The sequence below is a fragment of the Ammospiza caudacuta genome, chromosome 10 (genome assembly GCF_027887145.1).
Source record: "Ammospiza caudacuta isolate bAmmCau1 chromosome 10, bAmmCau1.pri, whole genome shotgun sequence".
Taxonomy (NCBI): domain Eukaryota; kingdom Metazoa; phylum Chordata; class Aves; order Passeriformes; family Passerellidae; genus Ammospiza; species Ammospiza caudacuta.
The window spans coordinates 22,796,736-22,940,914 of NC_080602.1; the positions used below are offsets into that span (position 1 = coordinate 22,796,736).

At 41.3% G+C, this 144,179-nt stretch overlaps 1 protein-coding gene across 1 annotated transcript; it reads left to right on the top strand.

Moving 5' to 3' along the window:
* Nucleotides 1–13,560: 13,560 nt before the first annotated feature.
* On the top strand, nucleotides 13,561–121,048 carry MCTP2 (multiple C2 and transmembrane domain containing 2). Its single transcript, XM_058811034.1, has 24 exons — nucleotides 13,561–13,613; nucleotides 17,846–17,943; nucleotides 18,735–19,326; nucleotides 24,501–24,563; nucleotides 25,689–25,797; nucleotides 37,306–37,448; nucleotides 38,262–38,338; nucleotides 39,413–39,524; nucleotides 41,409–41,444; nucleotides 49,861–50,025; nucleotides 51,367–51,497; nucleotides 57,913–58,099; nucleotides 58,877–58,970; nucleotides 62,694–62,796; nucleotides 64,458–64,560; nucleotides 73,539–73,640; nucleotides 74,563–74,637; nucleotides 75,415–75,534; nucleotides 98,464–98,586; nucleotides 101,409–101,450; nucleotides 111,319–111,428; nucleotides 113,777–113,886; nucleotides 116,228–116,325; nucleotides 118,529–121,048. The coding sequence occupies exons 3-24, from the start codon at nucleotides 18,799–18,801 to the stop codon at nucleotides 118,595–118,597; spliced, it is 2,700 nt and encodes an 899-aa protein (XP_058667017.1). The 5' UTR covers nucleotides 13,561–13,613; nucleotides 17,846–17,943; nucleotides 18,735–18,798; the 3' UTR covers nucleotides 118,598–121,048.
* Nucleotides 121,049–144,179: the final 23,131 nt, after the last annotated feature.

A 144,179-nucleotide genomic window follows, 5' to 3' on the forward strand; every position in this document is an offset into this window, starting at 1 on the left:
AGAGGGGTGGGCTGGATATAAATGCTTCACTTGCTGCCTCTCTGAAAGGTTGCAGTGAACCTGTAATTAAGAAAGGAGCTAAACTCATTATTTTCAGCAGCCTCACATTGATCCACATTGGCCAGATTTTGGTGAAGGCTGAGAAGGTCATTTTTTCTTTCAGCATACAGGGTTATGCATACAGCATTTCAGAATACAGGGTAAGAAAATGCAGGCAAAGAAGAAAAGTTGTGATTTTTTTTCTTTGCTGAGAAGACAGGTCTTCTTTCCCTCCAGAGAAAATGAGATATTCACACAAAAGATGAGTAGGATTTGATAACGCCAACTATGGTTCTCAATTATATATTTTCTCTTCCCTCACAGGAATTGATAATGACATTTTTAATAAAATCCAGAAGAAAAACATTTGTGTGCACGAAGAGAAGGTGTACAGGGGCTCCTTGTGAGTATGGAAAGCTAATAAGAAATCTTGTTTAGACATACATATTTCAATTTCTCCTGCTGAAATTCTTCTGTTTGCTGGATTTTTAACTGTGCCTTTTTGTCTTTTTTTGACAAAGTGTTTTACAGGGGGATTTAATTAGTGCTCATCTTTAAGTCATACTTAATGACTTATTGTTATAATAATGCATATCTTGGCTCTTGATGACTTCAGATTACATTAGATACATCCAAAAAATACCCCCAGATTGATGTTTTGGTGACATTTCCAAAGTTTGGTGTTTCCTTCTCTCTTCCCCTTATCCTGCCAGTGATGTAAAGCTCCTATGCCAAGGATCTTCCCAGTACTGTCCTCCTTTTTTTTCTTAGTTAGCAGTGAAGTAACAAAGAACTTGATATTCAGCATTCTGTGGCCTTATCAGCATCTTTAATACAGCTACGTGATGCCTAAGACAAGAAAATTTCTCAAGCTCATGTTTTGCAGAGCCCATATTTGGGTAATCTTGTGACAGTTAATCAATTTATCTCTTTATTGCCACTATGTTGTGGCAAGCTTTTCTCATATTGGCTATGAGAATTTAGTTTCTGTATCTCTTTCTCCTATTGCATCCAAGGAGCACTGTTACATTTCATTTTGGCAGAGGCACACACAGGCTGCTTTCCTTTGCTGCTCCCTAAATCAGCAGCCACCTTTATTAGATTGCCTTTGGGCATGTCTACAGTTTTTTCTCTCTTGGCTGCAGCCTTTGGCAAAACATGCACAGAACTATATTTGATACACATTTTGTGGGATCACACACCTAAGAGAAAAGTGTTTTAAAGGTTGTGTTGTTTTAGTTCTAAACTTACCTAATTATCTGAAGCTGATATTTTTCTTGGTTTAGATGAAAGGAAAACAAAAACATTAGTGCCATAAGTTTCCTTTCTTCTCTGTTTTCAGCTGAGCTCGTTGATTAGCTTTCTGATCTCAGCCAACTTCCCCTTAGATTTTTGATTGCATGAGCTGAGTAAAGCTGTCCTATTCATCATGCAGACAAACTCTGGGAAGGTTTATGCAATTTAGGAGTTGCTGTATACCTGTTACACTGTCTGCAGTAACCAGTGTTGTTGTTGAGCTTGTGCTGGAACATAGGATCTGGCCCTTCAAACATGACCTTTAAGTCAGGAGGCAAAATAAAGCTTTGCCAGCTTTTTTTTCCAGTTCCTCTAAAATTGCTCATGTGTTCAAGTAATAATCTTCCTGATGTGTAGCTCCCAGCTCCTGAACTGATGGCTCCTGGTCCTTCTTTTGTGAATCCATATTGGATTGTGCATAGGTGTGAATTCTTCCTCTCCAGATTTTGCTGAAAGAATTGGAATCATGGTTTTTCATGTTTTCCCCACATTTTTATTCAGTGGTTAGAGAACAATTCTTTGCACTGTGACACCCTTCCCACATGACCATTTCTGTTTTGCAATGACACAAGGTGGTTACATCACCAAGTTTCACTCGATGGTGTGAGATGGGTGTCGCTACGTCAGCTGCAAGAGGTGTAATTTCTGATCAGAATGACACGTATGGAATGTAAATATGTTCCACCACAAGCCTGTCCTTCCCCATTTCATTGTTCTGCACCTCCTGCAGTGATACCACGCTCTAGGGATGTTGAACAGGGCAGGTGGGAGTGGTGACTGGGTGAGCTCTCCGGGAAGGTGTGTGACCCAGCCTGCTCCAGAAACTCCCTGGCACTGGAGGCGTTGTTGGGAGGCGCTTGCCTTTCCACGCTGTGGCAAACTCATGAAGAAACACGTGTGGGACCACGTTTCGTGGGCAGACACACCAGGTAAGCTCCTCATCTTACCCAGTCCTGCCTCAGTTTCCTTGCCTGCAACACGGCTACACCCTTGGCTCTATTGTCAGGCACCTGGAGATGCTGCCAAAAAAACCTGTTGGGAGATGCAGCCAAGAACAAGTGTTACGTGGCAGCAGCGCTGCTGTTGATTGTATTTCCCTTGGCCTGTCGTCATTCGTGTCGTTTCCTTCCTAGCTCCACCCTCACCCAGGGCTCTCCAGGGCAGTGCTGCCAGTCCCTGCCCTTTACCACCACCATCCCTGATGTCCCTGGGGTGCTGGTTTTGGTAGGAGTTCTTGGTGTGGAGTGGGCGGGCAGGATGCAGGTCCAGGAGGGGGGAGGATGATGCTGTGAATGACAGGACCTGTGGAGGGACGCTCCAGGTGGATCCTCCAGGGGGATGTCAGGGGAAGATGCTCCAGGAGGATGCTCCAAGGGGATGCCCCGGGTGGATAGTCCAGGGGGATGTTCCAAGGGGATGCCCCGGGTGGATAGTCCAGGGGGATGTTCCAAGGGGATGCCTCGGGGGGATCTTCCGAGGGGATGCCAAGGAAGATGCTCCAGGAGGATGCTCCACGGGCATCCTCCAAGGGGATGCTCCAGGGGGATCCTCCAAGAAGATGCTCCAGGGGGATCCTCCAAGGGGATGCCTTGGGGGGATCCTCTAAGGGGATGTTCTGAGGGGATGTCCGAGGGGGATGCTCCAAGGGGATCTTCCTGGAGGATCCCCGTGGAACATCCCCCTGGAGGATCCTCCTGTAACATCCCCCTGGAGGATGCCCCAGGAGGATGCTCCAAGGGGATGTTCCAGGGGATGTCCCGGGGAGGTGCTCCAGTAGAATCCTCCAGGGGGATGCCCAGAGGGAAGCGGCGCACAGCGGATGCCCAGAGGGAAGCGGCGCACAGCGGATGCCGGCGGGGCGGGCTGTTTACGGGCAGCCCCGGAGCTTCGGGGGCGGGCGGGCAGCGGAGCGCGCAGGGAGGCGCCGGCGGCGGCACCGCCCCGGCAGGCGGGAGGGAACGGGGACGGGGACAGGGACGGGGCCACACGGGGCGGCGGTGACAGCGGCGACAGCCACACGTGCCCGGCCGGGAGCGGCGGAGCGGGTCCGATGGGCGGCGGGCGCGGCCGGCAGGTAAAGGAGGGGAGAGGCACCGGACAGGGCAGCCCGGCGGGTTCGGGGAGGGAGGTTCTATAGTTCGGGTTATAGTTTGAGTTTTTTTCTCGTTGTTTGTTTGCTGTTTTGAGGTCTGGCGCGTTTCTGCCAGCTCGGTCGCTCTCTCTGTTCCGCTGCTGGTGCTTCCCCAGGCGCCCCGCAGGACGAACTCTGCTGGGCACGCTCGGGGTTACTTCGCTTTTTTGGCTGTGTGATGCTGCTCCTGGGACTCGCACCGTGTGCGAATAATGCTTCTTGTTGCCGTTGGTGTCAGAAAATGATGCTGGGGAAATTCTCGGCTTCCTCAGGCAGCTCTCACTGAGCCGGCGCATCCCCATGTGCACTTGCTGGCTGAAATTGAGTTGGTTGGCTGTTGGCTTTGACTAAATAAATAAGCCACTTAATAGTAATAATAAAACAATCCCTAAACTAAAAACAAACAACAAAGTGGAACATTCACGCTAGTACATTGACATAGCAGGGTTGTTTTAAGGGTAACTTTGATGGAAATTGTAGTGTGTAAGACACAGGTTTTTTTTTTTGTTTTTTTAAGAGCTGTTCGTACGATTGTAATGAGTACTAGTGTGAATTTTCATTGATATTTGCGTAGCACAACTATGGCAACTGGCAGGGGTCCAGCTGGTGTCCTTAGTTTTATGACAGTTGGTCAAAGCTCACTGATAGCTGAATTGCTGCTACATGGCATTAAGAAAATAAAAGTTCTCACCTGGATATCTATATACTCTTAGGTTACTGTGATTAATGTGTAGAATTTGTCATGCATTTTGCAGTAATTCTCAGAAAAGATACTGTTGAGTGAGTCGATTTAGCTGTCAAGATGAATGAGTGCATTTGAGTAATAATCTTACTTGTTTGATTTCTTGCTGCTGTTCAATGCCATCATAAAATAGCTTATCATAAAGCAAATAAACTTGCATGTGCTGTATCCTGAAGATGGATTCAGTATGTGTAGTTTCACTTTGCCTGTGGAAAGAAAAAACCAAAAATAGTGCAGAGAGGAAATTTTCATTTTATATAAATTTTCATTTAAACAATTTTGCGCTTTTTAAAAAATAAGAATGACAAATGTTGTGCAATTTAGACAAGTTTAGCTTTGATTATATTAAAGGAGCTCTGGGATAGTTTGTAGATGTGTGGGTTTAAGGTGTCAATTATAAACAAGGGCATGAGGAGAGGCACTGCTGTCATAGACAGGAAGGTGGGTGTCTGAACAGCCCAGGGATTCCTGTAATCATCCCCTCCTGGGACAGTGCATGAGGCTGTGCCAATGCTAGAATTGTTGCTTATCATGTCATTCAAGGTAATTAGAACCATAACTGGCTCAATTTCACTCATTTCACTGCAGGGTTTGTTTTTTTCCCCAGTGTCTTTTGCATTTGGTAATGTAAGCAGCTGCTTTTGGACTAACTGCACCTCTTACTTAAAGAGATGATTATTTAAAAAATCTATCTGCTTAGCCAAGGAACACGCCTGGGGAGAACAGTGTTTGCACCTTGGATGTTGAAGCTCAGTGGGATTCGGTGGAGCTGGACTCAGGTTGCGTGTGTGGCTTGGGCCAGAGGATGAACCTCACCCCAGAACTTTCTTGGTTGGTCCCAATGACATTTCCAGGCAATACTGAGTGTCTGCTTCTCCTCCTTGAGTCTACACTGTGCAGATTTGCCCATTTTATCTTTAATTTTCATAGACAGCAGAAGGTTGGCATGAAGCCCCCACCAGTGGCTGTCAAATTCAGACAGGATGTGTGCAACAACTTCTGCTGTCACTTCATTGTGAGAATTTTCGGTTTTAACTGTTTTGTTCACCCATCACCTGTACCATGAACTAATTCTAGTATGAGATTTTGAATTCCAGGCTCCAAAAGTGCAGAGGGTTGGGGGTCTCATCCCCTGGGGTCCCTCTGCCTGGGCATGGGGGAGAGGGAACCTTTACCTCAACAGAGGAGAGCAAAGCATGCCAAGTATGCTCTGCATTTCCTCTCTGTTGTTTCCACCCTTGAGTGGAAAATTGCTCCTGATTTCCTCAGAATTGGAGGATTTACGTTGGCACCCTTCCCACATTCCCATTTTACTTCCAGTTGTACTTATTAGATAACACGCTTGCATAGGAGCTTGTTTATAAGAAAAAGAACATTTTTTTTTTCAATCTATTCAACTATTTCCTATTCAGCTTAAGCATTTAAATGTTCCCTGGGCCCAAGGGGTGTGTTTCTTAAGGCTTAACTAGTCTTTTCAGGATTGTGGGGATGTTGGAGCCATGAGTGCCATGAACTCTGATTTTAAATCGTGTATCAGTGTAACAGCTAATCCTGAGTGCACCTCTGTTCCCTGAGAAGATGTTGATGCTGTAACATCATCATAGAACCAGATGGAATATTCATATTTGAACAATTTACGTGTCTCAATATCAAGGCTTTCTTTGTGTATCCCACTGTAATCCATAGAAGATTTTCTGTGATCCACATAAAAATTAACTCCCCGTTGTCTTCTGTGTGAAGGTTCTAATGAGGAACGAGAGTGATAAGAGAAACTGGGCCAAGTCTCCCATGTTAGATCAAATGATTGATCACCTTTTTATATACCTGGCAATTTCTGCCTTGGAGGAATTAGCTTGGGTGTAACTACAGGTTCACCAGCATAGCCACGGAGTGGGTTGATTGCTGCGTGGGCAGATGGTTTTGGTCCAATTCAGGGATCAGTAGTAAGGAAGCTTTGCTGATAGAGACTTTGTTGCTGTTAGATGTTCTCTATCTTCCCTGGATATTTGGTATCTTGTGAGCTGCAAGGCACTGTGGATGTGCAATCTGTCTGTCCTGCCCTGAGGTTGTCACCTCCTGAGGCACATTTGACTTTTGGCACCCCTGTGGCCTCATGCCTCGCTGTGCCAGGGTAAACACTTTTAGGAATATAATTGTATTTACAGTAACTCATCAAAAACCTACTCTGGAGCAATATAAAGAAGGGTCTTGCTCTATTTATTGGAAATATTAAGGGATTACAAATTTTTCTTAATCAAAAACTTTGGTCCTTTAAAAAGCTACACAGCCAGAGGTAATTTTCAAACCCTTTAAACTATTCTTTCAACTTAGAAATTACTTGGTAAAATATTTGTAGAGACTGTAGAAAATTAGATGTTAATTACCTTTTCTTGAAACATTCCTAGATGGTTTTGAACTTAGGTTGTTTTGCACTGCATTATATATTCAGACAAATCAATTATCTTGGAGGGGGGAAAAAAGCCTGTGGTGTGTGCCAGGTCAGGTGTTTGGATGGTGTAACAGTAAGCAGGTTCCCTGAATGAACCTCTCTTTCAATTAAGAGAGATCATTAGAGAGGACAATGCAGGAGTGGGAACAGTCTGAGTGATGTGGAATAAACAGAGAACAATTATTTATAATTTCACATAATTCAAGATGTTAAAGAGGTAAGAGTAAATGAGCAAGATTCAAAGATTTTTTTTTTCCCTAAGATCCTCTTCAATAAAAACAAATCTTCCATAGCTAAATTATGCTTCTGCTTCAGACAAGCATTATTTATCTGTGGAGCTCATTACTCGAATATCTTCCTGTTAAAAATATAAATGAATTTTAAAAGTTATTTGGCAAATCAAGAGAGAAAACGCCGGGGGCTGTTAATCACAAAGATGCAAGTACAATTTCTAGCTGAAGCGGCTCCTAAATCACAGATTCCTGGAAACAAGGATTATTCTGCAGGCAGAATCACAGTATGATTTTGTGACCTTATAGTCTTTCCCTGAGCATCTGTTTTTGGTCAGAGTGAGAGGCAGCTTATTGGGCTAAGTGGATATTTGGAGTGATGTGGTCCCCTTGCGTCCTGTGCGTGATGGAAATTTGGATTGGTTTTCCTGGGATTGCTGCTGTTTTGTCTGGAATAGTTTCAAACAGGTGAACATTAGATACAGCTTCAATTTCCACACTTGGGGGAAAAAAAACTTCAACTAAATAATATGCTGTATTTCCTTAAGTTTTGATTAACTGGCTAATCATAAATGTAATCTGTAAAGAACACAGATGGAGTTGACCTTTTACAAGGCTACAGTGCTGCTGCAAAACTCCGTTGTGAAATAACTGGATTATTGTGGGAAAATCTGGAGTATGTAATAATTTCAGTTTTGATTTCTATTTTTTAAATGCACACTGCTTTTCTAAGAAGGCTTTTTTTTGTTCTTTCCTTCACATAAGCAGCCTGCTGACCTTTAGGCAATTTTTTAACCCTTGCTCTGATTCTTTCACTGCCTCCTGTCAAACCCTAGGTGGGGACTAATGGGGACAAATTTTGTCTGTGCTTTCCTATTGATTTCTGAGGAAAACAGACCCCAGAGCTCAGAGTCTTCAAGTCTGCCTGTGGAATTGAAGCTGGATCTTCCAGTCTGATCATGTAGGTGTCTAACCCCTCCTGCCACCAGAGAGGACCCTCATGATGGGTAGGTTGGATGTTCTCTGTGACCACTTTTGGCCTTAAAGGAGAGCCTCGTGGTAACAAATTCTGGTGGTCTTCAGTTCAAACTAATTAATTTGCTTGCTGCTCCTGGTGTTTTGGTCAGTGGTGGTGAGAGCTGGAGCACACTGACTTTTCCTCCTGCTGTGGTGGGTGCCCTGGTTCTTGTGTATTTACACAGATGCTCCTTCACTGGCTTGTTTTCACTTTCCCACAAAAACAACTTGCTGAAATGCAAGCTAAATACTAACGTAGCTTTTGAGATCTTTGTTTGGTTTTGTTGGCCTTTTGGGATGGGGAGAAATAAAGGGAGATCTTATTCATATCCTTCCTTTCTGGGAAGCACTTGTACCCTTGACAATTCTTCCTGTTGCCCACTCCTAGAACTATAGATGTAGTCTGTGGAGTAAATTTTGCTTTACTGGAAACTTTAGGTTTGGGAAAATTTAAGTTTTGAGAATTCTGGGAATTGTATAGTTTTACTGCCTTGAGATCAGAGCCGATCTAGAAATAAAACAATTCTGCTTTTGCGTAACGCCATAAATTAAGATACAGAAGCAGCTCTGTAGGATTTATGAGTGTGCACTTTCATTCTCTCCTCCCATATAGATAAGCCCTGCTCTTGAAGTTAAGTTTTCTAGCCAGGGCAGGGCATATAATCTATATTGTTTGATAAACTTTTAATAGGGGTGAATGGAAATGAGGGGGCCACGCTAATTTATTTGAGCAGGCATTTGTCTGTGTTGCCATTGATGTGGAGGTGGCGATGATCAGGAGCTGTCAGCGAGGATGGGGCAGTCTTTCTCTCAGCTCACTTTATCACGGTCGTGAAAGTTCTTTTTTTTTGAAAGTCTGACTCATTTGGGTTTAAGTGAGGAGAGATTAAGAGCTCAGCTCTTTGAAATTTTATTGGATGCAGGTTCCCCTTGAAGTAAAATCTTATTGAACCTAATGGTTTTGACAATTTCAAATAAAAATATCCAAATGAATGAACATAACTCATCCCCTTGTCGCTGCTGCTTCCCTTGGTTTGAAGAGGAATGTTTTTTTGCTGTCTTCCCTCATGGGAAACATCTGCAGATCCAAATGGCAGATCATTAATGTTCATTCAATAGCAGGCTTTGTTCCCAGTTTCTTGGACTTGGAAACAATTAACTGGAGAGTTTTATTTTGTCTTGTTTTCCTTTTGAATGCAAACATCTAATTCCAGTTATGTATTCTAGTGGATTTTGTAGATTCCTGCTATTTGGGATTGCTTGTAATTATTTTAGAATAAATGCTCCCCACTTAAATTCAAATAGTGGGAATGGTGCCTTTGTGCTTGTGGTGCAATTTTAATTTATTTTATTGCATAAGTGGCTGAATTTTCTGTAAAACTGTAAGATACAAATCTCACTACAAGGGTTTGTGTTCATGAAGGCTTCTTGTCCCTCCCATTTACCAAATGCTTTACAGTAGCATTTAACAAATAATCTGTCTGGCCTTTGATAGTAAGCAAATGAAAGCTGATCAAACATTCACCTACTTGGGTGCAAAAGTTGTTTGAACCAGAAAACCTGCAGATCTGTTCAGCTGACTGTGAGCAGTTTGTATTTCAGGACATTTGTCAGATTGGTGACTCCAGTCCATATCTGCTGGACGGAGGAACTGAAATGTGAATAGCTCTTAAATCCTTTTAAAAAACATTACTACGTCTTTAAAGGGTTTATTGACACCTGCTGAAAACTTCTGGATTTGAGCTTTATGTGATTTTAATTCATGAGCCAAATGAGGAAATGGTATAATTCTGACAGCTGAATTAAAATACCTTTTAGTCAGTATTCACCAGAACTAAACATCCATGATTATAAACCCAGTGTTTTGTTGGTTAATTAGGGGCTAAGTAATCATAATTTGTGCACTTAACATTTACTTTGAGAATATGTGAATGGGGTAGGATAATGACAAGTGGTCAGCTTGATCCGTACTAAGCTATCCTGCCTGGAGCTATGTGTGCATGAAAGGAGGATTAAAAACATACAAAAACCCCCACGGTGGTAGCAGTGTGCAAAGGAGAAGCCAGTGTGGTTGGGCAGCAAGACCTGTAAATATGATTAAGGGAAGGTCTTTAAAGTTAACAATCTACCCCACCCTGCCTATAGCAAATATGCCCCAGATGAATCAGGCCCAGATAGTTTTTTATGGACTGCATAATGTGTCTGCAATTTTTCATGCAGCAGGTGTGCCATATTGAATCATAGAAAAGTGAATTTTAAATTGCTTCATCACGTGTCATCCTAGCTCAGCAATGATAATGTTCCTGTTTTGTGGAGCTTTCCTGATTGGATCACTTCCAGGAACTAGAATTAACAAAACCAGGTTTTGCTATAGTTGAGATTCTCTGAATTTCTGCAAATAAAATCCTGAACAGATCACTTATTATTGACCCCAGCAGAGTATTCCTATGCTTTGATTTTTGTCTCTTTTATTCAAGCTTTAAATAGTTACTGGAATCATAGTTTGTGGTTTTCTTATGATGCTGTTGCTGCCTGTGTGTAGGGACTTCATCTTTAGCAAACCAAAACCCCAGTGTTAAGGCTTTGGAAGTGCCAAAGTGTAATTGCCAATGCACATGAGTTAAATTTACAAACTTTACCTGATCTTCTCAGTGAGAAAGTAATGCTGTAACAGAAACTGGAGACAAGGTGCAGATTTGGAGTGCCAGGAGGCTGAAAACTCAGATGGTGAATGGAAAGAGAAACCTCAAAGGTGGCTCTTTCCTGTGAAAAATGACTGGCATTTAGAGATTGTGCTGGCATATGTTCAGTCCTTACAGTTGGAAAAAAAGGAAGTTTAAAGGAGTTTAAGGAGTCTTTGGGTTTGCTGCCATTTGTGTGCTGAGCATTTTGCTGTCATGACTTCAGGGGAGCAACGTGACTGGTTTTAGTTGTACTCATTGGCTTCTTCATATTTGAAGTACTAAATTATTGTCCAGGGTGAGACCCTCAAACACCTGACTTCACCAGGAGATTGCTAAGGGCTTTCTCTGTCTGTGTCCCTTCTAACTTTTTCAGTGTGGTGCGCAGCTCCAGGTATTTAAGTGCTGTTATTTTCTGCTCTTGCAGAAAATTAGGGCTGCTACTGGTGCAATTCCCTCATTCAGTGCTGTGCTGCAACACACCAAACTCTCTTTTCTTTAGGGATCTTCAGCCTCTTGCCTTTGGGAATTAAAAGACTGCAGAAGCACAGGTTCACTTTACCTGCAGATACACCCAAGCTCTGAGGCTGGCTTTTGCCATGTTACTGTTGGAAAGAGTAACATGCTGTAGTAAGGAGAAAATAAAAAAAAAAAGGGCAAACCAGTAGGTTTTTTTCCTGCTCAAATTGTCATCAGGGCATTTTTATGAATCAAAAATGTTCTGTTTGGGTTATTTTGGTAAATTGTTAAATAAAGAATCACACAGAGCTTTTAATAGACCTCTCCTCTATAGTCACTGAAATTTGATAAGAAGTGTGACAGTAATAGTAGTTATTTAGGGAAAAATTCTGGCACATGGACAAGTAATTTGCGTATAGTCGCAGGCTGCTTTTATTGAAATATATGATTTAAGTGCTAGTAAAAGGCATGAGTTGATTTGGCCTCCAGTGGAAGTCAGTCTCTGATTTCCTTCCTAGGTTTGTTTTCCCTGAGAGTTATGGAAAGGGAGGATCTATTTCTGTGCACCTCTTGTTATAAAAATAAACCTTTTCTTGTGAGGGAGGTGAGCAGGGGCTGGAAGGAGAGAGTGAGGATTCCCAACAAGGACCAGCTCCCTCAGCGTGTCTGTACCTGCTTCTATCTTGATTTTGTGTTGTCCCTCATGTGAGCCCAGTTATTTTAGAGCTCTTTTTATCCAATTCTTACTCTGTATGTACTTACACCTCTCCTTCCCCTTACTGCTCACCAGCTTTCACTCTCCCCCTGCTCCCAGGGATCTTCTGACGGGATTGGGAACAACGACACAAATGATGAACCAGATCCAGTCAGTAAGAAAGAAGTGTCCCAGCTGCTGGGGAGATCTCAGCAGATGGCACAGTGCCTTCAGGAGAAGGATCTGCCCCTCCAGGATCTCCCTTGGAGCCTGCTTTGAGGTGCACATCACCGCTGCAGGAAGCAGATCTCTGTGCACAGGTGTCCCTGGAGAGCTCTGCTGCCCAGCAGGTGTTGTTTGCACTGGAAAGATCATATCTGATTGCCCCATTCTGGTACAATCCCACAAATTTGGCTGGAAAGGTTGGAAGGGCCTTTTTGCTTGCACAGGTACAACTGCAAGCCACAATATTTTGAAGGAAGCTCAAAGAGTGGAAGGAACTTGTGAAATATGTTTGTAAAAATACACCCAAACACTTCCTCCTTCATTTCCTCTATACATACTCATCATTTTTCTTCTGTTTTAGAAAAGACAGAAGCAAAATGAAAGCAATACTTTCATATGCTGGAGGCAGGTGCATGGTATTTTCTCAGTAACTTTCACTATCTGATGCTATTTTAAGATGCTTGTAGCAGCTGGTCGTTCTCTTATTTCTCCTAGTTACTGTCTGCTCATAAATGTTGAGAAAAAAGCCCTCCAAATTATGCAAAAGAGCCTCTAAGGAGTTAAAGTGGGCCTGTTCCTCTCTTGCTGCTAAGTGGAGGAGGATGTGTGCTTGTTTCATGTGTTTGTGAAAGATGGAACTCATCATGTTTGAGCCAGTTAAAAATCAAAAAGTCAAACATGGGATCTAAAAGAGCCTAAAACCCCATGAATCTGTGAAAAAACCCCAAACCCAACCAAAACCAACAAACCTCAAACCTAAAATAGGAAATATTACTTTAGATGCCTTTATTATCTGCATGTAACAAACAGGCTTTTCTTTAGGCTTTGTATTTACCCTGGATGTTACTTGTGATCTTCTGCAGAGACTGTAGATTTCTTTCATCCCACATCAAGAAAATAAAGCTGGTTTGTTTTGGATATCTTGTTTCCATTGAAGCATGGAAAATTGTTTCTTATGAAGCACTTGTTCTAGTCTGGCTGACAGCAACAGGTCAAGTCTTCATTTTATTTAATATATTTGACTTTAGCATCCTGCTACGCTCTGCAAATGAATCTGTTACAGCAGAGCAGGATCTGTATCCACAGATTGGCATCCTTTGAAGCCCTACAGGGAAGCTTAAGCTCAGTGGGAAGATTTGGAAGCTGCCCAAGCCATGACCCTGCTTTAGCAGCAAATCACCTGTGCAGTGAAGATTTTACCTGCACTGCATCAGTGCACTCCCCATGATGCTTATTAGTGCTAAAAATAATTTTAACACTGATTTCCCCTGGGTAATTAGCCTGTGCAGAGTCAGATTGAGATTAGATTCTTTTTTCTGGTGCCTTATCAAATTTAAGTCCAGGTATTTGCCATATGCTGCAGGGAGAAAAGGCTGTCTCAATTTGTCCATATTGTGCTCTACGGAATTCAGTGTCCCTTGCTGCCCTCTGGAATCACACCCAGCTCAGCTTTCCACTTGGGACTTGTTTTGTATTTTTTTCAATTTTTTTTCCATTTTTTTGTGGGGTTTTTTATTTATTTTATTGGAGTTTATATTTTTTTTGTTTTGGGTGTTTTTTTTTTTTTTTTTTTTTTTTTTTTTTTTTTTTGCAAAGGGGGCACAATCCTTGCTTGAAGGTGTTGATGATCCAAGGAACATCCTGCCCCTGGTAAAGTATTCCCTTTTCTTGTAATAACTGGTGCTGGGTTTGGAAATATCCAGGGCAAACTGGTAATGCTCAACAAAGGGTTACTTGATTTGGATGATATTTTCTTATCTCTGTGGCTGTTGGTGCTTATCATAAAGCATTGCCAGATAAGGGACTGAAATAAGCTCTTATTGCAAAGAAGGAAGTGTTGGTTTCTTTACAAGAAGACATTCCATTCCTTGTAAAGGTTTATCTTTGGCTGTGTCTGAGCTGCAATGATATTAAAACCTGGGATACTTGGTATGTTCTGTTATAGAAATAACCATCCATGAAGTGGTTGTTCAGCCAGCAGAGAGTTATTTCCCTGATATTTTCCTTTCTCTCCCAAGGAGGAATTATTTCATTTATGGCTCCTAGAGCCAGAACACTCAATTTATAGCAAAAAGATAAAATAAAAATATGAAAAAAAGTCCTCAGTGCCTTTTCCCCCTGCTCTGTTATCACCTTCTTGTCGGTCTTGTTTCTCAGGGCACTGAATTCAGACGCTATAAACCTAATGGAGGTTATAAACTCATATTAGAACTTTCCATAGCCAAATATTATGTTGCATAAGGGAAATGTAATTATCTTTTCTTGTAATTTGTACAATGTCTCATGCATTAGGTTTTAAGCCAGTGAATGTGCCAGACAGGCAGAGATTGGGGTGAATATCCTATTCCAGAGCAGCCAGAATCAATAGAGGTTTTACACTGGGGGAGTTCCATTAGTTCCTTCCAATTTGAACCTGTGCTAATATGCATTCAAGTGAGGAGCACCTTCCTAACAGCCTCTGATGCGTGTGTTGGTAATTTCAGCTGCCATGGATTTAGGTGTTTATTAGCATTTAGTTGTAGCTGAAAACACACTGATTGAATTTGAACTTAAAGGTGGCTGGCATGCACGCTGACCCAAAGTTTTCACCTTCATTGGATAAACAAATGAGTACAAGGATTAATGGATTTAATTAATCTAGAGCTGTAATACTGCTGGAATGGTGCTCAGGTGTGTTTTTGTCATCTTGGCTGACTTTGAAGATGATGCTTCAAAAATATTAACCAGGAGCATCTTCAGTGTGCACGGGGCACTTCTAGGTGTGCAGGGAATGGTTCCATGGTGGAGAAAGACAATTTCTTCCATAATTCCAGAGTGTAAATCAATTTGGGTTTGTTCAGTTTATTTGCTTGGTTATATTGGCACTTCTATAATACTTTCAAAGTGTCTTGCAGTATTTCTCACTTGTGGCTTTGCTGGCTTCCTGTCAAGTCAGTAAGTGAAGTAGAATTGCAGGATGATTTCTCTAGGCTTTCAGTGGCATTTGAAATATCTCTTATAGCCACCTGCTAGAACATATAAAAAATCATTTAGCTCCAAATATTATGTGAATTTAAGGGAGTGCATATGGAGTGTTTTACTGAAAGAAACCAAAGCACATTAAAAAAATTCTAAAAAATTCCAAGAACCATAATTAGAAGATACTTAAGGGAGAATAAAATGCTAGAAATATTTGTTCAGTCATAGTGAGCTATGACCAACTTTTTTTGTCTGTAATCCTTTCTGTCCCTATTGCCTCCAAAAGAGGAGGAGATGGCAAAATAAAAGGATGTAATAAAAATGACAGGTGCAATCAAAAGCAGTTTCTCTGAAGGAAGAGATTAAAGTATATGGATTCTTCTAAGCATTTGAGATTTGGCAGCATATTAAAGAGAAAACTGAAGGAGGTAGACTGAAAACATTATCTTTTTCTCGTTACCTAAGAACAAGGAGCCATTCAATGAAATCAAAAACAACAGAGTTAATTTGATAACAGGAAGTGTGTGTCTTTGAATGCTTTCTGTTAGCAGATTTTTGCCACAATGTGCCATTGAAAGGGGAAGAATAAAGAGGCCAAGCTTAGACCAATAATTTGGCAAAATGTGTTTTTTTTTTTTTCCCTGTGGTTGCTTAGGGAATATTTGGCTATACAGTTGGCCATGAACTTCTGAGGCTGAGGAAGGAAAAGGGAAAACTTCTGGCCTGTGGAGGATAAAGACTACATGAACAACATGTTGGTACCAAGGGCACACTTTCTACATGCAAGAGAGAATTTCTCTCTCTTCAAAATAAAGCATTTCTATTGATGCTGTTCTGTATGGAAGAGACAAGCAGAGGAAATTGATGTGGGAAGAAAGAAGAGTTGTCTGTGTGAATATGGGCTGGCCCCAGCAATCTTAGCTCCAGCACCACTGTGAAGGGTGGTCCCCATTCCCAATGTTCCAGTGATCTCCCTAGAGAACATTTCTTGTCATGGTGGAGATCTGTATGAGTCTTCTTGAGCTGAGGAAGTGAAAAAGCAGATGGCTGATGTCAGAGTGCATTTGGCCTTCAGACTGTATTTACCCTTTTCTCAGATGAGAACACATTGTGTGTTTGTTGTTAATTGCATATCATAGCCATCATTTGAGTTAATTTATTTGTAAATACAATACTTACGTAAGAGAAGTTGTAGCTGCAGCAGCAATGTGGATGTAAAGGTCCAGAGGCAGAGTATGGTTAAACTTCCAGGCAATCCAGTGACCAGGGATGGGTTTATTTCTTCTATGGCCTCAGTCAGACAACCTGCTGCTTCCTGTGCAGCAGATATCACTGATGTGTTGCTCCAGGGCAGGAGCTGTGAGGTGGCAGCTCAGTGGAGCCATCCCTGCTGTCTTGACAAAACCCTTTTAAATTTTATTTTAACAATTTGATTCCACTGTGTTGCTGCTGGGCTTGAGGAGGACTCTGCCCACTATCGGTTAAATGCAGGTAGATATCAGAGACTAGTGTGGGCCCTTTTAGAACGGCATTTCTAATCAGCAACTGAGGCAATCTAACTGGGAAAAAGCATTTGACTTGGGAAAAGCAACTGGAAAAACCTACAGGAATAAATCTGCTCCTTGGTAACAAAATCTGAAAGCAAACAAAATAACAACAACAACAGCAGTGGGTCTTCAAAGTGAGAGAGGTGGAGAATAACAGGAAGGGAATGGGAAGCAGTAAGTGCCTTGGGAAGTGCATGTTGAGCTGGGCTCTGCCTTTATTTGCAACATCTTGGCTCCAGCAGGTTTCAGTGCAAGCAGGCGAGCCATGCAGAGAGCAGTAGCAGAAGAGGAGTTGTTTAAATGACTCCCAGCAGTGTGTTTCATAATGTTTTGTGCAAACGTGTTTAGCCCAATAACTTCTGTTGCTGGCAAGTGATGTAAAGCTGCCAGGGAGGCTGTGCCTGCCTTGTCAAGGTTTTATGGAGACAGGGAAGGGCCTCAGTGAAAGCTCTTATCTGGTGTGAGCAAATCCAGCCATGTCTCCTGAGGCTGTGCAGGGCATCAGGTGCTGCTCCAGCACAGGCATCTCTCCATTCCCAATCAAACTGGGCTGGCTTTTGTGTCTCTGCTCCTCCCTCTGTAAATCTGTTGTGGTTCTGCCTGAGTTCAGTGAGAAATACAAAAGAATGGTGGGCCTTTCTGTGTGAAATCTTCCTCTGTGAGGTTCAGAACACTGATTTTACATAGTGGTGCTGTAAGGAACAAAACCCCAATTTCAGTTTGTCCATGTGCACTTTGATATTGTGGCTGTGTCATGTTGATACATCTACGCTAACATACATTCCTGTTTGGACACAACCTGTTACTGCCTTATGAATGCATGCAGTGCCATTAAGCTTATTCATTTATTGTGTTATAATAATGCGGATATTTTTTATTTGCTAATGTAAATGGGGAGGGGAGGATTGTGCAGCTTTGGTTAGAAAGCAATGCAGTTAGAGAATTTTTTTGTACATTGCTGAACACTCTGCAAGTGTGGCATGGTTAGTCATAAAGTTATTTAAATAAGTTATTAAGTAACTGGTTATGCAGCCTCATTCAAATTAATGAATGCAAGAGTAGATTTCTTTGAAAGCAGGCAGTAATTTTTCTTTGTGCATTAATCTAACAATTGTGTTTCTGTTGCCTTTCCTGGTGTTTTTCCTAGTAATCAGGAAAACATTGGGAAGTAATTTTTTGTTGATTATGCAATAGTTAGAAGGTAAACATGCTGTGAGTTTAGGAACAGCCCTCATGTAGTAAATGGGTGTATATTTCTGAGGATGTGGGTATGTACTGAAACCTCTGTGTGTGTGACTGTAAAGGAGCAAATTTGCAGGTTTCACCACCTTTTTTCTTACTGGGTTTTGATGATGATTTGACCACCTCTTTTCACAGAATAAGGATGATTGCTCAGCTGTTAACCACGGAAGAGTCTGTCTGTGAGGATATTCCTGTGCACAGAGGTGTCCCTGTTCCCTTACGATGCACATACAGTGAGTGATTTTATTTTAGCTCTTTTATTCCTGACCGTCCCAGCTGCGTAAATGCTCACTGGGAATCAGCTCAAAGATGAGTCCACAAGTAGGTTTTCAAAAGTGATCCACCCATCCATTTTTGTATTATTTTTCTCTCAATTGCCTACTCTACAAGGAAAAATACTTTTGCAGTTTTCACTGACAGTGGGTTAATGTAAGGGAGTGTGTTAATGTAAGGGAGTGTTTTGGGGTTCCAGTTGGGATTCCTCAAGTTCAATGTCCTCTCTTCAGCCTCAGCTACTTAGTTTTTACGTATCTGCCAGCAACACATCCTGTAAGAATCTCTGTAGCCTTGGAAATAGTCAACAAAGCCCTACATGGCCTGGGAAAGTGGCAGCAGAAATGTCAGTGCCAGCTTTGCCAGCATGTTTTGTGTGCTTGCATTATCACGATCTAACTCCCGTCAGTAAGCTTTGTACAGAAACAGTTTCAAATTGGACAAATCTCAAGTTTTCACAAATCAGGGCTTGACAGAAGAAGAAATGTAATGTCCCCTCTTAGAAATAATGAAGTAGTGGGCAGGCGTTGCATTTTTGTGTAGGAATAAATACTGGCTCTGGCTGTTTTCCTCCTAAATAATCAAACCTACCCACCAGATTGTATTTGGAAGCACTTACTAATGTGACATGCTCCGTTTTAACTGTTCAGAGAAATGACTGAAAGTTTTTAAGATGAGACAACATGAATCATAGTCTTGAGCGGCTGTTCACTTTTGTGATTGACTTGCCTCCTTCCTACGTTCCTTTTAGTCACCCTGGGAATCGCTGAAGCTGTTCTGTGCAGGAGGCACTGCTGAGATTTCCCCTTGCAGCAATGGACTTGGACAAACAGTCCGTGTGGGGATCCCTGAAGCAGAAGACGCGGCCATTCCTGCGAAACCTCAGCGTGAGGAGGACGAAGAAGAGGTCAGGCAAGATGCTGGAGAGGAAGGGCCGCTCCTTGGACCGCTGTCTCAGCGTGTCCGTGCCTGACATGCTGGAGGTGGACACTCTCATGGAAGAAGAGGAGGAAGAAGAAATTACCTACTCCAACGCTCAGGTGTTGTCGAGCTGCTCCCCTAAGAGCTTTTCCAGGTCTGTGGTGTCCCTGAAGAGCAGAAACGCTTCGGTGAAGGCAGCGGGAGAGGACTGGCTGTGGGCATCACAGCAGAGGACGCGGACGGAGGTGACAGTCACCCCCCCAGACATGCAGGATGTGGGCAATCACCTGCTGTCCTCACGAGGAGCTGAGGCTGTGGGCAGCCCCGTGTCCGAGGGGAAGAAGAGGAGATCCAGCGAGGACCTCTTTGAGCTGCTGCAGAGCTCCCGGCTGAGCGCCACGCTGAGTGACGAGGGGACAGAGGTGGGTGCTGGAGCAGCAGCGAGGCTCAGCCCCCACCTCCTGTGGGCTCCTCGTGCTTCTCCTTCATTTTCTGGATTAAAAAGGGATGGAGGATCCAACCAAGGCCAGGCTGGCCGGGGCTCTGAGAAGCCTGGTGGAGTGGGAGGTGTTCCTGCCCATGAGGTGAGCTTTAAGATCCTTTCCCACCTGCACCATTCTGTGAGGAGGGGGCTCTGTTCAAGGAATGAATGAGCAATGAAAGTAAGCCTAAACTTTACATGATGTACACATTATTCAAGACTAGTTCAGCTGTCCTTCCTGTCAGTCTGGAGCTGCAAATAACACTGCTCCAATTTTTTAGTTCTTTTATTATTCTTCTGTTATTTTTAAAGATACCTGAGATTTTTCAGATCTGTTGGAATTGCTTCCTCAAATCAAAAGTTGTTGCAGTTCTCTGAGCTCAGAATTGAGGTGCTGATACATTTGCTTTCTAGTTAATATAATTACCAGGATTGCTATGTGGCACTATCAATTTTCCATCCACCCACTGAAGACTCTGATGAAGGCAATAGGTGAAAGACAGCTGTGAGCAAGGTGAGCTCTGCCTGCACCTGGAATTAACCAAAACAAACACAAGACGGGGAACAGAACATGTAGCATCATTCTCAGGACTGTTTTTTGGGTTTTTGTGATGATGATTTGAGGAGGTGAAAAACTAAAATGTTTTCTCTGCGCTGTCTTGTCCCCCTTTCCTTCCCCCTGCTCTGTGCTCAGTATTTGTGTCTGGACATAATGTCCCAGGAGGATCAGAGACCAATACTGTCATGAAACTAATTCCTGCCTGCCCTGAGCAAACTGGGAATCCTGAGGAGCTCATTGATATCTTCATTATATAGACAGTAGGTGAAGATTGTGGCTGCAGGAAACACTTCAGGAAAAATTTGTTTTAGTTAGATTTTGCGGAAGTATGTCTGCTCCTGTTGAGTTCTCTCTGGGAAGGTTACATTTTGAACTTTCTGAGGCCTTTTTCTCATTACCTGATTGTTGCAGTTGTGGGAGATGCCTCTGTAGTCGTTCAAGATGCCAAAATAGGAAATGGGCGTTTTTTGTTTCAAGTCTTCCCTTGGGAATAGGGGTTTCTCAGGTTAATTGTTTTTTAACTTCACCCTCAAAAGGATGATTAGCACTGATGTGGGGAAGGTGGTCCTTTCTGATCTAAACTGCTTGTTTTGCATCTCAGAGACCTGTGTATTCCTACCAAATGGGTGTTAGCTCCCGGTCTGTTGTGATGCAGAGTGTCAGACTGGTAGTTACTGACCATCACTTGTGGTTTAGGGTTGCTAAATTGTTCACAAATTGGTTTCACCTTGCTAGAGTGTTCATTATTTTGAGGGCTACTTAAGAAAAGCAACTGAAATAGTACAGGGCTTTGTTTCTCTGCTCAAACATTACTCAAAGTTGTAGCACTTCACTTGGTATATGGTAAATATATGAACTCTAGTTATTTTGGAAGTTTTTCCAGGTTGTTTTAATGATAGCAGCAGTTTTTTCCTGCTGCTGCATGCCAGAAACCCTCATCTAAAATCTGCCTCAGCACAACGAAATTAATACTAAGTCCTACTTTGATTTTGGGTGAACTGAGTGTTCTAGGAGAATGAAGTACCTGTATAGTAATGAAACAGTTTAACCTCAAGTCCAGTTTCATCCAGATGCACAATCCAAGTCTGACTTATTTTCTGCAGCACTTACCTCTTTCAACACTTACATCTTTACAACACTTACAACTTTCCCTAAATGTGTGTTTCTGTATTTGCTGGTGTGTGTAAATCATTTGGTATTCACTTATATGGCAAATCATCTCTCTGTGTGAATATGCTTCCTTACTGTAATCTGCCTCCAGTGCAATTTATAAAGATCTTTCTCCTTGAGAATAAAAGGAGAGAGTGAGGCAAAGGAAAGTAGAAATAAGGAGAATTGAGCAAATTTAATTACATTGAATCTGGTGCAAAACAAATTCGATATTGGAAGGTGTCCATGGCAGGGAGAGTGGAACTATTTGGTGTGTAAGGTCCCTTCCAACCCAAGACTCAATATTCTATGATTCTGTGACAACCTCAATATTCAGCTTTGCTTGTACTTAATTGAATAATTACTGGGTTTGTACTGTGTGTAAAAATACACGTGTGTGCCTGGGATGGGAGTAGTTTGTTACAGAGGATTTTGGTCCCTGAATGCTGGGTGGGGTTGCTCTGAGGAACACAAGAGTTCCCATTGTTCTTGTGTGAGCATCACTCCCTGCCCAGGGAGGTAAATCAGAAGGAAGGCAGATCCCTGGAACAAAACAAACTAAAAAAAGCAGAAATGTAGGCTGAGCTCCTTTCCCCCCTGAATTGCTTGTCACATGCCACCTACTCATTTCCTGGTTGTCTTTGGCCACCCGATACCGTGAGATCAGCGTGTGCTTGTGGTTTTCTCACTTGTGTGAACTCCCCTGCAGAGCTCAGCACAGCCCATCTTCACCAAGGCTCTGCCCAAATACCATTTTCCCATTTGTTGGCTCTCTGTTCCCCATTGCACCCAGCTAGGCAAGGCTGAAGAAGCAGGTGAAGTTGTGTTGAATCCCTGCGTGATTCAGGTTGTAAAGGGTTCCTGTAATGCCTTTTTTTTTTTTTTTTTGCCATTGGGTTTTGTCCATGGCCACGCTCATTGCTGAAGTGCTCTGATATCTCTTTATCTCCTTGCCAGCACTTTGCAGTGAGTCACTGTCCTGGTTTAGGGCGAATTTGGGCAACCCAAAGCCTTGTCCTGTTGCATATGCACTCAGTGGTTTTGTATTTTGAATAGTTCTGCAGAAACCAAGGGGAGGCAGAGGTGGGAACGCTTGTCAAGAAGAACTTTCAATTTATGTATATTCATACATCTACTCTTGCTTGATTTGTTTTCATGCAAATATATTTGGGGCTGTGACCCCCCCGGGTGTGCCCACTTTTGTTTAAAGTTGAGAAGTGTCACTGTAGTTTGATAAAATCAAGGTTTCAGGACCATGTTTTCACCAAGACTTTTATCTGTATTCAGTGATCTCAGTGCAGTTAGCTACCTAGAGTAACAGTAATTTATATTATGTGGAGCTAAAATTGAAAGAACCCAAGTTTTTCTATTTAAAATGATAATTGTTCAATATCTGTGGATATAATGCAAGTAAACAAAAAACAGAATAAAGACAAAATAATAATTTTGAGGGTAATTTTAAAATAAATTATATCAAGCTAGCCAAGGCAATACCTCTAAAATTATAATTTCGATGCAGTTCTTTGAACCCGTTAGTGCCGTGTAAAATAAGCTGTAAAGAGGGACCATTACCAGTGCCAATGATGGTGCCTGAAGGAGATTCCTGTGAAGCCAGAGACTCCAAGAAACACTAAGTTTAATGCACATGAGTGAGATTTTATGCATACTAGTCAGAAAATTCAAAGTTAGGGTTCCCATAGCAGCTGTAACTCAGCTCCATTGTGTGAGAAAATTCTTCTGCCGCTCTTTATGATGATAATTTTTCCACTTTTAATGTGTTTTTGCAAGGTGGCCAAGTTATGATTACTGTGGGAACCATAAAGTTAGATTTTGTCTGTCGTGCAAGGGAAATCTTCCTTGCAATGCTGGATTGCTGTACTTCCTGATATCTAATATATGTATTTGCAGGAAGAGGAGGGAAAGAATTACACAAAGGGTATTTATGTTTATTTCAGCATGTCAATACAGCTAAGATTTATGTACTTTGGTGTAGGAGCTGGTTGACTTTTAAATGTTTCTGTGATGCTGCACACAATGCTGCTCTCATCGGAGAGGTTTGGATGTTCCCACCCTTTCACATGAGGATCGAATTCCACCTTGTGTGCATTTCTGCAGACAGAAACTGCCCTTAACATAAATCTTTGTGTTTGAACGGGCTGTGGTTGCCCTGCATCAGACCAGAGGAGTTTCCCAGGCACCTTGGTCCTCTTCAGCTGAAATGATGGTCATGGGCTCTTGGAGCAGCCAGGGGAGCATCAGAGATGTCCTGGGTGATGAATCACTTCAGACGGACTTGAGGTTGGGCCACTCTACCCTCAAGGTGTTGGATGAGTCAGTATTTAGGAGGAAGTTTGACTTCCTCTGCTAAAAAATCCTTTGGATCTTCCAGTTATTGCAGCATGTTTCTCATATTTCTATTTTCTCTTTTGTTGTGGTTTAACCCACCAGGCAGCAAATATCACATTTTCTCTCTTACTCCTTGCTCAATGGGAACCATCATATGCAAGAGAGAATTGGGGGTTAAAGGTAAAATTTATGAGTCCAGATAAAGACAGGAAAGGGCAGAAAAGGAAGAATAATAAGGAAGAATGATATTATTATTTTAATAATATTTAATGTATTATAAAGATATTATAACACAAAAATCTAAAAAAATTAATTATATTAATTATACATGTTATATGATATTTTAAAATAATTAATATTTTGATAGAAATGATACAGCAGTTAAAGTATTCAAAACAAGTGAGCACAGTGCAGTTGTTTATCACCTGTTGACTGATATCCAGCCAGTTCCTCAGCAGAGGGACAGTAATTGTCCAGCAACAACTAAAAACATCAGTGTGTTATCAACATTTTTCTCACCCTAAATCCAAAACAGAACACTGTACCAATTGCTAGAAGGAGAATTAACTCATCCAAAACAAGGACACCTTTCCCTTTGACAATTTTTTTTTAACTTTTCCTCTGAGCAATTTAATTTTAAACTCAAACCAAACAAAAAAACCCCACCCAAACACCAAACCAAGTTAAAAAACTATTTAAAAAACTTTAAAGTGGAACTTGCTTTTTGTGTGGTGAAGGAGAAATTGTGATCAAGTGAGAGCAGCAGGCTGCCAGACACAACAACCTTCAGACATCAAGAGAGTTTGTGATAAGAACCTTCAGCACCCAGCGCTGGGGAGGAGAAGAAGAAATTTATTCCTAGCTGGAAGCAGGCACTTATTTTTCCTGGATTAAACTCAAGAGCAGTTACTGTAAAACAGGAAAAAGAAATATATATTTAAATTATCTATAAGCGTTAAGTAAGAGAATTTCCTTCATTACATGTATGTAATCTTGACTGATGCTAGGAGCATTTACTTTCCTGTATTGTTGTCTAATTCATTGTATCTTTTATTTTATAGTACCCATCTGGAGAAATGGATTTTGACTCTTCCCTATCATCTCAAAACTTTGATGACCAAATGGTAAGTCGTGTCATTTTGAAGCTTGATCAGGAACAAAATTTATTTTAGATTTAGGTTCTTTGCTTCTTACAAATTCAAAAACTCATCTGGTGAAGAGCCTATCTGGAGATTTGCCTAGAGTGTGTTGAGATTTTTTTTGTGGGGGTGTTTCAGTTTGTGGGGGATTTGTTTATTTAGTGGTGGGTTTTTTTTGGTTTTTAGTAGTTTAAAGTGGTTGTTAATGTTTTAAATAAACCCAAATGTTCTGGATTTTTTGAAGAACTCTATAATATCTATATTGTACTGGTAACTGGTGAGAGCAGCAGAATAAATACGCAAATAACAGTGTAGGAACAAACCAGATTAAAGTAAATACAAGAAGTAACACAACTGTAGGCTTTGACAGATAGCGAAATCAGTTTTGGGGCAGTGTGAAGAGGCACTGGCAGTTCTGACATGTTATTCTCATGTAAAACATGTTTGCTTTGTGGATGAACTTCTCTACCTTTGCCCTCTGATAACCTCTCAAGTGCTGTCCAGAGCTGTTTTCAGCAAGTGTTCCAGCTGGAGGATGATGCTGAGCTGTGTAACCCTGTGGCAGCACCTCTGAGGAGCAGAAATGCTCTCGAGTTTGCTTCTGCTAAAGCTCACAACCAGCACTGCCTGCCACTGGCCTTCTCTCTTTTGGAGCTGCACAAAGAAGTGCTGTGCTCTCCTCTCAGCAGCTCTGTGAGATCTGTTCTTCCTCCTGAGCTTATCAGGTGGATACAAAGGACTTTCAGGGTCTCTTCCAACTTGAGAGATGCTCTGAATGCACAAGAAATAGCTCAGAAAAAAATGTGCTGAAAGGATTTGGAAAACCTGTGCATGCATTTGTGATTGTTATATCACCACTCATTTTCAGGTAAAATCCTTGCTTTGTTGAACATATTTGATGCTGATACTTAGCTACTTGCCTAGGGAAGGAAAGCCTGGGAAAGAAATATTTTTTTCTTTTCCCTCTTTTTTTCTTTTACTTTTTCTTTCTGTCAAGGATTGCCCTAAGGACAGAGCAGAACTTTATCTCTGCAGCAGCACTGGGAGCACACCTGCCTAGTTTATGATCTGCTTCCAGAGGTGTGTGACTGATTCCTTTGTTCTCCTTAGGCTCTGGAGGAAGCCAACGACTGCCTGAGTGAGCTGCCCAGCCCCTTTGCCTACCTGCTGACCATCCACCTGAAGGAAGGCAGGAACCTGGTTATCAGGGATCGTTGTGGTGAGCCCCACCTTCCCTCTGGCTTCCTGCAGAATTCTCACACTTTATCACTTTGTTCACTCCTTTATCACTGATCTGTTTGGCAGCAAGCTGGCTGCTTATAGAGGAGGGCAACGAGGCTTGGAGCACAAGCCATATGAAGAACGACTGAGGGAGCTGGGGTTGTTTAGCCTGGAGAAAAGGAGACTAAGGGGCGACCTCATCACTCTCTACAACTTCCTGAAGGGCGGCTGTGGTGAGCTGGGGGTCGGCCTCTTTCTCCGGGCGACAACGGATAGAACAAGAGGACACAGTCTCAAGCTGCGTCAAGGGAGATGCAAGTTAGAATTAAGAAGGAAGTTTTTTACAGAAAGAGTGGTCAGATACTGGAATCATCTACCCAGTGAGGTGGTGGAGTCATCATCCCTTCGAAGAGTTCAAAAAAAAACTGGATGTGGCACTTGCTGCCATGATCTAGTTGAATTGTTAGAACATGGGTTGGACTTGATGATCTTATAGGTCTCTTCCAGCCTTGAATTTCTGTGATTCTGTGATTATCAGCAGTGCAAGGAGCTGTGGCCTCTGTGTCTCTCCTGTAGGTCAGAGCACTCAGAGGTTGGGTTTATCCACCCTGGAAACTCAGGGGAGGGAGCTGCCCTCTGCCTGTGCAGCTGCAAAGCTCCTTCTTGGCTGCCTTTAGCACCTGGACCCATTCAGGAGCTGCAAGAATTCTATTTGAGCTTGAAAAAAACCTCCAAAGAATAATTGGAGGTTCATTAAATGATAGAGCTGCTCTTAGGAGTGCTTTTGGGGTTATCTGCAAAGATGTTGATAAAAGGAGGAACCACAGGAGCACATCTGTAGGCCAACAATCCTCTCTAACCTGGCCTGTGACTGAGCAATGACAGCATCCCAAAAACCCAAAACCCACCCTCAAATGACATATCAAAGAAATTGTAAAAATATTTGGGGAATTCCTGGAAAAAAGTGTGAAAATGCCTTCCCTTAACCTGGCTTTTATTCAGGATTTTGAAAGAGGGAGTAGAAATACTTGTGAGCAGCCAGTCACTTGCTGTGGAGGGAGAGCTGCCCTGCCAGAGGCTCTGTGCAGCCTGTAGGACCCCGAGGCAGCAGCTGTGGTGGGACCTTCCATCTGAAGCTGTCAGAGAGCTCTTCCGTGCATCCAGGCTTGATTTCATATTTTTTTTTTTCCTGCATGTGGAAACAGTTCTGGTAGTTTTGTCTTGCAAAATGTCTGAGCAGCTTCTTTTGAGGTGAAGCCATGGGCTTTATTCATTTGGTTTTAAACAAAATAAGCTTGCACAGCCTAAAGGCCTGTGAAGGTTGAAGGTTTGCACCTGGAGGGACCTGTCTGATTTCACATGAAGTGCTCATTGGGATTTCTCTTGTCTGATATCCCAGTTAACTTTTTCCATATTGGTTTTTCATGGCTTCCCAAAACAGTAACTTTTGGTTGAGTGTATGCTTGCTTTTCCTACCATATTTTGGAAGAAGTGAACCAGTACTTAGATTAAGATCTTTATGGTTATACAAAAGCCTGAATTTCCTAACAGTGTAGCAGTTCATCAGATTTTACTGGCAGGCTGCACAAGCCAGGACACATCCAACTGCTCCTAGGAAAAAGATGCTGGAAATGAGCAATTCCAGCACAGAAGTATTTCTAGAGAAGACAGAGCACACTTTGCTCTAGGCTGTGTTTTGTTGTGTAAGAAAGCAAATGCTTGTCTTAGTAAAGCATTGGACAGCACAGGGAAACAACATAAGGGGGGAAAAAATCCCTTTTGATGAGTCTCTGTTGCTTTGTGGCAAATGACCTCTCATTTAGTAAACTGAATATGTGAGGGGATGCTTCCTTTAGTAAAACTGCTGCTTTTTATTGCACAGGCAGCAGGAGGGGAGGAAACAGAGCCGTAATGATTATTCATCAGTCACCACCATGCTGCAGTGGTGGCTCCTTAAAAAAATAAAAAGCCCACAGTGGGTGCCCATCATTTCAGGCCTCTGCTGTCACTCTGGTTATGTGACATCTTTGTGTGATGCTGGGGCTTGACCTGCAGCCACTGGGTTTTCTCAACGTGCCTTTGAAAGTGGGAGGTTGTCAGCTCTGCTCATCTCTTCAGTGTGAGAAAGCCCCAGAGATAACTTGTGGGCTGGCAGTGTGAGACTTCCCTCCTCTCCCCCCACCCTGCTGCTGGTTAGAGCTGCTCTGCTGGGCTGTATCAGTGTCCTCTGAATAATTTAAATTTAGCAAATATTCACACAGACCGAGTGGAGAGTTTATGCCCCAGCATCTTTAGCCTAAAGAAGGTTTAAAATAAGTCTTGTAATTTTCCTAAATTTTAATTTTAATTTAGTATGCAATCAGCGATTTATCTGGGAAAAAAATCTCAAAGCAGTCGTCAAACCAATCAGTTTATATTTTTTGAGAGAGTTTCTTTATCTACATAAAGATAAAGGAAATGGTGTTTAAGATTGGTGTCCTGCCTTCTTCTCATGTTTGCACTTTCCCCCATAATTTTATTTTACAACAGTTTAAATAGCTCAGGCTTAGCGGCTGCAGTGTGGGTGGGTGATGCCCTCTCCTGGCAGCTGAGTAAAGTCTCTTGTGCTCATGTTCAGTCTGTTTCTGCCTCTGTTTTGTCCCAGTGTAAGTATTTATCTGTGTGTAAATGTAAAAATAAATCTAAGCTGTGTGACCGAGGAGAGATATTTCTGACATTTTAAATATTGCTAAAACCATCCTGGCACTACTCATCAAATTCACAAATTCCCTGAATTTACTCATTATATGCTTAAGTTATTAATTGGGAATAATTATGCTTGGCCAAGCAAAGGTGAGCAGGAGTTCCACTTAAAACTGCAGACTTCACTTTTTTCCAACTTTCCCAGTATTTTTTCCTGACTCGTTGCCTCACTACTCTTTCCAGGATATGTTCCCTTTGGTGTGATATAAATTCCTCCTTCACTTTACCAGATTTTCATTACATTTTTTTTCCTCTTCATAATATTAATCCTGTTAACATCTGCTCTTTCCTATTTTTTCCTTCACTTTTTACTTCTTGCATTGCTTTTCATCTGTCTCTTGTGTCTCTCTAGTCCCTGACTTTCTGCAACTCTTCTCCTTGTACTGCTCTCTATTGAGGGGCTGCATCAGCTCAGGACACTTGTTCAGAGATGCATGTGCTTCCTCTAAATTGCACAACAATGTAGAAGAGAAAAATAAAACAGTTTCAGTGCTTTCTTCTCCTCTTTTATCTATTTTTGAAGGGTAAGTGAAAGAAAAAGCCTCTGTACAGCAACACCCAACATATGTGCCCCAACCAAGGAATCCAAGTGCTGCTAGAGTAGGATCTTAGTTCTGGTGGAAGGTAGAGAAGCTCCAAACCCCTCTTTTTTGGGTTTAAATCAGTGTCTTGTCTAGGGATGCAGGATGAGAGAGGTGTTACCTGTTGGTCCTCAGCTTGCTTGGAGTCTGATTTACTTGCTTACAGTCTCACCCAGTCACAGAGCAGAAACTGCCTAAGCAGATGGTAAATTTGGCATGTTACCTCTGTGCACCTTTGGGGCCCATGTTAGGCCGTCCATGGTTCCTACATTTATATTTCTTGTAGGGTCTGAGCCAAACGTTGAAGGTTATGTGTGTGTGTGCATACACAGCACCAGAAGTTTGATTTTTTAATATATTTTCTATGGCATTATTATTACTAGATGTGTTTCAGTGATGGCAAGGAGTTTGCATTTGTGTAGTTTCAATACTGCAAGTAGTAAGAAAGCAGAAATGTATTTTTTTGATGAAAAATCTGTGGAGCACTGCAGCAGCTTGGCAAAACAGAGAGATGGTTATTCTGTATCTCATTTGGCATTAAAAAAATATCACTGGTGCTCTAAGTGTTGGCATCTTGTCTCACCCTTAGTGGTTTTAGGGCCTTGTTGACTGTTGTTTTGTCAAGTCCAACTTCGTGCTTTGAGCTGGGAGAGGCTGGATCCCATTTCCACCTGCTGGTTCACCTTCACAGGGCAGGGTGATGCCTTGTGGTTGTTTGGGTCAACCTGAAGAAATCTCCAGGGTCCTGCTCCCCTTTGGCACTGGGATGCTGTGGCTGCGCATGTTGCTCCTGGTGGAGTCACCCTTCCAGAGCAGTGAACAAAGGGATGCCACAGCTGCAAGGAAGGGCTGCCTTCCTTCAGGTGGCAAACCCAGCTCTGCTGCTGTAAGAATAAACAGAAACTGGGCTTTGAGTGTCTGTGAGGGTGAGAAGCCCCTCCCATTTCCAAAGCCTGTGCTCTTAAAGTTCATTTTTCATCTGTTAAACAGTGCAGTTACAAGAGACACAGTGCTTGGTGTCTTTTTTCTTTTTCTTTCCCCTTTAACCTCATGTTCCAACCTGAACTTTGTGTTTGTCTCTTTTCTACCTGGTTTTGTGTTTTGTAGATCTTTTTTACGGGACCTTTGTGCCCCATCTCTGTTTCTTCCTTTCAGGTTTCATTGGTTTCCTGTTGCTGCACTTTGGTTTTCCTCTCATGATGGAGGCAGTGTGAAGGGAGCAAGGGGAGGAGATGCAACACCTCCATGGGTGCATCATGCTTTCCTTGTCCTCAGCACATCATCCTCTGCTCTCACATCTCACAGCCCCCACTGCCACAGGGTCCTGGGGGGCTCCCTGTGAGCTGTGCCAGAGATCAGCCTCCCAAGGACAAAATAAAAGGAAAGAAACTTGTAGAATAACATACACTTTTAACTTCCAGCAGCAGTGAGCCTGCAGGAACCCACCAGTCATAGCTCTGGGCTATCCAGGAGTTAGACCTTGGTGGTCCCAGTGGGTTTTACCAAACTCAGGGTGTTTTATCATTCTGCGTTTCACTGCCTGGGTCTGTGCTGATACCAGAGTGCTAGAGGAAGGGATGTGTGTGTGCTCTGCTGGGTATTTGTCAGCTTAGAGCAAGTAATTGTTTGGAAAGCAAATGCTCAGAGCAATTAGGCTGAATTGCTCTCTGCAAACATGCTGATTAATTTAGACTTTCTCTGTTTTCAGGGTATCTGCAATTAGATCATTAGGCCTTCAGATTTATTAATTATTGCCATGTATAAGGCAACTTCTCACACTTCATTTTGAAAGGCGTAATCATGGCTAATTTACAAATGCTGAGAGTTTGGATGGTGCTGAGCACTCGTCTGGATGTTTTCTCTGGATGTTTTTTGGATTTTTTTTTTGTATGTGAACAAGGGCTTGTGCTGGGAGTGTCTGTCTGTGCTAAGCCCAGTTTCTGGAAGTGCAAAGTCCCTGAAACTTTGCCCTTGGGCACAGTGATCCCTGTGAGCATCCTGCCTGCACTGGTGTGGGAAAGGAATGCCCTGATATAGGAACCTCAGAAAAACAGAAGGAGTTCAAACAAAAGCAGTTTCTATGTCTTTCCATTGTTGTAATGTTAATTTAGGAAATGTTGGAATGACAGCATAGGAAGAGAATATTTGGGCCCAGAGAACACCCTGTGACTCTTCTTGTGTCAGAATTATAGTTTAAAAAATAGATTTCTTAAACTGTTCTAGCTCCATCAGTTGTCAGAGCTGAGTCTTGGGGGACACCTGCCTGCTAACCCTGCATCTTTCTGGGACCTTGTAAGAAGATTTTTATTTGGGTGAAGATTCAGATTACAAGAAACAAAGGCTGAGTTGGGGTTGTTTAGCAGAAGAGAAAGCTCCAGGGAGCTCTTGGAGCCTCTGCCAGTGCCTAAAGCAGTGTTCAGTTGGACTAATTCTTACTAAATACAATTCTGTGCTTTATGTCACATGTCCCTAATGTTTGTCACATCAGTCCCTTCACTTTTTTTTTTTGGTGTTTCTGAAGTGTCTTGAATAGAAAGTGCTATGTCTGCATCTTTCATTCTATTAAGTTCAGGCAATTTTTCCCCTCCTTCACCTTCCCTTAAACTGTTTGCACACTTTCTTCACACTTCTCTGGTCTTTTTGGTTTATTGGTTTTTTTGTGTTGGATTTTTTTTTTTTTTTTTTTAGGTTTGTGTGTATTTTTCTTTTTCTGGTTGGTTTTATTTTCCCTTGGGGAACCTATTGGGACTGCTTGTTTCCAAGCAATGTTTCATTTCCATCTGGCCACGTAAAACTAGCTGGGGACAAAACTTTCCAAAATCACCTGAATTTCCTGCCAGCAGAATACTTTTTTTTTTCTGATTTCCCCTTTAAGCCTTGATCTCGGCTGTTTCTCTGCAAGGATGTAGTGGTTTTCCACTTAAAAAGAAAAATGTGTGTTCTATTTTAGAATGTCTTTTACTCCTTGTCGTAAATAACTCCAGTAATTCTATTTCTAGGAAGATTTTCAGATATTTATTCTTTACATGCCTATAAAATAAATCCTTAATTTCCTTCTTCAGATTAAAATTTAGTTTTTTAACCAAAACTTAAGATGGTCTAGGTTATATTTCACACTGCTCTTTGATTTTTTCAAGATTTTAAGGCAATTTGGTGGTCATTTTTATTTATTTATTTATGGAACGAGACTTGTTTCATATGCTACATTTCCAGTAAGTTTGCTCTCATAAAACAGTGTGTGGCTTGAAATTATATTGGGTCTTCTGGGTTTGTTGGGTTATTTTTTCCCTCGTTCTGAAGCAGTGGATGTGATCCACCTCTCGGTAGCTGCTAGAGGGCAGCAGTATCCATTCAAAAACACCTTTAACAGTTTAGCTTCTTGGGCTACTAAACCCTCTCCTGCTGCTCTGTCCCAGCAACTTTTTGCTCACTGAAAATTTCTCAGTTTTAGGTGATGTCTGGTCTGCCTGTACTCATTGCTTTTTAGTGCTAGTGGAAGAAAATAGAAATTATATTGGTATTATGCAAAGGAATTCCAAGGAGCATCACTGTCAAGATGAATGTTTTTTTCTCTCATGGGGGAAGAGGCCTAGATGATGAATGATTTTTTTTTAAGAGGTCAGCTTTCATTTTAACCCTTTATTTTGGTTTGCTTTAGGCTGAGAAGTAGATTACCATGTATTTTTATATATATTTTGTCCATATATTTTATGGTGTGAGCCATCTACTTGTTTCACTGTACAATATACAAATTAACCTCAGAGCACCTTGATTTTCCCACCAGAGAGATATTTTTGGGGGCAAAATTCTCAACTGGTTTAACAATAACCCATTCCCCTGTTGATACTGCTACTGATGTGAGTGAGACCTTGCTTTCAGAAGAGCCTGCATGCATGTGCTTAAAAGTTGTTGATTCAGTTGCCTTCACTAGGAAATGGATGCTAAAAAGCATTTTTTTTTTAATTGGTCTGGCTTTTTCAGTAAATTATCCATTTCTGTCACAGTTAAAAGAAGATTATAAACAAAAAACCCCTTTTTTAGACTGGTTCATCTCTAACATCACCAGGCTCTTTTCAAAAAAAGTTATGTTTTTCTGCCTAGATTGTAGATTGTCTCTTATAAATAGCTTTTAATAGACCCAGACGTCTTTCTGAGCTTGAATCCAGAAGGCTTCAAGCCCTGAATTCAAATGCAGTCAGTAATTTGCAGTCTGTGCTGTTCATCCCATCAGAAGAGGCTTGCCCACCTGGCTTATTTCTCATTCCCTGTCAACTATTTTGGTCACCTGGATGCAATCTGAGGTGTCTTAAAGGAAACCAGAACCAGACGCTGTGAGCAGAGAGGCTATGTCAGCATCTTGGGACTGACCTGGGGCAGCCTTGGGGGCCATGGTGCCACTTCTATCCTGACTTTTCTTCACCAGCTTCACCCCAGTGACCACCACTAACCCCCAGGTGCTCTGTGTCCCCTCACCCAGGTGACAATCCAGCTGCTGGGTGGCACAGAGCTGCCATCCTGCCATTTATAGGACGTGGCAGCTGCGCTCTGGTGCCGCTTGGGACCGACCGGGGGTAGGCCCTTGCTGCCACATCCATCCTGACATTTCTCTGCCAGCCACCCAGCTCCACTCCAGTGACCACCACCACTTCTCAGGTCCTCTCTATCCCCCCACCCAGGTGACAATCCAGCTGCTGGGTAGCATGGAGCTGCCATCCTGCTGTTTGTAGAACGTGGCAGCCACGCTTGGGACCAACCTGGGGCAGGCCCTGTGGGCCATGGTGCCACGTCCATCCTGACATTTCTCCACCAGCTTCACCCCAGTGACCACCACCGCCTCCCAGGTCCTCTGTGTCCCCCCACCTAGGTGACAATCCAGCTGCTGAGTGGCACAGAGATGCCATCCTGCCGTTTGTAGGACACGGCAGCTGTACTCCCATGCTGCTTGGCCCCCAGGGCCTGCCACTAGTTGGTCCTGTGCTGCCATGTCCATCCTGACATTTCTCCAGCAGCTTCACTCCAGTGACCACCACCAACCCCCAGGTGCTCTGTGTCCCCCCACCCAGGTGACAATCCAGCTGCTGGTGGCCGTTTGCAGGCCGCGGCAGCTGCACCACCCCGTCCTTCGCCCGCCTAGTTGAGATGTCACCCCCGTGACAGCCCGACAGGCGAGCACCACAGGACTCCCCACCACAATTATTTTCCCTCACAATTAACACCGGTGCTAACTTGACACCTTTGCCTTGTTTGGCTTTTGTAAGCCGCCGTCCCCCTCTCTCTGGCCGTTAATTCTCCGCATTAATATTTTCCGCGGCGCGGGTGCCGCCGCTCACCCGTGAAGCCGCTGGAACATTATGGAGCTGTCAAGATAGCGAGGGATTACCCAGGCTGCCTTGCTGGAGTAAGTGACACCACTGAGGCCCCGCTTTGAGATGTTTATTTTGAGAGTAAGCTGACAAGCATGAAGGCCTGATCCCAGAGTGGCAATCTTATTTAATTAAAGGCCTCTTTTTATTATAGCTTCCCCCTCCCTAACTTTTTTTTTTAATGTACGATATATATTTTTATGTAAACAAAATATATTTTCCTTTTACATATATTCATTTTATGTATATATTCATTTTACCTAAATTGCTTTTATATATGTATGTTTCTATATATATAAATATGTGTAAATATAAAGGAAGAGTTTATTGAAAATAAATGCATGAGAATGATCACTAAAGCCTGGCTTGCATGAGCAATGCTGGGCAGCCCTTCTCTCCCCCCCCCCCCCCACCTTTTATTTTCCTTTGCTGTATAACAACCTGGAAAGCTTTTCAGAGCCATAATGCAATTGGGAGGCTTACTTAGCTATAGTCTTCTTGCTTCCCATCCTCAGAGAAAGGGCTTGGAGTTTTCTGCTTGTTGGTATTGAACTTGCTGGCTGTTTGCTTTTATTCTGTATCTCCTATTTTTCTCTCTCTTTTCAAGTTTTGTCCTTTTTCATGGGTTTTCTGTGCCAAAAGCAGATGAGTTATGGCCATAAACCACCTGCCTCCATCGTCTCTTCGTGCTTTCATTTCATCACTTGCTTTCCTTGTCTTGGCCAGTTGCTATTTCATGCACAGAATAGGTTGTGGACATTATTATTATTCTTACTTTTAATTATGCTGCTTTGTCCAGCTTACCCTTTAAATAAAAGTCAGGGGATTTTTTGCCCTTTTTTTTTTTTGGTCTTTTAAAATCTTTTTGAAGTGACACCAAAGAGCTCAGTGCTGTTATTTTTTAATTCTGCATCCTCTGAGGTCTGCTGCCCCCCCCACACTGTGGGGCTGTGATCTATTTGTGTGTTCCCACTCCTGGACATTGTGCTGGTTTTAAGCTGCATGCTTTGTTTAAGAGTATATTCATAGTTCTGAGAAATTTTTAGGGAAAGGTCTAGTCCTAACCCACTGGGAACAATAAGAAGCTGCCCTCTGACTTTCCTGGCTTTCCATCAGGCCCTTATTATTAGTCTCTCTTGGAGGAGAAGAAAAAGAGAATTCTGTTTAAGAAGTCTGCAGCTTTTTTTTTTAACCAAAAAGAAAAAGTGATTTTTTTTCTTCAACAATTATTATTCAGAAAAAGGATCAGCTGCAGACAGTATTTGAAAGCCAACTGATATTTTCCTTCTGGGAGTGAAACACACTTTATGCACGGAATGGACCAGGTTCTACAACTCTTCCCTTTTGAAATTAAAGCAGAATAAAAACTTTCTATAATTCTTAGAAATATGTCTGTCTCCCAGGAGCACAGTTCTTTACAGCGCTGTGTAATTCCAAATAGATGCTTACACATAGTTGTTTTTTCTTGTGTTTAAGTCTGCCTTCACATAACACTGATGAGAGCTTTGGATATTTAAATATGGATTTTTCACATCCTCACAGGTGCACCAAATCATTGGCAAGACTGAGTATTACTCTTAGGCTGGGTTATCCTGGACTGCCATGTGTTTGTCAGGCCAGTGGGAACCAGGGAGGACAGGTTCAGTTTATTTCTGACTCTGAAGTCTGCTGTAGAAATCAGTCTTTTCCTCCAGCAGCCCTTGCTGCAGGCTGGGGCCAGCCAGGACCACCACCCTAGCTGTTACCCTTCTAATGAAATTCAAATGTTAGGAGGGAAGTTTAATTCCAAATATCATGAACGATACAGAAAATACTGGATATGACAGATGAATGGCACTTAGGCTCAGTTAATTGTAGATGCTGCTATATCTCAGTTTGATTTTTCCCTTTTATTTGCAGCCTGTGAAGATTTTTTTTGCAAAGTCTATATGAATAACTAAATCAACCATCCTCTAGTTAAATCTTCCCTGTGCCTTGTTACCCCTCTTACCCGGTGTCCTGCACGGTGGTTGGTGTTGGTGCAGATGCCACCAGTTTAATAACAATAATAAAAAGTTGATTCCCTCTTCTGTTTTCCTTTGACAGATGCAAGTCTGTCTATTGCTGCCGAGTGGCACGAGCCTCACGCTCTGTCCATGGACATCTGCTCCATAAAAACAGGGGACATTATTGCCCTGGCAAATTGTGCCACTTGGATTAAAAACGTGTTACCTGGACAGTGCTTGTTTTTGCAGAGTCTGTTCTCTGTGTGCTTTTTATCCTGAGCTGATGAATAATGTTACTATTTTTTTTCACTGAAACCTCAAATTGGGTTTTAAGTAAATTGGCAAAGTGACACCAGTGATGAAATCCTGACGGGTATTTTAGCTATTGTTACTGGTTTCCTTGGAGCTCCTTTCCCAGTTACGATGCTTTGGAGTTTGGGTCCTTTGAATATATTCCTAGTCACAGGATCACATTTTCTCTCTTCCACTTGTCATTAGTTGGCCTGTAAATAGTGCCTCAGTGCTGCTTCTGTTTGCTCTTTTACCAAATTAAAATTTTAACAGAGTTGTTAAACAACAATTAGTATTCTTAAGAATAAAACAACAGAGATCAAGCAAACAAAGAAGATTTTTTTGTTGCCTGCTTTCAGGCAGCTTTCTGCTTCTGTCTGAAAGTTTCCTGTATGAATGAGTGATTTTTATATAGGTAATTAAGGAAATACATGTATCTGTAATTACAATTAACTGCTTAAAATTATTTTATGAAAATATAATTTAAGGTTGTGGAGTTGCATATGGTGCTGATGCTAATCTATTTTTTAATTAATTATCACAGGTACAAGTGATCCGTACGTGAAGTTTAAACTGAATGGCAAAACTCTTTACAAAAGTAAGGTAGTCTATAAGAACCTCAACCCAGTTTGGGATGAAACTGTTGTGCTGCCCATACAGACCCTCGATCAAAACCTCTGGATCAAGGTAAGTTTCGGTCTCAGATTTTTGAAAGTCTGCCCAATATTTTTTTAAGCAATTATTTTCAACTTTAGAAACATATTGATTTTTATTCCCTGCAGCAGCACGGCATAAAACAAAATCCAGTTTAAGAGCTTCAGCAATTTCAAATTAAAATGCACATATGTCTTTCCCAGATTTTACTTGCATGTTTTGCTTTCCGTCTGCAAAAACCCAAGTTTGAAATAAAACTCCTTGACTGGATCTGTTTAAAGCCGTGGAGCTGAATTCTGCTCTCTCTCTCCCCCTCTCTCTTTCCCCCCGTGCTTGTGCAAACTCAGGGAAACCAAGGGCAGTTTCAGAAGCACGTTTTAGGTGTGCAGTTTGGCTGGGCTGCACAGAATTATTACCTGGGATGCAGCCGTGACAAGTAGCAAAGCCTTTTCTGGTTATGAGTAACATTACAGTTACCAGAACCACAAGCTACCAGTTGTGAACACTAATTGCTAAAACATCTGTAAGCACAAGTACCTGATTTTTTGTGCAGCGTTTCATTATGCTGTCGTGTGGAGTATAAAGGAGCAGGCACAATCCATAGCAGCACACATGTCTCTGTTTACATAATATTAGAAGATACTTTCAAAATGCTGGTTAAATATTTAGCTAAAAATACAAATTAAAGCGGGGAGATGGAAAGTGATCCCTGAATTATATCTAAGCTTTGATCTTTCAAATACAAAATTGAACTGAAAAGGCTTAAAATATCTGTTCTTTCATCGCCTGGGATAAAACAGGCTTATGATGTGAAAATTGGAAATATTTGTCTTATTTTGCCACCAGGTGTACGATCGTGATTTAACCTCTTCAGACTTCATGGGTTCGGCATCTGTGGCGCTCACTGAACTTGAACTCAATAGGTAACAGTTCATTTAATTAAAGGTTATTAATGCAGCTTAATGGAGAAACAGAGGGAAGTGGTAGAATGCTTTTTTTCTGGCTTGAAATTTTTCTATTTATGAAAACTTATTTTTGATAGAAGCGCAGGGATTTCAAGAGAAATCACTTGAGGTAAATCTTCTGCACACGTTTTTATCCAGCGTTATGCAGCAGATTAAAATCCAACCTGGACAGAGCCCAGTTCTAGGACTAAGAATTTCTGTGTGCAGCATTGTTTAGGGAGAGCCACACCAGGACAATTTGTGAAGGTTGAAGAAGGAAGAGGGGGAGAAGGTTTTTTCCAGCACCCCTTTTCCAGCCTCCCCCTCATCCATCCCTGCCTGCAGCAGCTGAATCTGGCCCTGATTTAGTGCCGAGGCAAGCCCTCTGCCTTTTGTCTGCTGCTGCTGCTGCTCGGGCTCAGTGTGGAGCTGGAAGCCAGGAATTCAAGTTTTAGTTGTTTCTTTTATACTCCCTTGCTGTGCAATGACTTTTTTTGGGGGGAAAATGAGTTCTCCCTGTACAGGGGCTGTTGTATCTCCCGTGGCTGTTGTATCTGAATTTCTAGAAATGTTAATTTGTCCATGAGATAGTGCCATCAGGTAAATACCAGCATTCCTGTTTTCAGCAAGGGAACAGAGTCATGGAGGGGGATTAAAAGCAGGCAGAATAAATATCTCTGGAGTCAAATACAAACCAATAATATTAGAAGATTCACTTGGATGAGTTTCCCTGTCACTCTTCTTTTCTGTGTAGTGGAGGTAGTAGTAACTTAATTCAGTATGTACCTGCATATGGAGAGTTATGAGAAGTGAGCAGTGCTATAGGAACACTGTGCTGCATTATTAAAAGAGGGGTGTATTTTGTCAGAACCAAGAAAGAACTCTCCAGATTTCCCATTTTAACATTTAAACTCAATATTGGGAATTTCAGACAAGAAGCTGAAATTTGCACAGCTCAGCCTGACCTTTAATAATCAACTCGAGTTAACTGGAGTCAATAAATGCACAACTTCTTTGTTTTTCTTTTTTTTTTTTTCTTTTGTTGCCTTGTAGAACTACTGAACAGGTTTTAAAACTGGAAGATCCCAACAGTTTAGAAGATGACATGGGAGTGATTGTATTAAACTTGAGTCTAGCAGTCAAGCAAGGAGACTTCAAGAGAAATGTAAGTGGCTTAGGAAATCAAATTTATAGCTGGAATTTGCAGGGGGGAGAAAAGAAGAGCTGGCATAATGTGGTTTACTGGGAAATGCCACCTTTATTTTCATCCTCTGAGACTCAATATTGAAATCAAGATAGAGCATAACTTGAAAAAAAAAAAAAGCCTTGTATTTAGCTGGGCTAAAGTTGTGTAGACATTTGTGGCTGGATGCTTCTGTCTTGTCACTGTGATGTGCACTGTGGCAGCGCTCCCTGTGCTCTGGGTATGTGCCCAGCACTGCAATGGGCAGGCTGAAGAAAAGCTGTTATATTTCCATTTTTTTTTTTTTAAGCAACAATGAAAAAACTTATTCATGTGAAATCTAAAAATTGAGCTTGGATGTTAAGATTTAAACTGCCTCAGTCGTGTGGAGGAGCACCAGGCTGAGAGGAGATGGTTGCTTATAAAACCCTGATCTTCCCACTGACAGTTTCTTCACCGAGTTAATTGAACTTGGCTCCTGACGCAGGAATGTGGTGATTAGTGATGTTAGAAACCCAGAGAAGCTGGGCAGAGACTGGGAACACCATAACTGAAGCTGATAGTTTTTTTAAAATTTCAGGTCCTGCCGTGGCTTTTTTGCTTCTAATTGTAAAGTTTTCTCCTAGTGTTTTATACAGTGTGTACAGCACACAAATATTGATGAACTAATCCTGCTCCTGGCCAGCAAAGGGTGGAGAATACCCAAGATCAGGCAGTTACTTGGACTGTCTTAAAAACCAGACCTAGTTTTAAGTAGGTGTAATGCATATTAAGAGAAAATATTTCTACAAGTTTTCTGTAAAATTGAATATGAAACTTGCTGTTTACAGCACTTTAGTGAATTATAGGTATGGAATTCCAGCCTGAATGGGATTATTTATAGAAACATAAATGTTTCAAGGGGCTGGAAAGCAAACTGAGAAGAAGCTAATGTGGAATATCTGCTGTTCGTTATTTATTTTTCAAATAGATGCCTTTTTGAGAATTGTAAAGCCTTAATTAATAACAAAGTAATGATAGAGTTAATTTTACCTCACTGTATGATTATTTGAAAGCTTAATGACAGTATTTAAAATAATGGTATATTTATATGTCTATAATATGAGATGGGTTTTATTTGGAATGTGAATTCCCCTCTCACTTCTACAATCAGCATGTTGGCATGTGTTACTGAATTGCAGGAAGGGGTGAAGCAAAAATGTAAAGTTACTTTAGCAAAAAAGTCAGAACCTCAGGAATTCTAGGATCATTATTAAAACCTGGGCTAAAGTGGACCTAGCCAGTGAGACAAAGCTTATTGGTTTAAATAGCAGCTTTTGGTACTCTTGGGTGCTTAGTTAACATTCAGAGTATAGATGATAGAAGAGCTGGTGCACACTGTAATTTTTTTAAAAGACAATGTTTTAAGCCCTCATATTTCAAATGCAGATTGCTCAGCCATTTCCAAAGGAGTCAGAACAGTGAAATAGCTCTGTCCACATTAGCACTTAACAGCAAGATGATTTTTTTCCCCCTTTTTAAATTAGCTTACTGTAGAACCAGATGGCACCAAAAGTATAAGCCATGTTTCTTACTAATGGCTCTGGGTCCCTCCACTTTTTATTCTCAATTACTTTTTTTTTATTGCCTCTTTTTTTTTGGTGCAATGCAGGTATTTTGAGTTTGTTGATTGTTATGTTCCATGAAGCAGGGAAGGTAGATGGAGATGTAGTTGTAGATTTAGCCCTCTATTTTGTAATAGCCTTTTCTAACTCATTTGACAAGGTTCTGTTTGAATAATTTTACTAAACACTTTCCCCATTTTACTCCTTACCCGTTTCCTTTCCCTGGATTCTCTTTGGTACAATAATGGGGACTCATGAACAGAGATGGTCAAGTCGAAAGAAAAGAACTTCATCCAAGGTAATACTTTTTTTTTTTACTTAAAGAAAATGAAGGTCCCCTCCCAAAATCTGTGCCCTCCTCTGAAACAGTCTAAACAAAGGAAAACTCAGAAGTGTAGAGGCAACCTGTCACAATGTGATGGCTGTGGTAACCTTTGCTTTCTTGATTTTTCTATTCATCGTGATGGGAAATTCCTGTTGTTTGCTAATTGTAGGTGCCGTGGTTGTATCTAGTGGCAAGTGAACGTAAGACCCCATTCACAAAGAGCTGTAGAAAGAGAGAAAATCTTCATGTACAAAAGAAAGGGGTGTAAATTCAGCCAAAACCAGAGAAGCTGTGGAGGGTTTGAGTTGTTTCAGAATGCACCGATGGTGGTTGGTGCAGGAGCGGAACGAGGCTCTCCTGGATCTGTCTTTGGGGCTGCCTCTCACCAGGGGTGGAATTTTGTGAGGCAGTATTTCTTCCAGCTGCCCCTGTGGGTTTTGAAATTCCTTTTGTTCTTGGGATGGAGGCTGAGCAGGGAGTTTTCATTACCTCCATTGTAACAGGATTTCCAAGATTTGTGTGATGCCGCATGTCTGTTTAGCTTGCTTCCCTTGGTCTCCTGTAGGATCCCTGCAGGTTTCCATTACTTTTATATTCCTGTATCATTTTTGCATTAGATTTTAACTTGTTCAGGAAGCAGACTGTGGCTTTTTATGTGTTCTGTAAAGCTTTAATTTGCTATTGAGTAAATAACAATGATACAGACACTGCAAGCCCCAGTACCCAGCTTGAGAGCTGTACAGTCTCAGTCTCTGAAAAGCAGAATTTGGCTCTTAAGATGAGTGTACTCTCATGATATTTTCCCTCTGTAACTATCGGTTTGTGCCTAAATAAATTGAATCATTAACCTCCTCTTGTTTTATTCATTACAACTGTGGTGTGCTGTGTAGAGGAGCCAACCATCTCAGGTATTGTGCCAGCAAGAATGTTTTTGTCAATAGAAGAAGTGCTAAGTACAGCTTTTGGAGCTCTGATTGCAGGGATTTTGCAGTGCTTGGAGCAGAGAGCTGCCAGGAATGCCTGAATGCCACATGATAGACAGTGATGAAATAACTGAAGAGCCTATCATTTCAGTTTTTAACTAAAACTCTGGAAATTACTGTGCCATGGCTCGGTCAGTGTTGCTTGATCCCCATCTTTATCACACAGCTGTCTCTGGATGCTGGTTGGCTTTGGGACCTGGGAAATGGACTGGGGTTTTTAAACTCAGATTCTTTTTCTTCAGAATAGCCAAAATTCTGTGTCGGTTGCTATTGCTGGAAGTTTTGGGGTGCCTTTTTTCCCCATTTGTTTAGGTTTTTTTTGTTTGGTTTTCCTTTTTGCTTTTACTCAATATCTTATTGCATTTTGTATAATATTTTTACATACATGTTTTTGGATCTTTAGCTGTCAGCCTTTCAGCTCTCAAGACTCTGTCTCGTGCCTTACCACCTTTCAAAATAAAATTAAGAGATGCTGAAGCGTGGTGCTGATTTAGGAGACATGAAAGTATTGTTTGAAAGGAAAAAAGCTTCAACCCTGTGCTCTGTTCTGTTCCAGTCACTAGAGGGTAGGAGAGCTTCAGCTCTTCCTAGGGAAGACACAGTTCATGCTCCAGTGTGATCTCTAAAGAAAACCTCTGTGACCATCCAAAGGCAGTAAAAAATATTTCCCAGCATGCGCTGGAAAAAATCTGACAAAGCAGTATTTCCTGGTTTATTGATTCTGCTACTGCACTAAAACACTAGTACTGTACATCAATAACCATCTTTAGTTAGGAAACTCTGCTCTGTGGAAGCAGTACTAGCAGTTTGTGGCAGAACATAAAGGCTGGGAAGAAAAATTGTGTGCATGGGGAATATAGGTGTCTAGGGAAGGCACAAGAGGTTATGGAAGAATAGCCAGAGAGTATGATGGGGTAGAAAACAATGCTGCTGGACGAGATAAAGATACAGGAATAAGGAGTGCAGGGGAAATGGAGAGAGCTCTGTAATGGATACACAAGCTTGTCTGGTTTTTGGCTCCTGAGCTGACTCTGGTTGGGTGTTGCAGGAGGAACACACAGTATACTTTCCATTTGAGCAACATTTAAATTTCCTCTCTCCAGGTTTAGGCAAATAAAAGTTTTCTATTTGAATTAGTTTTCCTGGGATTTTTTTTTTTAATGTGCTGAACTGCAGCTGACCCCTATTGTAATATTTAGCTTTTCCTCTTCTATAAATACAGGGAAAATGACTTATTTTAGGGATGGACAAAATGAATATAACTTTCACAGCTGTTTTTTAATCTGTATTGCCTACATGAAAGAAATCTGATTATCCTCTAATTTGACCATTTTATGTTGTCTTAATGCAGATTTGGCACATCAGTGTCCTAAATGAGTCTTTTCACATTAATCACAGGATTCTTGCTGACTTCCCAAATTTACCCCAAATGTTGATGGCATTGGTACCTGTTGCAGCTCCATGTCAGACTGGCAGCAAGGCTCACGTGGGCTGTTGTGGGTACTGTGCTCTCTTCATGTGTGTTCTCTGAGCTCCCTTGGTTTTTGGAGAAAAAGCTGCATTTCAGACAGCAGCAAAAACAATGTCAGCACAAGATCCCCAGTCCAGCTCCAGTAGCCTCATGGTCATTACAGGCAGTATACAGGAAGGATTCCAGCAACTCAGTATGGTCTTTTAAATCATTTTGGAGCAAGAGCTGTTGAACTGCATGATTTAGGTGTCTCTTGATTATTACACAGTATATATTTTTCTCTGCTGCTGGAAGGGAATCATTACATATTTGCGCAGATTCCCCAGACATGGGGCAGCACATTCAGATCCCTCATTTTTCATGGGAGCTGAGAACAGCATTGTCCTCCGTGGGAGCTGTTTTCAAGAGTGTGGCTTTCTTCTTTTCCTCGTGGAGGGTGGCATTGCAAAGGGAAGAGGATGCTGTTGGGCAGCATTAATGTATTCACTCTTATCTGTGTATTGACATGCTCTCCCCTCTGTTCTGCTCTCCTTTCTGGGGCACAGAGGGAGTTGGTAGCTCTCTGCTGGAGCCCAGCAGGCTGATGCTCACTACCCTTGTTTGTCCCGGGTGGCTTGAGTCTCACCCTGAGTGCCCTGCACGCTCTTTCCTGCATTTGTACAGCTGAATAACCTTTAAGTGTTGAACATCCAGGAGGCAGATAAGCAGGTCTGCTTGGGGTGGATTGACCTGCAGCAGTTCAGTCCTGAAACAAAAGCGACGGAATTGCCACCTGGATAGCTTAAGCTGATTGAATAAATTGGCTGAAAGGCTGGCCAGACCCAAGAGCTCCTCAAGCATCTCATCGCAGGGGAAAATCCCTCAGTCTCCTATCTTTTTTTTGTGTGTGTTCCTATGTGGGCTGTTAGGTTTCATTTTTGTCTGCCTCATTGTGTTTGGCTCTCTCCCCCAATCCCCCGTGGGCAGCGCGGAGCGCGGGGACTCGCTCGCCACGGGGTCGCACGTCGTGGTGCCAATCTCGTGTTGGTTCACTTGCCTTTCCACTGCCCTCTCCTCTTTCCCAAGGGGAAACTGCTTCTTTCAGAAACGGTTTCTCTGCCTAATGAGGAGAGGTCCGAAGAGTCCTCCTATTTGTGTGTTGTTGTTTTCTCAAATGGCAAATTACGTGGCCCAGTTTTGACGTTGACCTCTTCACAGGGATTGCAGCAGGCTTTCTGTTGTCCTGTCTCATCCTTTTAAATGAAGGATGGGAGAGATGGGCTCACTTCACACTTGGCCACCTCGCCGTGTCATTTAAATGTACAATTTTTCTGCATCTCTTTATTGCTTCAAAAACAAGTTTGAACTTGGGGCATGTATGTGTGTGTCAGGAAAAGAGACAGATTTGAAAGCAGCCCTGATGCACCAGAGGGGATTTGCTGGGTGCCTATGGAGGGAGATTATGGACAAATGGAGTTATCAGGGAGACTGGAGCTCCTAAAGGATTTTGTGAAGCTGGGTCAATGAGCTGGTTCTTTCCCCTCCAAAGCTCTGTCATTCTTGTTCAGCTCCTGTGTTTGGCTTTGTGAAGGCAGAATATAGCCCACCTGCTCATCCTTCTTTTTTAAACCAGAACCAGGAAGTGATAAAAAATTGAAAGGTGATGTGAGAAACTTTTATATTCATTTTGAAATCAGGATCAAGATGTTGAGTTTGATGATGTGAGTACTGATTTTTAATTTTTCTGTTCAGAGCTATGGGATGCTTTCTGGGCAAATTTTTCTCCTTTTCTAAGTTGGGAGAAAAAACATCTTCTGGTCCTTTTGTGGCAGGATCCTGCTCTATGACCAGGCCATACTTTTGCTTCAGAGATTACTTATCTGATGAGTTAGAGTTCTAAATTTTGCAGTGGACATGGGTTATTAAACTTAAAAAGCATCTAGTTAGTTCTAAGGAATAAGAATCTCTGGATATTTTAGTGTTTATTATCTGCTTTTTTTGTTGCTGTTTCTTTTTTTCCTGGCTGACTTCTTTGAGGGATGTCTTTAGTTCCAGTTTTTATCCATTTTACAGCAGTGAACTGCTCATAAAGGTGACCTTTATGGTGTTACTGCTTATTTGCACACAGAGCCCAGCCAAAATCAGAGCTCTAGCTTATCTAGAGACAACCCTCAAATTGTGGTCTCAAGGCTACCTTGATTTCAGAAACGATGAGGGGAAGGATTAAGCAAGCTTGTCCAATGCCTTGTGCTTGGGACCTGTGCCAGCTTCCACCATAAATCATGTGCTTCCTAATTTCCAGCCCTGTAGCCTGATCCCAGCTTCAGCCAACTTTTCTGTACCTCGGCAAGGCACCTTTGCTTGGGTCTGGGATGTAGCCAGAGTGTGAGCAGAGAGTTTACAGGAAAATACAGCAGGAGAGGCCTGAAGCACTGGCACCCAGTGTGGGAGCCCAGCTGGAAAGGGCTCAGGTTCAGCAGGGGAGGAGCTGCAGTACCCAAGTGTGGAGGCATCGGTAGCCTGGGAGGTAACAGCAAAAGGGAGAGCTGAATGGATAAAACACTTCAAAATTGTCACTGATTAAGCAGTTGTGTCCTCATTTCCTGGCCAGTTTGGACCAGGGCTTTGGTTTTTCTGGTCTCATTGTGAAGGCAGGTCAAGAGGCTGGCTGGTGGCAAGGAAGAGGGTTTGAAGTGTTTTTTTTCAGTGCTTGTTTTGCCCAAGTGACTCTGTTGGACTAAAGGCTGTGCTCCTCTGTGCTCTGCTCTGCAGTAGTTTTGCCAACTCAGAGGGAGGCTGTGAAGTTGAATCAATTAGCTCTGTGTAAATCAGTTTGAAATGAGTAGGTATGGGGTATCAGAGAGGAGGTAAGTCTAAAATAAATAAGGCAATATAATTTTCTTATCACCTGGGAGGCATTTTCCATCGTGCAGACTTCCCTAGGCAGCACTAAAGTTGACTCATTGAAGGCCTGGGTCTGTGGGTCTACCACACATCTGATTTTCCCCAGACGTGCTTCCTTCCAGAAACTGTGAGTGGAATCTGAGACACTGCCTGTTTCACTGGGATTTCCATCAGGGTGGTCAGAGGAACAGCCTGCCAAATACCTGGGGAGGCTGGAGAAGTGGCTGCAGAGCAAGCACAGAGGGGCTCTTTGGTGCTGTGAGGCACAGGAAATGTGCCAGACCTGCTGAGCAGACTCTGTGGGGGCGACCTGGGCATGTCCAGGAAATCCAAAGCATTCCTCATGTGCTGTGTCTTGCAGGGCTGTGAGACAAGCAGCCTGCCCACGCTCAGTTTGGAGAGAGCGCTGTGCCAGTGGCAGGGCTGGACTGGGAGAGGTGGGGAAGCTGGAGGGGATTCATGGAGCCTGTGAGGAGCTGCTGCAGGTCAGCACCGTGCCCTGAACCTGTTGCAAACATCTTGGCTCCACTCTGCAGTGGGATGCTCTCAAGTGATGCTGGATTTCATGCTGGTCCTGTTAGCTGGAGAGCAGCACACCCCTCTGCACAGCCAGAGAAGGGGGTGCACGGGGCTCTTTGCTTGGGGCCACCTGTTTTGGGAGGTCAAGGTTGGTGCATTGCAATGTGTTTCAGTAATATTGAGTGCAGGTGCTGATTTTTCCAGGGGCTGTGTGGGATCCAGGCTGGTTTGGGTACCTCCCAAGAGTCCTTTGAACTGTCAAGTCAGCAGCTACAAGGGTGGGGTTATGTGTGCTGTAGAGCTGGGTAGGAAGGTCCCCAATACTGAGTGACTCCTTGAAATACTGGCCTGGATGAAAAAAAGAAAAGAATCCAAGTTTGATTTGAAAGCTGAGTGATAACAACTGTCTTTTGTGTTCAGCCTGGAAGCTTTGAAGAGAGCTGGATGCTTTGTTTTTAAAAGAAATTGTAACGTGGATAATAAACTTCATCTGTTTTTTATTTTTTTAATTTTTTTTTTGTGAACTAACATCAAATACCTCTTCCTCCTCCAAGGAAGGAGCGGGAGGGGGAGGGAAAATCCTTGCTCCTAAAGCAGCGAGTACATCACATCAAACATGACTATGTTAAATACTGAAATGTTCAAAGTACAAGCGAGATAGATAAAGGCTTTGATGGGAAGTGGATATTTCCCAGGGACATTACAAGCAATAATCCAGATGTTATGGTGTAATGCAATGAGTGTCCATGGATAGATGGGGAGCTCAAGCCAAGCAGCGCCTGCTGTAGGCCTTAGCCCTCCACTCCCATGCTGTTACGCCATATGGAAGCAATCTCCAGGCCCCCTTAATAGCCAGCTTTGGATTCCATTTTCACAGGGCTCATAGAGCTAAGTGGAGCTGTTTTATGGACAAGTTAGATAGAAGCCTTTCCAAGATAAACATCCAATTCGAAATTAGGACATACCAAGCTGCAAAATTATTTTAGGGCATATTTCATGGAAGCACTGCCATTTTTCTAAGGCGATTGCCAGACTGTAGAATGCCCTTTGATCCCTTGTGGACATTACTCCCTTTTTTATAAAAAGGATTTTGAAATAGTTGCAGTGTTTAGGGAGGAGTATATCTGCTGGGACTTTGAAGTATGTCCATGGGAACAGTCATGCTTTAGCTTTTTGGCCCAAAAGACGAACTTTAAAAAAAAAAAAAGAAGAGAAAAGAAATTACATTGCAGCTGGATTTATGAATCAAAATCTCGTTTTCTTTTTAAAGGTAGGAATTTTTACCCATTGCGCCAGGAAAGCCAAATGGGGTGTTTAAATAGAAGTATATTAATATGCTTGTGGGATTCAGAATTCAGTATTTTAACCAGTAAAAAGCAAGTAAAAAATTTGTGAGTTCACCACCTATGATTTAAGAATTTTGTTGCCGGGTAATTGATCCATAAAAAGTAATCTTCAGACATCAGGTGCTTTTGCAATCGTTTTATTTAGCAACAACATTTCTTACTTGCTTTTAAAGCTAACACGTCCTGTTTTAAAGTGACTTGTGAAATCTTCTCCTCCGTCTTGCTCCCACCTGTACATGACATGATTGAAGCTCCAAAGTGTGGCGAGTTAAAAGTTGCTTCAGGAGAATAAAATATGGCAGGATTTTTACTGCAGGAAGAAGAGTATAGCCTTGAGTTTTAATGTTTCCAGCTCACTCCCCCCAAATAAAGGCCTATTTAATCATCCTCTGTCCAATAAAATATTGCCAGTTAGCAAACTGTTAGCGCAGCCGTGCTGCACAAGATGAAGCTGCGAAGGTAACAAATGTGGCTACCAGGTAACCATAACTCCAGATAAAGAGCCTGGTGGTGTCAGTGTTTTTTCAGCAGGCATCAGTATTTTTGATTCGTGGGCTCAGTTTCTGGAAGCAGGAAGAGCAAAGTTAGCAAAGAGCTAAGGCGGGCGGCTGAGTGATGGAGGAGGTGGAAGATGCTGCTCAGCCTTTCACCTGGCCGTGGGCTTTATGATCCTGGGCTGCCTCCCCAGAAAGGACAGACCTGCTTTTTATGGTTGTAGCCGGTGAGGTTTTAAGAGTTTACTTTAGTTTCTTCCCTGTTCTGTTCCCCAAGGTTTTTTCCCTGAGCCAAGGTACCAGACTGCTCTCAATGCTTGAGGTCTGCTCTTGCCAGACCTCAGCCAGGGTAGTTGAAGGTGACTTTTCTGGTGAACTAACATCAAATACCTCTTCCTAAGCAAACCCTGCTGATTTTGCTGTCACATTGAGCCCTGTCCCTTCACAGGGACCATAGTACAGTTGGGCAGAAAATCCATAGCATCCTACTGCCTTCCATTGCCTGCTTACCCTTAGGGAAGCATGGTGTCCCTCTCACTCCTGGTGTGCTTTCCTAGCTCAGTTAATGTGAGCATGAAAAAGTGTTTGGCTCTCGAAATATTCTGTATTGTGCCTTGCTTTTCAGTTGAGTTAATGTGAGCATGAAAATGTGTTTGGGTCTCAAAACATTCCGTGTTTTGCCTTGCTTTTCAGTCGAGTTTCACGCGGAACCTGCGGCTCTCGGAGTCGCTGCGCAAGAACCAGCTGTGGAATGGGCTGGTCACCATCACCCTCTTGGAGGGCAAGAACATGCCCAGAGGAGGCTTGGCAGAGATTTTTATTCTCCTCAAACTGGGGGATCAAAGATACAAGAGCAAGGTAGGTATTAAGGATTTCCTTAAGTTGTCTGAAGTCAATAAGGGGCTTGGTGTTTCTTTTACTGGTGTTGCTACCTCAGATTGAACTGTTCTTGATACTCTCTTTGATAAGTGAGTTCAAAATCAGACCAGGCCAGAAGCATTAACATTTTGCTCTGTTTTGATGCCAGTAGAGAAGGAGCAAGTTAGGAATATTGTGTGTTATCAGTGTTTTGTGCATTTAACACACTCATCATGTTGATGGATGTTTGATATTAATATGGAATGAAATAAAGCTACATGCATCACACATGTGTTTTGTTCTGTGCCAATACAGAAGTTGAGGTTGCAGTGCTGGAAAAGCAGACCTGAAATGGTTTCCAGTGCAGGGGAATTATTATTCTTTTAAAGTACTTTTCTTGAATAATATGTTACATATTGCAGAACCTGCCCCCCAAACAGATAAGATGTTTCATGGTTTTGATATTAATTTTTATTCTTCTAGGCTGTGTTTATCTGTCTACAGTTCAGTTGTATAAGAGTCTAAGAAATTAATGAGGTTCCAAAAGATAGACATTTCATCTGGAAAGTCTAATAAGAAGAAAGGCTATAATTAAAATAATACTCTTTTGAGAGAGCAAGAGCTCTGCATGTCATGAACTGGAAGTGCAGAGGAGGAGAAAACAAACCTCCTCCTGTACAAAATGTACAGAGCAAGTTCACAGAACATAACATTTGGATGTAGGCGCATCTGAAACCTGCACTCTGTCCCTCACATCAGACCTCAAACCAAGGTCATGATATGTTTTTTATTTAGAAAAGTAGTTTTGAAAAATAACAAATGGTTTAGTTACTTTAGAATAAATAGATAGATGTTATTCCCGTTACAATCCCTTTTTGTGTGTCTCTTTAATGGTCCATAGATGTGTTGTGAATCTGCAAGACTGGGATGTTTGCTTAACACAGAAGGGTGAAAAAATACTGTTTTGAGTTCCTTAATTCATTCAAACCTGTTTCCAGGTGATTGTCCTCAAAAAGGTTATTCCTGATTTCTTCCGGTGTATGATGGTGAATGATGACCATGGAGCTGGTGGGATCTACCTTGTATTTTAGAATTTTTTCCATCCATTCATTCAGAAAACAATTGTATATTTATTGTTATTGAGAGGGAGGAAAGAGAATATTTAGGAAGATGAGATTGTATGTAATGGGCTGGGGAGCTTTGGTTGGAATGACATTAGTACTTGATGCTCTAACACCCAGTCTTGTTCTGAAGAATTGATTTCTTTTTTCTTCTTTTTGATTTACTGTGAAAATAAGTGCTGTTTAAGAAAAGTAAATGTTATAACTGCATGTTTTCTAGACACTGTGTAAGAGTGCAAATCCTCAGTGGAGGGAACAGTTTGATTTTCACTACTTCTCTGACAGGAAGGATATGTTGGACATTGAGGTGTGGAGAAAGGATAACAAAAAGCACGAGGAGCTTTTGGGAAGGTAAGTTGGGTTTGAGTTAGATTTTATGTTTTTTTGGGGGAGAATGGGTTAAGTATAAAAAAAAAATTAAATTGTTTTTAGAACTAATCAACTTTTTTTTTTTTCATTACAGGCATCATAATGTATTTTTCTGTCCTTATTCCAGCCATGTATAGGTTATGTTTCCATTATGTTTATTAAAACCTATTAGTGGGTAATTGACTAGCCAAAATCTGAATGCAGAGACATCCAGGCCGCCTCTAAAACCTGAAATACTGTGGGAGCTCAGTGGCATCAAGAAGCAGGATTTTTCTGTATTTTTCTGGTGATATTGCTTCACATCTTTATATATGCTCTGCTGGTGCCACCCCAGGGATTTTTTGCTCCTTTTGAGCGTGGTGTCCCGTTTTTTCTGTTTGCACTTCAATGTTGTGTTATAAGATTCTTTAATTCCATTCCACTCTGTCTGAATTTGTACAGTGTTGTTTTCTTAGTAGTACCTCTCTCTTCCTTTCTTTGGTTTTCAACATTGTCCTGTGGACCCTTCTCCCTAAACAACATCTGTGCTGTTGGGGACATGCAGCAGCACCAAGAACCATTCACTCCACTGGACACCCTCTTTGGTCTGTCCAGCTCATCTGCTGGCAGGATCATTGCCACAACTCTCAATTTCCTGAGGGTGGGGAACCTGCCTGCAGTTGTTTGCTGCTCTCACCTGGCCAGGGTTTCACAATGTGCTGACTAAATAGCAGTAACTCATAAGAACATTCTCTAACTTTAGGCGTTCAAATAGTTTGAGACTATTCACTGAGAAGAACAATGCCCTTTGGCTCTACAAATGTTTGTGGTTTTGCAGAGCAGGAAATTCTTTCTGGCTGAGTGCTGTTGCTCATCACATGGAGAAGTGGCTGAAGATGAATCTGTTCCTTCCATTCTCACAGTTACTTCCATTACTTCTGATACTCTGTTTAGAGTTAAGAAATAAAGCAGTGTTTGCAGCTTACCTCAGGTCAGTCTCTGATGCTGGAGCAATTCTTCCTGAGGTTTTCCCCCTTCATTTTAATTTTCCCCTAAGCTTCCCCTGCCTCTTTTTCCTACTTGTTTCTGGCAGGTGGTGTTTAGTGTGGCAAAAACAATCAGTGAAATGCTTATTCTGTTCAGCACTGGTGAGGTGTTGTAGATTTATCGTAAAGAAAATGCAAATCTTCCAAGGTAAATCCCTGGAAGTGTTCAAGGCCAGGTTGGATAGGATCCTGAGCAGCCTGCTTTAGTGGAAGCTGTCCCTGCCCATGGAAGGAGTTTGGAACAAGATGATCTTTAAGATCCCTTCCAATCCAAACAATTCCCTGATTCCATGTTTAAATTTATTTTTGATGTCTATGTGGAGAAAAAATTTTTTGCTTTTGTTGTCTTAAGCACAGCAAATTGGCTGTAGCATCAAAATGGGAAAAAATACACTGGTTTTTGAAGAGCAATTGCAAGAATAGGTAAACACCAAGTGCATAATAACAAGTATTGTTTTTACAGTGTAGAAACTTTTTGACACCCTATAAATAATATTTTATGAAGGGTTCAAATGCAGTCTAATCTGGAGAAGGATTCTGTTGGACAAACAGCATTATGAGGTGCCATGTTTATTGTCTCCATGATTTCCAAGTTGAGTTTTGAGATTTCTGGATTTCACAATATCATTGTAAGAAATAGTCTTTAGTAAAATGTTTGTGGGTTATATTCGGTCATTACACACAGCAGTGCAGCCAACTGCCCTCAAATAATTTGCATGGCTTTAAGGAAAAAACAAAATTTTCTGGATCTGAATTAATAATTTTGTGGTCAATTTATGAATAGAGTTAGAATTAATTATGGTCCCTTCCAGCCTGCTCAACCTCCAGCTGCGTTGGTTAAACTTTTAAATGTATGCATATTTTTAATATTTAAATGAAGTTGGACATGCTCACAACAGAGTCAAATCTGATAAACTTTTGTGACACGAAGACTCCTATTAATTCCTTTAGACACAGGATTTCAGATAGTATGGATGCCTTAAGACTCTGGAATATGGTTCTTCTCCCAGGCATAATTTGTTTTTCAAGGTAAAATATTGTTCTTGAAATAGGACCTGAAGTGTCTGTGGAGAGCATGGAACGTGTAGAATAAGGAATGCCTTGGACCTCTGTTGCTGAGCACAAACACCTGGGGTGTTTGTCTGCTTCTGAATTAGTGAGGAAACATTTCATGTCACCCTTCTATCACAAAGCAAACCCTCACTGTCAGTGCACATCACAAGCTAAATTATTACATCCAGCCTACCTGCAGTCTCCTCAGAGTTTCAGCTGGGTCCAATTTCTCTTCCTCACTTAAAATCCCACAGCCTTGAGTGGTTCAGCTGCAGGCTCTGACACTGAGGGCTGACTGCATTTTGGTGCCGGCTGAAATAATCCCTCTATTTAGTCTGCACAGGGCTGTTAGTAATGTTTATTGAGTGCTTTTTGTGTCCTTTGGGAGAAGAGGCACGCTATAAACAGGAGAGGATGTTAATGTATATGAATAAACAAAGGTGTTAACGTGTGCAGAATTTGTCCAGGCAGAGTTAAATTGTTTATGCCAGGTTGTTAGAGAGTGTTTCTGCATTAGGGGATGTGTTCTGGAAAAAGAGATGCTGCAAAACATTGAAGGGTTTTCCTTCACATATTTACCTTGAGAAAGAGATTTTACAAAAATTGCTAAACTTAAGCTCTGAGACTGGAGTGCCTCCAATATCTTTATGATGAATGCCTCCAGGAAACTGTCTTTGCAATAAGAAACACCCCGTGTTTTAGAGGCTGTGCTGTTGGGATGGAGCAGTAAAATCCCCATTATGGCTGCAACCAAAACCTTCACTTACATCTCACCAGGCTGTAGGATGAATCAGAAAAAACAAAATTTGTCCGTTGAATAAGTCATAATAAAATGAAACCTTACTAATTGTTCCCCTGACACCTGTGGCATTTGAAATGTCAAGGATTAATCACAGATACATCTGTCTCTACTCTCTGATGATTCTGATCTCTTTTATGAAGGGATTTCAAGAAGTATGCAGGGGGTAAAGTGGCACTGTTGTGTACACATTTTTTTTGTATGTATTTATATATGTTTAAAGGTTCCTGTCATAATTTGATTAACTGTGATTGGGAAAATGAAATACAACTTCATGGCTAGTAAGAAGTTAGCCTCAGCACCTTTCAGTGAAATTTTAACATGTGATTCCCTGATAAACAAATATTTTAATCCCAGATTTGCTGTGTACTGTTCTCAAGTACTAGTTCTCTGCAAAATTAGTAAAAAATGGGGCAAAAGAGAAGCTACAGGTGAGGGCTTTAAGTCAGAGGAACAGTCTTAAATGAAAACTAAAGCTGTACAGGACTAGAGGGTAATAGAGAGATGAAGATCAGGAAGAGGAAGGAAAGCATTTAATTAATTGTGGTTAAAAGAAAGGAAAGTGATACATTTGGGTGCACAATGCATTAACTTACAGAACTGCAGCCCCTATAGATTGTGCATGTGGCCACTTGTGTGAAAGATTATGTCTGAATTTAATATGTAGCTTAGAAAAAGATGACAACAAGCAGAGCTGTTCTATCATAAGTCAGGATTACTGTCGAGAATTTAACTCAGGAGATCATTTGTATCACCTAAAATACAAATGTTCTGAGAGCTTTGCCCTTTTCATTCAGAGCAGGCAACTTTTAAACAAAAGTGGATTACCTCCATTCGTTTGATTCTGTGACCATCACAAGTCTCTTACCACTTTCCTGTGAAATAATTATGTGTGGTAAGATCTTGCAGATAAAAGGCTGAGAAACAAGGAAAGGAAGAGTTTCTGTTTCACAAGAATGAGGGAAGTAGTTTGGAAATCATTAGACTAGTTTTAATAGTGTAGAAGTGTTAGTGTGGAAATTGCTGAATTTATATAGTAAATTGAATGTCTAATTGTTTTACCAAGCTGCATTCTCTGCAGTCTGATTTTATAATCTAAATGAAACAGAATGTCTTTTCTTTCTTAAGCCTTTTGCCAGTGCAAATGTGGATTTTCTTTTCTCACAAGATTTTTTTTTTCTCTCAAGAAAATATAGGCATACCTTGAGTGAACACAGATGTTTTAAGGAAAGTTAGTTTGCACAGAAATCAGACATGATTTGAGGAAGAAATATTTACACTCCACCTCCTGCTGTTCCCTCCACATGTGCATCCCTCTGACCTCCACACCCTTGTACTCCATCTTTTCTTTAACGTTATGCAAATCAAATTCTTTTAAGAAGAGAAGCAATTCCAATTTGCCAAAACAAGATACAATTATATTTAATTTTGCCTTTGACATCTGATGAAGTTCGAGGTTATCTGCTGGGGGGAGATACTCTTGTCTGAGCGAGTTGTTTTCTGTCTTAGTCCATGGAGAGTTTTAAACATAAAAAATCAGCTGCAGCTTTTCCCAGCTTTTTGTGGACTGCATTGAGTGGGTGGTGTATGAAATGCTGATGTGGGAGACATGGTCCCTACTGCCAGCTGAACCACAGAGCAGCTGGGTGACCTTGAGATTTCCCCTCTCCTTCCTTTAGTTTCTGCATCTAGGAAAAAAAACAAACCAAAACAAAAAACTAAACTCCAAGGTAAGGATACATCCCCCTTCTGTGCTGATACCCAAAGTATCACTGGAATTGAGACACAGTGGTGTTAATGCAGCCAAGGTGATGTTGACCTCCAGTGTGGAAGTGATAAGGGCTTTTTCTCAGAAAGAAATAAGGTCTTTTTCTCTCCCTTTGTTGTTGTTTTGTTTTCTTTCCTGCTGTAACTTTTCCTGTCATATTTTTCTGAAGAGTCTAGGTGTAGCAGAGCTTTAAATGCAACCTCTCACACTTGGAAATGGTGTTGAGAGGCAGCCTACGCACCGAGCCGTCTTGGTACTCTGCCTGGTTTATTTTCCTTCTCTTTCAAAGCACTTGAAAGCAGTTAATAAGAGTAAACTTGAAACCTGTTGTACCTCCAGAGCAGTGGAGAGAAAAGAGCACACTTAAGGCAAAGTCATTCCCGTTGATTGTGGTCAGAGGAAGCTTAAGGAGTTGTGTTTTGATACACAGAGCTACTGGACAGCTTAGAAACTCACCAGAGCAGCGGCTTTTACTTCATAACATGGTTTCTTGGGTTCTCAGGCTGAAATGTTTTGAGATTATTTTTTCCTCTTTTTTTTTTTTTTTTTCACCCCCTTTAGCATTCACAGAAAATAGGCTGTTAAGAAGCGGAAAGCATGCAATTTATAGCAGATGGGCATAAACTGCTCCAGCTCTACTACTGGAATGGGATCAATCAGGAACACTACATGCACCATTTACCCAGAAGAAACACACCTGGGGGAACCCTGTGGAATTTTAGCCTATTAAGACAACACCTTAACAAGTTTAGTTTAAATAAAAACTTGTCGGCAGGCATTAAGTGAAGCAAAACCTCTCGCTCTCCATCAGCCACTGCCCATCCCTTTGAGGAATGTTCCTCCTCTTGCAGTGTGGCAGCAAACCTTTTCCTTCCTTCTTCTTTTTTTCTTTCTTTTTTTTTCTTTTTTTTTCTTTTGTTTGTTTCTTTTGTCATATTTTATTTTTTACCCTTTTTTCATCTGTAACTTTTGCTCAGCCTGTTCTTACAAGCCAAGCCCCACGGAGGTTCAAGAAAGTTCCACTCCATTTACTGGACTTCTATTTAGAAAGCTTTTAGCTGAGCCAAGTGATTGCACTTTTTGTTGCATTTAACCACTCCCTTTGTGTGTAACTGGCTGCCTGGTGATCTCTCTGCTTTAGTCCATGCTCATATTTTATTGTTGTCTTTTTATGAATGTTTCTCTTTTATCTTCTTTATTTTTATTTTTGGGAGAAGCATCAGGTTAATGATACATATTATGTGCAAGGAGTGGGTAGGGGGGACTTTTAAGACAATCCTTCCCATTGGGAAATATAACAGTACACTGAAAATGTAGTTCTAGTAAGGCTTGTAAAAGAGATTGGGGCATACAGTATAATGTAGCATAAAATGGAGTATGTGACTTTAAAGAAACTAATCTATTTTAGGCTAATGTTTTAAATTTTGCATTTGCCCCCTTTCTTTTCCCCCAGGTGAAATTGAATTGTGTTTCAAATCCATCACAAAACACTGGGGGATTTTAGAGGGGAAGTGAGGCAGGCCCGAGTTAAGTTTTCCTCCTGTACTTGCAACCCAAACCTTTTACTTCCCTTTACCAGTAGACAGACCAGAAAGCAAAATCTGACAGTAAGTGCAATAGAATCTTATTGGTTTCCCGTGTTTAATTTTGGGATGTTTTTATTTTTTGCACTGAAGAAGCAGAAAGTTTTGGTTGCTTTGTTTTTTTTAATTACCTCTTTTTCCTTATTAACCCTTGGCAATGTCATTCCAGGTGCCACGTTGACATTACTGCCCTGCCAGCAAAGCAGACCAACTGCTTGGAGCTGCCTCTGGAGAAACACCCAGGGTCCCTGCTGATGCTGATTGCTGTTGCCCCTTGTACAGGAGTGTCCATCTCTGATCTGTGTGTCTGTCCCTTGGGAGACCCCAATGAACGGCAGCAGATTTCTCAGCGTTATGTGAGTTTTTACTTTTTTTTCCCCTTTTTTCTTTTTTTTTTTTCCTTCTTTTTTTTCTTTTATTTTTTGGTTTTGAAATAATCAAAATTGCAGAAAAAAAAAATTTCTCCATTCATAATGACCTGTCCCCTACCAAAGAAAACTATTAAATGGAGTAGTAGCGTGTCGAATGATGAGGAGGAGATTGGCAGGGCAGATAGACCCAAGCAATTTGGCTGTTTGTATTTGTTGAGTTTTAAACTAATGCTGTTCTTTTCAAACTTGAATTGTATTAGGAGATTGTTATGGGGAATGAGACCCTGAATATCATGAGACCCTGAATATCATGAAGAGACAATAACACACTTAGCTTTATTCCCTCCTTTGGGAAGGTTATTTTCTGGAATTTAAATGTTGGGAGATGAAGCTTTGTGATGGCTTCCACATCCTCAAAAGCTGGTCAGGATGGAATAAGTGTATTTCAATTTGTGCCTGGGAAGGTTTAGATTGGATATTAGGGAACATTTCTTCACCAAAAGGGTTTTCAGCACTGGAACAGGCTGCCCAGAGAAGTGGTTGAATCATCAGTGCTGGAGGTATTTAAAAGATGAGTAGATGCAGCTTATAGGGACATGGTTTAGTGGTGGGCATGGCAGTGCAGGGTTAGTTGTTGAACTTGATGATCTTAGAGGTTGCTTCCAACCTGACTGATTCTGTGATAAGCTATTTAGTGGTCCATAGTCTCTGTTTCTTGCTGAATTACAAGCAAAATACATCTTTACGCTTTTCTCCTTGCAGTGTATAAAGAATTCCTTTCGGGACATGAAGGACATTGGCTTCTTACAAGTCAAAGTTTTAAAGGCAGTGGACCTGATGGCAGCAGATTTTTCAGGTATTTTATTTCTGTTTTGCAGCATATGATGCTGTAATATATTGCAAATGATAAGTTGATCAAGGAAAAGTGAATCATCTCTCTAGCACTGAAACTTGCCTCAGGGAACTGAGATACCAAATGGCTTTGACTGCCAAAAGTATGTTGGAAGGTCCAGTGGATGGAGATCTTAATTTCCCATTAGACCTGAGCAATCTGACAGATAACTTTACAACAGCACATCATGCTAGGTGTTTTTTCCATCAGGAATATGTAAAGTAAGACTTGATACACAGCAATGCTGCTTGCAGAGCACCTGCAAAGCAAAGCCTCTCCATCTCCTGTCAGGTGTTTTGTGGGTTTGGAGCAAGACTGAAAGGTGTTGGGGTGTCTGATGTGGTGCTGGGTGTGTGGGCTTGGGTGATGCTGCAGGCTGTCACCTGACAGAGGAAGCTTGTCAGCAACAGGGCTGTGTGATGCTTTCTGTTAGAGCTTATTTGAGGCTTCACTTTGGGATGACCTTTTTGGTGCTCTTACTCCATGAAAAATATGGATTTTCCACTGAGCTGTTCCTCAGGTTGTGCTTGGTCCTGACAGCAGTGGACACTAACACCTTTTAAAACCACAACTTTATATTGTACCTCTGGGGAAAGTCTAGGAGGTTGATACTTCTCTGTAGTGACTGCATGGATATTATTATTTTTATTATCATCTTCTCCAGGATTCTGGAGACCTTTTAATTCCCCTCTCTATCTCACAGCAGCTCATAATTCACAGGCACAGCATTGTGTGTTGTGTATTTGCTGACACAGTCATTTTTTAAAGATAACTTGTTGATAAAGGCAGGAAAGATGGTAGAGGGAAAACATTTTTACCCCATTCCCTTGTTTTTGTGAAGGCATTGTTACATAAGAGAATGCTTGTCCTGAAAAAAGGAGCAGAGGAGAAAGCCCACAATTAATCATGGTACTGTTTTAGGGGTATATTCAATTCACTGCTAACCCTGAATTGGAAAAAAATGTTTACTGCAGAAAGCAGTACTTCAAGGAACTGAAGAACTTAATTTGAAAAAAAAACCCAAAAAGCAGCCCAAAACCTGTCAATAATGAAAAGTAACTTGTAAAGAAATCCATATCTAAATTGACATAATATATAGGTCCACATGGAATTAGGAGTGTAACTGCACCTCTCTGACTAAATTAATTTGATAAGTGCAGCACAGCAGAGCAGCCCCAGCTTTGCCATGTGCCAAAAGTTCCATCTAGAAATATGTGGAGTTTTAATATAGACAGAATTCGTGGAAAGAGCTGAGCCCAGAAGGTTATTTACCCTCTGGAAAACTTTTCTGATGCTGAAGCGGTTGCATCAGTGATGGATTTGGCCCCCTCTCCCTCAGTACTCAAACAGGAGCATGTGGGTGGATAATGAACATTGGAAGAGACACGCAGGTTCTTGATTCTGCAATTCAAAGACTTTTCATACGGAGTATGTGATACACATTCCTTGTGCATAGCACAGAATGAAATTCTGCTTAAGTAAAAGGTTACTCAGTCTGTCATTATATTCAAAATAACCCAGGCTTTGAGCCTGATTCATGAAGCAAATGACAAATTGTTTTTCAATGGCAGTGCTGAAAATATCCTAGTATTATGCTGTAATAGACCCACCAAATTGCAAAAGGATGCAGCCATTTTAGGTAAAAATAGCATAATTTCTGATCATGAAATGAGAGACATAAAGATTAATTATCTGTTCTGAGCCATTCATAAATGATTAGTGCAGCAATTATGGGCTTCCATAATAGAGCCCTCCTAGAGCAGTGCCATATTTCCTGCATTGCCAAGGAGACTGCTCAGATTTATTGTTATTGATAAAAGTAAATTCAAAGTCCCAGCTAAAAATCTAATAAAGGGAAAATCACAGAGGAATCAGAGGTACAAAGATTTCCAAGGGTTAATAGAGGAGCAGTGTGAGCAGGTAGTGTCCCCTCCCTGTCCCTTCCTATAGCAGCCACGAGTCTTAAATCCCCCAAGTCCTGCAGCCTGGTGGGTATGATGGGTGTAATGCCACCTTATACCTTATTCCCACAGTAAAGATAGGATTTTGGTGTGATTGGGATTTCTGTATGTTGTCATCATGGATTTTAATCGCAAGTTTTTAGCCTGCTGTAATAATAGTGATCAGAAAACACACATACTATCTGCTTTGGTGTCGAATAGTGTTCTGGAAATCCATATTTTACTCCTGGACATAAATTTTTGGGCTGGTTTCCAGACAGCTGTATCATATATGTAGAAGCTCTTCACCCACAGCTAGCCCAGTTTGAGCCTTCCATACTTTTATATTCCTAGATAATAGTTCTGTTGATGTGGAAATGACTTTTTCTGCTTTGTTGGATGTTTTCTGTGTACGCATGAGAGTTCTTCTCAAACACTGCATTTGCTCACTGACCAAAAAATAGCATTCAGAATACCAAATTATACAGTGGGATTGTTTTTGGCATATACCAGTTTGCATTTCAAGCAGTTTCTCTGAAAGGCTACATGCATTTTCCACACTATCAGGGAATGGGCATGTAAGCTGAAAAGGAGAAGACAAATAGATTCCAGTAATACACATGGTCTTTAAACTTTACCAATATTGACTAGTTAATACCCAGTGTTTACATACTGAAAAGATTCCTGTTTAGTTTATAAACTTCTGAGAGTAAGACCCTTAAAAGCTCTGCATTAATAATACAGAAAATAAGGATTAAGAAAAGGACAGCTTCTGCTTAAATAGCTTGTTTGCCTGATATCTAAATCCCTGCATTGCTGACATATTTAGTTGCCTACATAGAAGTTAGGCTGGAGTGTCTGTGGCGGAGCTGTACATGAGCATTGGAGATGAGATTAAATCAGATCCTGAGCCAGACATGCTGATAAGGGGCCACTCTGCTCACAAAGGAAACTGCTGAGCTGCAATGAGTTGGTAAAACTACAAATTCATTTAATATGAGTGATCAAAAAATACATTAGTGAACATGTGTTCACCTAATAGATTCCATGCTGGCATCCTTCTTTAGAGAGGAGGAATTTTTTTGCCTATTTTTTATTTTATTTTTTGTTTTGTTGTGGGGGTTTGCTCTGTTTGTTTGCTGTAAGTACAATACTTGGATCATGCATGGATTCTCCAGTTGATGTTGGGTTTTGTTTAAACTGTGACACGGCGTAGATCCTTCAGAGCTTCAAGGACTTGCTCACATGGAACTAATTGAAGAGATGCTTCTGATTTCAGTCAGTGTTGTGCTTCTTTTCTCATGATGTGGATACTTAATCCTGTAATCAACTGAAGAAGACCACAGGCTCTAAGCAGAGGATAAAACAGGGAGTGTAAGTGCAGCACTGCTCCTTCCCTGGCTCAGAGCAGTGGTTTGACTCTCCTGAGGGTGCTGAGTCATTGTCACCATGAACAGATCTTTCTTGCTGTAAGGACTGAGGGATGATTCACTGAAGGTCTGAGATGTCAGGTATTAGAGTGAAGCCCTCTAAATGAGCTGTAAGGTAAGTGTTGGAGTTTCCAGAACTGGGGATTATCAGAGATACTGGTTTTTTTTTGGCAAGTCATTCCAACAGAACGGGGCACTTTGCAGTTGCTTTAATGGATCTGATTTTATTAAACCAATCACTTCCTCAGCCCTATTGCAAAGAGTCTGCATACTAAATGCCATAACTGATCCACTTAATTTTCCTTTCCTTTCCCTAGGCAAAAGTGATCCTTTCTGTGTCTTGGAGCTGGGAAATGACATGCTTCAAACACACACCGTTTACAAGAACCTCAACCCTGAGTGGAACAAAGTTTTCACATTGTAAGTGGATTGCTTTGGAAACCATGCAGCAACTCCACTTAGCAGTTTAACTAGGGAAGCTATTGACTTTGGGAAAATGCAAAGGTCAAGTTTAAGATATGTCATTTTTTCATAGTCAGAGAGGATGTTGGAGAAATCTCAAATATAACTTAATTAAAGCCTTTTGCCTTTTACTAGTTCTTGCGTGGAGTTTATTAATAGAAGTCATTAAAAGAAAAATTACTGTGATATTTATAGGAAGAATCATGACTAGACATAATGGAGTCATAGTTTGATCCAAGAGATAATGTAACAGAAAGTTGAGACCAGATACTCACGCCTACATTTTCCATAACTTAAAATAAAATGTTTCATTGAATCTTGGTCGAATCCTTGTTTAGTTTGAAGAAAGCAGAGAATGAGAGCTCGTGTTGGTGTTGGTCTATCTTCTGAATTTAAACTAGTCAAACAATGCAAATTAGATGCTTAAATTTTTATGGAAATCAAGGTATTCTTTTATTTGTCACTTTATTAATAATAAAAGTTATAATTTAGGTATTGCTTTTAGGCAGCCCAATTTTTTAATCTTGCTGTATGCTGACAAAGGTTTTTGTGAATAAGTGAGTGAGATAAAGATTTTTGTGAATTAGTGGTGAGTGCTGCTGTCTCCCAAGACTGCAGCAGTCTGTGCAAAGGCTGGCAACAAAGCATTTGTGACATTTGCATCTGTCCACTGGAAGAACAGTTTGAAAGTTATGAACTTCTTGCTAAAGCAGCATTCATAAATACTGGACTGGATGAGAACACAAGAAAAACTATCTGATTTCTTTAACAGAAATACTTTGCTGTATTTCTGTTTAATTCAGGGGTGCAGCTGAATGCTTGTCTCTTGGAGTCCTTTCTTGTACTTTGTTCTCAAGAAGCTTCCACTCATCACTGTTTTTTCTGAGACTGTGCCAGCAGATGAGTCTTGTCGGATGTTCAGCCAGCAAAATAAATCCAATAACAATCCAAATTTATTTTATTTGAAAAGAAAGTTTGTGTCTGTACTTCCTGTGGGTTTCAGATATGTCAGCTATGGACTTTCTCTAACTTTCTTAGGCTGATCCAAGCTCCAAATCTGCAGAGCCAGTCAGGCACTCACATCTCTCCTTAGATTTTCGTCCATTTAAAAAAGAAAATTAATCAAGCCCCTTAAAAGCTATTGATGATTTAGATTTATTTTGGAGCAGCGTGGATTGTTTTGGGTGCATGAGTCCATTGTAGCTGGACCTTTCAGTACCACTACAAAGCTATCCCCATTATATCCAGGTTTTCTGCAACACACTTATCTGTGTGTGTCACTGTGCAGTTTTAATGCAATGAAACTTGGGTTTGAATTCAGCCCTTGATCTCTCCCAGCAGCAGCATTCTCTGTTGGAGAGCTGACTTTCACATTGATAGCATCACCAATACAAAAAATACCAAAAAGTCACTGTCTGGACCTAGTTCTGCAACTGAACCATGTGGGGAATGCCCATCACTTGATTCATTTTGGGGTGGAATTTAATTAAATGATAGTTATATACCCCAAGGTAATACAAACTTAATTAGCAAAAAAGTAATCTCAGATCATTGTGGAGGGGACTGTGTGCATGTGTATTGAATATTATTTTTTATGTGTCTGCACTTTTTTGTTCCAGCCCTATTAAGGATATTCACGATGTTCTGGAGGTGACAGTGTTTGATGAAGATGGAGACAAACCCCCTGATTTCCTTGGAAAAGTTGCCATCCCTTTGCTGTCTGTAAGTTATCTTTATCACATGTATCATGGTTGGCTGGAAACAAGTTGTGTTTTTTTCCCTCCCTTAGCACAAAACCCCGCAGATTTAAACAGGTTTTGAGATCTTGTTGTGATCTATACATGCCTCAGTTGGCAGTGTTTATAGTTCTCCTTAGTGTAACGAGCATTGTCCACCCATCTTAGTACAAATTTGGTTGATTGGAAAGCAAATTGCAGAAATGTCTGTACTTCATCAGTGCCACGTAGGTCTGAGAACATAATGGAGTTGTTCTGTGTGTTTCCACATCATCTTCTGAAGGTAACATTTTAAACATGTCCTTGTTCTGTCTTGCTTCTTTTTCCTCCAAGAGAGTAATTGCACATCGCAGTAGGATTGACTAGAGATAGCTGTTGTTATTGGCACAAGTGAATGAAATTACCTAAAAGGGGTGTTTTCCACTCCACAGTGCTTTTAAAAACTGGTGGCTTTTGTTCTGTAAACAAATACGTGAGGAGTGAGCGCTACCATGGGAGTGCAAAATCAAAATTGGAAACAAAGCGAGCTCAGGGGAAAGTGGTTGCTCTGGAGATTAAGGAGAGTTGAAGCTTTTTCAGAAACAGCCAAAAAAAGGCCAAGCTAAAGAGAGTGGAACATGAAAGGGATCATTAAAAGACTTTAATAGAGGAATAGGGGAAAAGCAGCTTTGTGTTTGGTAAGACTGATTTAATTTTGAAACAAGACTGGTGGTATTAGCGAGCAACCAGATCAAGAGGATGTAAACAGCTCCATGTGTATGTGCAGTGTCACTGAAGATTCTGATAGTTTTTACTGTAATGTGTAGGAAGAACTTTCTAGGCTGTGACTTATTAAATCAATTAGTAGCTGAGGCTTGAAACATCATGGGACTCTTGTGTCATGTTAGCCAAGTTGTATAAACAGGTTTAGCTGTAAGCATGGGGTTTGCTGTGAGTTGGGAGGCAGTGATGCTCTGCAGGAGCTCCCTGTGCTGAGGGGATGCTGTGACAGATATTTGTGCAGTTGAGCCCTGTGCAGGAGTGTGAGGTGGTGACACATGCTGGTGTCATTCTCAGCGTTGTCCTGTGCAGGAGGTGGACTCCAGGATGCTTGTAAGTCCCTTTCAAGTCAGGGTATTCTATGATGATATTGATGCTTTCCACATATAATCACAGCAGCCCAGGCTGTGGTGAGATGCTTTTGGTAGTGCTCGGTGTGATGCTGTGGGTAATAGCACTCTCAAATGGGCAGATGGTGGATCCTGTTTGAAACTGCAGAGTACAAAATTGCAGTCTTGTTTTGAAACACCCCTGTGAAAGCAGATTCACCTCTGCAGGAAGGCTGCTACACATCTTCCAGGGTTAAGACAAGAGTTTGTCTTTGAGCTTTGGAGGTTGGCTGCTGTAGGAGAAGGCAGTGATGGATTTGTGGGGCTCTGTCCCAGCAGAGACTGGAGAAATTGGAGATTTCTAGGGGGAAAGCAAAGATCCCCTCTGATCAAGGCAGGCCATATAAGCCTCACAGCATAAGCACAATTTAGGTAAGGAACCAGTCAAGATCAGAGAGGGGGACTGAAACATTTGGTTTTTCCAAATAAATAATTAACTGCCCAGAAAACTTTTGAACTGACTTAGAGGATATGATACCAAACTAAAGAATGCTTTACAGTGGTAAGGAAATAGGTGTATGTACTCCAGTTTTGTTGTAATTTTGTCTAAATAAGTGTATTTCTTGTATATGTGAATTAAAACCTGTGTGGCTTCTGAATCTCTTTACAAAAGTGTATCTGCTTTCATCCACCCTGTGCTGTTCATGCTGGTGTCTGAAACAGCAATTTGGGGATATGAAGAGCCTAAGGTACAGGATCTGAGGAGTAAATACTGAGCTCTCAGTGGCACACATGCTGTTCTGAGCTTTACAATACTCTTCCCTCAGGCTATGTGATCTTTCTGGGGATATTTTGGATTGTCCATCTATTTTTGTAGCTCGAGTCGCCAATATCTTCTATTTCAGAATAATATTAGAGTCAGTTGGGCATGGAGGATTATTTGATGTTTGCAGGGAGGAAAAAACCTCTTAACATCTTTTATTCCATTTCTGATCACTCTGTTAATTTTTCCCCAAGTCCTCGTATCTCTGATGTTACTGGAAGAGAGTGGCTGGAGCAGCTGCTCTCCTGCAGACCCAGTGCCTGCCAAATGGCCCGCATGATCGGCAGCAGGCTGTGTGGGCTCACAGTGAGAAGATGTTAGATTTGGATTTTCTGTTGATTTTATAGGCATTTGTCAAGTATCCCTTAGGAAGCATGTAACAAGGCAGAGGAGGGGAGTGCATGTGTGTGGTAATGGCCAAACTATTCAGTGTAGGTTTTTCTGCGTCCAAGGTTTGGGACAAAAAAAATAAAATAAAAAAAAATTGTTTATGCTTTCCCTTGCCAACTGATCTTCTTCCTTCCCATCCAAACTTCTCTGCCTCCTATTTCAGTCAAATCTAGTGTAAATATACTCATCTCTGCTTCTGATTAAAAACATTTTGCACCTATTAACTTGGTCTGCTCAGACAGAGAACTGTAATTTTCTAAGCTTTTTTTCTTCAAATAGGAATTTCAATGTATGTTGTCATTTTGACTGTAACTTTGAATGTATCCTTTGAACCATTTAGATAAATATACTAAAAGAGAACAAAAGTTAAAGACTCAAGGAAGCCTCACAACCATGTAGATTTAATTTAATCTATGTAATCAGGCCTAATATTTGCCTGGCATTGAATTGTCTTTTGAAAATAGATGTGCTTTTGCCATTCTTTTTTTTTATGTTAAAAATGCACAAGTTTGACATGTGAGCTGTCAGCGCATGAAGTAAGTTTACTTCAGGAATTGTTCATGGATGACTAGATTCTTTTCTTAATGAAAAATTGCCTTGAATAAAGTGTGTGTTGGAGGGATATGAAATGTTTAATTAATATGACACCGAATTTTGGGTTAAATGTGTTCAGTAGTCCCACACTGGCATTTTGGAAACACAACTACACCCTCATCATCACATTAGCACAGGAATAACCTTACAGCACAAAAATTCAGGGATGGTGAAATTACGTATTCTTTCTGTTGATCCTTGACTGTCATGTAGGGTTATTACAGGAACCAAATAAGAAAAATAAAAAGCTGGGCAGCATGAGAAGAGTTTTAAGGTGCCAAATGATGAATAAAGCTGCAAACTTCACGTTCTGGTAGAGGTGATAAAGCAGAATTGGATAAATGCACATTTTACTAGCAATAAACTGAATTTGGGGACAGAGGGAGAGAAGTTTGTAGTTTAGCTTTAACTTTTCCATGTTGATCAACCTGTTGTACTTTTTTTCTCCTCTTCTTTTTGTCAAATTACTGTCCTCCTCTAAAGCATGTGTAAAACCTGATCTCAAGCACTGCTCTGCTCAGCCACATTCACAATTTATACTAGAAAAGAAAGAAATTAGTGGTACCACAGTATCAAGCAAAATGGATCCTTCTCTTGCCAGAGGTGACCACAGAGTGTGGCCTGGCCAAGCCTTGGGCTGGGAGGCAGATTTTGGGGGGTAGGGAGTGAAAGGGAAGCCCATGAGCACTGAGCAGAGCAAGCTTTTGTGCCAGAAACTGGAGAAGAACCTGGGCAATGGAGAAGTAGGGCAAAAACTTTATTACTTGAAGAAAGAAGTTTGATAGGTTTTAGAAGTTTTGTAGGTTCTGGGGGACTTGAACTAATTATCAAAGAAGTCCTTTCTGTCTCTGTGTTCCTTTGTGTCCTAGATCTTAGTAAAGGCAACCGTGTGTCTTTGTGAGGGTCTGTCTTTTTTCTTCTGCTTCAAGAGACTCCTATCTCCTAGAAGGCTGCAAGTTATTAGAGACATGGGAGCATATAGTGTGCTTCAATGAATTTGAAAGCAGAGTATATCAAATATCCTCATGTAGAAAGGCCTTTGAGTGAGGAGTTGTAGCGCAGAATGGAATGTTTTTTTATCTGCTGGATTATCAGGTCAGAGTAGTCCTCAGCTGCACCCTTTCTTTCCAGCCAACAGGAAGAGGTCTATGAAATATTCTGAAGTGCCAGGAAAGGTTAGTAGCCAACGATACACTGAAAACAAGGAGTGTGCCTTTGGCAAGCTTGATTGTCTAAAGCATGGTCTGGATTCAGAGAGGAGACACCTGACGATCGCACTTACTTAGCACTTTACCATAAGTGCATAGTCTTTTCCAGGAGAAAGTTTTAGAGTTTGAGAAAAGTGAAATTGCTGTGTTTACGCAATGGAGGCAGCTCTGAAGGGTGCTGTCTGTTCTGACTTTTATCCTGATCATGAACCAGGATTTTTGGAATGGGCAAAAATACCCCACCTCTCTCCCAGGGAAAACAAAGTCTTGTTTCTGGCATTAGATTCTCCCCCAGCCCCTGGCTGCTCACTGAAAAAGTACCAACAGGGATGTTGTCTCAAGTATCACCTAGGATCCTTGAGCTCCCAGGGTTTTCAGCTCCTCCTCAGACTGGCTCTAGGCCCTCATATGAAAGCCCTGCCTGGTTTCTTTCAGTCCATCAGCTCCATATCTCTTTGGTCTTTGGATAGCAGTCCTCTGCCAAAAACCCAAATCTCCATTCCACTTTGGATCCCACAGGAGGTTGTTCAAAGTGAGATGTTTAGGGTAAAGAGTTTGGGGTGAAGGAACAAGCATTTTGTACAAAATTGGTTCGGTGCATATGGCAAGACTGGGGAAGAACAAAACCCTCTTTATTCACGTGCAGGTGGATCAAATATGTGGTTTGCTTTCATCTTTTCCTGGGGAAATGCGTCCTTTGATAAGGGGAGGTGTGTGTCTATTACAAGACAGCTTTATGTTATGCAGGGCAAATGGGATGACATTGTGCATCAGCAATGAGCTCAAGCAGGAATATCAGGGGTTCCAAATGCTTGAGATGAATTACCCTTGGAGAGTAGCCATTACCTTCTCCACACGTCACAGGTGTTGATGTACAGAGGTTTAACCCAGTGTTCATCTGTCAGGTCATCAATATATGACATTGAATCTGCATCAAAGCTGGATACAGAGTGAAGTTTTCTTAAAATCAATGTAAAAAAAAAAGCCTCTAAACCATATTTCTTTAAGACAAGAGCAATGAAAAACCACGCTTTGCTGCGTAAGGGTCCTGTCTTCTCCGTGTTTTGTGTCATATCAATCTTGGCTTTTGCTATTTCATTAAAATTCCCAAGCGGTCAGAAGGTTGTTGCTTAATAGATTTAGCATTGGCTGGCTACATCAATACTGTGTTTAGTCACATTTGTTTTACTGGGGACATCTGTGCAAAGAGTTTAGCAAATATATTCATTCATTTGAGAGGAACCTGGTGCACTTTGGACCTTGACTGGATGGTGGTCTCGTGTATCTCAACATTTCCTTCAGTTAGAGGCAACTTCAGGGAGTGTTTTGCCTCAAGTGCCTCTGTAGGTTGAAATATTTATTGCAAAAAAGAATTTCAGCTTTTCTTCCAACCGATAATTTCCTTTTCGTGGCTCTGTATGGAGAAGGGATGTGACATACAATATATAGTTCTTTCTGTGAAAATATGGATGTGATTTTGTCTTTCTGTGCTGATTCAGAAGAGGAAAATGCCCCAAATATCAGAAATTCCCATGGGATGAAAACCCAGACTATGTTTTTGATGGTGACCTTGCAAAATGCAGCATGTGGGTGTGGTAGGCTCTGCTGTCCTGGTGTTAATCCCAGGGTTATGGGCGGCCTTTCTTGGTGCTTGAGCCCCAGTAAGCTATTTAAGAAGCTTTCAGAGAATGCAGGCATTAGTATTCTGTGAGGATATAAAACATCATCAATAAAGGAATAATATTGATTATGTCTCTTTAAGGTGCTTACCTGCAGATATTTTCACATTCAATTTGAACTTTCCCTTCCTTTTCCCATAAGCAGATGTTAAGCAGTTTTAGACACAGTTATCAGAACTACTCATTGAGACAAGTCTGTGTGACATCATCAGGTTTGTAGCAAAAGGTGTTTGGGTGGCAGAAGAAACCTGATCTTTCTGACATTGAGATTCATCCTACGACCCCAGCCCTGGCTGCTCTTCTCCACAGCTGGAGAGAGCATTTGAGCGCTTTGGGAATAGCAGAGACTGGGGAGAGAGAGAGAGCAGAAAGAAATAGATGCAAAATGAAATTATTGTGACTGTTTGTCTCTCAGGTTGGGGGAGAAGCTGGACAGAATCTGAACTGTGCCCCAAGAACAGGGGAAATGAGGAGTATTTAAGGCTTTTTTGCATGTTTTCTTGTGGGCACAGTTGACCCAAGCCACCAGTGTAATCTCCATGCAGTCATGGGTCTTAGAATTACCCAAAAGTACCTTTTGCTGAACCACACTGCCCTAGCACAGTGCCAAAACTGTAAGGGAGTCCTTTGTTGACTTTTTTTCATGTTTTTTTTTTTTCTTTTTATCAAAATGAAAATGCAGTGGAGACAGGCCATTTCACAGGCTGCCATTCTTGTGCTTTTTTCCCTCTGAAGGAAGTCTGAAGCTAAAATATCTGTAGAAATGTTTAGTCCTAGGCTGTGTTATACTTGCACATTTTTTCCAGATAGTTTGAACACTTAGAATTAAATATGCTAAATAAATCTGACTCTAAAACTGTATTTGCACTGCATTACTTCCTGCCCTGTTCAATTTAAGAATAGGAGCAACAATAATAATGACACCATTCAAGAAGTTTCCCAAGCAACCCCTATTTACAGATACAGAAGTGGAAATTACTTGCTGCTGATTTAAAACTTACTGTTTGAAAACACCTGCAGGCACACCCAAAATGTTTGATTCAGCTCCAGGTTTTAAAATGAAGAGTCTTTTTCCCAAAGCATTTTTTTGAGTGCAGAACACCACTATCAGGCTCAAACACTCAGAAACATTTCTTTTCCTTTTTTCTATCAATTTAGCTCTGTGTCACATTTCTTTTCCTTGTGGGTTATGCTCTTGAAAGATGTAAGAAAGAAATATATCCCAAAGAATATAAAGAGGCTTTCCCACTAGCTGTTGCTTCTGGTGTAACTGGCTGAAATGTGATGAGAAATATATGTACCTGAAATATAAGGAAATTCAGCTCCAAAATGGATAACCATGGGGAATCCAGAATTAGGGTATTGTGATATATACTGGACATCTGCATTTCTGCAGACACACTGGGAATAAAGTACATTTTGTCCTTTCACAGCAGAATCCATGAATCAAAGCACAGGCTAAACCTGTTGCTGCTTGCACCAAGGACCTCAAACCCCATCAGTAAAACCATTTGTCCTTTAATTTGTAAAATTTAACAAACCACTATTTTCCAAACAAAATTTTGTTTTCATTCAGTAAATTCAATTTTGTTTTGCCTTTTTTTTGAAGGGGGGAAAAGCAGACTGGTAAGAGAGCAGACACCTTTATGATGGGTTGACAATGCTGCATGTGGCAGTTGGCCCAAGGACCTTCTGATGCCAGTCCATTTGGCCCTAGAAAAGGGTTTAATCACTTTGGCAGCTCTTCTGCTTTGAGCCTGCAGGACTGCAAAATGTTTTTTTACCTGCCCCTTTCCTGCAGCATCCTTTGCTGCCAGCTCCAGCACTCTGTGTGCTCTCTTGTGGTGAAAGCAGAGGTGCTTTGTGATCAGTTTAGTGTTATTGTTTTTATTTATTAGTATTAAATGAATTCCACAGAGGTCTCTGTAACTGTAGAGCTTTGGGTGAGAAAATAGGAAATAGCTGGAGTTCCTGGCTGTACACCACTGAGGATGCAAAGTTGGTCCTTGTGAGATCCCTTAGAAACCCTTGGGCAAAAATCCCATGTACCATTTGACAAGCTGTTTTGGTATAGAAAGGGTGGAGCAGCATTGGGAAGGAAAGTGACCTTTCCCTTGTCTTGTGAAATCACTTTGTTCCTATTACACCTTTTTTTTTTCCTTACTCATTTCCACCATGGTTTATAGGAGTGTCTCTTCTAAATGCCAGAGCAGCAATAGCCATTTTAAATATGGTTGCAATTTCATGCCCCCAAATTTCCTCCGTTATCTTTAATCTTTGATCATTACAGTCCCTCAATATAGCTTTTTGGTAAGCTGCAGGTTTTTATGTTACTGCTGTTTAGAATTAACTGGTCTGCTTCCTAAAAAGCCAAATGTTTAATCAATACATATCCCACTGTGTGTAATAAATACATTTCTGCCATCATTTTTGAAGAGAGAATGCTTTTGCTTTGAGCCAAATAGTTTACAAAATGGCAAGGAAGGTATTTTGTTTTTGGGCTGGTTGTTTTTTTTTGTTTAATAGATACTTAATGAGATAGGGCCAATGGGTTGATCAGAGCAGAGAAGTGGTATTGAAATTCAGGGGTGGGGTGGGGGGAGAAGTCTTTTACATGAATTAGTTAATTTTGAACATTTGTTACATTAGCATTTGCTCCACTTCAGCCTGCTCATTTCTTTGGATTGCATTTGTTTGCTGGGTAATAATTTGATAACGTTGCAATAAACTAAGCATTAAGAAGTGGTTTCGTGTACTGGAGTGTGCAATAGGTAGCTAAAGTTGTTGTTTGTGGCTCTTTTCCTAAACTTTGGAAGAAAAATCCCATTTTAAACTTGTAATAACAGAGGCTGATTACTTCCCATCAACTCACTGGCTTCCAGGGCAGAATTTTCAGACTGGTTATTGCGTGCAATGCTCTACTATAAAGTACAAGGTCTGAAAATTAAAGTTGGACCGTAAGAGATTTAATCTGCAATTTTATAGGTCTCTAATCCAACAGTTGTTTTGTATTTCAGGCTCTGAGTATATTATCAGGGTTTGGGAGAAGTTTTTATTTTTTAATCTTTTGTGCTTGAGTTATAAATATTTATTTATTTGTTTGCACTGTCTTTAAATTATATTGAGGATTACAGCCAGGAAAATATTGATGCTTTTTCTCTCCTCCCCACCCCAAACTATAGATTAGAAACGGTAAACAAAGTTGTTACACACTGAAGAATAAAGACTTGGAACGTGCTTCAAAAGGAGTAATTTACTTGGAGCTGGATGTCCTATTTAATCCTGTAAGTGAAGTATTTTCTTTTTTCTTATCGCTAGTGAAGAAAAGTGCAAATCTGCAAGGACGAGGGTGGGGGTGTTGCTTTTAAAACCAGGAGCCAAACCAGAAGAGTCCTGTCCCCATTGCATCTGGTGGTGGAGGGATGTTTGATGCTGTGAGTGAAGAAGATTTGGGCTCTCAGAGCTGTGGATGGGACAGAGAAGGGGCATTTCTGGAGGGACAAATAACCACAAGAACTTTAGGAAAGAGGTGCTGATTGCTGCAGCCACGACTTCTACTGCACAAGCCAAAACAGGGCTTCAGGTTCATTTTATTATACATTACTTTTAATACCTAGTTCTCCCCTGAAAAGCTGACCCAGGATGTTCTCTTCCCAGGGTGTTGACAGGAAAATTAATGAGGCGTGGACACAGTGCTTAGTTTTTAGGTGGCTGAGTCAGTCTCAATCCTTTATGCCCTCCAGTCTTTTACTGAGTTTAACTCCTATTTATTAAGGGCATCGTGGGCTGTGCCACATCTCTCCTCCTGCTCAAGTGAGTCCAGCTTTGCCCAATTTAACCTGTCTGCATTTTCCTCAGCATGGAATCATGGAGTGGTTTGGTTTCCAAGGGACCCTAAAGCTTATCTCATTCAGCCCACCCTGCCATGGGTAGGGGCACCTTCCCCTACACAGATTAGTCTGAATCCTGTCCACCTGAATGTTTCCAGGGATGAGGCATCCAACATCTCTGGCCAGCCTGTGCCAGTGCCTCACCATCCTCATTGTAGCAAATATGTACTAAAAGTAGCTGCTATGTCACACAGAGTCTGGAAAGATTGAGAGATGCTGAAATTCCTGATCTTTCTGAGCAGTGCTGGTGCTATGAAAATTAAATAATCCCTTTAAAACTACATGGTCTTATTTTTATTAATTGTTTTTTTTCTAGATAAAAGCAAGTATTAGAACATTCAAGCCCCGAGAAAAGCGCTTTACTGAGGAGAACCGCAAATTTTCTAAAAAGGTGAAAATTGGGTCTGGGCTAAGCTTTTGCATCTGTAAGGTTTGAATTGCTGTAGCACAATTGCAAGAACAAAACCTATTTATGCATAAAATGCCAAACACATGTAAATTCAGTGTATTTCTGTATATATTAAAAGGTTTGTTTGTGTTAACATGAAATTGCTTTCTGATCTGGCTTGCATCAGTAGTTCTGCTTTGTGCTTCAGAGTGGGGAAAATGATAGCTGTGGATTTTGCACACTTCGCAGCACTTAAAGCTCAATGAGAGCCTTATTCCCTTCTTTGTGAAGAAAGGCTAAATTCCTTGTGTAGAGAATCCATAGGATTTAAGAACAATAGCCATTTTTCTTTTTTAAATTGAGAGGCCTTACAATAAGTCTAAAAATCCCTATTTATTTCTATGGACTAGTCCAAAACATGTAGAATAGAGCAGCAGACTACATTCTCTCTGTCCCTTTCCCTGAGACATTGATGTATTTTAAGAATTGAATGACGATAAAGGTAGGTTTGTATAACTGTTTTATTTAGTTTTGGCAGCAGTTTGTGCCTTTTTTTCCCCTTTTTTTTATAAGAGATGAGGAAAATCTGGAAGGTTTGGGTGTAATCAGAAAGCAGACAGGAGCTGGCGAATGTGTTTGAAATAGAGGCTTTATTTGTAATATGTGCCCTGGCATGCGTTTGTAGACTAAATTATCCCTTTTTCTAAAGCAATAGTAGGATATTAGTGTGTTTGATTAAACTCCTCTTCTCCTCCCCTCCTCCCACTCAATATTTATCAGATCTTATCAAGAAATGTTGATCGCGTGAAAAAAATCACCATGGCAATATGGAATACAATACAATTCCTTTGGAGCTGCTTTCTCTGGGAGTCCACGGTGAAGAGCCTGATAGCATTTGTGGTAAGTGGATTTCTTCTTTTATTGCATGGGGCTGAGTGATGTAGGATCTGGAGTGTTCTGTGCCTTCCTCCCCATCAGTGTTCCCGCGTCTTCCTCCCCACTAGCGCATAGCCCTTTCTCGTTGGCTGTTGTTGCTGTTTTGTGGCTGCAGGGCAGCTTGGGCCACACTGGGCCTGGTGGGGATGGGAATGAGACCTTCAGGAGCTGCTTTTCCTGGCTGGGAGCAGAGGTATTCACCTTCTGCACTGAGCTCTGGGGATGTCCATGTCTGTGGTGGGTGATGCCGCCGTGCACAGGCTGTAACTGTGTGGCCACTCTGGAATTTTGAATTATTTTAATTTGAAACATGGCAGCTGTGGGGTAGGAAAGGCAGGAGGTGGTGGCCAAAAAGATGGCGTAGGGAGATGCTTTTGATCTCAGTGGTACAGTGAGCTCTGATGGGTTTTGTGCCTTCCATCTTCCATTGCAGTGAGGCATCACTTCACAGCAGGTTATCAATTCCTGCTCTGCCTGTGTTGGCATTGCCTGTTGCAAATTTATTCTCCTGACTGTAATAATACATTGTTTAAAAGAAAAGAAAAGGAGAAGGCTGGTCAGTGTGTTCTACTGCACTCTGTAAACCAAAAGCCAACTTCTCCACCTGCCTATCCCGCTTTTCATCTCTCTTCTTTTTCCTCTTGGTAGTAAACACCCCATTTGCAGTTTTCTCATAATCCACTCAAGCACAAAAAGATTTTGCCTGCGCTTTATTCTGCGGTGTGACATTTTCTTCATGCTTGAAATGTTTGGCATGCCATTAAAGGTTGCAAAAATCGTTTTGTGGTGGTCCAGCATGCAGAAAGTAAGTTTTTGAGTTTATTGTTTATTAGGCAATACAACATCCACATCGCTAAGATTTTCTCCTGCGTTTACTGTCTGTGAATTGTAACATACTTAAAGGATTTTTTAAGGAAAACACATCAGTGTATTTGCCACAGATGGGTAAAGTAGACTGGTCCTGATTGAAAGAACCTTCAAAACAAGGGCAGAGGAACTGTCTTCACTCTGTAGGTCAGAGGGATGGCTCACACAGATGAGTGGGTAGGATGAAGAGGGTCTTTTCTCTCTAATTTTTTGTCTTCCTGTTTCTTGAAATTGATTCAGAAGATATTATATATATTATATATAGTTAAGGCTGGAGAGCAGAGTGGTTGGTACCACTGAAATAAAAGTGGCTGTGCAAAGGAGTTCTGTGATTGTGTCCAAGGCGATCAGGTGGTTGTTCATGCTGGGGCTGGAATGAGAGGATAAAATCCTAGTGTCCATGTCCTGCCATCACTGTAAGCAGAATTCTAAGCACATACTTAAAAGGATTGCTCTTTTTCACCAAAGTGCTTGTGAAGTTACAGCTGTCAAGTTCAGTTTTCCAGACCTAGGAAAAGTTTGGAAGGGGTGGAGAGGTGGGAAAATGGTTGCACAGAAAAAGGAATTTATTTCCAGTCAAAAAGAGTTATAAGCAGGTTACAAGTTACAGGTTGTTAGCATCTTTACTGGATACCATAATACTCCTGGTTTCCTGAAAGGAAGTGGGTAATGGGAAAGGAATAAAAATACTCAACTCTAAGAATAATTACCACAGGCTTCTTCTACAACCCAAAATTTAAGTCTATCTGATTTTTCTCACATGGAGATAATTCAGCTCTGGCACTAAAAATGAAATGCTAATTATATAACTCTCTCTCTCTCTCTCTCTCACTATTTCCAGCGCGAGTGTTCATAGTATTGAAAATACGCACACAACACAGTAGGTGCAGCATCCCTCCCTGCCCAGTCTGTGTGGAAAATCCACTCCTCATGTGGATAAAAGATGAGGTGAGGAGGATGCACAAAGCTTCTCTACCCATTTTTCAGCTGAGTTCATGAAACCCTTTATTGGTAGCTTCGATGCCAGTTAGGCCCTCAAACTAGAAAATGTGTTTTTTAAAAATTATTTTGCCTTACAGATGATGTCTCTCAGGCCCCAGGCAATTACCATTTTGATCCGGTATTTCCCTTGGTTTCCCTCTACAGGTAACCCATGCCCCTTCTTCCAAGGGGGAATGAAGTGAGGGAGGAGGAGGAGGAGGAAGACAAGCAGGCAGTGTAATCATGAGAGCCTTGTTTTCCTCAGCAATCAGACAAAACCCGCTGCCAGACAGATAAAATATTTGTGAGGTTGTCAGAGGACAGCAATAGCCAAGGACATGGAATCTTTCACCTTCCTGTTTCAGTCTTCCCTCCCCATTAGTGCCACAGCTCGTGTGTGTGACAAGGACATCAGCAGCTTTTGGGGGTGTAAGAGAAAAAGAGGGACAGGTGAAGAGGGAGGAAACAGAGGACAGCACAGGCAGGACACGAGTGAATGAGAAAAATGCTCTCACTCTGTTGCCTCATTTATAAGATTCATCATCCCAGGCTAAATTTCTTTATTAGGGTGTAATGGTGAGGGGAGACAGTCCAAGAACATGTGAGTAGATGAATTTTTTTGTGCTATAAAAATGTAATCACATTTTTCATCAGCGTTCTGTGCTTTTAATCTGATGATTTTTCATCTGAGTTAATTGTATAGGCACAGAGGACACTGGGCTGTGCTGAAGCACATGTAAAATCAGATTTTTTTCAAGCTTAAAGGTTTAGGAAAGAGGGTTAAAAGGGAGGTGAGATGAAGAGCAAATTTTCACTTTTGGTGATGTTTGCCCTGTGCATAAAGGGTTTGGTGGAAATGGTGTTACACAACCAGAGAAAACATCCTGGGTCAGAGGAAGGGGTCACACATTGAATTTCTGGGTTCTTTATAGTTTGCCTCTCTTCACTGGTCTGGTGTTAAAAATGGCCAGACATGGTTGTGTCTGCCTGGGAATATCAGGAATATTCCCCCATGTGAAAAATGTAGAGTTGACAGTGTTCATATACCAAGAGATAACCATTAATTACTTAGTGTATTCTTCTCCATCAGTTCAGGGTTTGGGGGGAATTTGTAGATTTTAAGACCAAAAAGACCTTCAAACATCCCTTTCTGTTTAATCCTGATATAGTTATCTCTGTATTCAACACAATACATTTTGATTGAAACATATGTCACAAAAAGGTCTTTATTTTGAAGTGAAGGACACATAGTGCAGTACATCCCTGTATGGTCCTTCCCATGTGCCTGGCAGACTCCATATCATACCTTGGACATTTTTCTACCAGTTTGCACTCTCAGTGTTGTAATTTTACCCTGGTCCTCTTCAGTCCTTCCTCACCACACTTTTCTCCATTGAGACATCACTTCCACACAGCATTACTAGTGTCCAAAATCTGGATTTGTGTCCTGTGGTGTGCTTGGGGGAATGTCTGCTCACAACTCAGCTTTTGTGTCTGATTATAACCTGTTTGTTTTCCCCACTCATGCATACAAAAACTTGTCTTCTTACCTTCCTGTTGTGCATTTAAGCCAAATTTTTGAACCTTCCTTCTGTATGCAAACACTCCCTGCCTGCTCTGCTCCCCCTTTGCTGGTTGTGGAAGTGAAGTCTGTAATAACCAAATCATTCTTACTGTATTATATGTATCTTTAAAATATTTAAAAGTTAATTTTAGTCACAATGCTTTTCATGAGGAATTATGCATCATTGCACATTGTGCTTGTGATTTCATACAACATAATTACACCTTCTATTGACACTTTTCTCTGCATTAATGGTAATTATGCCATTTAATGAAATTACAGTAATTGCATTAAAAAAATATAAGCTGGTGCAAATTAAAAGGATATATTGACTGGAATTTTTACTATCATATATATATATATTTTTAAAGTTTGCATGATAGTTGCAAGAGACGTTGACAGGATCAGGCAAACGATGGGAAAGCAGCCACCAGAGCACCTCTGGTGTGGCTGGCAGTGCTGCTCTGGATTCCTTCAGGGTCCCTGCACACTCAGCCATGCCAGAATCCTTCATTTGCACTGGCAGCATTTCCCACTCCATCAAGTTCAGGATTCTTGCTGATCCAGGCTGCTGCCAGGGTGGGGACAGGTGGGAGTGATGCTTCCAGCTCAGCAGGGGCCAGCCGGACAAGGGAGGCAGCAGGCACAGGCAGTGTTTGTTTATTTTGCAGTGACACTGCACTGTGTCCACTAATTATTTTATGATGGTTTGGTACTGGGAGGAGCGTGTGGTGATGCAGCATAATGTGTTGGAAATGTGGGGCTTCTGGTCAAGCTCCCTGCAGCTATTTAATGGTGGGCAGCTGGGAAAAAGGACAGGCATGGGGTCATTTTGGAGCGCTTTGGGCTTCCCAGAAAGCTGGCTCATGCAAGAGTAAGGGAGCACAACCCAAATGTGAACTTTTGTGCTCCTTGCTGCAGAGGTGGGATTTTGTCACTGCTCTCCATTGAGATCTCCAAAGCTCTTTAAACCTAGAGGGAGCTTGGGGATGCCTGGTTTTGGGCATTGTCCCTTTGGGCTGGGGTTGCTTGGAAGGTTTAGGAGCCCCAGGGCTGGCTGGGTGAGGCTGCAGGGGTGTGCATTGCTCTGCCAGATTGCTTCAGGTCTGGGGCAGTGACAGAGAGAGAGAGGACAGAGCCTGTGAACTTGTGGGCATCCCTCCTGAGTGTGTGATGGAGCACTCTGCCACTTCAGCTCCTGATACAGCAGCTGGATCTGAGCCCAGCTAAACTCATCTCAGAGAGAAGATACCAATCATCTTATTAGACATGAGCAATTTTTGATCCCTGTTGAGCTGGGCTATATTTATAGTGATGAACTGCAGGCAAAAGGCCATTGGCTTGTTGACAGTGTCCTCTGAAATTGCTAATTGCTTATCAGTAAGAGGGAAATGTTCTTCATCCCCTCAGGAAAGATATTTGCTAACTCAAAATCTGAGCCTTCTGGAGTTTACTTGGGGTAAATCTCTCATTCTGTATGTGGACAAGTGTCTCCTGCATGTTATGGTTTGGCTTTCCCAAGCAAAGCACAAAATGTTCCAGCCCTGTTTGTGCTGAGCATAATTCAACCCTGGAGATGACAACAATATACGGGTAAAACATCCAATTTAACTCCTGCATTGTTTTGCAACACAGTGATTTATTTTATTGTATTTTTTCCTTGATGGGAGGGGAGTTATAGATCAATAAGAGGAAACTCTTGGGATGAAAGTTTCACAGGGAACATGAGAAATCTGTGGAGAAGGGAGACCAGTAGCAGCTATGGAATAATATAGAGACTGGAGTCACCAAACCTCTCTTGCACCTCTGGCCAACCAAGCAGAGGAGGGAGGTTTAATTTAACTGAGTATTTACCAGTAGGTGGTAATAACTCATTCTTTTATAGGGTGGGGAAGCAAAATGTGCTCTCACATGAGCTCCCCTAAAATATTTCTGATTTTCCCTGTGGATTGTCTGCTAATTTTGAACAAGCAGTTCCCTGATACAAAACACAAACCACCCTGCCTTAACTACATGTGTAACTGATGAGAAGGGTATAGTCATTTTTAGTTTTTTTTCTCCCCCCCCCCCCCTTTTTTTTTCATCCTCACAGCTGAAGATGAAATATAAATCATTGTTCCCAAACTATTCGGGAACAGCATTAAAGTAATGGTAGATTAAAATGTCTCCACATTAAAAAGCTAAATAAAATGAATAGATGTAATCCTAAAGAGAGAAGAATGAGTATTCTTCAAACACTGAATAGGGAACTTGGAAGAAGAAAAAACTTAAAAAAGAAGGAAAAAAGTATTAATGCAAAAGAGATGGTCTTTACATCCGTTTTACTGTAGAGCTTTTGCTGAGGGCTGTTCTCAGCCCATTTGCAGCTTGTGTTTTGCTGCAGTTTTAAAGAAGCAGTCGGCAAAGGATGGAAGGCAGTTTCTATTTAAATAGGGGAGCTGTAAAATATCCTTGCTACAGAAATTCGTTCATGTTCAGGCTAGAGCCGGTGCTGGAGGAGGAATTTCACCTAGTAAGTAATTCTTCAGAGCCCCCAACATTTCTTCCCCTTTTCCCCTGTGCAAATCCCAGGCAAAGGCGCATCTTTAATACCGTTGTCTCGAACTCTGGTGTGAAAAGGGTGGAGTGGAGAGGTGTGTTTTTATTTCAGGCTGTTATATCCCAATAGAATATTTTCCTAATGAAGGAGGAAACGTTTGCATCCTGCTTGCCCCTGGCTGCTCGTGGCAGTGCCTGTGCAAAGGCAGCAGGGCTGGAGCAAAGCTGTCAGGAGTACGGTGGTACCTGACACAAGTGGCTGCTCGGATGGGAAACAGGCTCCTCCAGACAATTAAACGGGATGGTTTCACCCTTTCCCCCTGCAGTTTTTACATTTCCACTATTGTTCTTCCGTGGTTGAAGGGGGAAATACGATTTAAGTTCGAGATCCCAGACTTTGCTCTGCTGCAGCAGTTAAAATTCCTGGAATAGCAACAGTGATATTGACGATGCTGAGAGACACACAGCAAAGTAAACACATGTTATTTCCAGCTCTTTCAAAAATGCAAGAACAAACAAGGACAAAGTTAATAGGGAAATAACCACTTTGAGCCTTGACAACACAATAAACAAGATTTAAAAAGCAGAGTTTGAAGCTTTAGACTCAGGGTGAGATGGAGCTGAGTGCAGACCAGTACAAATATCCCTTTTAACTTTGAAAAAAATGGATGGCCTTATGTTTCCAGCTCAGAAGTTTTGGGAATTTGCTTCTTACCAGTGAAATGTTCCTAAATAAAAATAAAAAGCAAAACTATGTTTTGCATCTGAGGAGTCACTTCTTCTGTGTGTTCTTAACAAGGCATTTACCCTGTATAGGAATTCCCTTAATTTTGGGGTTGGGGATCTTCCTCTTAAATTATGCTGTGCTGATATTTTTGAGGCTTTCTGTGCCATGTACTCAAAACTTGAATGCATCACATCGAAATGATTCCCTCAGCCCTGGTAATGAGAGAGACCAAAATCACTGCCTCTCCCTCTTTAATTGCATTTTGTTGGGTTTAATTGATGATAAAGCCTTTTAATACCTTGGCTGTGTGTGTTCAACTCTGTGGTCCAAGTATTTGGGTAAAAGAACAGTCCTGATGTATGATAAGCCTCTCTGCAGCTGGTCAGCAGAAATGTGTATGCAGGCATCCAGTCGAGAATTAAGGCAGGGAGAAAGAAATTCAGCTTTGTTATAGTGTGTGGATTTATCCCTGGAAGGTGTTGGTGCTAAGATACCTGAATAGATACGTGTGTCTGTCAGTCTCCCAAACCAGATTGGAAATGTAGTTTTCATCTCTTTGGCCATTTAATGACAGCCCACAAAGCCAAGGTCAAATGTGGGAACATTTTATCTAATTAAAAAAAGAAAAGGCAAATTAAAAAGGGCTCTTTCTAGCAAAAACCTGAACTAAAGGCATCCACAAATCCTTCCTCCCTTTGTGCTCAAGTTGCAACCTGTTGGAGAACTCTGCTCAGTGCTTGCATTTCCAGCTAATTTGATATCGCCTTTTTTTTTTTTTTTCCTTTTTCTTTTTTTTTTTTTTTTTTTTTGTGGTTGAAGCTTTGTCATTTGTTTCGAAGCTGTCATTTTTATTAGTCTCCCTGGCTGATCTTTTTGGGCTCTCGTCAGGTGGTGTGTGTTCTCCATTGTCTGCCTGGTCTTGGCAAGCTGTAGGTCCTTTTATTGCCATATGACGTGGGCGTGCTTGCAGCAGTAGCCTGTAATTATACCCACCACAGGTGACAGTTACAAGAGAGCTTTGGTAATAATTTTAGCTGCCTGATCTGATGTTTATGAAGAGCAAACCCTCTTTGTGGTCTGGCTGGAGTTTGCTATATTGTGTTGTACTTTCACCGTTTGATTTATGAAACCCTTTTAATTTTTGTTTTTTATTTTTCCTTCATATATAACGCCTTGTGTCTTTTAAAGTCCTGAAGTTTTGCAAAAGATTGTTGTTGATCTTATGCTATTTTGTACTTTTCATATTTATTTTTGCATGCCTTGTATTTATTTTGCTTTGCTCAGCACAGCAAAATAATACTCTTGCCTGTTGCTGGGTTTATTTGTATATTTAACACTGCTGAACTCCTGTGTCTAACACTCCTGCCTCACTAGCAGATATTCTGTGTTCTCCCAACTGTGAGAGTAATCACACATTAGCATTTAATTTTTTTTTTTTTTTTTTTACCTTGACTATTATTTAACTGTTTTAGAAAAAGTGAAACTCTCTCTCCAGCAAGGCAGCACTGGTTCCTTTACTCCCAACAAAATTGCAAAAATTTGGATTGTGTCAAAGATGAATTTAGCTCATGATTTTTATAGTTATCTTACAAACCTCCATTCTGACTTCAGGAATTTGCCAGAAAATATTTGAACAAGGCTGACATGCCCACTACCTGAAAGCTGCTTTTCTCTTGGGCTGTATTTATTTTGCAGTCTTAAATGAAACTCTCTTCAGTGAAGCTAAAATTCTCTCTTTAGAGAAACTTCAGATGCCCATTAAAACTCATGGGCATCTTCTGAATTTTTGATTCTTATCACAGGATTCTGACTTGTAATTCTTCTGAACTGAGTGGCAGCTTGAAAACCAAGAGAAATTTATCTGCAATAATTTGCTACCTTATCTGATCCTAAAGGGATGATTTTCCATGTCAGGATTCTGTAATTTTCATTTTCCCAATTTGCCTGGTGCTTTTTCTGAAAGTTCACTTTATTCATAGACTAGAAATTGCATAAACAAAGATGAAATTAGTATTCTGAGTTGAATGAATGTTGCATCTGCGTGAGACTCATTAAACAGGAGTGTGAGACAGAAGCTACTTACCCACCACTATTGGAAATACCAGAATTTGAGAAGCTTATTTGTAAAATTCCCAAAGTTGGCATGGATTTAGACTCTGCAAGCTTTATGGGAAAAACATAAGGCTCAGCCCAAACAAACAAACAAAAAAGGCAGGAAACCCATGGCATGTAGGACGAAAAAGGTATATATAAGGAAGTGAAAATTCCATTAAAATTAAAAATTCTTATACTTAGTGTGCTCTTTTCTTCCCCCCATAGCCACAGGTGTATTGATTTTCTTTCAGTCAGCATCTGCTTGGGTTTGTTTCATTATTCACATTACTTTGACCTGACACCTCTTAGAAAGTACTTTAAAGCAGTCAGTTTTACAGGAAAATTGTAGACATTGACTATTATTGCCCATGTCATTGGTTCATTGGTGGAACACCTCTTTCAGTGTTTTTTTTTTTTTTATTTCTTTTAGTTTTAAAAATGTAGATTTTTTTTTTTTTTATTAAACACAAATGTAAGCTTAGAGCAACACTGCTTTCCCCTGAAGCATAGAGGAAGTTTTTAATTCTTCCAAAATGAAGGAATAAGTAGAGACACATCTTTAGGTGGATTAAATCACTGTAACTCCATTAGCTTCAGCAAACCTGTATTATTTAACTGCAGTTTAAAAAATCTACATCCTCGTTTTGGGCAAAGATCCTGTGTGAATAGAACGATCATGTTTTCTGAGGGGAGGAAAAGCCTGTAGATGGCGATGGACCCTCAGGAATGAGCCAGCTCTGGCATTCAGGCTTTTGTCAGATTTTTCTGGCAGGTTTTCTTTCTCTTGCTTGAACTATTTTATTTTTAATTTAATTCACCCTTTCTCTCAGTGCTAATGTAACGCTAGTTGCAGAAATCGTGACAACTGGAAGAAATTTCCTATTTGAAGGTAATGCAACATTTGGTTTTATGATGGAGACAGATACACCTTGAGGGATTTCTCTTAAGGCGTTTGCTTGTTGGGCTTTTTTTTCTTTTTTTTCTTTTTTTCTTTTAAATAAGAAAGAGTTGGATCCTTTACAAGTTCTGAAATAAAAAGAGATTAGTAGAGAAGCTGCAGAGCAAATACACTTTTTTAAAAAGCTTGTTCTCATTTAGCTTTACTTTTCTTTATTAGCAACTACGATGTGCTTTAACTTAGAGGTAATTCTTAAGTAACCAGAAAGTTCTTGGGTTGTTTGAGGATAGCAGTAATAGTAAAAATACCTTAAATGTAAGGGTATGTCCCTTACATTTCTCTTTTTTTTTAATATTCAGTTGAAAATAAATGTGGAGCAGTGGGATGACTGCAAAATCCCAGAAATCTGATTTAAAAAAAAAAAAAATCTTTACTATTAATTATTTATAAATCTGACTGCTTCCACAGTAAAGGTTTGCACTGCTACCAATAACATCAATAGAGTTTTGATCTCTTCCCCCACAACTTCATGAAAATTAAATCTCTTATTCTTAATTGTGACATTCACGCTGTAGTCAAGCTTAGCTGGTTGCTTTTGGTGTTTTTTCCTTTTTAAAGGTAGTACTGTGATTTTGAGAAGCGTTAATAAGTATGTAGAACATGTAGTGTTTTGTACCAGTCTAATATGCTGATTTATTTTACCTTTAGCATTACCTGTGTAAAGTCAGCATGTTTACTGAGAGATGAGTGCCAAAGGTGAGCAAAAGTCTTCACTAAAACAGCCTTTAACTACTTTGCTAGCTCAGGTTCAGAACTTTCTACTTTTGTTTTGGGAGAAGTCGCTGTCTTCTGTACTTCCCTTCAGCTTTCATCTTTTAATGGAAGAGGAGAGCAGCACATCTCTGTATCAAAGCCAATTGTCAGCTTTCATTAGATGCATTCTATTGTTTGTTCAGATTAGAAATAACTGCATTACACTTTGACTTTGAAGGCTTGCTTGTTTTTAAATATACTGGGTATATGTGACCTTTTTGTCATTTGTGATGCACTTGGCTTGGCAAATTTGAGATACCCATTTCAACAGCAGCCAAACCTTTTTGTAATGCAGGCACTCCACAAAAAGGCACTTTTTGTAGGTCTGCAAAAGTAAAATAAAACCCTGCTGCTAATGAAAAGCATTAATAGCCTCGTCTAAATATTTTTGAGCCATAAGGGTACCTCAAAAGCATTGCATAGGGGGGAGAGCCCCCAGTGCTTAGGGAGAGTGCAACACCCATTTTTTAGCAGTGGGTAGGAATCCAGTGAGCTGCTTTTATCCTCCCATTATGTATTGGCCATAGGAGATGTGGCTTCTGTCAGAACACGATGGCAAAGACAGCCTAATTCCATTAAAAATTTTGCACTAAGCAAATTTTCTTAAAATGTTTAGAATATTAAATGGGAAATGCATAATTGATACAGAGATATTAGCTTCTTTATTTTTTCTTAACTGAACATGCCCATCAGGAATGAGATGATGACTTGTTCCAGCAGTTAAGAAAACTTCCCCAGATACTTCCATGTACACATTTGGGAAAATTATTTGCAATGATATATTTCAATTTCCTTAATAAACTAGACCTGTCTTCCTAATTCCCTTTCCCTTAAGTCCCTCTGCAGGGGTTAAGAAATGAAGTATTTTGAAAATATTATCAGATAACTGTTTCTATGAATAAAAAACTAATCTAAGCTTTTTTTTTTTTTTTTTTTTCCAAAAAATAGATTTATATTCCAAAGCTGGGAAATAAACAGTGGCAGTAGAAAGGAAATATGAGATTAATAAAAATGAAGACATTTTGCAGAGCTACTCTGGATGGTTTTAATCTTGTTTTGTTTCTTTTTCTTTTTTTTTTTTTTTTTCTCCTTCTTCTGGGAAGCGGTAGTACTGCAGCAGCACGCCTTGCAATGAAAGCAATCCCTGCTTTCTTTTTTGAAAGTTGTGTGAATACTGGCAGAGCCAGTGGTCCTTTAGTGCCCAGTGAATCCTGTCTCACACAGGGATACCTACAGTAAGACACAGAGAAGGGGATGAGATCAAATGCTCTGGTTAAAAAGCCTTGGGGAAGCATTATGTGTCTGAGGCCTGATCTATTGTCTGGGAGGTCGGAGAGTGTTAATGCACTCTGCAAAGATTAAACTCCCTCTCTAATTGCTGCAACACTTCCTTAAAGGATTTAAACAGTCGGGCAAGGTGATGCTCCTTGTCAATTTTTGCCTTCTGACAGCTGTTGAAGTTTATCTGTCTTTCCATGGAGACCACTAGATCATGCAAAGCCAGCAGTGGCAAAAGCACAGACCCCAAATTAGGACTGAGAGCAATGAATGCTGCTATTTATGACTATTTCAGCATTTAAATACTCAAAGTCCTGAGACTAGGGTTGCTCTTACATTGCCATGCCACTTACTTTTGGTTATAGGAGTTCCTGAAGTGCCAGAAAAAGTTTAAGTGCTGAATTTGATGAAAAGTCGCCCTTTTAATTGGGAAGTGCTCACATTATGGTCTCCACCCCTTATTGCTGGGCTAGTGTTTCCCCAGCTACTGTGAGGCATTCTGCTATTTACTCCCAAAATTTTCCTCCCCCTCACTAAGTCTGATTAGCATTTGGGTTCTCTTGGTCCATGAAGCCTGAAACAAAAATGCACTCAGAAAGCTGGTAAAGCTCAAGGCAGGAAAGTTTTTCTGCTTCTGAACTAGAATGTCCACACTGACAAGTGCCTGTCAGTGTGGTAAAAACAGTGTCACTAATTTTTTAAGTGGATCAGAACCACTTAAAAGAACCAGTTTATTATTTGGCAGTCCAGATATTTTAAATAGTTTTCATTTGCAAAAGATGCTGCTTTTGCTTGGAAAGTACTTTAGGGGAAGGGATGGCTAAAAAAATTTACCTATTTACCAAAAAGGTAAATATTACTGAGAAAGGAGAAGCACAGCTCCACCCCAAGAGAACTTGGGAGATTTAACATTTCTGCAACAAGGCTTTGGTATCCTCACGTTCACAGTAGGGCAACATTACTGTAACAGGAGTGGAATTTGACCCATCTTTTTCCAAATGCCCGTTCCTGTTTCACAGACAGATGTGAGTGTGTCCTGTTTCACTGCAGCTCACACAATGTGACAGGTCCTGCTGACCAGAGATCCATCCTGTAGTTATTTTTTCTGGTGGATCAGAAGCTTTTCAATTTGATAGTGTCTGTGTTTTTGCTAGTCTTGCAGCATCTAAATGTGTTGGTGTATCAAATCCATTTCACACATAAATGTATAAATATGACCTATATAAATATACATATATTCAATGCCTCTTTTCTAGACTCTGAGCAGATGAGTAATACAGCTGTTCAAAGGAGAAAAAAGATTTTTTCTTTCTTTCTTTTTTTTTTTTTTTTTTAAAGCCCTCTTGGCTCTGAATCGGAAATTGAGGAGCAGAATTCATCAAGTGTATTCTGATCGTTCTCAGATGGGTAGTTCCTCCTTCCCTTCCTGCATAGCATGTTCCTTTGCACTGTTGCTATATTACATGAAATGTTTCATCTGTATATAAAAATTAAAAATTCAAACAAAAATCTGGCCCACATGAAGAACAGGCCCTTTGGGCATATGGTTCATTATGCATATTCGTTTAATTACTAAAACACTTGGGATGTCTCTACTGCCCTTGCTTTCAACTTGTAAAGTTGGATCTGTTCTGCAGCACAGAATATGTTGAACAGGCATGTGTCATAAAGGACTTCAGTTTTCTCCTACTTCAAACTCTATATAATGTTCTTGGCTGAATCATTAGAATTTACTGATTATTAGTTCAATCCACTGCATCAAAACAGCATTTCGGGATCTCTTTTCTCTTAACACCTTCTCTAACCCCAAAAAAGCAAGTTTTACAGTGGTTCAGAGTTGTGTTTAGTGTTGAAGTAATGTGAGACTCAGGATTTAGATTTCAGGCACATTCCCTCAAAGCACCTAAAGCTGCATGTTGAAGCTGTATAACTTTTATTAGCTAGGAAGGGATTGCTGTGATAGTGTGACTTTAATTGATTTTCAGGGCAAACAGGTGGTGATGGTTTAGGCATCCCCCAGTCTCCTGCCATTCCTAATTTGGAGTTGCACATGTAATAGCTTTATTAAAATAAACAATCTCCTGGCTTTAGCTTTACCTGAACAGCTGCCTGAAATTGCGGGAGTCTTGCAATTTTTTGAATTTTAGTTTTTTAAAGATTATTCTGTGTTTTGGAAAGCAAGATGCTACAGGTCTGCTGGTGGAAAATCTCTGTTACATAGTCATGCTGTCAATATACAGGGGGTGTTTTTGTGTGTCACTGCTGTTAGCTTACAATGGTAACATATCCAGGGTATAATTACAGTGAGCCTCAGTCAGCTCCATGCATTTGTTCTGTAACGCAGCAATTTTGTCACACTGCAGATTATGAACCTGCTGGAATTGTTTAAGTGTTGTGTAATCACACTGTTCCTGGTGTCCTGGGTGTGTGTCAGGTGTGGGGAGGGCTGGGGTTATGAACTGCATTTCTCCTCTTCACTGTGGGAAATCTATCCCAGGCAGATAAAGAGATTTTCTGGGCTCTGGCATGGGGATGTGCTGGGGAATCCCAGGTACAGTTTAAGGACAGAGGATAAATAATCTGGAATTCTTTGCCTTTAAAGATATAATCTCACTGCTTTATATGTGCTTTAGAGGTGCTTTTAGATTTCTGGGTTTGTGGTCTTGGTTTACTGGTTTGGGATTTTTAAAAATTATTGTTTTGTTCCTTTGCTCTGTTTCAGTCTGGAAATGTTTTTTTTTTTAGGACTGGAGGTTTTTGAATAGAGAGTACCAGGGAGTTTTGCACTAATGGTGCTACAATCATCTATTCCTCATTTGTCTGGGTTTACTGCCAGGTTCTACAAACCTGGTTTTTGATTTTTTCTTTTTCCCCCTGTGCCATAGCTGTAGATGCCAGGGAAGTAACCTTATGTGTGATTCTCGCTGAACACAGTCTAATTTAACATGTTTGCTTTATTAGAGAGCCCTTTTTCCTTTACCCATTCTAATTTACATTATGAACGTGAAGGAGGAGTCATTAAAGTACTTTAAACATGATCATTTAAGACTCCCATTTGTTACCAATTGGAACCCAGTTGAGAGCCCAAATTTAAGAGCACTTCCACCACCACTCCTTCCACTGTGAACAATTACGTCACCATCTGTCTCTTGTTGCTAATGTTTCTCAAAATGTTTACAAATATATCTCCAAATAAGTGGACATTTATCAGCTCAGCTAATGATTATTTTTTTTTCATGACCCTTTTAAGGTGTTCACCTTATCCAGAATAAATAAAATTTGCCTACGTCTTTGCCTTCTTTTAAATAGCACGAATATTTTATTTCTGGTGCTTTTTGGAAGAATTATTTACTATAAGATCAGGCTTTTAACTTGCATAGTGCCTGTCTTCCCTGCAAATAGATTGTAACTTTGTGTATGAGAATAATTCCAGAGCTGTGATCCTACTGATAATCAAATGAAAACATGAGAATTAAAAATGACCATTTAAGTTATCTATGATACAAAGCAACAGATTGTTTTTTTCCCCCTTGCATGTCACCCCCTCTTTATTTTGGGATCTTCTCCAGTCACCTTAGTCTGTGATAGTAACCCCTTTAGAAATAGCATGCAGATTTATTCCCCTGGCTTATCCCCAGAGGATTACCCCAAAACATCGAAAACTGTTGTAATATTTTTTTTTCTTTCCTTTTTTTTTTTTTCCTGATTTTAAGCTTTACTGCTTGAGGGTCTTAACTGTATTTTACTTGGCACAGGAAATGTAAAATACGTTAGATAAAAGCATGAGGGAAAAATTAGACCAGTCAGCATGTTGGCAAACAGCTATTTCTTCAGTGTCTGCCGCCTAAAAGGATTTGAAATCTTTTACTCTAAAACTGTTGTACATACATAAATATAGAACCCAAAACCCCTGTTGGAGCTGATTTTGGTTTAAACTCTTATAGGGATTAGGGATAAAGTAGGAACCACAAGAAAATTGGACAGAGGCACCCACTAGACTAGTGGGTATTGGATTTGAGGGTTAAATGCATGTATTTTAGAGGACAGAGGTGACACCCCCAGGCCTGCACCCCTTCATGTTGGAATTATCATCCACACTGACCAATGTGCCAGGTATTTGTCAAATAGCTGGAATGCAATATAGAAATCTTAGATTACACACAGACTTTACAAGTGATAAATTCAGTGAAATAAATTTAGACTGAGTGCCTCTTCCCTGACCTCCTCATTACAGAAATATACCCATGGATCTTGGTTCCACTTTTCTAGGCTGGGTAACCTCATTTAATGTAACAAAAATAATCAGAATAAAAGAAAACCGTCCCTTTTTAATTAGCTTAGTTTTTGTTTTGTTGTTATCTCTTTCTGATTCCAGGCATTGTTATGAGTAGGGGATAAATCCATTGAACGTGGTAATGACAACAGTAATTCAGGCTCAGAGTGGGGACATTTTGTAAGTGTTTGCAGTCTTGAGTGTAGCATCCCAACCTTCCCTGATGGAGTTTCCGACGGCAGTGTCCCAAGAGGATGGTGGAGAACAGATTGCAATATTGTCAGCTCTTCTGATTTCTCTGCGACTTTTGCAGAACATGCTTCTTCTTAAAGCACCATTTCTTAAGAGTCCTGTGATTGCACATGAATCACAGCTTTCATTTAAAACACAAATGAGTCTCTACTTCCTACCAGCAGCAGAGAAAATGAGATCCCCCTGAAGAGTCTAAATCAGGCAATGACAAAAAAGGCCCTAACACATATTGACTTAAACAGTATGAGTTTTTTCGCATGTTTTTTGGGACTATTTTTATTGGTTTTGAATCTTTTTTTTTGTTGCGAGTGGGGAACGTTGGTTTTTTTTTTTTTTCTTTTGCATCTGAATATTTTGTAAAATTGTGACCATGCTGACCAGAGTTCCCATCCATCTCCACAGGCTTTATTCTTTTACTCCTTTTTCTTGTTTAATCTTCACATGTGATGTAAATTGTCAAGCACTAGTTGAGTACTCCCCAGCAATTTGCGCCCCCTTTTTCCTCCTTGAGCTAATCCTGGGCCATTGACTCAGCAAGATGCAGTTGGGAAGAGTTGGGATGTGGATATGGCAGCAGGACATGGCTTTGTGTCATTTAGCCTATGCAGAAAACTGGGTTGGGCAACCACGGCTTGTTGTTTGTTATCCAAGGCATTACCTGAGGAAAAAAAAAACATTAGCTTCATGCATATGGTAAAACAAATTGTGCAAACATGTCCTTTATTTCTACCTCTTGGTTCTGTGCAGTCACACTTTAGGCAGACTGAGGTTTTTTGATTCTTTGGTGTGGCTTTTGGGATGTTGAAGTGGATTTTTTGTGCCTTTGTTTTTGAATTCCGGTTGTGCTCACAATTACTTCAAAGAGCTTTTTGCCTTCTGGTACACCCTCAAAAAAATTAGTAAGTTGAACGCTGGTGTGTGGAGCAATGCAGAGATGATTTGTAATGTGGCATAAATATTTAAAGGCCTCCATTCCTTCAGGTCATTTTTGATTTTGGTCATTGCCGTTCAATACAGCGCACGTTCCGCGCCGCCGTCGAGATGCTCCCCGTTCTTCTGCCAGGGACACAAAAAACAAATTGAATCTAAAGTAAATAGGTTTCTTCTGCCGGTGCTGGTTTATTTAAGTGTAATTTCTCTTCCTGCCACGTTCTCCAGCACAGCATTGCAATGAGGGAGTGACTCTGCTCAGAACTGACCCTCCTTGAGCTCCAGTTTCGCAGCTGTGAAGTGCAGTAAGAGCACGCTGTGAGGTGAGGGAGCATCAGGTGAATGTGGGAAGGAGGGTATCAGTCACAAGGACTCTGGAATGCCTCTTTGGAAGAGGATCTTTAGTGGGAAGTACATGCTATGTGGTTTCCTCAACCTTTTTTTTGCTGTGCCTCGAGATGGGGCTGTATTAAGATAATTTCCATTCTTTTTCATAACTTCTTTTTTTTAATACTCTCACTATTCCATGCAAAGCCAGCCCAGGAGCACAGCCCTCACTGCTGCACTCCAATCAGGCTGGGCCCTCACCAGGCACCCTGATTTTTGTCAGTGGAGGCTCAGCCCTGCTGTGTTCCTGCATCCATATCGCCCATATCTGGAAGAGATGTCTCCATATGCACAGCTATATGTGCACAAATGTACTGCTCTCTGTGAGTGTGTTCATTCTCTCCTCTGCTCTTGTGCTCTCCCTGTCTAAGGGCAGGAATAAGTATCTGTCAGAAATAATTTGTTGTCGACAGGCTTATTGCCTCCAAGGGATTCGAGTGCCCTTTTGGGGAGCCAGTATCTTATGTTATTGGCTAATATCCTGTATTTTGTTTGGAGCAGAAAGCTTAGAAACCCCCAAAAAATTGAGAATTCATCTCTGAATATTTATTCTCAAAAATTTCTTCTTTTTTATGGGCTTCATTTCTGCATTCATGGCAACTTGAAAGTCTGTAGCCCAGAAATAAGTTAAAAACACAAAATTCCTCTCCCCTGTAAATAAGGGGGAGCACGTCTTTCTGTTTCAAATCAAATTCACTGATCTGGTTTAGTGTAGCTCAGTTCAAAACCAAACTTGGACGTTCACAGCAATATCAGCCCAAGTTTTTCTCATGCCTTCACAAGTTACACAGAACGTGTTTATAAATCGCGAGGAAACTTTTGATGAAGCTGTTAGAAGTTTAGAGTTCAGTTAAATTGTGGGTTTTGAAACTTGGGGTTTCAAACAATATTTTTCACAGCTCTGCTGATGAGGCATTTCATTAGCATTGGAGCCTGCACTGACCAAGAAAATAACTTTATACCATAGATTCCTCGCATGCATTTAATCTCCTTTCACTTTTATTTCTTCCATCTGATGGAATGTATCACTCTCCTCCCATCACTCGTCTCCAAGAGTTATTCTGTCACAAAATACAGCATCCCTCACTGCACCAAAAAGGCTTACCAGGTCAAAAAGAGCCTGTTAATTTTACAGTTAGAAAAATTGTAATTATTGTGTGGAAAAATCACGCAGAAAATCCTATCTTGTGCTAGGTTTCTAAGCCTCTTAAAACTGTTCTATCCCATGACTGTGGGTTTGCTGGTGACAAATGTTTTATGGGCATATTTTAGTAGACACCCGTCTAAAATCTGGTCTTAATAGTCAGATGCTAAATTGGAACCAGAGCGGCAGAAAAACCAGATTTGAAACGTGTTTCTAAGGGTTTGTTTTTACTTTCAGTTGAGACTGCCTTCTCTCATCTTTTGTGCTGCTGTCAAAAGGGCCACTCTCTTGGTTGTTCAAACTCCATGCTTCTTGACAGGAACAGTTGGACCCCTCTTCAATGATTTTCAGATGAAACAGCTCCCAAACCTCCAGAGCTTTAACTTGTAGTTATTAGGCCCTTTGAAATAGCAACACATTAATCAGCTGAAATCAAGTGGTCCTTTCTCCAAGGCTGTGATATTGCTGTTGTCTTTTAGGTAGAGCTTTAGTCTAAATATTAGTTTCAAGAGCTCTTTTTTTTCTTTCTTTTCCTCAAGATAGGTCTATCCTGTTCCTGTTTCTATTTTGATCATTGTTTTAGAATGCTGTGAATTAAAGTGCTCACTTTTATAATGGGCTTTTATACTCTCAAACTGCATTAAAGGGAGTAGTGTGGAAAACTCTATTCTACTACTTTAACTCTTAGTTTAGAAATTGGCTGCTGTGCTTTTAACTTCCCCCACGAGCAGTGTGAAGCCCGGCAGAAAAAGTAGCAATTAATGTAATGGATTTTGTCTGACAGAACTTGGTCTAGCAACAAGAAACATTGAAGAAAGGAATGGTTTGTTGAAACTGGATCATTTGAAGCAGGGCCATGGTTTGTGTCCCTGACTTCTGTGGCACTGGGAAAGTGATCTGAACCTGTTAATGGGTTCTTTTTCTAGTTTATGCATTAGGAAAAAGCAGACTGGGGATGACAAGAAATCAAGATACTCTTTCTTGCATTAGCTGTTATTTACATCAGCAGCTGAAGCATTCTTGAGTTTTAGCATGAAACTATTGATAAGAAAATAATTAAGGGAGCATAATTCAAGAACTCCCAGGCATAAAGTATCACTGAGGAGAGAGTAAAAACATGCATGATTGAGGGCCTTGTCATTTGGGGAGTGGATACCTGTGTCACAGGGCTGCTGGTGCTGTGGTCAGTGTCAGGGAGCTCCCTGAAAGTTGATAAAATAGGACATGGGCCTGCTTGGGATCTGCTTTGAAAACTCATGCTGCAGAACGATTCAAAAGGCTGTTAGAACAGCAGAAATATTTCTATTCGCTCTATAAACACACTCTGAACTTTTATTATGTACTGTATGTTCACAGCAATCATTTCCCATACCTCCGAGGCTAAATAATTTCTGAATAGCTAAATCAATTTGTCCTGTGTCTGTGTCGTGTCACAGTAATGAAAGTTCCCTGTACTGTGGCAATAGCAGCAAAGCAGCTCTTGTTAAGGAGATGTGGGAGCTCTATCAAAGCTTCACTGTCTGAGTTATAACTCAGCAGTTGATTAACCAGCCAGCATCAGAAAGGAGGAGACAGCATGCCTCAGCTACCCATTGAGCCCACAGTGAGATCTTGTAATGAAGCTTTATTTGAGGTCTGAAACTTAATAATACACAAAATGTACTGTAAGATCTAAAATCACCAAGGTCTTGGCTTCGTAGCTTGCCTGAGTGACCTGTGATTGCAAGGTTGTGTTGCACTTGCAGCCGAGCAGGGTGATGTTCACATGGGATGGTGACAGATGCACTAAAATTGGGTCAAGTCCTGCAATTGAGTGAATGAAGAGAGGTTCCTCAAGAGCTTCATTGACTCCTTGTAGGACTTTGCCTGGCTGGCTGCTGGTGGGGTCTTTTTGCTGCATCAAGGGAAGGCTGAGTTTGCTTCTACCCCAGGGAGGAGGTGCAAATGCAACCCCCTCCCCTGGGCTGAGGCAAATGTTTTGAATTAATATCTGGAAATGGGAATTTCTATGAAAGGAATTTACGTAAGGATCAGATGTATGTTTGTATGGATGTCTTTTTTTAATCTATGTGTGCCTGAGAAAGATACCTGTGGAGATGTGTATAATAACAGGTCCTTGTTCTTTAAGTAACATTTAGGGTAGGACAGAAGCTGTTATCACCTTCACTTTGTCTTAAAAGACAAGCATATATTCATCCAAGGGAGTTGGAATAGCTTCAGAGGAACTTGTTCAGGTTAGAACTTTTCATTTATGGGGGACGTTTTAGCTGGGAATATCAAAACTATTGAAGGTTTTATTAGCTAAAGTTATGCATGACTCCTATAAGACAAATCAAGTACCAATTCTTGGCCTGGATTCACGTGTTTCTGTTGCCTTGCTTACATATGAAATGTGGCTGTGTGAATCATTATCACTTCTAATTTTTTAGTATGTTGAACAACAGGATCAAAAAAGGAAAAAAAAACCCAAACCAAATCGTCTTCCACATTCCTGTGCTGCAAATCAATAGCATGGGGATATATTTCCTGGATGTCAGCCCATTTTATAAATGAATATATCTTGAAGATCGCTTTACAGGCCAACAAATGCCAAGAACAGGATGACAGTTGAATTCCTTGCATAGCAACAGCTAACATGAAATCAGGTGCACTCCAGAAAATGCAAGTGCTGTTTGGGCAAGGTTATGGATACAGGCATTGTTTCTTGGTTTATGTTTGGCCCATGGCAGGTATTAGCTGGCCATTTGTCTGATGTCAGACAAGTCTTTCTGTTTAAAAAGTTAAAAAGCTGCTGTCTTGTGGGGGTGTAAATTCTCACACTGCTGAATGCAATGGGAAGTGTTTCTTTGGTACAGTGTGGTTACACTTTCAGGTCCATAACACAAAATACATTGCCATTAATGTCCCATTCTACAACTGCCGGCATTGTCTTTTTATGTAGTATTTGGCAAGCCAAAGATGAGGCGAGGTAGAGATTTAGTTTCCTCATCACCCAAAGAGTTTTCCCCTTTGTTGTTGTTTGAGATACTTTTACTGGATCTGACTCATTTCAATTTACCTGTATTATTCTAAAAATGTGGTTGTTGTTTTTGATCAAACCAGTTTCTTTTGGGGAAAGAAAAATCAGAAAAATGTGTTTGTGCCTTGTCTTTGAAGGAGATTGCTTAAAATAGCTTCAAGTTGCTACCAGCATTAGGCAGTTCTGGAAACACTATGTCTGAGTAGAAAAGGAAATGGGATCACAACATACATTTTATGGCAGTTCTGGATTTAGTTTATTAACTTTTCATTGCCAACCCCTCCAAGTTTGCAGTCTGTTCAGGTGTTGTTGGTACTTGTAAGATAGGATTGCAGTTTGGCTTGATGCAGTTTTTTTGAAAAATCCTATGTGCTTTTTAGATCCCCATCACATTATTTGTGTGTTTTGCAGTTCCAGTTTTGGCTTCTGGTTTTGCTTCTGGTGAGTTTTGTCAGATACCAGTCCAAACAGACAGACTCATACTGGCTGTTAGGAAAAGAGACTCCAAAAAACCAGTGAAATCAGAATATGCTGTGCTGAAAAATGGCAAGAGTATGAGAACGGAGACTATGCTGACTGGATCCCTTTCCAAAACAATGAATCGTGTGCAGCCTAAGGCCTTGCCTCCTGCAAGGTGACAGTCCTTTCTCTGTGCTGCTGTGCCAAGAGTATTGGTGGATTAATGGTGAGGATGCATTTGCTGATCATCCCCTGTGGAGTGACAAGGAAGCTCCTGTTGCACGAGAGGAAAATGCTCTTCCCTAGCCTGGAGAGGACCCCTGGCAGTTAGAGTTTGATGAGTGGAGCAGGTTGACCTCTCTAATCCATCTGTTGTACACCAGCACCAAGCACAAAAGGTTTTCAGGCTGGAGGGATCCCAGGAAGGAGTGGAGAAGCTTTGGGCTGACCTCGTGTTCATGGCTTCTCCTTCCCCAGGTACAGGGGAGGAGAAGCCAACAAGCAGCAGCCTAATGAGCTCACACAGAAGAGAGGGAGCAGATTTCTTTGCCAAAATAGTAATAATCTGGGTGGGGTTAGCAGAGATTCAAGGCTGAATGTGCACAGTGATGATGGCTGACAGCCTTTCTTACATGTCTCTCTGTTTCCACACTTGTCTGTGTTCTCCAGGTGTTTGTGGTCACCGTCTGGACCGTGGAGCTGTACATGGTGCCCCTGGCCTTGCTGGTGCTCTTTGCATACAACTTCTCCCTCGTCACAACAGGGAAGGTCAATAATGCCCAGGATGCCCAGGCAAGTAGAGTGACATTTCTGGCAGCCCCAGTTTGCCCCGGGTGAAGCATCACACATTCTATTGGCATTAAGTTGATTGTGTGGCTAAACACTCTTGTTTCAAAGTTACTGAAAAGAAACCTCAACCCTCTCAATTTTCATTATTCAATTAGAGCAATAAAACATTCAGAGTAGTAGGAGAAGAAGATGAGAGTGTGTAGGAGGTGGATTTCGCTTACTAAATACCTACAAACGTTTTTAAGTAGAATTAAAAAAGGTTTGCAAAGCAGCAAGTTCCTAAAAGCCATTCCCCTCCTGCCACTGCACTCTGCAAGACACTCATGATTCGTGTTTCACAGAAGAGGAAAGTCAGTAGAATCCAAAAGAAAGTGTAGTTCTTTTAAGCCTTGTCCTGTGATCTGAGGTCTTAAGAAGCTTTTATTCCTCTTTCCATCCTCAGCTCTTAAAGACCCAAAAATTTTTTGGTTTTTTCCCCCAGAAATTTAAGCTTTGGTTTTTAACTTGGGAGAAAGGAAGGTTTAAACACAGAAATAATCACCAAGTGTGACAAAGTCCTACTGTTGGGGTATGAAATGATTGTTTGATGTTGACTACTGTCTTTAACAATGGTAATTTGAGCTAGAAAGGAGAGTAAATTCATGAATATCCATAATATTCTGTTTTTAAAAGGGAAATAAGTACAGTAATGAAATGGAAGTCAGAGAATAGCTTCCTTCTAACTTTTGATTAAAAGATAATTGGCTTTGGTAACCATGAAGAATACCTTTACCTAAAATGAGTCAAGTGGCATAGTATCCTATAACTAAAAAATTCAATGGCATTTTTATTAGTTTTTGTGTGAAAAATTTGCTCCTGGTTTAGTTTTCATCCACTTCCAAGTGGAAAGATTCTTAGAAAACAGGAGAAGTTGCATTATCCAGACCAGAGGAGGCTTAATTTGAAAACATGGTAAAAGAAATGCCTTTCTTCAGTTTCAGCCGAGTCCAGAATAATGCAGAAAGATACTGTGTGTCTTCAGTGACTACTTGATTTCATCAAGAAAAGCAGAGCTTCCCATGTGGGAGAATCCCAGGCAGACAGATGTTTTTGTTTTTAATACAAAAGGCACTAAAACTAACAATAATAACCTACCCAGAAAAAAAAAAAAATACAGAGAGGGTGCCTTCCAGCCCCTTTCCTCATCCTGTGGTGAGTTTGTTGCATGTTCAGGTGAGGAGAGTCTCACATGAGACAGAAAAATTGAGCAGAGCATCAGATGGACTCTGCAAAAAGGCTATTTCTAAAAATACAGCTAATTGTGGTAATACTAAAGAAAGGTCCATCAGGAATTTGGCTCTTTTCCTGTCACACATTCTGTAAGCAGTGCCATGCCATGAAATTCAGGGGTGCATTTTGCATAAGCAAAATCACACGTCTGCCAAAGTGCTTTGCAGGATTGGGATCATATGGAACAAGTAGTCAAAGTGCCTTTAATATTACCTGATTCCTTTTTTATGTGTGTCTATGATTCTAACCATCTGTAGGTCAAAAATAGACAATCAGGTGCTAGCCCCAGTCACATCTGTCCTGCAGATGAGAAAAGGTTTTCTTCAAAATACCAATGCTTTTTACACAGTCATTTATTTGTTTTTTGCTTCTTCAGGCCTTGGCTGGATATTCACTGCCTTTGGTTTTTGTGTGCCAGCACATGCATTTTGTGTGTACAGAGGAATGCAAGCAAGAGTCTTTGCAAAAGTGAACCTCAAATTCTCTCTGATTTCTGTGCTATAAAATGTGAATAACAGTATTAACCTTGTACTCCTCATCCACTTGCCAGGAGGCTAAATTCGTGAATATTGGTAAAATGTTTTATGATTTACAGATGGGGAGCTTCTATAGAAATTTAAACCATGATCAGTGTTAATTCAGCTGCTCAGGGTATTGCAAAGAGCCAAAGAATAAATCTGGCTATCTGAACTCCCAGTATCTTTTACATTCTAGATGAAACTGCTATTCAGAAGAAAAAAAGAAATTTAAAAACTCCAAAAGAGAAACACCCAACCCCCTAAGAAACCCGAAATTCAAAACATCTTTTTATTGTGATTCTTCACATTCTTTGCATGTTTTCTGTATTTAAACTTGTAGTACACAGATTCAAATGTAGCTATTAAATAACCAAGAAAAAAAACCTGGAGGACCCTGTTAAAGGCTCAGCTTGTTAAATACCTGAATTGAAAGCCAAGTGCTCCTAATTCCAAGCCCTCGCCAAGTCTTTTGTTTTCTGTCCTACCTGTCAGCACACAAGTTAAAGGGAGGAAATAATGCTGCATAGAAATCTGACTGGGATTCTATGTGAGATTGATTATGTTCACACTAATGTGTTTTCTAAAGTCTAATGTTGCAGTAATGGCCCTAAAGGGAGGGAGCAGTCATTGTGGCAGTGGGGATGGAACAAGTTGAGTATAGAGTCCTCAGCCTTGACATACCAGTTGGTTCATTTGCAAGACTGAGAACAAAGCTGTTTACAGATAGTAAAAGTTGGCAATGTGTTTGAAAGCCTGTTGCCTTCAGATTACTGGACACGGCCACTAATGCTTTATTTAGACTTAAAATTTGTATAGGGTATTGCATGCTTTGTTCAGAATACCACAAAAAAGAAAAGTCCTTGAATAAAAAACACTGTTTTGGAAAGGAGAAAGTGGTGGGTTTTTTAAATGACTTTCAATAGAAGTGGGAGAAAATTGTATAGTGAAACTTTGTGGGAGTATCATAAGCTTTTTGAACATTGCCTGTCACTAAAAAATAATTGTTGTGTTTTGTAACATGGACATCTGCTTCTGCAGGAGCTTATGGGCTTGTATGAAGAAGAGGATGAAGATGATAAGGTAAGCATATCTCACGACTGTGTTGGCTAGAATCAGAGGAAAGGTGGGAGAACACAAACAAATAAATCTCTCCATAAATCTTCAGTTATTGTCTGTATTAAAAGAGTTGTCAGCAGTTTGCTGCTTGGCAGGTTCGAAAGCAGGAAGGGTTTGGTTTGTGTAGCATCCCAGAGCTGGTGATACCTGTGCGAGACCTGAACAAGAACTGAGTGTGAGCAGCCCCAGGCTGAGCCTGGCCTCTCAGTGGGCACACGCTCATGGATGTTTGGTGCAGGAGGTGCAGAGATGCACGCAAGGATGTGCAATCCCCCCTCGCTGCTGGTTGACATTCCCCGCTAATGGCTTTCCCCAAACAATTTGGCATTTCCACTTCACTAGGCCAGAATTGGTGTGATTTGTGGAGGGCTGGTTAGAATTTTCTCAGCATTTCTTTCAGAGCCTGGGAAAAAAAACAGTTTTAGTTCAGCAGCTGAAATGTGGAAAGAATTGGAATTGGCAAGGCCTGTTTTTTATTTTATTGGAACATACTTACTCATTCTTCTCACTGTGAAAAATTCATTGGATTTTTTTCCAAGTTTATCAAACCACAGTGACAAATGATAAAAGGATTAGAGGGCATGACATATGAAGAAAGATTAAGAGAACTTAATGTATACAGCTTGAAAAAACATAAGTAAGTGAAGGAGGATCTGATAATCTATAAATACTTTAAAGCTAAAAGGTGAGGAATTATTTAACGAGCAACAGCATGCAAAGGAACATTAGCTGTTAGGAAAAAAATGTTCATGAGGGGATGTGAAACTTTCAAATTGCATACTAAGTTAATAAGACTCTTCTTGAATATTCTGTGTTTTAAAAATGCTACAGTGAAATTGTTGATCATTAAGAAGCAAATCAATAATGCAGCTAGCGAGTGCACCTTAACTCTTCTCAGTCACAGACCCTAGGAATGAAGCTCAGCAGACTAATTGATGTGAATAGTTATTTAAATTTAACTTGCTTCTCTGCTGTGCTTATATTTTAATGAGCAGCTAGAAATCCATCAAAGTTACAAAGTGAAGTTTAGGCAATCCAGCTGAATTACAGGTTTCTTGCAACACACAGTAGTTGTTTAAATGTTCTCATTTATAATTTACTCTTTGTATTGTAAAATTTGTCAAGTGAATGGACCAATATCTGAAACTCTTCAAAAGCTGCTAAATGAAAGTTGCATCTTTTTCAAAAGAATACTGTGTATCTGTAGAAGTCAATAATTTCTATTTAGTGGGTATCTGGTTCTAGACATTTGTGTTATTTGTGTGATGCCTAAAGGTGTAACTTATTCACTGTAACAATCCCATTTATTTTTTTTTTCTATTTTAATATTCCTGTTTTTCCCTTGCATGTGCTGAGGTGGGAAAAGAGAAGTAAGAATGTACTAAATAGGTATCAAATCCTCTGTTTCCTGTGGTGTGCAATAGATTCATTGCTGCTAAGATATTCTAGGTTACATTTGCCCTACATTTAACTCCAGTGACTTTGGTTCTCTCTGTACAAATACAACAGGGTCACTTCAATATGGATTTAATGAACTTCGTTTTTGTCTCCCTCCAAACAGCTTCGCTGTTATTCCCTTTCTTGGCTTATTTTACCAAAGTGTGCAGGTTTGGTAAAACTCCTGGGAGTCAGCATTGAGCTGTTGATGGTTTGGCCTTGTCATTTTTAATGGGAGCTGCCTCTGTCTCCATTCCACACAAATTTCAGGACTCTCTGACACAGAGCTGGTAGCACTGGCTAAAGCCTCTCACAGCAGATAGCCCCAGCAGGCTTTCTCACGAAGATAACGCTTTACATCCCAACATTCCAGTTCTTATGGATGGGATTCTGGCACAGAGTTGCTAGAAGAGACAATTGCCAGCCCCTACATTTGTCCCATGGCCAGTGCTGTCAGAATTGCTTTAATGTCTTTACTGTGCCTTGTGTGTACCCCCGTGCAGCAGTGATGGGCCATGCTTGCACTCCCATGACTTGCATCTTCAAGTACATTAGGTACATCTTTAATTACATTAGGTACATTCTAAGATACTTTTCCAAGTCTGAGGGTGGCCAGTGCTCTCTGGGGAGTGTAAGAAAAATGTAATTTTATGACACTATCTCATGGCAATGTCAACATTTAAACAGACAAGTCTACTTTAAAAAGAAGTCTGTGTATTTTTTTTTCCTCCCTAATACAAGAGCTCCCAAAGTTGAAATCTGCTAGTTGGGTTGTGGTGTACGAGGTCACTGTTTCTGTTTCCTGTCATCCTGCTGTATCAAAATACTTGCATACAGAGCCCTTCTGGGTTCTGCTGCCTGTTAGACATAACAGACCGTGCTTCTGGGAATTGTAACACACCCTCGAAGAGATGAACTGTTTACAAATTATAAATACACAGACACTTAGTTCAAAAACCCAAGAGCAGATTAACTCCCTCCACCTAGACTATCTGTCTTAAATGACAGGGCTTAATTGCTGACTCCCCCATCGTTTCCCCCTCTGCCCTCCCCACATACCAGCACGGAGGGCTGTAAAAGATAGCAGTGCTCTGTCCCTTTGGCACCAGCTCTTCCCTGGATAAATGCCTGCTCGGATTTGTGCCATCTCGGACACGGAGTTCAGGCTGTGTCCTGCCAGCTCTGGGCTCTGTCAGCCTCAGCAAGGATTGTTTTAAAATTACATCGCTGCAGCATCCTTGGTCTGCCAGTAAGAAGGTGTAGACAAGCTGCATGCAACTCAGTTTGTCTGATTCTTGACTAGTTCTATTTATTTTATTTTATTTTCTGTTTCTGATAATGACTGTAGAGTTTCAAGAACAGACAGTTACCCTGTGAATGATTGTGTCATAGCACCAGACTGAAAAGAGCCTTGGAGTCTTCTCCATTGTCTGAATAAAAGTTTACATCTCCGCAACAGACAAAGATTAATTTAGTTACATTTTCAGGTCTGGTAACTGATTCAAAGAAAATCAGAGACAAAAGTAAATCAACAACAATTTCTATGTGAAGTTTTTGTTGATTTTTTTTGGTTTTTTTTTTAAGAGTTTTTGTCCTGTGGTGAGGCAGTGTAGTCCTGCTTGGCTAGTGCAATGTAACAGGGAAGAACCAAATGATACTGTGGCTTTAAGCCAAGTTATTTGGCAACTTCCAAGAAATGTTTAGTATTGGAAAAAAAACAGAAGTGGAAGAAAATCACCAAAGAGTAAAAATTCAATGCCTTTAATGTAGGAAATTCTCTGTCAAAAATAGGTACCGAAGATATACAAAGTTTTATGAACACAATTCAAAAAGACTCCAGCTGAACAAATTAAAGTCAAATCCATCCAGTAGCAAAGAGCTGACATTTTCCATTTGAGTTAGATTCAGCATGTGGAAACCTTCCGTATGGATCTTATTTGTACGGGTGGATTACGATGAAAATTGCATTAATTTTCTCCGCAGTAAAGGTCAGTAATTGAAACATGAACCAAGAGTCTATTGTGTAAGATGCTATATCCCCATACTTAGGAAAGGTCATTCAAGACAATATCATCTCATTGTTTTCTTCCCTGGAAGTATAAATAATTTCATTAATTTTTTTTTTCTTTTTCTCTTCAATACAACAATTGCAATATAATATTTCAACATCCCCCATTAAGATTGCTGAAGAGAAGTGATGGTAAGGACTTGAAAATGCCCTGTGATAGACAGGGTATGTTCAGACTGACAAGGAGCATCCATGTCCTCCAGAAAACTGTGGGCAAGAAGACCCAGTGCAGGGGTTGCTTTGGTTTTGCTTTGCTCTTTTCCTGGGAGCCTTCTTTGTACAAGAAACTGGAAGTTAAATGGTCTCTTTTAAAATCTTATTTGAACAGCAGCATTGTCCAGGGCTGCTCTTATCTGTAGCATCCCATAAACTGGCACAGTTCTTATATCAGTGCCATGAGCCACCCATTCATAGGTTTAGAGGTGGAGGAGAGAATGGTGGTAGAGAATTCTCCCTCTTAAAGAGGATTGCCTGCCTAGATGTAGGTAAAAGCCAACACTGCAATTTCTCTAAATCTCTGGAAAAATTTAAAGTAGCACTAGGCAGGTCACTGGACCCAGCAGATGAGCCTCAGGGAGTTCTCCTCCCTTAAAAATTCCAACTGTTCATAATATTGTTAAATTTTATTTTGAATTGGCCAGATATATGAATAGATACCTCTTTCTCCTGTACCCCAAATTGCTGAAGGTCATTACCTAGATTATAGATGATGATCCAGGAGTTTTAACTCTAATAACCATGTGATTGTTCTTAAGTCTCATGTGTTTCCAGGAGAAAGCACTTATTTTGACAAAATTTATTTTCTTTCTCTTTCCAGTTTTTAAATCAAAGATGACTGATGACTTTTATCTCCATTCAGGATTGATTCTTGCTTCTTAAGCATGTGTTCCTCACCTGAATTGTGTTTTATTCTATTGTGACTGCTGATACTGCTTGAAAACCTGTGGCAATACCAGTGAAGTTTTGGGTTTACAGGTCTGTGAAAACGTGAGCATGTACAGATAATGCTTCTTAAACCCCCTGCATTTCATGCCTGTGCATAGAGAAAGAAACTGAATTATGACCAAGAGTTTTTCACATAAGATTTTTCTTGGGCTTGGCTTAGGAGAATTTTGCTGGTCCCCTGTGCATGGATGAAATTCATCTAATGCAGGCAGAGAAAGTGCAGGCATGGCTGGACAAGGCATGGAGTGGTCATCTTCTGCCCTTCAGGGAGTGTTCCCCAGCCTGAGCTGTAGGATGATGTGCTATTGCCTTCCAAATGTGTCCTTTTAAGACCAGTGTTGCTCCCCTTCATACCAGCCTGAAGTGATTCTATTGGCTCTGGTGGAATTATTCCAGATTTCACACCTTTTTAACTGAGAGCATAAATTGACCTGTACGTGTCGCATTTCCTCTATTTGGCGATTATTTCGAGTACGCTTGGATCCGCTAAATTTCCGCAGGCAGGCAGGCGGGCACGTTTGCGGCGTGGCGTTAATAAACGAAAAGATCCTGTGATGCACAGTTGCAGGGCCGCACGAGGCAGTTGCTCAGAGCTTGGCGGCCGTCCCCTCGGCGTGGGGCACGCAGCACAGGGCAGGGCAGTGACTCAGCGAGGCGCATCGCTGGGCTCCGCTCTGCAGCCCTTGGCTCCCACCGAAGGCAGGAGCCCGCTCAAGGTTGCTGTGGTGACTGTTTGCACAGCTCTGCCTGGAATTCGTCTCCGCTACCAAGAGACTGTCTGTCACTGCATGGCTGCCACCTCCCACAAGAGCTTCGTTCTGCTGCTAGACTGGAGCGGTAGTGAAGTGTTCCCTGCTGGCAGCAGAGGCCAGTGGTCTGCTGTTTACGCCCAATAAAATCCTTTTGGTTTCAGAAGTTCTTCATGGACGAGTGTTTTGGCCCTGAGATGTTTTTTTGGCACAGCTTTTGCTGGACACCGGTAAGGTCTGAGGTTTGTAGTCCAGCAGAGAGCAAGTTGCAAATTAAATCCAACTTTGCCCAGCTCTGCTTTTCCCTAAATAACTACAGCATGTTTTTTTTTTTTTGTTTTTTTTTTTTTTTTTTTTTTTAAGCAGAATAATAGTGGAGCAAAAAGGAATGCATGCCTGAGCTATTTTCCTTTCTTTTCCCTTTCCATCAATCTTGTTTGTTGCTGATACACTGAAGAATTAATAACTGGTACATTAGATAAATCCTGGTAAAACATCACCCTAATGTGCTTGTAGCAGCAGTAGCATAATGAGACAGCTACTGTAAGAAAGCTAATCCTGAAAGTTAGGCCAACCCAGGGCTTGGCAGACTAATTCTTCCAATCCCTGAAGAGATCCAGGATTTTCATTCCTGACTGAGCTGCCTGTATCCTGTTTTCTTCCTCCTTTTCATTAATCCATATTTATGTTTTCTCCTCCCCTTTTCCTCATCCTTGCCCCCAAGTGTTCCTCAGCTTTATATATTGAGTTCCCCTTGGCATGCCAGAAATCTGCTGATGAATACCACTTGTTTGAAAGTTGCATGCAAGATTTTTCTCTGCAAGTGTTTTCTATGAAATCCAAGTGAGCAAGTATTATGTAGAACTTACCCATGGCTTCAAGCCTAACTTTTCCTTGTGTGCATATGATACTTGCAGTATACATCAGAAATACACTTAGAGAACAACAGCAAAATTTGTCTGTGCAATTGGAGCATTGCTTGCTGCTTTGGATGTATCCAGAGGAAAAATATTTGAAGGATAGATTTAAAAAATAGGAAACAGCTTTCTGTAAAGATGAAAGCTATTAATCATTGAAACAAATGATCAAAAGAAGTTAGGGGATCTCCACCATCCAAGCTTTGAATTCAGTAATGGATGCTTGGCTAGAGAAGAAGCACTAATGGGTGGCATTTGGCCTTTGTTCCAGAGCAGATGATTGAAGAATTTTGCCTTCAGTGTCTTCCCCCATAACTCTTAGGATTTTTCCCGCGCAAGAGCAGCTCTGACTGCTGCAGCTTGCCTGTTGTGAATTGCTGTGTGAGTGCTGGGGACATCTTGTCCTGCTCTGCCCCATATTCCCACTCCTTTAAAGTCTTCGGCGTTGGGAGCCCCTCCATGCTGTGGCTGTGTGAAGGTTTCTTTTGCAACTGACCCTAAATGTCTCAGAGCAGCATGAGCTCCTTCTGGGGAAGGGAGATCTCAGAGCTGTGGTAGCTCTTTGAGTGTGTTTATATGTCCTGTTTAACTCTTGCATATTTGAGAAATAGAAAACTCTAGGAGCATCTTCTTGTACAGCAGAAATTTGGTCTCTTCATTTCTGATTTCAAGTTGGTGTATGTTAGCTGCAAACAAAAGACTTAATTTCTGAAATTGCTGGGTCTTGGTTGGTATTGTTTTTTTTTTTTTTTTCCCTCCCCTGACACACTTAATCTTTTGTAAACCCCCTTTTGTGGTTTTGTTCAGGCAATTAACGTAGAAATGAAGGATTCTTAAATCAGGAAATGCAAGGAAGAGTTGAAGTAACACACTGATTATATAATTAATTCTCAGCTGTAAATTCATTTTGATGGAGTTAATTCTTTCCCAGAGGCTGGAGACCAGTTTTGGTCCACCCACAGTGCTGTAAGAAATAAAGGACACAAAGGCCTTGAATTAATGGAAGTTATCACAACTGGTTTTAGGGAAATAATGCCAGAAACAGGCAGGATACTTTGTTTTCAATTCATGCAAAAGCTTCTGAGCTGCGATCTTAAGCTACAGGTATCCAAATCCAGTTTTCAAGCAGTGTAATAACATGGAGTCCAAAAGAAATCAGAAAGGAATGACACCTGGAGAGAATGGAGAAGAATTGTCTGGGTGATGGGACATTGCACGGATGAAGAAGTGTGTGAAGTGGAAGATGTATTTTGGATTCTTTCTTTACATTTTCCATGAACATGGCAATGTTCAGATATAGCTCTCTCTATGACAGTTGTCCATTTACTGATAAATAGGGTCCAGTGACTGTCATCCTGATGGACTCTTACTGCTTCTGACAGTGTTTTCTGAGGTGCTGGCTTCACAAAGCATAAACAACACTCCAAAGCCTAAATAATTTGGAAAATCCCATTTGTTGTACTTCATTTGTCTGCTCCTCTGTTGCTTAACCAGTGACCTAATAATCCTGTCCATGTATTTAGACTGCAGGTTTCCAGAACCAAAGAAAAATAATAAAGAAATGACGTTGACAAATTCCCAGGATTTTCAAACAATTATGCCCATCATGCGTACACACAGTTGCAGCCTGTTTTCTCTTGAATAACTAATTTTATTTACAAGGTTTTCTAATCCCAGTTTGTCTCTGCCTTTACATTTATTTGCCGTATTTTGCATCAGAAATTGAAAGTACTCTTGTCCAGGGGTGATTTTAGCATGCAGCCAGGTGAGCATGGGCATGCAGTTGTCATAACTTAGGGACTGGCAGTTTCTGGTTTATTTATTTTTATTTTCTGGCTCTGCTTCGTGGCTGCAGAAGGAGTTGTGTTGTGTTGTGTTGGTTAAACTGTGTTATCACCGCATCTCTGAGCTCCATCGAGGATGTGTAAATGAAGTCAGCATGATGCAGGCAGAGCTGGCAGATGATCTGCCTTGCAGCTCCGGGCAGCAAGAGTAGGCTTGCCCTGCAATATCACTTCATTTAAGTGGTTTCTTTACCCCTCTGCCTGAATCTGGACAGAATGAAATTCCCACTGTCTGGTTTTCCATGAGCTGATCCTCAGCTTCTGCTTGCAAATTTGGTGGGAAAAAAGCCAGCTATGGCCAAAGGACTGTTGTACCATTCCAGTGAGGAAATAGTTAAATATAATTTCAATGTGTCATTTACATTTGAGCCTAACGAGATTATAACTGGAGCTGTGTGAAAATGACTTTTTGGTGCTATTTTCACATAAACTGACTATTTATTTATTTATTTTGTTCTGGGGTTATTTCACACCCCAAGGGTTTCATTTTTTGTTGGTTGTTTTATTAATGTAAAAATACTCATTTTCACACCCAAATGTGTGATTATTTAAAATGCTGCTTCTATTCATTGTGCACTGACTTGCAACCTAAAGGCAAATATTCAAATGTCTGGAGCTTGATAACTCCATGGTGGTTTTGGCTGGCTTTTTAAACTCAGAAATTGCTGGGAAGAGAAATGGGCAGCAAGTAATTCAAAGAGGGATAAGGGCTGCATTCCCATGGCTGCCTCTCAGCATCCAGGGATGGGTCACAGGTTATTCCAGCACCCTCTGCAGAGTGCTGCCCTGCCTCAGCCCCATACAGACCCTCTACTAGCTTGGTGATGCCAAAATGATGGAGCAAGAGCCCTCTCCTCTGTGGCCCTGTGTGATTTTAAACAGCCTCTGACCCTGTCCTGCATGGAGGAGGAATGTGGATGGCATTCCTCTTTACCATCATCTCCCTTCTCTGGGAACAGATTGGTTAAAAAACAGCTTAAAATGATTTGTTCGTTCGTTTTTTGTTGTTTCTTTTTTTTTATTTCTAAATTGGACTGATTTTTAAGTGTCTAAATGTGATGTAAAATCGGTGTCCAGGGCTCTGCATTTTGTAATAAGTGAATGTTTTGCTGATTTCTTGCAAGAATATCTGCAACCACGCCAATTTGCATGCCTGTATGTGTGTTAGATTGCTGGCAAAGAAATGCTGAATGCTGATAATTGTATACTGGTTTTCAAGCCTGATTTAAGTAATTTTGATTTTTAATTCATTCTGTGCTTCCTTTTTATTTCTGCACATGTGTAGTAATGTCCTGTAATGTTGTTGCCTAAAATAAGCAGTAAGAAATGAAGTTGAGATGGCCGCTGCAAAGGGAAAATGACATTTTTTTTTCCTTTGATCTTTTTTTTTCCCCAGTAAAAGAATAAGTCTCTGTATACAGAATGCTCAAAAAATATTGCATTCACTATCTTGCTGCTAATTTATATACACAAACCAGCATGGCTGTGAGGGGCCTACAAAGCTCAGAAATGTGATATTTAGAAGTTCTGCACAAGAATATTTTTGTTCTTGAGGAGCACTGAGCAGCCAGCACCTCTTGTGCTTTTGCATCCAATTGTGTGAAATCCTGGTGGAGATCCTGCAGCCAAGTTGTGTTAGAAGATGAAGAAACCTCTGCCCATGTGTTGAGGAAAAGGAAGAAAATACAGGGATCTATACAAATAATGTTGTTTCTGTGTGATAAACCCAGGGTGTTTGTTCTGTCCTTCCTTCAGTGAAATACTTGAGGTCATGGATGGATCAGCAGTGCTGGAAATCTTATTTTCACCATGTGTCTGTGAACACCCTAGCAAATTATTAAGAGTTTTGGTTTTCTGGTTTCTTTTGATTAGGAATCTGAGAAAAAGGGGCTGATTGAGAGAATCCACATGGTCCAGGAGATCATCATAGCTGTCCAAAGCATCCTGGAAGAAATAGCATCGTTTGGAGAGAGGATTAAAAAGTAAGTAATAACCTTTTCTTGCTTGACCATGACTTGCAATGAAGCAGAACCAGGAGGATCAAGGTGGAGTAATTGTCTTGCTCCAAAAATGGCTGAAAGGTGCAGCAGGCTAAGCCGGCCAGTCCCACCACTGCTTCCTCTCTTACAGTCTTTTATTCCAAAAAACCTTTGCAGAGCACAGAGGAGAGGAGAAGCAGTGTTCCTTACTGATGCAGCTTTCATGTTTGCCCGAATTTTGCTTGTTTGTGATGGGGTGGGGAGTCATGGATGCCACAGATGCTGCTTGAAGATGTGGGCACAGAAGCATCAGGTGTTTCTGCTCAGTCCCATTGCAGAAAGTGGGTGCTGGTGGTCAGTGTTGCCTTTCCCACACCCTCCCCATCCTGACCTGGCTGTTGGGGTCACCAGTCACTTGTGTCCCTGGCCAGCACATTGATCTCCTTCTGCCTTTGCCATTTTGAGCTGTCTGCTTCCTGCTGCTGCCACGAGGAAGCCCAAAGGGGATTTTCAGGGTCTCATGGCAAGGGGGGGACACACAGAGAATATTTCTGACCTTACAAAGGAGGTGAAGAGCCAAAAATAAAAAAAAAAATCCCACGGACAAACACACACAAACCTTTTATAACTCAGTCTTTATTGGAGCTTAATTGATCCATATTGATGTCTGTTTTGAACACAAAGTGATGGTTTGTGACCGAGCCTCACTTTAATGAGGAGCTGGGTTCAAGCTAAAAATACAACAACCACATGTGCTGTGGTGCCACGCTGGACACCCCAGCTGGGGTGGAAGTGGCCCAAAGATGTATTCCAGTCTATGAACAGGGCACTGTTCTGCCCAGCTGCATGGCAGGAAGACTCCAAGCACTTAAACACTATTAATTCTTGCATTCATTTTGCTAACAATGGTCTTAAAGAACACGTTGGGTATTAATGTGGACGCCCGATGTGATTTCAGAAGAATTCTGTTGTAGCTCGGCAGTGATGTGCCATTAAAAAATTGCTATCAAAGTTTTTTTTGTAAGTGACAGACTGAATTGTGCTACAGTTTCCGTCTGTCACTCCAGTTACACAATCACAGGGAGTTTTCATAGTTTAACTCAATTGAGCTGTTTTGCTTTTTTTTTTTTTTTTTGCTTTAACTTAAGCTACATTGATTGATAATGATGGGTCCTCTCCCACCTATTTTTACTTAATATTTAATACGTCTATTGAAGCTTAAATGTAATTCTTGAAGCATCCTATTAATTTTATCTGTCAAGGGAAGTTTGTCTTATTTTATAGCCTGATAAGTGGTCCAGATTCATTCTCTCTTCTTCCTACTCTGCATCATTGTGATATGATGAAGTTAGCAGGCAGATTGTGTGAAACAGAGATGCCCAGATCCATAAATCCTCCTGTGGACTAGCAGGCATCCTTGTAGTCCAGGTATCTCAATATTTGGTGCAAGGCATAGGGTTATGTCTTACAACATCACAGGGGGAGCAAAGTAATTCCAAAGATGTGTTAGCAGTGGCTTCTCACCTTCAGTCCATCATTGACTTGCAGATGAGAGGTCTGAGTGAAATAAAATCCTGTTTTTCCCTACAATGTGGCCAAAGCCTGAAATGCTGTAGTAACTGAGCCTTTCAGGAGTGCTCCTCTTGGGAAAGATCCGATGTGGATTGCTGGAATGCAGAAGCTTGGGCTGCTGCTGGTTTATTGCAGCTTATCCAAGCCAGCATCCTATACTCAGTGTAGTAAAGAATTGCTGGAAATGTAAAGATATAGGACAAAATGTATATATATATATAGACAGATTTATATAGAATATTATGGCCCTAATGTTACGCAGAGAAATTACTCGAACTGCTCCTTCACAGTTTGGCATCATAATCAATCCAGTGCAAGTTATTTGCTGGGGTTGGCTCTGGCTACCTGCCACACCTGGGTCGTGCAGGGGACACACACCTTGTGTCACCCACTGTGACCCAGTGGCTCACCCTGTCTCCAGATCAGATTATCTGCTCATGCATAATGGAGAGCTGAGTGGCCAGCAGGGATGTGTAACAAGTGTGTAACATAGAAGAAGAAACAAAAACAACTCACGTGCCTAACAACTTCACTGAGCTCCCCAGAGCTCCTCTTCTCTTTCCTTATCATGATATCTGCCTCTCAGATATCTCCCTTAATCCATTCTAGCATCCTGATGTAGGAATCTACTTATCCACCTTCCAAAGGGCCTGCAATTTACAGCGTGTCTGACTGCACCAAGCACTGCAAAGGAGTCATTAAATTATTATTGGGTAGCAGAGCACAGACAGTGTCCAAGAACAGAAATGTTGAGAGGGATTGTGTTTTTTTCCTTACAGCACATTCAACTGGACGGTGCCTTTCCTTTCTGTCCTGGCCTGCTTGGTCCTGGCAGCAGCAACAGTTATTTTGTATTTTATACCACTGAGGTACATTGTTTTAATCTGGGGTAAGTACTCCACTGTGTCTCATTTGTATGAGATAAATACAATATATGTCTACAGAGTGAAATCAAACAAGCTTTAAATGACCTGTTACACAGACAAACAAGTGCTGTTGCTTAGAGGTGAATAAAGATGTTATGAACTTCTTAAAATTACCATTTCTCCCCCCTGGGTTATCCGATAATTTGCTTTTCTTAGGGTTCTGTATAAGTTTCCAACAGCACCACAAGAAGAGCATTAGCCTAGATAAGCTACTTTCAGTGTTATTATTCTTCTGCAGGAAAGTAATTAGCTTCCTGGTGCTGGAGCCCTCCAGCTGGGAAATGGTAGGAAGTGGACAAGATGTGTTTGCAGAGCTGGACCATGTGGATTTGGACCCTGGGAGCCTTTTGGGTCTGAGTATCCTGGCAGTCAGGACAGGCTGTGCCCAGTGGGACACACTGAGCATCTCCTTTTGTCATGGATTTGATAGTATTTGTATGAAGATACCTAATGAACTAAAAGAGGAGCTTTTAAAAAGTAAAACTTTCCTGGTGGCATTATGAAGAAATGTGAGGTCATCTTTCACAGAAGGAGATGGCATTCAAGGGCATAGGAGTTAGGGGAATGGCTTTAAACAGCAAGAGGGCAGGTTTAGATTAGATATCAGGAAGAAATTATTTCTTGTGAGGGTGGTGAGGCTCACAGAGAAGCTGTGGCAGCCCCATCCCTGAAGTGCCCAAGGCTTGGTTGGACAGGGCTTGGAACAGCATGGTCTAGTGGAAGGTGTCCTGCCTGTGGCAGGGGGCTGGATTGAGATGGTTTGTAAGACTCCCTCCAAACCACTCCATGATTCCAGGTGCTGAAGGCTTTCTTCCTCTCCAAATCACCTCCTGTCTTATTTAGGGTGCTAACTTTTATCTCGCCTTGAGGTAGAAAGGTGTGGAGAGCACAGTGCAGGTAAATCCTCCCTGAACTGCAGAAGCTCAGCCCTGATGTGCCTCTGAGTTGTAGGGATCCCCTGTGACCCCTGGGCTGAGCCATCAGCTGCTGGCTTGGATGTGGAAAAGGGAGGGAATGAGAAGGTGGCATTAAAAAAAAAAAAAAAAAGCCGTTCTTGGGCAACAGCAACAAAGAAATACAGGATTAAATCAAACAAAAGAAAGAGCAAAAAGAAATGGGAGAAATTGCTGGGAGTAAAAAGTTCAGTAACAAAATATTGTTGTTCCTGTATGGAAGACATGGTGAGTACATGAAAACTATACATCCATTCAACATCATCTAGAGTGACAGGGCCTTCAAATATGATACATGTTAAACAACTACCCTGTGGCAAGGCCTCAAAAGACCTTATGGTATTTTCTGTTTTTTAAAAATCAGGTACACAGAAAATTGTGTTGTCATTTTGCTACAAGTATATGGCTTAAAAGCTGAATCTCAGATGTGAAGCAGGTACATTTCAGGGAGAGGAGAAGGCTGGAGCAGCCATCATATTTGAAATCACTTTCAGGGAAACCATTATGAGATTTTGGACAGGGGCATGATGGAATTGAATGCTGTATTATGATCCTCAGAGGCAACCAACATTTGAATTTCTTTTGCTATTCTTTAAAATGGGTTAGCTGATTTTCTTCACCTAGAAGACCTTAAGAGAGGCAAGAGAAGACCTTATGAACTTCACATTAATATGATCATTACTCTCCCTTGGATCTTCTGTCCAGATTAGGGAGGGACCACCTCTGCCAACTGCAGCTTTACTAGGTCCATGGAGATGGACTGCTATTGCTGCAGTTCATAAGCCTAATTATTTACACAAAGATCAAACTAAAGTGAGCCTTATCATAAGGTTTTTAATTGTTCCATAACATATGGGCAGTTTGGTCATTGTGGCTCTGCAAAAAGGGGATAAGCCATCAGGGATGGGGAAGGGAAGCTTTCATTTTCTGAAGAGATGGAAGGAAAATTTTTCCCAGTTATTTTCAGAGCCCTTCATTTGACCATGTAGGGTAGCAGATTTAACAGCACACTTGGTTTTCAGTGTGTGTATTCTCCCTATAGTATCCCTCAGGATGAATTCTTGCTGCAATCACTTTTCACCATGTTGTTGGCAGCACAACAAAGTAGAGAAATACCTTTACCAATGATGTCCTCCACTTCCTCCAGGAAGCACTTGTGAGTGATTCCACATGACAGGGACCGTGTGTGTGACTTTAAGTCTGAGGCACTGTTTTCACACTAATTTTTACTTGTGAATTCCCTTTCCCTCTCTCACCTTTCCTGAGCAAATTTAGAGGGAGGGAGTAGAAAAGGCTCGTATTATTTTGTTTGCCTTTATTTTTTTAATTTTTTTTTTTTTTTTTATCCTAGGCATAAATAAATTTACTAAGAAGCTTAGAAATCCCTATGCCATCGACAATAATGAGCTACTAGATTTCCTCTCCAGGGTACCATCTGATGTTCAAAAGGTAAGTAATGAATGGCCACAGCCAACAGAGGCAGGGAGTGACACTGAGAGCGGCTGGGTGCTCCCTTTGGGAATACAATGCCAAAGACTTTTGAATAAGGGAGATAAGGAATCTGGGGAAAATCCACAAAAGGAGGGGGAGAGAGACTGTTGGGAGAGAGGGGAGCCAAAATCCTTTATCAGAAGGATAAAATGATTGAGGAAAATTATCCTGAAAAGACCTACTTAAAAATGATCTGGAAAATCACTCAGCGCGGTTACTGAGCTATGGTTTTCGTCACCTTTCTGCTCCGGTATTTGTGCAGAGGGAGGAGAAAAATAGTCTCTTTGATAGAGATAACCATCCAAAAGGATTTGCTGAATTCTCCTCTTTCTCAAGATAGGGGGAGGAATGGGGGGAATTATTTCTGTGACATTGTGCTTGAACTCCAGGCCTCCTTTGGACAATGCCCTGCTCATCTTTTTCTTTAAAGGAAACCCTGACATGTGTTTAAAATACTCTACAGTTGATCAGATCAATCTTCTACCATTATGGAATTATAAGTTTTAATCTAACCAGAATCTATCCTCCCTCAGTTTCAGTCAAGTCTTGTCCCTTCTCCCATTTCTTTGAAACAACAGCATTGTCTTCAGCAATCTCGCCTATCTTCCTGGAAATTATTTGAACAATAAATCCTTTCGAATGTCAAGATCTGTTTGTTTCTCTTGGAGGAGGGAACACAGTCTTGCTGGGTAATGAAGCCACACAATATAAAGGATTCTTTCTTTTGTTTTCACTGACTGGAATCTGTGTCCCCAGGCCCTGATCCTGACGCCCAGGATCCCTCTGACGTTGTGCCTTTCTCTGTGGCACTTTCCCTGTGAGGTGCTGCTCACTGGGAATAAGGGGATCACAATCTTGCCCATAGTGACTTTATGCTGTTGGAGACAGAAACTGAATTGCTCATGTGCAGTGTTGGGTTTTCCAACCCAAGCAGGGTTGGAAAAAGCTTCTTTATCTCAAGAGGCCACCACACTGGTTGGTGGACGCACTAATAACTGGAAAGAAATCTCACCATGGACTGGTGGGAGGGAAGAACACTAAACAGGGGCAATCATAGAGCCATTAAGCTTCAGTGTATTTTTATTTGTTGTCATTGCTCTTGCAGAGGCCACTGGATTTGCAGTGATGGTTTGCATATGCCCTTTAAATGTTTATGTTTAAAGATAAGCTGCTTTTCTATTTATGCTTTATTTAACATTTACACTAACAACATTTCCTTGAATGGTTTCTATCATATTGGGATCCTTTGAGCTCTCCAAGGGAAGTGATCACCATTTTCTATGGGAGGAATGATAAAAGTTCCTTGCATGGGACAAACCTTGAAGTTTTCCACCAGTGCTGAAAATAGTGCCAGCCACACACTTTAGGGACAAGTCATCCATGGAAGCTCCAAAGCCCTTCTGCCTGCTTTGTTTTACATGTTATCAATGCATCAGCATTTCACTGGGGTGCTGTAGTGAGTTAGAAATTACTCCTGTCTGTACTGTACCCCTTTACAACCACATGTCTTGGACAAAAGACAGAGGAGGAGTGAAAAAGATGGCATTTTCAGCCAAATTTTCCACATGATTTCAGTGGGAATGCTTTTGTCTCACACAACAGACAATTTGAAGATTACACCATCCTTGACATTTTACCACACATGTTTTAATCATTATATTGTATATGAATTTGTTTTGAAAGGTGGAGGTAGCTTTGTCCAGGTTCTATTTGGGAGAATACTTTCCTTTTTTGAAATTATTAAGTATTTCAGCATCCCAGGGTCTGTGTATGGTTTTGACAACTGTCATCTTACTGTCTATTGGGATCCACTTGAACTGAGACTCCTGAGAGAAGTTTATTAAACTAATAGGTTAATGCCAGAAAGATAAGGAAAACAACTCCCAAACCAAAACAAACCTAAAAAGATTTCTGAAATCAGGTAGAACCCCATGTATCTCATTAGAAAAATCTGCTTTTAATATTTTCGTTTCAAGAAATGATGCATGACTTCTCAAATCCTTCCTGCAATTAATCCCCCATGTTCCTGTGTTTAGAAAATGATTCATTACTTTTGAACCTTCCTTAGTTTCCCTGGGTTTGTCCTGGGGGAGCCATTAACACACGCTGCAGCGAGCTAGAGTTACCTAAGCGCGAACGTCATGCCTGTTTGTTTTTGCAGGTGCAGCAGGCTGAATTGAAACCATCCAGCAGCTCCAGCCCCATCAGGAAGAAGCGGAGCGCGCTCTAGGATGCAGCGGGGTTTGGGAATGCAGCACCTCCCTCCCTGCACACACGTGCACGCACTGCACACCCCTCCCCTCCCTCTTGCTGCAGAACAACACTAGAGACACTGCCACGGACTTTCTCTTTCTTGGAAGATGTGGTTTTTTGATAAACGCCTATCTTGGGTTTCTTTTCTTGGTTGTCTTTTTGGCACGGAATCCCAAAAAAAGAGCAAGGTGAAACGTGAATTATTTTGTGGGATGGGGAGGAGAATGGAAGAGGATGGTGCAACTGCACCTTTTATTTTTCTTTTTTTTATTTCCCCCTTTGATTGCAGAGACAAGGCTGGATGTGGCAGCACTCCCTGTGTTATGTAGGAAGAGATAATTCTGCTTAGTGTAGCAGATCAGCTGAGCTGATGTGAGGAGATGCTCTGAACCAGTTTTTAACATATCCAACAGATTTACATTAAGATATGAAAGCTATTCTTTTCTGAGTTAAATCACTGTGCCTAGAAAGGTTTAAGCTCTGAATTAACGAGTCTTTGATACCCATCTTCTGTTCAAGCAGCGTACATTTTAAAAAGTTTTTTATCATAATTAGCAGAAAGAGCTAGGAGCTCCAACAGTATCTCAATATTTCATCCAGCACTTGTGGGTTTTCCTTTTTCCTTTTTTTTTAAATTCCTTTTTTTTTTTAAAGCCCAGCCTGTGGTTAACTCTTTGTACACTGGAATCATCGGAGATCCATTGCTGGCAATGGATGCATGAAAACCTTATGCCGTGAAAGGATTAAGAGAAAAGGCTAACTCGGTGACCTGAAAATACTCTGTTGGCTTGCCTTTTATAATTCCATCTCATCAGACATTTTCAGCATAGCTGTTGTTTTCCTGTCTAAATCCAGAGGGGTCAACACTACAGATCCAAGAGGAAAAGAAAAACCAACACTTTATAGCCTTAAAGAAACAAGTGCTTGTGCAGAAAGAGAGCACATGCCCAAAGAAGTGGTTGTGCAATAGGGTGCAGGCTTTGGTCCACCACTGATGTCTTCTTGCAGTCTTTCCTGGTGGTTCACAAGGAGAGGACCCAAAAGTGAAGTCAAGTGGAAACAGCAATGGAAAGACAGAAGAAAGGACCCCATTTTGTGTTCTGTGGAGAATGTGATTTTTTTGCTTGCTTACCAATCTTTTAGCAATTGTGCATTTGCTTTATGTATTTCAGAAAATGAGCATTAGTCAGGTTGTTTGACTGGGGAAATTAAAACACAGAATCATGTGTAAAACCTGCTTAATTTTGCTGATACTGCAGCCCTTGGTCCTTTAGGTGCTGTGGGACATTTTGGGAGTGATTTGTCACCACAAGTCATTGGCAGCACGAGAGCTGGATTTGTTGCATATGATTCCCAGGCAGGGATTACCACCATCATTCCCTGGGGTAGTTTACAGTACAAAGAAATGCAGAAACCTGAGAGATAGGATTCTTTTTTACAAAAAAAAAAAAAAAAAAGGGTTTTGAAAGTCATCTAATAAAAGGTAGAATGGTTAAAACCTTTCTTATGGATTTGTGATCCAGATGGAGTTGTGTGTGGTTCCATATCACAATCTTGTGGGCTTGTTCCAGGAAATTTGAAGGAGGAAAACTAACAGCAGACTATCTTCCACTGGGTTATTAGGCAGATTCAGTAGTTTTTCCTAAGTTTATTTTTCAAAGTCCCACTGTGCCTTTGAATAAGGACAGGCACATTTTCATATACTTGATTGGCTAAAGCATGTATTTTGCTTATGCAAAGCTGTGTGTAGCTGCAAATGGAAGGATTGAGGAAAGATTATCCCGGTTTAAAAAGCCACAAAAATGGCTCTTTGTTTGCACGTGTGCTTGTGTACCCATGCATATACAGAGTTGTGTATAAAGAGTACATGTATAATGTATTTATAGGCGAGTGTGTGGGGGAAAATGGGTGAATATTCAGATTTAAAAACCTTGAAAATGTTTATGAAAAATGCCAAAGATTCTAAAGCTTATCATCTCGCGTCTGTTCTTCTTCATTTTCTATCTTTCCCGGCATGTCTCTCTGGCTGAGCCAGATCTCTGCATGATTTGATTTACTTCAACTTAATGAAGCTGGTTGGAAAGAGCCTTGTAGAAATTACAAAATCTCCAGTAAATCTCCTTCTTGTACATACAATAGATGTCCACGGAACCCTTTTGTTAAACCAGTTTCTCAATCTTCTCTGTAAACAATGCCTCATTGTCTCGCTTCAAACTATCATCTGGTTTATCATACTGTAATCTTGTCATTTTGTAAGGACCAAAGTCAGGCATATTTAAGCAGGCGTGTGGGATCTGATCATTGATTTGAGTGAAAACATTCAACTACAGGAACAACTGTTTATTTATTCAGAAATTCAGATTGATGCTTCAATACTTTAGAGGGTTTTTCTGTAGGTTTTTCCACATGGAACTGATTTCTGTTCAGGAGACAGGGTGGTATCTTTTTATTCTTTTTTTTTTTTTTTTTTTTTGGTGTAGATATGTTGGGTTTCAGAATAATTTGTGTTAATTGTTTTGCTGGAGACATACCAAATGAAGGGATTTGGATGGTCCAGTACCTATATATGTTGTGATGAGCTCTTTGTTTTGATAAATGCTGTTTGAAATGCAATAAACATTTGAGGTTAAGCTGATGCTTTTAATTTGTCTGGATTAGGAGATGTGTTTCTCATTCTTTGCAAAATGCTGTGCTGTAATATTTAGTATCTGACTAGGTGTGCAAAGACATCCCCTGGCAGTGCAGTGTAACCATTCACACTGGAGTTTGTTTGGAGTAAGCAGTGTAAGTGCATCTCCTGCTGCAGCAGCAAATGAGGTAAAGCCTCATCTCACCTGCCTACAAGTCTTTAGTGGGATTTTCTATTCTCTACTTCTAGGAAAGGAGGGTTATGTATTCTTGCTGCACAGTTCACTACCAAACTCTATGTTCAGATTTGTCATGAGATTCTTAAAGCAAGACTATCTCTCTGTGTCCATTTCCCCATGCAAATTATCAGGTTTTGCATTTTTAATCTATTTAATGTATAGCATGAAATTAAAAAATTACATTTTTACTTCAAGGTACTTGTTTCAGGGCACTTGCAGTCTAAAGTCTTTAAGACCAGAAGCCATTCAGAAGTTCCAGTCTAACTTTGGGTCTTTTGGATTGTAGAATCATGGAGATGTGGGAATGTGAAGCGTGTCCACTGACTGTACAGTGTGTAGATAACTGGGTCTGACATGTATGTGCAAATGCAATATTTACATTTGCCCAAACACAAGGTGCTGCTGAAGCTTTGGTTTTTTTTTGGAATATTCATGAATAAGTCTGAGGACTTGGCTTCCCTATGGATTATTGTTAGTGAAAGTCAATCACTGAAACACACCTTGTGGGAAGCAAGCAAATAACTGAGTACGGCACAGCTGGAAATGCCACACACCTTTCCTTTTTCTCTGCTTGAAAATCTCTGATTTTAACCTTCAGCCACAGCTCTGCTTCCCCCTCAGTCACCTACTGAGCCACCCCTGAAGCAGAGGAGAGCCCAGGCTTTGTCCTGCTGCCCAGGGATCCCACTGGAGCACACCAGCATCCCTGTGCATGGCTCTCCCCATGGAATTACACTGGCTGCTGCCAATTCCCTGCCTGGGGTAAGGGTACAGCAACTCCCTGAGCTGGGCTGTCCCACTAGAAAACAGAGCCTTGCCATTTAATTTCCTGTGCTCTATATGGGGCTATGTTTTATTTTATATTTTTAATTTGGAGGGCCTGATTCTGCAGGCATTACCACAAGTGGAACTGGAGTTATTTTCCTATCAGACCGGTAGGTTCACACCAGGAAGGAGTTTGGTTTCTCTGATACCTTAATTGAAAAATTGACAAAATACATTCTAAACAAACCTTAACCTTTAGATTTTCCATCCTTTAACCAAGCTGATAGAATGTTTTGGAAATTGGAAGCTTTAGAGACTATGGCATGTGTTAGTAGTGAATCCTGTTCTGATTTTAATATTGTGTGTTGTTTTATCTGTAAGGCTCCATGTGTCAGGGCCCTGGTGCATCTATCCCTGTAAATCTCACAGAGGCTTGATAAGAATACCTGCTCCTCTGCATCCTGAGAGTTATCAGCTCAGAAGGAAGCTGAAATACTCCAAATTATTGTTGGTTTGTTGCAGATAGAATGTTTTGATAATTCTCGAATTTGGGGAAATTAAGCCAAGTGAAATATGATTTTGGGGCAAAGTATCTGCCTTAGAGTTTATCAGAGGGGAAGACCCTCAGCAGTAACCGCGTAATTCAAGGTAAATGTGAGCAAAGGATGTATTTATGATTGATGTAAACATTCACCAGCATTTAGAAATATTGTTGGAGTGAAAAAAAAAGTCTCTTGACATTACAGCATTTTCAGTCTACTTTTCTCTGTGATGCTTTGACTGAGAACAACAGAACATTTCAAGAGAATTTAGAGGGTCATTTTGTTTTGCATGAAAGTCGTGCTCATCTGACATAAATCCTGAAACTGAGCACGGGGAAGCAGGAGATGGCATCCAGGTGTCAGTGTTTGCCACAGCACCAGCACCTGGGCAGGCACGAGTTCAAATTCTCAGCGTGGCTTTAACCTGAGGGCTGGAGATTCTTGTTAAATTTTACTGAACAAACGTTGCCAGTCGGTTCCTGCGTGTTGGATTGAACACCTGCAAATTCCCTCTTGGCTGAGCGTGATGGTGTGCCTCTTGCAGGGGAGGAGAGTAAGAGCTGGAAGAGTTGCTGGTGTAAAATTTGTGCTGATGTCCTGGAGCAACCAGCATCTAAACTCCTGAGAATTTCTTGCAGAAGGAAGGTAGGGCAGTCTCATGGACTGGGCAAATACATCTGGTTCTGGGTCTTACAGGGTCAGGTTTAGATGGTCAACACGTCTTGCCTCTCACTCTTAATCATTGAATGGATGGATGGGTTTGGGTAGGGAGCCTATGCTAGGGAATGCTTCCCCAGGGGAACCTAGGGACTGCTGAGCTGGGGATCTCTCCTCCTGGCTGGATTTGTTGTGATCTGACTTCCAGCAGATGAAAGAATGAATTTTTTTGCTGTCGATCTCTGCATTTTGGTAAGTTGCTCTTATGGTGGGATGAAACATTAAATGTTGAGCTGTCATCTACAAATTAAAGGTGATAAAACCCTAAGAACTTGGGCCTATCACTTCCAAATGCAGGATCAGCCTCAGTTCCCCTTCAGTCCCAAAGGCTCCAAATCTCTTCAGGACAGTGCAAAATCTGCTCAAAAGCCTTCAGAGATGCTGGTGAATACTTCAATTTCACACCCAGTACTGGTAAGTGAATATAAGGGTCAGGGTCTTAGTGACACTACTCTTTATTCCTACCCTGGGTATTTTTTTCTCAATGAGATCATATGAAAAGAAACAAACCAAATTATTTCTATTTCTTGAGCAAATACTGCTACTTCTATCCTAACTGCTATATGTGGAATATGGGATTTGACTGGTCTTGGATCTCACTATCATGATACCTTGGGTTTTAGCTTTCTATTTTTTTCTTTTTTTGATTTTGTGCAGCTTTGGTGTGTGGGTCTGGATTTCATATAAGGGGAGAGTAAGGGTTTGGGTTTTCATAAATAGGGATAGGGAAATTGATTTTGTGGGCCTGTATCTGTACACATCTAAACCACATATTTTTCACTTGCTCAGTACTGCCACCTCCCAAAGTAAAGAATATCTCTCATCCTCATTTTCAAGAGGAGATGCACAGTGGAAAGAGCATATGTTCCTACAGACAAAAAAAGCCTGTTAGATTCAGTGACTTGTGTGCTAAATTTTGCTTTGATCATGTCTGCTTTCTCCCTCCATCTTCTGTCTGCCCATGGTCGGCTTGTTCCAGAGTGAGTATCTGAAACCACACAGCAGCCACAACATGGGAAGAAGGGCTGGGAGGGGGGTGAAGTCTCCCTCCAGCCCTGGCAATAGACGACTTTTCTGAAAGTCAATGCCATTCCCTTGCATTTATCACTGCCACTCTTGCTCTGCATATTTTTGGTATTCGCCATGCATTGTTAGCAGTGATTGTCATGTAATTAAATCACTGCTCATCACAAGAGCCTATTTTTATGCTGAGATAAGCATCAGAAGTCTGCTGCAGCGTCCCCCAGATCAATAAAGATGTTCCCTGTAGGATTACAAATAGTCTGGGGTTGTACAGGGCACTAGAATTAATTAGGAATGATTTCTCTTTTTCTTTTTTCTTTCAATACATTTTTAATTGTTTATCCATTTTCGATGGGCTTGTTTTTAACTCTACTGTGATGGCCCAGATGCTTCTGTTCAGACCTTTTCAGTAGGATATGATACCAATTTGGGCAGTACCATTGGATGTAAGCAGTCACAATTATCATCATCTTTCCATAGCCATGTGTGACTCTTGCTTCAAAATATGTTTTTGAGTGAGGTGTTTGCATCTCAGGCTTTGCACTTGAGATTGCAGTTGAATGGGTTTATTAAATGATTGAACTTTGAGATCCAAGCACAATGAGTAACCTTCAGGTGCTACCCTGAAGATTTTGGTGTTTTGATCAGAAGGCCAAAGGGCAAGTGGAGAAACTTGAGCCATTTGCCCATGGTCACAGAGCAGGTAAGTGGCAGAAAAAGCAGCCTGGATTATTTTGATTTAGGCTTTCCATTCTCAGCTATCCACTTTCCTTTGCATTGTTTTTACATTTTGTCCTGCTTATGGGGCAAACTGGTTGTGCCACCCTCCTGTGATCCATAGGAGCTGTGGCGTGTGAGACAGAAGCTTCCATAAGCAGAGTGGGAATGTCCATGAATGGATGAGGAATAGGAAAGTGAAAGTCTTCTTTTCCCCTTCCCTTAAGTCAAACAGATGAGTGACTTGTCCTTCTGATCCAGCATCATCAGAAATGGAAACAACTTCTTCCTCCGTGCTGGTGAGAGTGTCTGCCCGCTCTCTAAAGCACAGGGAAAGAGTAGATTCCTTTCAGGGAATAGAAGCAGTTTTAGGATTCCTGTAGGTAAATATAACCACTTCCCTGCATGAAAAAGCAATGAACAGTTGAGGTTTTGCACTTGCATTGCTGTACTAAAGTGGTGTTCTTCATGAGCTGCACCTGAAGTGCACTGGAATCAAATGCCTGTGGAGCTCAAAGGTTTTGGATCAGTCTTCAAAACGCTGTGAAAGGGATAAACAGTGGCCAAATTTGCTGCTGATAAACTGGGTGCCCCTAATGCTGTGAGGATGGTGATGCCCTGAAAGAGGACTCCTTACAGTAACACAGTGTTCCATGGAAATGATTCTGCTAGTGTCAGGATCAGGAGATCCCATGCAGAGATCCAGTACAGGAGAGAGGAAATACTTTAGTTTAGACCCATTAAGACCCAAACTATGTGGGTTTACTGCATCACAAACCAGCAGAAAGTGCCTGTGCACAGAGCATGATGTGATGCAGCTCCTGTCAGACAGCCAAAACCCATCTGCCCAAGGTTGGCAGGGGGCATCACAGTAGATCTGGTAGCTTCTGAACATCTCTAGGTTAAAAGCTTGCTGAGAACACTGCATGAACCTCTTTTCATAGAATCAGCCAGGAGAGGGCTCCTGCACAGGTCACATTCTGCAGCAGTGGCTTGTTCTGTCCTCCCCTGCATCATTGAGCACTAATAGTAGAAAGGGCACCATCGTTCTCCTTGTGCCAGCAGAGCCTGGATGATTCCAAAACTTGTTCCTGGCTCACCCCATGCAACAGAAAATTCAGTTTTACCCCTTTTCCACTTGCCAGCTCCCTCCTTCCCCAGAGGGAAGGGGTTCTGGGGGATTTTGTTTGTCCCCTGAAGCTCTGCAGGGCTGCTGCCCACCAGAGGCAGTGCCCAGGGGTGCAAGGTATGAACGTGCTCAGAAAGTGAGGTGTTGGTGGGGTGGGATTTTCACAGAATCACAGAATCACAGAATTTTCAAGACTGGAAGAGACCTATAAGATCATCTAGTCCAGCCGATGTTCTAACTGTTCAGCTAGATCATGGCAGCAAGTGCCACATCCAGTCTTTTTTTAAATTCTTCAAGGAATTTTGGCAACTTTTCTATTGCACATGCAGAGTGTTAGGCTTCTTTGCAGGGAACCTCTTTCCAAAATTATTTTCTGTTTTCTCACATGTTCGGCCATTTCCATCATCACAGTGTGACGTGGATTAAGGTAATTCAAAACAGGACATTCCTGTAAAAGCCTCAGTAATTTTTATGAGAAATAATTCTTCCTATTGCCAGATTGTAAAGTGAGTTTGTCCATTTTTTACTCTCATTATTAGAGTTCAGGTGTATGAGATAAATTTAACATTGTCGTACATTTTTTGGGGAATGGTTGGCATCCATGCTACACCGAAATGCTTGATGCCATGGAAAACTGGATGACTTAACCAGAGGGGGAAGTATACTGAGATTTTCAGTGGGCATGTGCCTTAAATTCAGTGAGCACCATTCCAGTCCTGCTGAAGTCAATGCTGTTATTCTGAATTCAGCCCTGGACACCCTGGCTGAGCGGTGACTTTTGTGGCAGTTGCATGGTTGCCTCATAGATAATTTGCAAATTGTGCAAGCTTGTCTGGTATGGTGCTAATTTACTGGCAAGGTCTGGGTACACGGATGCCACACTCTGCTCCAGGGGTGCTCCAGCCATGCCCAGCAGCCAGTGTAGAGGTTTGATTTCTATGCAGCATGACAGGGATATCTGTTGGATGGGCTCAGCCTCCCTTTCACACGTTTAGAGATCTCCAGCCAGGCCAGAATTTGCCAGATGACCACAGTGGGGAAGGCATCAGAAATATTTCCGTAAATATAACCCCTCCACACCCCAAAAAATTTATCTAGTTTGTGCATGGGTGTTACACAACCCTTGTTCAGGGCTACAGGAAGTGGCTGGACATTATCTGTCCCGTATTCCGGCTGGGTTTATTTTGGGGTGGTCAGAAAGGAAATCCTAGTGGAGAGGCGGGTGGAACATTTTTGTTGAACTGATGGGAAAAAGAAAAATACCTGGCCATTTGAAAGGGTTTGAACTCTTAGCATAAGGCTCTGGGAGATGGATGAATGGTCAGAGGGAGGTGACGGGCGGGTCAGAGGTCCTGTGGCATAACTCATCACTGTGAGAAATCCCTGTCTCCCAGTGAAAGTCTAAGGACTGGCTGGCAGCAGCGTGATCTGTGGCAGCCAATTCATCAGGAGGATTTCCCGTCTGAATATGCAGATGCGTGCACAATTATTTTACCTATCTCCACAAACAGAGCCCGTGTCCCTGCGAGCTTAAATAAATCTTGGCACTGTCCTTTGCAGGAGGCAGTTTGGGTTCAGCCTGGTTGCCTGCATCCTGCAGAGTTTTGTTCAGCACAGTCCTTGCCCACAGCCCGTCTCCTCTTCCCTTTCCGCTTCCCCTTCCTCCTCCTCCCATCCCACTGCAATCACTGCTGCCCAGACCCATCCTTCACTTGCACAAAACTGATTTCTGTTTATGGAGCAGCTGGCAGCAGCAAGGCTTGAGCACTGAGCGATGACTAAGAAACAAGCCCACTTTTCCCTTAGCTGTCAGGAGCTTTTAGAAATAACACCCTCCTCTGAGGAAGTCAGAATAGCAACAGGAAAATAAGTAAAACCTATTATAAAACAGTTGTCCAAGAACTTAGGCACGGCGCGGGGTAGAGATCAATATGCTGTGAAGGTTAAATCTATTTTCACACTGTGTTCTATTTCACAGTTTAATGGTGTTTTAATGTGTCTGTCACTGAGCCCCCTTCATGTTATGCAGGTAGAGGCTTTACAAAGGAGAAATAACGTTGGCTTTACAAGCTTCACAGTAACATCTTATTTACCAGCTGAGATCTGATGCTTTCCTCTCTGGAGGTACACCAGGACTATTTTATTTTATTTTATTTTATTTTATTTTATTTTATTTTATTTTATTTTATTTTATTTTATTTTATTTTATTTTATTTTATTTTATTTTATTTTATATTTTATTTATTTTAATTTTTATTAGTGTTTTATTTTATTTCCTCCTTTTTTTAATTTTTAGAAGCCATAACGTGGTGTTGCATTTGCAATAATTTTAGATGGCTTTTGGGGAATGCCTGTAGGGTTGGGAGCAGCAGGAGCATGTGTGTGCTTGTGTAGAAGGGACAGAAATATCTACTGCTGTTTATACAAGCTAAATACATGGAGGATATGCAGAATTCCCAGGCTTGAGTTTGCATCCAATTCACAGTAGTATATTTGAGTGCTTTAGCTTGAACTCAGCTGATGCTGGGATGTTGAATCAGGTTTGGAAACAGCATGAAGGACAAAGTAAAGGTTCTGAGAAAGGATGGGGGAGAAGGAGGGCTGATTTCAGTGGAAAGGATGGAAGGAGAGACAGAAGGAGCAAAGGCAAAGAAGGAAGTGAGCTATAAAATCCAGGGTATGTGCGGTGCTAAAGCACACAGTCATGTCCTCTGTGTTTGGGGTGAAGAAATTTATATTTCTAAGACTCAACTCGCACTCTTTGTTTGGAAGAGGGAGAAAGGAAAAAAAAAAAACTGTTCTACTTTTATTATCTCTTTTGAGCTTCGGCTAGGGAAGGGAGAGGTTGGGATACCCTGGTCCGAGGGCACTGCTGGCTCTGTGCAGCAATGGGGCAGCAGATGCTCAGGGGTGCTGACCTGCTCGGTGGGGCTGCTTTGACAGTCCTGCCCTGCCTGAGGCTGGGCCAGCAGCTGGACACAGCCCCTGGCCATGCACAGCCCTGCAGTCTGTCAGGGCTGCACACACCTGGGCTTGCTCCACTGACAGAGCCCGGCGAGCCACAGCCCAGCAGCTCCTCTGGTTTTATCATGAGCGAATCTCAGTGCCTGTGTTTGCCACAGGGACTTGCTCCAGACATCCTCGTGCTGTGACTGAGGTGTGGAGCTGGGGGAGGACAACCTGCTTGCTCCAGTGGCTCCCCCTGTGTGATCTCTCTGCCACCCTTGCCCTCAGCTCTCCCTTGCATCCCTGGGAGAGCGTTCTCCTTTGCCTCGTTGCCTTCCCACCTCTCTCATCCTCTGCTCCCTCAGTTGCTCTTTACCCTCCTATTCCTTTGTCTCGCAGCCAAATGAGTTAACTCTGCACAGCCTCCTGGGAGGGGTGGGCTGTGAGAGGGGAGTGCAGCAGAGGAGGAGATATGATATTAAATCTTCTTAGGAGCAACTTATTAAAATCCTCACGCTTACCCTCAACTGGTCGCTTTGCCAGAGTAAAAACCTTTGCTCTGCCCAGGTCTGCTGAGGGCAGATGCTTGTTGGAGCGTGAGTTTTTAGACTTGCAGAGCATAGACTTGGCTTAACCTGTGTATCCCACCACAGCAGAAATGTCTGCATTGTGTGTTTTGGCTTTGGTGTGCTGCCTGCTCTGAGTTCATCTCTTTCCCCCCTTCCGCTTTCCATTGTTGGAACAACAATCTTCTGCTGGATGCAGAGCTCAGCCATCCCTGTATTGTGGGGCCAAAACAAACTCTCTGCTAGCGTGTTTTCCATCCTCCACAAGTTAAAATACCAGTGCTGAGAGCAGCTGCCCTCCCAGGTGGGGAGCCTGTTGTCCGAAAATCCAACGACTGACTTCATGGGGCAAGACTTTCTCTCAAGCAATGCTGCTGAGAAATGAATTTATGTCCTTTGGAGGGCTCCAGTGGTTCCCTCCCCAACCACCACAGCCACCAAAGTGCAGCCTGGTGAACTGAAACATCACCAATGTTCTGTGCTGCAAGCTACAGTGCTGAGCACTTGCTTTATCCATGCTTTCCAAATGGATGGAAACCTCTGAGAAGGTCAGGGCTGGGGACAGAAATCTTTAGGGAGACACAATCCTACAGGAGTGCCAAAAAATAGCTTCAATCCACGTTTATGCTTCAGTTATTCAAGTCCAATATAGTTAAGGGTGGTTGTCACCCAATATCCCTTTCTCAACATCCCTAACACATTCACATCTGGCCTCGTGTGAAATGGTGAGGACAAAATATTTTCCTGTTCAAACTTGTTGTTTGAGTCTTGTGTCTCTGGGTTTTAGTTTGTTTTGGTTTTTTGCACTGTCCTTTACTGTTTAAGGGTTATTTCACCTTCTCCAACCACTAGATCAAGTCCATGAGTATCTGAATTTTAGCCTTGAGTATACACTTTGAAAACTCCTCCAACCGTGGTCACCTTACTGAAAAAAGAACTGGATACCTGTTATGGTTCTAATATTTAAGGACCAAATTTATACAAATATGCCGCATTAATGACAGAGTTTTAGATTAAACTGGAAATTTGAGAAAGTTGCCTGATCAAGTGGCTTTGACGTGTAATGTTCATTTTTAGAACTAAAACTTTGAAGCCTTGGGCAATCCATGGCCAGGTGCCTTATATCAGGTGTTGGGGTTTTGGAAAAGTGACAAAAGCCACACTGAAGCAGAAATGCTTCATTATTGTAAACTTTCTTTCCTCCTTCACAGAGGAGACCTAAGGGAAAGGATGCTTGGGTTTTTTTCTTGCTGAAAATAAACTTTTACAGAGGTCATTAATGCAATAATATAGTTTGTTTGAAACCTCAGATTTACTGTGGGTTTCCTCGTGAAATATTGAAACACAAATCGCAGATTAGAAGTAAATATAAGGTTAGAGACAGGAAGACATCCAAAATCATGTGAATTTTAAAGAAATTATTAACACACAGGGATATGATAGTTTAGTGTTGGCTAATTCTTATTTATAGAAGCTAATGGAGGATTTTCTAGTGTGAGAGAATTAATGTTTCTGGTAGCTGAGAGAAGAGTTTTGCTTCTCCTGCTGGGAGAAATTCAACATTCCCAGGGGATGGTGGCAGAGGGAGGGTTCAGAGATTTGCACAGCTCCTGGAATAGAAATGGGTCTGGATGCTCCCAGATAGGAAGAAAAGAGAATTACTGAGCACCAGCCAGGGCAGAGCTCATGGTTCTGTCCAAAGAGAGAACTTTGCAGGTTTGCTGGCACTGTCCATAAAAATTAATAGTTTTTAGAGTATAATTTAGATTTTTCCTTTGCATATTCTGTTAATCAGTCTTGGAAAGTATTTTTCAGAACTTTGTCAAATGAACATTTGAAAATGCTAAATGATGTCACACAGAGACCTTGTCCTGATGGATTTTCATGAGCAATCCGAAATATTGTGGTCCTGGACTCTGAGGTAAAGTTCTTCAGCTGTTCATATTCAGATCCACTTGCATTTCATGTAATATCCACTTGTGGAGATTGTCTACTTGTGGAGGTTTTTGGCTTCTTGAGTACATTTTTGAAGTCATGTTTCTGCCATTGATATTAACTAGTGGCTACTCCTATTTTCCCAATGTCTAAAATTTTCTCACTTCACATAAAATTCTCCCTGTAAAATTGACCCTACAAAACACCCAGGATGCATCAGCACCACTGAAGCAATTTAAGTGAATCGAAATATCTAAAAAACATTGTTTAAAACCCTCACCTAGACCTGATACTTTGTGAAATTTAGTGGAGTATATACATTGGAGATACTCATAAAGATAAAATCAGTTCATAACCTGATAATAAGTACTGTGATACAAATTTATACATTTCTCTGAAATGCTGAGGCCTTCTTGCCATTTCTTAATTGGAAAGTCACAAACTTAGTTATATGTTTTATTTACATCCCCAGCTACGTTTTATTGCAAGACTTTGGAAAATATTTTGTAACAGTGCAATAGTTCTGACAGTAAGTCAATGTAAGATATCACAGAAAAAAAAAATCTCAACAATTATCCTTCCCACCCAAACCTTTTCTTAGAAGCAGTATTAGAAAACTTTAATGGCATTTTACTCCCACCATAGGCAAAAAGAGTTTTTTCATTGACTTGAAGGGAAGAAATGTTTAACCCCTTACTTTTTGCTTTAGCAGAGAGGAGTAGTTGGGTTGTTGGGGCATTTTGGATGGAAGCTGAGTTATAATAAACAAGAATAACAATAAATAGTTATAATAAACAGTTCCATTGTAATAGTTATAATAAACAGTTCCATTTAACCTGAATTGAGCAGCTCCACAGCTGAGGTTCTCTTTCTCTGCCTGCATCCCCCTCTAAAAATATCTGCCCAGGTGCCATCGTTATGCAGTGAAAAAGCAGAATCCAGTGATTATAAAATTTCTGCAGTGCTGCAGGCGATGCAGAGGCTGAAATGTGATATCTTGGCCCTGACACAACTCCAAAAGAGCTGTCAGAAAGGTCAGGATTTCATTTCAGGTCTGTCCATTTCCAGTGCTCGCTGCACTCCCTTCTCCTGCTCTGTTCCTTCCTTTCCAAACCACTCTGCAGCAAGCACATCCTCTCAACAAACCTCCCTGGACTAACAAATGTAGGTAATAAATAAGTGGGGGAGAGTTTCAAAGCTAGAAATTTCCTTCAAAGCCTTGTGGAAGGGGATGTATTTCGGAGCATGAAGGCCATTCTGGATCCTTGGGCTTTCTCTCACAGCTCTCTTTTCCGTGCTGAAAATCTTGTACCTTTTCTTTTTTTAGAAGATTTGCTAATTCTCTTCTCACCCTCTGTCCCCATGCCAATTCTTCTCACAGTTGTTGCATTAAATGACACATTTACAAGGTGTGATTGACCAGGTTCAGGTCTGAAGTTCAGTACATTACATCTAAAACTCTGATTCATGACTGCAAAATTATATCAACTCAAGTGCAAATTAGATAAACTCAGGGTACCAGTTCTCACCTGAATTTCAGTCTTTCTTAAGAGCATCAAATCATTGCCTGCACCTCTGCTGTGGGAACTCAGTGTGGGCTGCAGTATCTGTCTGAGGAATTGGAGATGCAGCAGGGCTAACTCCTCCTGAAATGGATCTGACCAGATTGCCCAGGTCACCCAAGACAGCTGTGGCATGGCTAGGGATCAGGTTGTGGCCTTCTGTAACCATGATATTATCCTTTTGAGCAGATTGCTAATTTTTTTTTTTTTTTTTTGCCACTCACAAACCCATACAAGAAAACTCATACCAGTGGAGATGAGGATTTCTGTATAATTGTGAGTCTGTGAGAATGGCCTTGATCTTCACACCAGATTTTTTGGATGTACATCCATATTTCCTTTCAGGTTCACATATTTAATGGTTTATTTGAAACCTGTTGCATACTTTTTGTATTTGTCTTTAGTGAAATATTTACATTTCTTCAGTGAACACTGAACCAAGTCACAACAATTAATAAACACTTTAAAAAAGCAAAAATATTCCCCATATTCACATCCATAGCCAGTCATTCCAAGCAATCCCTTTTTTTATGACATATATTTCTAAAACCTCTTTATTACTGCTATTTTTTCCAGATTTGGTCTTCAGGTCAAGCTGGACTTCACTATGTTGTGGACCCATCTTGCAGCTCTGTCACCTGATGCTCAGGAATAGAACAGCCAAAAGCTTCTGCCTGGAAGCAGGTGATGGACTGGAGCAGCTTTTATCCTGCTGGTGAATGTCCTGTATAATGCGGTGTGTGTGATGACATGAAACATCTTATTTTCATCCCTTACTCTGTCCATTTTTGCTTGCTTCTGAACTTGGTAATGATTGCAAAGCAGCAGCTGGGAAAACAGTCGCATCTCGAGTAATACACGGAGGATTTTAGGCACTGCTAAAATCAAAAGAAGCAATGGGCCAATCTCAAAGAAATCACCTGCAGAACATCAAATGGCCAGAAGGATTTTAAATGGCCATTTATTCCAGGAACTGGTAGCTTTTGTGTAATCATACTTATATGTATCATCAAGTTCAGAGGGAGAAGTCCCACTCTTAGGAGGAGTGTTAGTAAACAAATAAACCAAGGGACATGAGGAAAGGTAATACCTTTTATTTGACACACTAATCTCAGTTGTGGGCAAGGAGACAAGATTTCAAGCATTGAAGCCTGTTGTCAGGGCTGAGACAACACACTGGTTTTCTGGTTGCAGGTCTCAAGTTCAGGATTGATCACATCTCATTCTACCTCAACACATACAACCACTACAAGGAGCTGCAGATCTCTTTTAGTGAGAGTTTCTACTGCAAACACAGTTCTTCAATTAAATTCATTAAGAATGAAGAATTATTCACAGCTGCTGGATTATGATCAGGACACAGCCTAAAAATGAAGCTAACTTTGACTTTCAGTCTGTTTCTTAGCAAACTGGTCATGTGTTTTCCCAGCAGGGTTGCTGGAGTGAAAGTGTCCACAGTGTTCTGGCCCAGTGTAATCTGCATTTCTAATTAAGGCTATTTGCAAGTCCAGCTATCTGACATGTGCAAATAACAAATGATAAAGCAATGAGAGCAAGCAATCTGCAATGAAACCTTTGTTTTAAATTTCCTTCTTTTATCTTCTCTCATATAAATGTCGAGTGCACAAAGGATGCCTTGGCAATGGCACTCACTCACTGCTGCAGAGGGCTGGGGCAATTTTGGTTGTTCTGTTTTCCATCTCTAGGGAGTTTCCCATTTGGGCAGGGGGTGTTTGATAGAAATGGCTCTGTGTGCTTGTAGATCCTGCTGGATTGGGGTAGTTCAGCACCTTGCAGGGCTGGCTCTGCAGCTGCAGCTTGGCATTCATTCACCTTAAGCATCCTTCCCTCTTGGAGCTCTCCATGGTTGGTTCAGGGGCTGGGCAGAATCATCACCATGTTCAAAACCAGATCTTCCTAAATTACTCACTTTTCAGGTTTCCAGGCTTTGCTCTCTAATCTGTCTTGGAAAGAGAAGTGGATTTTGAAACTCCTAAAACAGTTTATTCTTCCAGCCGTTTTTTTTTGGTTTTTTTTTTTTTTTTTTTTTTTTTTTTTGTTGTTGTTTTCTCCAGACCATTTTTTCCCTGATAATTTGACACATTTTTGCAAACAGTCTCTGCTTTCACCTGCAGTCTCACATAGAAACTGAGCTTGTTTCACCTGCCTTGCCACCCTGCCTGCTTGGTACCTCATCACTTTGGCTCTGCCCATGTACCCCAGTCTTGAAGCCCCAGGCTGGCTGAGAGACATCCAGGCTGCCCCACTGCTCAGGCTGGATACCTCTGATTTGGAAACTGCTCTGAGATAGGAGAAAATTAATTGGAAACCTAATCTCCAAAGGTGTGCATTGTCAAGGGAAAGGTACATTATCTAACATGATGTACACATGTGTTGAGAAGTTGCAACAGGTTGGTCTAAATCATGAATTGCTTTTGAAAAGGAAGGGAATTTCAAGCTCTATGTTTTTTTAGGCTCCTTCTCACTGCTAAACCTTTAGCAGTCCCTTCTTTCTATTATTCATGATTTCTCTGCTGTTCTCATAAGAGGTTCATGATGATTTTTGATTTTAGAAGACAGCGCTATAAAAAGCAATTAAAAAAGTCAAAATATCAATAGAGTTGTGATATATAACCACAAGACTTGGCAATACTTCATTTTCCTTCAGATTTAGTGTCTTCTTATGCACAGGTTTTCTCAGATTTCTTTTGTGAGGAAACAAGACTGGAGCTCTCATTTTGCTGGGCATAGAAAAGAAAGAAGAAGAGAGGAATAGTGGACCTCTGCTATGATGGGAAAACCTCATTTTTGTCTCAGTCATTTGAGTAAATGTTTGCTGGATGGAGGAGCTTGCTCTTGTGGTCAGATGGAGGAAAGCTGGAATGAGGATGTTTGACCTGAGAGCTCTTTTCTGTGAAGAGATAAGAAACAAAACTGGAGGGGAACATTCAGAAAAGGTAAATAACCTGTGAATTGTTTCGTCTTTGTCCTGTTTGGGCTATTTTGTATGTTTATCATTGTATTTCTCTGTCCATCCTTTGTTTTTGTTGCTCCCAAAGTGTACCCAACACAGCACCATTTGTCCTTTTCATGATTCCTTCTACCCTTTGGCACTACAATATGCAGAACATGTTGGTGAACAGGACGAGACATAGATCCATTTAAGTAATTTCTCATTATTACCTCTTTCCATGGTCTAAAAGCAGGATCTCATCTCTGGTGTGATTCGTAGCCAGGAAGACAAGAACACAGCTGGAGGCTGCAGTATGCAACAGGTATGAAAAGGAAGGGAGATATTTTATGCTGCTGTTATCACCAAAAATAGACCTGTAAGACCAATAATGGAAACCATCAAGATTAAATACAAGTAAGGGAGAGCACAGGTGAATCTTACTCTTTTATAAGCTGCAGAGAAATAAATGATAGGGACAGATAATCCTAACCTGTCACATGCAGCTTTTATTTCCTATATAATATTAAAACAACAGCATGGAAAAGGAGAATTTCCATCTTCTTCCAGCCACTGCAGAAGCCCAAACCAAGACAAACCACGTGTGACCCTTGGTAGGTCAGACCTGAGCAAGTCTCACCCACCCTGTGAGGACAGGGAGAGCCCAGCTCTGGGTGCATGGGGGTGAGGAATTCTGAGATCCTCTGATGGGAAAGGTCAGGAGAGCATCGCCGTCTCTTCCAGGAGCTCCAGCACCGAGGGGAAAAATAAATCACACAAAGCTTAAATAGGAAACCGCAGCTGCTGTCAGATTAAATCTGTTACAAGTGCATTCCACTGCCTTGCTGAACAGTGTTTTATTTCACACCTCAAAATGTGAGGCCCTGTGCCATGGACTTGCTCCTTTTTCCCTATTCCCCCTAGATGACTTAACAAGCTGAAAGTGCAGCTGGAAATTAATGCTTCCTGTCTTTTTAAATAATGTGACATTGAAATCCTGGTATTTAATGCGTTGGCATTTAGCATGCCACAATATTTCAGTTACTTTGCAGTGGTTGGGGTGCAGAAGTGTTATTACAGCTGTTCTAAAATTCTGACAAAGAGGTGCATTTCTCTCTTCTTTTTTTTTTGTTTCTTTTTTTTCCTCTACTCTGTCCCACCATAATTGCTTTTTGCTGCATCTCTGAACCGTAACCATGGCGATCTGCCACATTCATCAGAGGACCCTCTTGTTGTTTTGCTTGTGTGAATGTAAGAAGGGGAAAAAATATAAAAAATAGAAAGAAAAAAGAAAGAGGAGGCATACAATATTTGCAGAACTTTCCCCCAAAAAGCACAGATTTTTATTTTTTTGATCCCCCTCCTCCCTTTTTTTTTTTTTTTTTTCTTTTCCTAAGGACAGAAGCTGCATTGGAGAAGTGGTCTGGCCAAAACACCAAGGACTTGTTCATAGCCTAAAAAAGGGAGAGGAGGAGTCTGGGTCTGGAGGTGTCACTCTGTGGAGAACAGGCTTCGATAACTGGAGCTTTCAAGCCATTCCCCCCTGAAAGAAGGAATTGTTATGTGCAGAAAGGGCAGGAAAGGTTGACCCTTTTCCATTTCTGTCTGACGACAAGCTGGTCCTTGTTCGAAGAACGAGTTCATGCAGAACACCATTACCATAAACTCATGCCATTTCTGACTGGGGTAGGAGAAACTGCTTGGGTTTGGACAGGAGCTGCCCTTCCCTGGGTTTGCTGGGTACATGGTCTGTTCCTCATGCCATAGGTGGTGAGGAAGGAGAGATGTTGAAACCACTGGCTGTGATGAGGCAGGCAAGGGGTGAAGGGGAAAGGAAATGTTCATGCTCTGACATATTTTTCTACATCTGACACCTTGGTGTATTTCTTTTTGACTGCTTCAAGGATCTTTGGAAATCAACCTGGAGGCTTTCATGTAGAGGGACTTGGGCAGTTCACCTTTGCTCATGTTCTGGAGGTACTTCAAAGGGATAGGAAAGTGTCTGACATCCAAAGTGTCCTTTGACAAGCTTTGCCCACCCAATCCATCACTGTTGGTGGACTCTTCAAGACACAAGGAAAGAAAAGCTAGCAGTGGTTGTCAGAGGGTCTTTGTGGGATCCTGTAGTGTGGAGCATAGGACATGTAACTTCCAGTGTCTGTCACATGAGATGACTGGGGATGAGGATTTCGTATCCTACAAAACCTGGCTTGTTCTGTAGAACAAGCTGTAGAAGAGATTTGTCCCCCTGTAGAGGTAACTCAGCTCATTTCCATGGAGCAGAAACAACAACCTGACATTATTTTGCTCTCCTTCAACATGACAGCCTGGAACAGAGTGATGAAGCAGCTGTGCTCTGCATCCTATGGCAGCACTCACTGGGTGATTTTGAGAGATTTCCTAAATGTCCTTGCTGTGGCAGTCATCTGCAGCAATACCCAATTGTCTTGTAAACCGGTAGCTCTTGACACAAAGCTTCATCTGAATGAGTAATTGCGTGTCCCAAGGCTGTGAGTTGTTGTAATTGGGGACTGGGCTTTGTTTTGGCTTTTCATCATTTGGCACGGGAGCTCTGGTGTCTGGGACTTCAGAGCAGCAACAGGCTGGTGCAATTCACCCCCAAGCTGAGTTTGAAACTCCTTCAGCCTCGTGTTTGTGCCCTGCCATGGCTGGTAGTGCTCACTGTGGAGCTGTGACAACTGGGGGAGCTTTTCTGCTCCTCCTTTGCTCTCCCTCAGCCAGCTGCACCTTCTCTAACTTCCTCATACAGTGGAAGTTCCACTTATTTCCTCACACCTCAGCCTTGGTTCTGGTGGGTCAAAACCTCCGTGTGTGCTGCCAGTGCCCCATTTCCCAGACTGGGATCTCAGCACACGCCCAGCCCGTGTCTGAGGTTCCTGCCACTGCCCAAAGCAGGGCACACGTCCCTCCTGCCATCAGCACAGAAATCCTGGGTGTTAGGGGATTCATATGCTCGGCGGTCATGGGATGGACATGTCAAGAGGAAGATATCACCTGCTACACACTTGAAGGGCTTATTGAAGAGAAGCCAAAAAGAAACAAGTGTAGAAGGTCAGTGTGCTGAGGTAATGAAGTTAGGGAGGAGTATCCAGCCGACCACTTTTATCTATGAAGAGCAAGGAGAAGGGATTGGAGCCAGTTATGGCCCTGAAGTTAGCGCAAAAGAGCAAAACCTCAGCAGCGGTTCTGGTGGGTCAAAACCTCCGTGTGTGCTGCCAGTGCCCCAATTCCCAGACTGGGATCCCAGCCTGTGTCTGAGGTTCCTGCCACTGCCCAAAGCAGGGCACACGTCCCTCCTGCCATCAGCACAGAAAGCCTGGAGGAGGCAGGAAGGTTCCCCAGGCAAAGCTGCTCATTGATGTGCCTCAGCCTGGGCATTTGCTGGCAAGGAAGAGCCACCAGAGCATTGCTCAGTGACCTGAGAGGTATTTGGTTAGAAAATGTCTGGTTCTGTTCTCGTCTGGGAGCCATTTGATCCGTCCCCAAAGATGCAGCACAGTGAAGGCCCCGGGGCCCTGCCATGGGTGACAATGGATACGTTGGGGTCTGCACAGCAAACCAGGCTGTCTGCAAGTCAAAAAGTCTTAGAGACCCGTTTGTAGGTGGGATTGTCAATACAGAATAACAAAGCGAAAAGCACTCCGGGCTAAATGTTATCAGAGATTATTTTTAACTTTATTTTTACTCTTTCTGATGTGTTCTTCAATCTGTCTTGTTGATGTTTATTTTTCTGTTTGCAGTAAGGGTCATGTGTCATGCCTCCCTTGCATCAGGTGCCATACAACCATGTCCTGTCCTTCCCACAAACAGGTCACAAAGTCTTTCTCTGGGCATGAGCTCTCACTGGCTCTGTAGTCACTGACTTGTACATGCCCTGTAACAGGAATTTCTTTAGAGGGTATAGGACACCTCATTTCTCTCAGTTTTACCTCCTAATTGGAGGTAAAACAGGACATAAAAAGTGCAATAATATTTCAAAATATTTTCCATAATCAAAATTCACAATCAAAATTAATAATAATTATAAATACCTTGAAATCCAGTGTATTTATATTTTGATATTTTATACAGGCAAGCTTATTTGCCCTGGAGTTGTTTTCTTGCTTTCTGCCCTTTTTTTCCACATGCTTCCTCCACATTTCCTGAAAAACCTGGGACCCAAACAGTAAAATCAAAATAGATTTTCAGTTTTTTATCCATCATAATGTAGAACTTTCAAAAGGCTGAAAATTCCCTGCTGAATTCTGAAGTAGTGTTTATCATTGGAAGAATGCTCTGTGTGTTGTTTGCAGGGGGCAATCAGAGGACAAAGGTAGAACCTTTTTTATGAGTAGGACCTGCACTAAATCCTGTTCTACCGTGTTCTGTTAAGGATTCATTGAGTACATATCTGTAGATGTAGAAACCTGCTAGTGAAAATAGATATAGAGGTAAAGCTATTCATTAATGACTTGAAAAGAGGTAAATAAGGTGATGAGCAATAAAAAGTGAAACACCAACTTTTCACTGAACAACTGTCTTAACTTTTTTTCCCAAGGAAAATAGGACAATGAAGGAGTTATGTAAGGTCCCACTGGACCATGTGAGGTCCATCCTGGGAAAATACAGGAGCTCTGGGAATGCAGCATCTCATCTCAAGGAAAAATGGCCACAGGATGAGGTGGGCTTTGGAGATAGTTGTGAATGTGATACAAGCCTGAGGTGCCAATTTAAATTTAACTTTTTTTCCCCTATAAGTGAGCAATGCCTGGGAGTTTCCAGCCTCCTGCAGATGAAAAACAATAAAGAGACTCTACATGGATGTGTCTTGGTGGGACTAGAAAGGTGCTGTTTCCATATTGCTGATCTCTGAGGGAATTGTTCCAGTGTAAGGTAGGTTCTGAGGCACAAATGACTTTCATTTTTTCCAGCTCTATTTCGGTTGTTATGGCTGAACACAAAATAGGGCTCAGCAGGGCCATTTCGTGGAGCTGCCATAGGCTGGAGCTTTCCACACAGCAACACTGCAGCAGGCTGTGTGATGATGAGCACCACGAGCTGTAATGCCAGGTAGAGCAAATGCAACTCAGAGCTGAAAATTAAATATTTTTAATTAAAATCCACATCTGCAAGCTGAGAGGCAGGGTTTGGCTGCTGAGCTGTGCTGCCACACTGGGATCACCAGTACCAGGGATGGTGATTCCAGAGAGGCAGCCAGCAGATCTCACTGGTTAATATTTAAAAAGGTGCTGGTGCCCAATGGAAAATGTTTTGTGAAATGCCCTGTCAGGAGTGATTGTATCTGCTTGTGAGTAGTGTCACAGGTGGGGAGCATGGCTCTCCCTTCTGTCAGGGGCAAGCCTGGCTTTTATGAAGGTTCCAAGATGCCTTTTGATGCAATGGCCACTGAATTTGTTGTTATGCCAACGGTGTGCCATGAGCTCAAACTAAGCCATCCTCAAAGTTCCTCTAAATTCCTGACTGCTCTTTCCACGGCCTTGGATAACATCTTTTGACCATCTCTTGACCATCTCTCTGTTTTTGCTGAGGAGAGATGGAAAAGGTGCTGGTAGGGTTACCAAGCCAGGGCTTTGTCCTGCACATCCCACATGCCCCACACTGCTGCTGCCTCTCCTCTGGCCCCACTGCTGCCCCACAGCACCCCCTGAGCAGGGCTTGTGCCTCTCTGTGTTCTGTGGGGTCTTCTGGAGCTGGAAACACCTGCCAGGAAAGGTTTCATTTCACCATCTCTTTTTGGTTTTTAATGGAATAACTGAATCAGTCTCACACCGTCCTTCCTCATGCAGCTACAGAGGCAAGGAGGAGCCAATGAGGAGTTAATTACATTCCTCTGCACCTCTCTGTCTATGTTATAGACCGTGAGAGAGCAGGTCTGAAGCCTGTTAGCAATGATTTCAAAGCAGGAGAGTAGAGCAGCATATTCATACCTGGTTAATATGCCTCAGCTCTCATCGGCATTTAGCTACCCCCTACTCTGCTGTGTTGGTTTTTCTATGCAAATAGATCTAATAGTATGTTTTTCATGAAAAACAAACAACAAAACCTGTATCCTAATATCTTTTAGCAGGCAAGGAGTAACGTCAAGTGGCAGATTAAGAAAAACATGCCAGAAATATTTAGAAAGGCTTTGGGGAAGAGAAAAGCTTGAGCTTTCTGTTTACTTCCTAAGTTTCAGGTTTGTTGTTCAGGTTTGTGTCTGCTTAAATGGAGAAGCAGGAGTGGTGAGAGAGAGCAGAGAATTTACAGACTTGGAACATGAAGATCTCAGCGAGACAAAAGCTTGTCACCCTCCTATGTCTTCCCAATCAGTTTGGAAACAAGACATAATCAGCTGAGGCAGTCTGAGCAAACAGGGTTATCGTTCAGCCTTCTCTGAAAGTGACCAGATTAATACTTAATTCTGTTAAACAAGAAGTGAAGTTTGGAGAGGCCAGCCCACCTTGGAGAAGGGTGGCTGTCAGTGCTACAGAGCAGGTGGTGAAACACAAATGGTCAGGTTCAGTTTTGTTTAAAATCAATTTCATTTGCTCTAACACAACCAGGTTGTGTTGGTTATTTTCAGTAATGGCTGGGAATAATTAATTCTCTTTTGATTTAACAAATCTCTCACTCTCTCTCGTCACTCTAACGAAACCCCCAAGTTTTATTAAAAAAAAATTACTTTGACACCAAATTAACTCAAGATTTTTAAACCAGTTGTCAGTGTGCCTTTAAGCCAAATCCTCTTTCCACTTTTAGCACAGACGCACGAAAGAGAAGGCTGCTGTTCCTCCACGAACACGGGGGAAGATTGAGTTGTGTGTGGGAGGACAGAACAGGAGAATACTCCAGTTACTTGGGCCACTCCTCCAGCAAAATTAATAAGTATTGTTAGAAAGTACTTTGCAGGGTAAAAAAAAAAAAAAAAAAAATTTAGCTCCTAAGTGTAGTCGAATGATGGGGCTGAGCTGGCAATAATAATAATTAAGACGAAAAAAGAATTGAAAAAAAAAGGTGGCTAATTTTCCCCACCATTCAGACTTATTCTGGGGAAACAGGAGATAGCGCTTTTGTCGCTGTTTCCAAACTGGATAAATCACCCAATCCACAAGCCATAACAAATCTTTCTTCTGTTCCAGCTCTTTCTGAAATTATTTTTCCTCCAGAGAGGGAAGATTGCAGCCCCAAACTTGATTCTGAGGGGTCCAGGATATTCAAGCCTTCAAAGGTCATTCAGACACAAACTAAGACAGACCATCTAGCAAGCATGCGGGGATTGAGTTCAAAATCAAATCTAGGTACTACAAATACCCTGAAGAATTTTCTTTCCATTTTCTATTTTGCCCCATCACTCATATATTGTACTATTGAGTTATCTAAAGAAATAAAGCATGTTTATGTCATCTAGGTATATTCAGCAAACTTTATTCCTCTCTCAAGAGTTCATCCATCAGTTTCAGCCTCCATCTAAGCTGGGGACATGTGGATCTGTGAGTATATCACTGCATCTTTCTACATCCTGTTCATTATGATGGCTGATCAGCAATTTGGGCTCAGGGAAAGGCACAAACTCGACCCAGACAAACCCCACAGGCCTGTCAGAATACAAAAAGAGTGAGGAGGGGATAAATCCTTTTTGCTCTCCAGAAGTAACCACAGAAACCTGATGCGTAAGATAAATACAATGCAAATAAAGAGGAATCCAGTCTCCTTTCAGCCCTGTGGGGTTATACTGACATGCAGGATTCATGTCTCCTTGGCAATACAGCCTCTTTCAAAGGCTTATCAAATTCCAGCTTAGATTCCCTTGTGTTTAATTTTAGAAAATGATAACAGAGTT

Excerpts from the sequence above, each read along its gene's own strand:
- MCTP2 (XM_058811034.1), top strand. The coding sequence starts at position 18,799 with ATGGACTTGGACAAACAGTCCGTGTGGGGATCCCTGAAGCAGAAGACG. Across the intron at positions 37,449-38,261 it reads ATCAAAACCTCTGGATCAAG|GTGTACGATCGTGATTTAAC; the intron begins GTAAGTTTCGGT and ends TTTTGCCACCAG. Across the intron at positions 101,451-111,318 it reads AAGAGGATGAAGATGATAAG|GAATCTGAGAAAAAGGGGCT; the intron begins GTAAGCATATCT and ends TCTTTTGATTAG.